The sequence below is a fragment of the Lactuca serriola genome, chromosome 3 (genome assembly GCF_051521515.1).
Source record: "Lactuca serriola cultivar US96UC23 chromosome 3, Lser_US96UC23_V15, whole genome shotgun sequence".
NCBI lineage: Eukaryota > Viridiplantae > Streptophyta > Magnoliopsida > Asterales > Asteraceae > Lactuca > Lactuca serriola.
The window spans coordinates 100,125,906-100,270,084 of NC_136410.1; the positions used below are offsets into that span (position 1 = coordinate 100,125,906).

At 36.7% G+C, this 144,179-nt stretch overlaps 4 protein-coding genes and 1 long non-coding RNA gene across 8 annotated transcripts in view; 2 read left to right on the forward strand and 3 right to left on the reverse strand.

Annotated features, from left to right (window-relative positions):
• Window positions 1-648, forward strand: part of LOC145092951 (uncharacterized) — a 1,428-nt gene extending 780 nt beyond the window's left edge. The window contains exons 3-4 of one of the 2 annotated variants that reach the window (XR_013702693.1): window positions 44-124; window positions 263-648. This is a non-coding gene — a long non-coding RNA (uncharacterized LOC145092951). The remainder of the gene's footprint in view (window positions 1-43; window positions 125-262) is intronic. The other variant, XR_013702692.1, reaches the window with a different exon arrangement.
• APS2 (ADP-glucose pyrophosphorylase small subunit 2) overlaps window positions 1-2,497 on the reverse strand; it is a 3,020-nt gene extending 523 nt beyond the window's left edge. Inside the window, exons 1-8 of the mRNA XM_079030958.1 lie at window positions 2,249-2,497; window positions 1,440-1,733; window positions 1,064-1,348; window positions 824-979; window positions 617-720; window positions 407-518; window positions 219-317; window positions 3-131 (exon numbers count right to left, since the gene is read on the reverse strand). Coding sequence (XP_078887084.1) covers window positions 3-131; window positions 219-317; window positions 407-518; window positions 617-720; window positions 824-979; window positions 1,064-1,348; window positions 1,440-1,733; window positions 2,249-2,392 — 1,323 coding nt within the window. The 5' untranslated portion in view covers window positions 2,393-2,497. The remainder of the gene's footprint in view (window positions 1-2; window positions 132-218; window positions 318-406; window positions 519-616; window positions 721-823; window positions 980-1,063; window positions 1,349-1,439; window positions 1,734-2,248) is intronic.
• A 41,733-nt stretch (window positions 2,498-44,230) lies between these two features.
• On the forward strand, window positions 44,231-47,476 carry LOC145092952 (butanoate--CoA ligase AAE1-like). Its single transcript, XM_079030959.1, has 2 exons — window positions 44,231-44,684; window positions 45,880-47,476. Exons 1-2 carry the CDS (start codon window positions 44,310-44,312, stop codon window positions 47,305-47,307), a joined length of 1,803 nt encoding a protein of 600 aa, XP_078887085.1. The 5' UTR covers window positions 44,231-44,309; the 3' UTR covers window positions 47,308-47,476.
• Window positions 47,477-48,751: 1,275 nt separating this feature from the next.
• On the reverse strand, window positions 48,752-55,065 carry LOC145092953 (protein DETOXIFICATION 45, chloroplastic-like). 3 transcript variants are annotated; one of them, XM_079030960.1, is made up of 15 exons: window positions 54,919-55,065; window positions 54,396-54,727; window positions 54,141-54,268; window positions 53,252-53,395; window positions 53,053-53,177; window positions 52,835-52,970; window positions 52,431-52,527; window positions 52,240-52,340; window positions 51,399-51,562; window positions 51,242-51,313; window positions 51,025-51,141; window positions 50,728-50,823; window positions 50,530-50,651; window positions 50,251-50,305; window positions 48,752-49,111 (listed from the first exon to the last, which is right to left on the reverse strand). In XM_079030960.1, exons 2-15 carry the CDS (start codon window positions 54,671-54,673, stop codon window positions 49,088-49,090), a joined length of 1,659 nt encoding a protein of 552 aa, XP_078887086.1. In that variant the 5' UTR covers window positions 54,674-54,727; window positions 54,919-55,065; the 3' UTR covers window positions 48,752-49,087. The 3 variants fall into 3 exon arrangements, with proteins under 3 accessions (XP_078887086.1, XP_078887087.1, XP_078887088.1); XM_079030961.1 differs by having other exon boundaries at window positions 54,838-55,029; XM_079030962.1 differs by lacking the exon at window positions 54,919-55,065 and adding an exon at window positions 54,794-54,890.
• A 23,164-nt stretch (window positions 55,066-78,229) lies between these two features.
• LOC145092955 (butanoate--CoA ligase AAE1-like) lies at window positions 78,230-98,990 on the reverse strand. The gene is made up of 2 exons (XM_079030963.1): window positions 98,737-98,990; window positions 78,230-79,772 (listed from the first exon to the last, which is right to left on the reverse strand). Exons 1-2 carry the CDS (start codon window positions 98,980-98,982, stop codon window positions 78,330-78,332), a joined length of 1,689 nt encoding a protein of 562 aa, XP_078887089.1. The 5' UTR covers window positions 98,983-98,990; the 3' UTR covers window positions 78,230-78,329.
• Between the last annotated feature and the right edge of the window lie 45,189 nt (window positions 98,991-144,179).

Here is a 144,179-nt window from a genome sequence, read left to right on the forward strand (position 1 = left end):
ACCTTAACGTTTTTCCCAATCTTTGCGTTCTTATCTATTATAGCTCTCTTTATGAAAGATCCTTCCCCAACACCAATTGGAATACTCGCATGCTTTCCATCTCCTCCACCATTTCTCTGTTCAGGTATGCTCTGTTCACATCAGAAAGAAAAAACTAATCGATAACATAAAATGTTATTTAATTGATAAAAGAAACTCAATCATATGTTCATAATTACCTGATAGATATCAGATCCCATGATTACTGAATCTTCTATTACAGCTCCATCTCCAACTCTTGTTCTTGGACCAATCACTGTATTTCTGATGCTGCATCTCTACTTTTTTAAAGACAAATCGCATAAATAATAAGAAAATTTGTACACACACACAAAAACACACACAAAATTGGGTGAAAGTTTCATACATTGAGAATGCAACCATCGCCAATGACACTATCTGTAATGGCAGCATTGGTTACTAGAGATGGAGGCAGATGACGTGGCAGAGTGTACACTGGAAAATCTCTATCATAGAAGCTGCTACCAACATGTGAATTATGTAATTAGTTTTTGTTTTTTTTTTTTTGTACATTTTTTTTTCGTATTTCAGAGGTATGTTACTATATACTACGCACTTATATTTCATGTTTTTTTTCTTTGTGCTTTCCATATTCGCTTCATAATATGCTTCAATGCTTCTCATGTCTTCCCAATATCCATCAAATCGATAAGCATGAACCTATCAATACATTAATGATTAACGATTGAACTTTCTAATTTTAATTTGTTTGAAATTTGAAATTTCAAAAAAAAAAAAAAAAAAAAAAAAAAAAAAAACTAACCTTCAACCCTAAGGATATTGCACCTGGTATTACTTCGTTCTTTAAATTATTTGCTTTAGGGAAAGATTCTTTCAAGAGCTTTATCATAACATTTCTGTTCATGACATAAATCCCCATACCCGAAAACATTTCAACATTAAAATTTGATCCATAAACCTGAAAAAAAAAAAAATTTTAAAAAAATCTTTCAAGACTCATCATGTAATATGAACAAACAATATGCAAATTATATTACTTAACTGGTAATGGCGTAAACAATTCTTGTTCCTCAGTGAACCCAATAACTCGATTATTATTATTATTATTGTTACTATTAACATCAATTTTAAAACTTCCAAAACCCGTGTTCTCTACTTTCATGTTATCCAAAACTGCAACTGTTATATCGGCTTTATTGTTTCGATGTTCTTCTAGAAGCTTCTGATAATCCATTTTGTAAAGATGATGACCTGGCAAGACCAAAAATTCCAGCGCCGGATGTTTTTCTAATACCCATAAACATCTTCTCATAGCATCTGCAGTTCCCTAAATAAAATAATCCCAAATCGCTAAAATTGTAAAGAAAAAAAAGTGATGAAATAATTTTAGTGGATAAAAATTGATTAAAGGAGAAAACCTGAAACCAGCCATTATCTTCGGGACTTTGATAAGCTGCAATAACTTCAAGAAATTCTTGATTTGCTAATAATCCACCAGAATAAGCTCTCAAAAGATGCGAATTTAAAGAAGTGGAATTAAACTGAGTGAGTGCGTATATCTTTGTGATATTACTATTGATGCAATTGCTTATAACTGCATCGATAAGTCTATAACTTCCTGCAATTGGAATTGCACCTTCTGATCTTCTTTTGGTCAACGGATATAATCTTGACTGTTGTGATGCTTCCCCAAACACCACCGCTGCGACACTCTGAAATATTCACCATTTTATTTTATTTTTTAACAAAATCGAGGGTTTTTCCAAGTTAATCATTTTAATGTGATATTTGTTATAATGGATTTGGTTAGTTTTGACGTGTTATATAAGATCAAAATGGTTGATTTGTAAAAATGTAATGTGTGACAAATTATTGGAAAAGCCATTATATTTAAGATAGTTTTATAATTTAACCATTGATACATTATTTTTCCAATTAAACCATAGAAGTTTCGGATGGCGTGATATTTGTGTAATAGGTTTGATCCGTAATTTTCCAAATTAACCATTTTATGAGGTCAAAAACTCAAAATGAATGATTTGGAGAAATGTATGGAACTTTAATAGTTTGATTGGAAAAAATATATATAAGCTAAAATGGTTAACTTTTATTGTTTGGTTGGAAAAAAAATTAAAATGTAAGTGGTTAAACTGTAACATTGCCCAAAAAAAAGTATTTTTTTTTTTAATTTACCCTAGGAAAAACAATAAATATAAGAGAAAATTACCTGTGAAATTGCTGGAAAAAATGGCGAAAACTGGCAATCTTGTCTCTGAGAATTTGTTATGAAGAATCTTGAAGGTAGCTTCAATGGTGGCTTTTCATGGTTGTTATGGAGTTTCAATAAGCTCTGGAAAGTGGGGAGTGACATTAGGATGACAGAAGAAGAAAAAATTGAGAGATGATTTGTTAATTTTATTAATGTATTTAATTTGAATTTGAATTTATAGTCAAAATTTTTGGATCTGAGAGTTTTTTTAAGACTTCTAAAAAGCAAAGATTTAGGTTTCTTGTTGTTGGTGGATGTTTTTAGACAGAGGATACTTGATATAATTAACCAAGTATGGTATAATTCCTTTTTGAGGTTTCTCTGCTTTCCCCCCTGACCCCATCAAGAATGTACGATTGTAGACTCAAAATAGATAAACAAAAAAAAGAAAAAGTACTAATGTATAAATGAAATGTTGTCTTTAGATAAAATATTTTAATGTTTGATTAGTTGAGCCAAATTCAAACAAAATGTTATGTATTTAACTTGTATTCATCAAAGAATTGAAAAGAGTAAAAAAAATGTAGTTGAAAGAGAAACAAATCAATAATGAGTTGCTTAAAGCTTACAAAAGAATTTTTTACTAATAAATAAGTAGAATAACCCTTTCTAGTTTCTATAATAATTTTGTACTTATATTGAATATGTAAATTATTTATATATTCATGAAAGTTATATGTAAAAACGTAAATAGCACAATTTCTTGACCCATTTTAGAATGGATCATTAATACCACTTACCACATTAAAAGTATTTAAAACCAGATGAATGACTCTATGTTTTGTAGGAAATGGTTATGTAGTTAAAATATTAAAATGTTAGACAAATACATTTGTTTATATAGATAGCTATGTCATTGTCAATAACCAATGAATCAATAATTATTATATTATACTTTATAAAATAAGGAAAATTGTAAAAAAAAAAAAATTTCTTACATATTGCCTCATAATCAATTTAGTCATTATATATATATATATATATATATATATATATATATATATATATATATATATATATATATATATATATATATATATTAATTAAATCCCCAAAACCAATAATCTTATTCAATTTAACCATTTTATCCGGTCAACAAGTCATCCAACTTTAAGAAATTACACTTTTGGCCAAGATTTCAGTTTTCATTTTTACAAATTTGGTCGGAAATTAAAATTTTTGGCCTAGATTTTAAAATTTATTACAAATTTGGTCTAAAATTTACCTTTTGGCCTACATTTCAGAATTTTGTTATGAATGCATCCTAACTTTAGTTTTTTTACAACTTTTTTTCTCAAAAAAAATATATGTTTTTTCTTTAAAAAAATCAAATTTATACTAAAAAACATATTTTTACATAAAAAATCTTATTTTTTCTATATAAAAACTTTTTAAGAACTCTTTCGTATACGAAATACCTATTTATAAAATAAGTATTTATTAAGTACATAAATATATAGAAAAAAAATTGTAAAAAAATACATATACAAACATATATTTTATAAAAAAAAATCTACACAAACACCTATATTTTATTATAAATACATTTGTATACAAACACATATTTATAAAAATATATATACAAGCATCTATTTCATAGTAAACATCTGTGTGTATACATACACACATATACACTAGCCTTTTACTTGCGTCAAGCGATGGATGCGAATAATTTATTTCGGTATTATTTCTATTCGGTAACATTAATTATTGGGCACCCAACTTTGGTACGAAAGTAATGAAAAGGTATTCCCCTAACAGTGAAATCTAATTTGCTTTAGAAGATGGTAACTTATAATTTGGAAATTAACCCATTTTGATAGATTATTTTAGGTTTAAAACAAAAATATAACATTATATGAGTTGAAAAAAAAGTTGTATGATAATAAATTTTGTTTTTAATTTTGAAAACGCACATATTTTTACCTGTGATCAAAATTACTTTTGAATATTGAATATGAGTTATTATTTTATGGTATTAATTTTTATATAACTATTATTTAGAGTATACATTTAAAATGATAATTTAACTGTCAATAATTAACTTCTCAAATGTTGATTTTTATCAAAAACATGTTTGTATATATTTTGTTTATAAAAACATGTTTGTATACATTTTTTTTATAAAAACGTGTTTGAATATATTTTTATAAAATACGTGCTTGTATACATTTTATATATAAACGTGTTTGAATACAAATACGTTTATTATAAAATAGGTGTTTATAATATATATATATATATATATATATATATATATATATATATATATATATATATATATATATGTTTTTACAAAAGAAATGTATACAAACACTTATTAGGGTGCATATAAATATGTTTTTACAAAATGTTATTATAATTAAATAGATGATTGTATACATTTTTTTTTGCAAAATACGTGTTTGTATATATATATATATATATATATATATATATATATATATATATATATATATAAAAATAGATTTGTATATATTTATATACTTAATAAATACATATTTCTATAAATAGGTTTTTCATATACAATAAAGTTTTATAAAAAAAAATTATATAGAAAATATAAGATTTTTTATTTGAATATATATATATATATATATATATATATATATATATATATATATATATATATATATATATTGTATAATTTTGATTTTATAAAGAAAAAACATATTTGAAATTTATTTGTGAAAAAATGTGGTAAAAAAAATTGAAGTTAGGATGAGTTCATAATAAAATTTTGAAACCTAGACCAAAATGGTAAATTTTTTACCAATTTTGTAGTAAAATTTAAAATCTATGCAAAAAGTGTAAGTTTTTTTAGACCAAATATGTAATAAGAATTGAAATCTGCGCCAAAAGTATAATTTTTGAAAGTTGGATGACATGTTGACTAGGTAAATGGGTTAAATTGAATACGATTACCGATATTTAGGACTTAATTAATCTAAAAAATATATAAGGACTAAATCGATTATAAATTTAATACATTGCAACATTTTGAATAAGATAAGTCTATTAAAATTATATTATCTCAATAATAAATATAATTAATATTTTTATTTAATGTTATTTTAAAGGATATCCACATCAATTACCATTTGGAATTTTGAAATATGTGGAAATAAGGATGTTATATAGTTTGGAACGGGCCTGAAATGAATCGAAATCAAAAGAACCGAAAATCGAATTTCAACAATAATAGGAACCAAAAACCGGACAAGTTATATCAATACGAGACCGATTCCAAATCGGGTAGTAATCGAGAATGACCGAAAAACATGCACAATTTGCTCTAAAATCAAAAGGTTAATTAAAAAAAGCGGTTTGTTTTGGTAAAAAAATGTCTTATGGTTTGTTTTGGTAAAAAATGTCTTATGGGATGTTTGGTACTATTCCTAAACCAAGACAAACAGTTATATATGAAACATTAGACTTGTAAGTTGTAAAGTTAGGAAACTTAGTATGTATATTTTCTTTGAAGAATATTAGTTATAATCAATGTTGTAAAACCCGCCGAGTTGGCCGATTACTCTTTTGAGTACTCGCTACTCGGCCCATTACCGAGACGAGTTATAGAATCCTGAGTACTCCCTGATTAGCCTCTATTGAACTGGATAGTGTTGTAAAATGCGGTCAACTCGGTGATTAATATGTATAATATACTTAATAATTTATTATTTAACACACGCATGTGATTATTATTACATATATATCTTAAATTTTCAGTAATTATTCACGAAGTGAGACCATTATGTGTTTTTTAGCTTTTGTGTATTCACATGTATCTAATTTTGTTATATATTTCAATCAACTTACGATTTTGACATATATAATTTTCCTAAAAATATTTCTACATTAATTACCGAATCTGAGTACTCCCGAGCACGCCTGGGTACTTGTTACTCGGTAGTCGGCCGAACAGGTACCGAATAACGAGTTCTACAACCTTGGTTATAATAGTGTTGTTAAATTTAAAGATAATAAGACAGCTTTACATAAGGCCCTAAACGAACCGAACGAACACGAACATGACTTGTTTATGTTCGTTCGTTTAAGTTAGTCGAACAAATAAACGAACACGAACGGATAAACGAACGAGTTTTCTTTGTCATGTTCGTTCGTTTAACAATTTACATCGTTCATGTCCGTTCGTTTATGTCCGTGAACAAGTTAAACGAACATAAACGAACGAAGGTAAAAAAAAATATAATTGAACATATATGAACATAAATGAACATATAATATAGTAATGTAATCAAACATGATTAAGCATATATGAACATAAAATGAACTTACATGAACGAACATAAACGAACGTTCACGAACATAATTGAATGAACGGGACCATTATTCATGTCCGTTCATTTAACTAAATGAATGAGGATTTATGTTCGTGTTCGTTCATTCATTAAATAAATGAACATGAATGAATTTCCCGCCGAACGGTTCATGAACAGTTCGCTGAACGTTCAGTTCGTTTACAGCCCTAACTTTACATTATAAATACCAAGTTTTATTGCAACACCTTTCACTTTAAAATATTAAATAAAATAAAATAAAATAAAATAAGAGCTAACAAAAACTTCAAGATACGATCATAGAAGGAAAAGAATGATCTCGTGTGCGTGTGTGTTTGATTAATCAGAAAAAGGGGAAATTAGACTTTTCAATTGCAGATTTCAGTTCTTATAGAACCGATAAAGCCCTAATTTTATTGGACCGAACTAATTTGGTTGGATCGGATTGAAATACCCGATAAACTAATAAGCACAATATAAAAACCGGGATCCGAACCGTATAGCTAGTTCGGACCTAATCCGGTTTTGGTTCAGGTGTGATTCTAGGTTCGGTTCGATTCGTTTATTCGGTCCAAATCCACATCCCTATATGGAAATAACCCAACTTTTTTAGTTTATCAAAATGACTATCATGTTCGAGGGAGAATTTCGGATTGTCTTATGACACAATAAATTTATTTTTTCTAACAAAAAATATATTTCAAAGTCAAATTTCATATTCCAAATTTCATATATATATATATATATATATATATATATATATATATATATATATATATATATATATATATATATATAACGGCGACGATAAATAGTTGTTTTGACGAATAGTTGTCATAGGGAGAAAATTTCATTAATTTATTATTAGTTATTATGTAATAAAAAATTTTCATTTTTAAATAAAAAAATTTATTTTTAAACTTTATATTTATATTGTTGTTATACATTTGATGTAATTAAATAATATCGATGTCCAATTTAAAAAATATAATCAAATTTATATACATTAATTTAATATTTTAAAATTGTTAATTTGTTCCAAATTAAATTTCCTAATAGCCTTCTTTAATTCAAGTCGTCAAATTTTTGGTAAGTATTAATGATTTATTTATATATAATTGATTTGTACAAAAGTTTTATATCTTATAACTCTTAAAATTCAAAATATGACTAATATGCTTTATACTATAGTATAATATATATATATATATATATATATATATATATATATATATATATATATATATATGTAACAGCCCGAAATCCAGGTATTCTTCTTTTGGCCTTGCATCTTAGTTAAGTTTTGTGAATTAGGGTTTTCATGGTAAGCGAGTACGCTGGGCGTATAAGGTGTACGCTGCGCGTACTCGCGCGCCTCATTTTGGACGCGTTTTCCCTCAGGTACGTGGGGCGTACCCGAGGTTACGCCCAGCGTAATGTATTCAGACCCAAACCCTAAATTCCTTTGATGGGGCTATATAAGGAACATGTGGCTGGTCTTTTCAGCCACCATCCCTTAGAGTGAAACCCTAAAAAGAGTGTACCCTCGTTCCTAGGCCATTGTGTGTGTATTCTAAGCTTGGTGGTGCCATTTCAAGGTTGCATAGAAGAAGAAGAGCTTTTTGGAGAGGCTAGAAGTGGTGCTCAAGTGTAGATCTGAACCTTGCAAGGGCTAAAGCTTCATTTCCAGGTATAAAGTTCGGATCTTGTCACTTGGTTCATGTTGTATGCTTAAAAGGTCATTTTCTAGGGTTTAAGTCCCAAAGGTGGAGACTTTTGTGCAAATGGCCTCCATAAGCTTAGATACTTCATATTTCTGATCTATTGGAGTTGTAGACTCATAAAAATGGCATCTTGGACGTGGGGATTTCACCATGCATGAGATCTAGGTCCTTGAGTTTGAATAAAAGGTTGTATTGTGATGTTGGAGCCTTTACAGTCGTGCCAAGGCTTAAAGGTCTCGACTTTATGGGTTAATACACATTAGAAGAGTCGGATCTAGAAGTGGAAGTAATGGCTTAACCGATTAAGACCAGAAATGGAGAGTGGCTGATTCTGGGGGTTACGCTGGGCGTAACTCCCAGTACGCGCAGCGTACTGGGTGGAGACCCCGATCAGGGAGGGGTTGGCGATGTACGCCCCGCGTACATCTAGAGTACGCCCCGCGTACTCTCAGGGTTTGACTTTGGTTGACTTTTAGGGTTTTAGTCAACTTGAGGACTTTAGGTCAAGGAAGGGTAAAATGGTCTTTTACCCTCTGAGGAATGATGATAAGGAGTAAAGTTCTAAGTGGTGGAAGTCCTTGTGTAATATATGATATTTTTTATGTTTAGGCGAGGTTGAGCCGTCGTTCGAGGTCGGTGTTAGCAAGGACTCGAGATCTTAGACTTTCCACGAAGTGAGTCTTCTCACTATACTACACCCGAAAGGGTTTGACTGTGTGACCGGAAGGTCGGATTTGGTATGAGATATATGTGTGATAAGTTAATCGTTATATGTGCCATGTATGATATGCTTGATATGGTCCGGAAGGCATTATGTATGGGCCGGAAGGCGAATATGTTATTGGCCGGAAGGCATTGTAATGTGGACCGTAAGGTTGGCGTGGGTAGGACCGGAAGGTTTACCCAGTCGGGACGGAAGTCCCCTGAGACACAGGGACCGGAAGGTCAGGGCCTGGAAAGGTGTATGTGTGTAGGTTGTATTTTGGGGAACTCACTAGGCATTTATGCTTACAGTTGTTGTGTTACGTGTTTCAGGTACCAGCGAGGACCGTGGGAAGGCGCCGGCGTGATCTGTACACACTGATAGGGGATTTATGATCTTGAGATTTGTATGACTTGTTTTATGACATGATACAATGGATTTTTATGCTTTATCTTGGATGTAAATAAAATTTTTAGAAATTAAAAATTTGTCTTAAAATTTACGTTGTTACAATATATATATATATATATATATATATATATATATATATATATATATATATATATAATATCAAAAATCACAACCAATTTTAAATTTTTAGAAAAAAAACAACATTTCAATCCATAATATTTACAAAACAATTGTTTCAAAAGTGTTTTCCAATAATCAGAGTGTCCCAAAAATCCAGATAACATAAGACCGAAGGACGTGCACGATCACGCTTTCGCCTTAACACGGTCCTCAGATGTACCTGAAACAAAACTAGAACTGAGTCAATGCTTACTGAGTTCCCCCAAAGTACCACGACATAACATGTTATAAATTCGGGGTAATAAAAGGTTTTGAAATTCGGAGAATCGTGTGTTCACTTTCAGATTAAAGTATTTGGGTGGTACTCCCTACCTTTAATCGGATAAGACTAAGAAGAGTTTTCAAGAATAGAGAATATGAAGTTATGATTTACGTGATTATAGTTGCACCAAGAAAATAATGACCAAAATGCTTAAATGCTTCCTTTGTCTGAAAACTGTCAAAGCGGTTTTCTCTGTCCAAAACTACTAAAACTACCAAACAAAAGTTTATAACAGTCATAAACTGTCACTTAAACCAGATTATTAATATGGCTTAAAATGAAGTAAAAAACCAGGTTTATTTACAAGAATTCAGATTTCTAATGCATTTTTATATATAGCAACATAACTCATAGCCCAGCCATCGGCTCTACCCCTTGGACCCCGCCAGGGGCTGCCGTCCCTTAGCCCCGCTCCCAGGGGCGCTACCCCCGGACCCCCATTTGTTTAGGGGCTTCTCCCCTAAATGACAGTTTACTTCAAATCTTGAATGAACTTAAACAAGTGTGAACTCCGCATCTTCCTTACTTGTTTAATATTCATCAAGATTGATTTTGGTCAACAAGTCAATCCATTACACTTAAATACACATTGATGATACAAAATCACCAACAAATTAAGTATAATCTTGATTAACTTAAAACAAAACATAACAACAACAAACTAATGCATAAATGAAATGTCATGACGATTGAATTTCACATTAGTATATCATTCATTCCAAATATTCAAATATCAGGCTGTCACTAAGGATTGAACCATTTCTATTCATAGTGAATACATGAAGATAATACACACAATAGTTTATATTCTCATAAGTTCTAACTTGACACTGTATTTTACTATCGTGTGTCCCATCCTTCAATACGCATATCAAAGCCAAGTCCTAACTTCTGGAATCAACTAAACTTCATGCTTATATAGGTAGTCCTTTTATTCTTGCACCTGCAAATGCAATTTTTCAAAAGAACTATTAAGAATATAAATTCAACCTCTTTAACTTGCAGTATTGAACACATACCTTAGGATGATGATAATAATGTGTTCCAATCTTCAAATATCAAGCTTTCCACATGGAATTTCACATCTAATATTACATTAGATGTTAATTGGGTATCTCATTATAAAGATTTTAAGTGGACTTTAAACCCATACCTACAGCCTCCTTGTGCACAAGATCTCTTGGTAACCCTTTTGTTAGATGATCGGCTAAATTTAACTGAGTTCTTACAAACTCCACAGATATCACACTAGTCATGATGAGCTCACGAATCATGCTATGCCTAACACCTAAATGTCTAGACTTTCTAGTGTACACTTAACTATAAGCCTTAGCCAAGGTTTCAACACTATCACATTTGATAGAAATGGTAGATATCAGTTTGGTCCATAATTTAATTTCATAAATCAAATTCCTTAGCCACTCAGCTTCTTTACCAGCAGCAGACAATGCAACAAACTCAGACTCCATGGTTGAGTTAGTAATACAAGTATGTTTCGTAGATGCCCAAGAAATAGCACCTCTTCCAAGAAAAAACACCCAACCACTTGTATAGGAGTGATCCTCTAAATTTTTAATCCAGCTGGCATCTGAATAACCTTCCAAAAATGAAGGATATCCACTATAAGTTAAACCATAATGCATGGTCCCTTTTAAATACTTGAATGCTCTACTCATAGCTTGCCAATGATGTGAACTAGGATTACTAGTATATCTACTAAGCCTTCCCACAACATATGTTATATCAGGCCTAGTACTAATCATGACATACATTAGACAACCAATAGTCCTTGAGTATTCAAGTTGAGATATTGGAGATCCTTTATTAGGTAGAAGCTTAAGACTAGGATCTTTAGGAGTGCTAATAGGAGAACAATTCTCAAAGTTAAACTTTTTCAATATATTCTCAATGTAATGAGATTGAGAAATTGAAATCCCATTGTTTCCTTTTCTAATTCTTATAGTAGGAATTACCTCAGCCTCCCCCATGTATTTCATGTCAAAACTAGATGATAATTTTTTTTTGTTTTATCAACTTCACCTTGATCAATACCAAAAATTAACATATCATCAACATATACACAAATTATAACTCCTTTACCAGAAGAATCAAATTTGTTATATACACATTTGTTAGCTTGGTTTAATGCAAAACCATTAGACAATATCACATCATCAAACATTTGATGCCATTGTTTTGGTGCTTGTTTCAAACCATATAATGATTTCTTCAACTTACACACCTTATGTTCATTACCAGGCATCACAAACCCTTCATGTTGTTTCATGTAAATTTCCTCAGCAAAGTCACCATTCAAGAATGTAGTTTTCACATCCATTTGGTGAATCACAAGATTATGTATAGCTGCAAGAGCTAACAATAATCTAATAGTGGAAATTCTAGCAACATGAGCATAAGTATCAAAGAAGCCAATGCCTTCTTTTTTCCTAAAGCCTTGGATAACCAATATGGCTTTATACTTATCAATTGTGCCATCCACCTTCATTTTACTTTTGAGGATCCACTTACTTCCCAATGCCTTGTAAGTAAGAGGTAAATCTGACAATACCCAAGTATTGTTATGCGTGATAGAGTCAATTTCATCCTGAATTGCTACTTTACAGAAATAAACATCCCTAGAGGCTAGAGCTTCACTAAAAGTCTTTGGATCCTCCTTAATATTAAAAAAATATTGATGTTGACATATAGTCTCATTCCTTGTTCCTTCTACTAGATAAAGTTGAAAATCAGATCCAAAAGACTTAGCTTTTCTAACTCTTGTGATTTTCCTAGGTTCAAGTGTAGAACTTGCACAACTAGAAACATCTTCAGGTTGATTTTGTTGGATAAGGTGTCTAAGTCCATAACTATATTTAATATGTACTTGACCCAGTTTGGCATGGTCCATTTGGGTTGCATGGCATCTCAACAATTGAATAGACTAAATGAGACAAAGGACACTTACGATTTGTTAATATATTATAAGTTCTAATATATTAATATGAAATCATATTATTTAATTAGTATTGATCAAGACTTAATTTGGAATTAATTTTGTGATAAAAAAGAGACTAATTAAATATATGGGGATTGATTTGTAAATCATTCATTCTTGTATAGTGGCTTATGGTTCATGATTCACTAGATTGGGCTGAGACCCAATAGGTGCTCCATGGAGGTTATAACCCATGGATCATGGGGAAAATGAAAATCCATGCACATTAGGGTTTACATGGTGTAACCCTACATGTGGCATACTATATAAAGAACCACATATGGAGTAAAGTCAGCCACTAAGACTAAGAAGGTGAGGGCTAACTGATTTTGTGATAAAAGTGTTCTTCTCTCAAGTTATTCCAAGAGTTGTGGTGTTGTGTGAAACATTTGAGGCATCACATTTGGGGTGCTAGGCTCACAAGGTCCTAAGGGATCCAAGATACAAAAAAATTATGTCATTCTACTAGGTTTTATATTACAAGTACCTCATGCTATGCTAGTTAAGATGAGAACCTTGAAAAATTCTTATTTGCATGTATTTTAGAGAAAGCATAGATCCAAGGTTTCTAGGGTTGCATGTACACCATAGGAGTGTTAGAATGCTCAAAACCCATTAGATTTGTACTCTTGCTAGAAGATTGATGAATCGTGTCCCTTGGTCTAAATATATATGTAAATCTTTCTTCATCAAAGATAGCATATCTTGACTCTATCACAGTGTTTACAAACACAGAGTCATTAGATTCTAAAACATAGAATCTATATGCTTTGGAATGCTCAGCATATCTAATAAAGATACAATCTACATTCTCTCAGCCAATATTTTGTTGGATTAGGTGTCTAAGCCCATAACTATAATTGGTATGTACTTGAATTGATAGCAGCACAGTCCTTTTGGGTTGCCCTCAAACCTAGCAACCAGACAAGGAAATTATGAAAGGAGAGATATTAATTTATTAATAGATTAATAAATTAATATAAATGAATTTATTAATATGTTAAAAGATTAATATATTAATAAGAAATCATTTTGTTTAATTAATTGTTAGCCAGAAATTAATTAGAATTAATTTTGGGGTTAAAAGAATTAATTATAGAGTGCAGGGACTAGTTTGCAATTATCTAATAGTTAAGTGGAAGGCTCTAGAACCCCCTTGGATACGGGTGGACGAAATCTTTAGGGGAAACCCTAATAATTTCGTCCATAGGGGCTTGGAGAAGGCCCTTAGGTTTGCTTAGGCCCTAAGCAAAGGATAACTAGGGTTTCCCCTAAACCCTAGATCCCTCAGCTATATAAGGAGCCTCCTGGTTCATGTTTTGGTCACTCTTTCTTTTGAAGAAACCCTAAGGGCCGAAATTTTGCATACTCCCTCTCCCCTCTCTCCTCTACTTTCCTTCTTGCTAGTTTGGGTGTGATTCCATTAGAGGCATTACACTTATGGTGCTAAGCTTCCAAGAAGATCAAGATCAAGATCAAGGGAATTATCAATTGTTTACTATAACAATTAAAAGGTATGTAATTACTAAACCCTAGGTTGTAAATTTCGATTATAGCCTCTCTCCTCTAGGGTTCTTGTTATGCAATTCAAAGTTGTATGTTCAATAGATAAAACATAGATCCAAAGTAGGTTGCATGTGAACTTAGGAATTGTTTTTCTAGTTTATTTGTTTTACCTAAAACCCATCAGTGGTATCAGAGCCATTGTTTGTTTTAAATTGAATTGTTATAATTGTTGAATTGCAAATTAGGGTTTATAGCTATTAAACCCTAAAGGCCATTTTTTCGATTTTTAGGGTTGTGGATCAAAGGGTTTTTGAAAACCCTAGCCTCCAAAGAACCCTAATCGAAATTAGGGTTAGGGTTTTGAAAACCCTAGCCTCCTCCCTTGAAAATTTGGAAATATGCTATAAATATTAGGGTTTCTTTGTTTTGGATAATAGTTGCCTTATTGGATAATTGAGAAAAATAAGGAAATTATCCTATCCCCATATTTTCGAAATCTAGAAGGGATATGGATTAGGATTAAATTAATTGTTTAATTTAATTAGATAATCCTTACAAGATTTAATAAATTAATTAAAAGTTAATTAATAGATAAATATTAAATCTAATTAATTGGTTTATTTAAATTTAAAATTTAATAGTTTAAATTTCAAAAAAATTTATATAAACCCTTGAAGTTTTAAAATGTTTTTAAAACACACCTTATATATATATTATAATTAAAAGTTAAATATTATATATGTATAAGAATATGGTCAGTCAAATCGCTAGTATGCCTCATTCACAAAGCTAGTCTATAAGGGGGGTATAAGGAAACTGCCTATAAAATGGTAGTTGAATGGGTGTCCACTCTCACCCACCGCTTCCTTGATTAGTGGAGGGTCGTTAGCAAAACGGATTTGATAGGACAACTACTTCCCATTGAAAGTATAATGATATTAAAGAAAGTACTAGAACACTATTTTTCAAAATCCCAACTCTAGTTACTTTAGGAAAAATGTGAAAAGTATGCTAATCCATGAAATTGCACATTATGCTTTATTGGTCGTTAGTGGAGCGTGTGTCGTTAACCGGCACATTAAAAGGCACTAATAAAAGAGTAGTAATGGGTATCTTATAATTATCATTTTGATGGAGCGTGTGTGGTTTACCGGCACATCAATAGTTAATGATAAAGACAATAAAGCTACCAAGCACATTTGCATGGTTATTCACATCTAGTTTGTGATCCTCGGTATCCCAGTCACAAATAGTAGAGCATAATCCGAGATTAAAACATGCCATTAAATAGTTTTAATGTATCTCAAAAGAATTAGGAATTTCACTTCGTTTATTTTGTCTAATGGTGGAATTGGTGAATCATCATTCACCTACCTTTATGAGATTTGAACTTGGATCTCGGCATCCCATTTCTAAGTTGTAAATCGTCATAGTTGGGTCCTAACCTTGATATGATATCTTTGGGTTATTATATTGAGGTGTCTTGGAATCTAACTAAAACTATCTTTCTTTTCAGATGTCTACTCCTGGAAACACTTCTGCTTCATCATCCTCCAGCCACAACTTCTCTCTACTAAACATCTGCTCCAAAGTCGTTATAGATGGCTCCAACTATAACGATTGGATGCGTAACATCAAGATGGTGCTTAGATTCGAGGACAAAGAGTATGTTCTTGAAAAGGAGCTCAAAGAACTTGATGAGTCAAAAGCCACTCCCGAAGAGTATGCTGCCTACAAGAAACACTATGATGATGATACCAAAGTGGCATGCATCATGGTTGCAACCATGTCCCCAGAATTGCAGAGGTACTATAAGGACTACTGGCCTTTTGAGATGAACAAGGACCTTATGGAAAAGTACCATAAGCGAGCTCGTCAAGAAAAGTTTGAGGTAGTCAAGTCACTCATGGCCTGCAAGATGAAAGAGGGGGAATCGGTTGTATGTCATGTGCAAAGAATGCAACGCTACATAGAGCGTTTGGTCAAGCTCAACATTCACTTCGATGAGGAATTGGCCATTGACATGGTCTTGAACTCGTTGCCTGATTGTTATGGTCAGTTTATCTTAACTTACCATTTGAACAACACTGAGCAGACTTTGGCCCAATTGCACAACTTGTTGCAAACAGCTGAGGCAGGGATGAAGGGTAAAAGTATACCCTCCACACCTGCAAGTGCCCCTGTCTTGGCCATTGGACAGGGAAAGGGGAAGAAGAGGAAAGGTCCTCCCAAGCAAAACTGAAAGAGCAAGGCTCAAGCTGTGTCATCTAGTAATGGCCCGAAGGCTAAGCCCAATGGTTCCACTCCCCATGTTTCTGATCCAAAAGAGGCCATTTGCTTTTACTGCAATCGGGCATTGGAAGATATCTTGCTCACAATATCTGCAAGATATCAAGGATGGCAAAGTGAAGCCATCCTCGGCAGGTATTTACACTATTTCTGCTAATAAATCATTATCTTCTCGTTCATGGGTCCTTGATACAGGATGTGGATTTCATATCTGTTCTGATTTGCAGGGGCTAAGGGAAAGTGAGGAGATAGAGCATGGGAGAATAAAAATGATCATGGGGAACAGAAAGTCTTCACCAGTTACCAAGATCGGAGTTTATCAACTTTTGCTCAGTAATGATGTTATATTAGATTTAATAAATTGTTGTTATTCGTCTGAGATGACGAGAAACATTATTTCATTTCATGCATTGTTCAGACAAGGTTTTAAATATTCTTTTAATGATTTGAATGGTTCAATTTCTGTTTATAAGAATGGTGTTTTTGTGTTTGAAGCTTTACCTTGTGATGGTGTGTATGAAACAGTGACTTGTGTTGATAGCTTAGGAAATAGTGTACTTAATATTGACTTGTCTAATAGTGTAGACAAGGCATGCTTGTGGCATTGTCGTCTTGGACACATTAACAAGAAACGCATAGCCCAACTCCAAAAGGATGGAGTGTTGGAATCATTTGACCTAAAATCAGATGATATGTGTGAATCTTGTCTTTTGGGAAAGATGAAAAAATCACCATTCACAGGGTCTTGTGAAAGAGGTGAAGGTCTGTTGGATCTCATACACACAGATGTGTGTGGGCCCTTCAGATCAACCACAAGGGATGCTAATCGATTCTATGTGACTTTCACTGACGATTATAGCAGATATGGTTACATCTACTTGATCAAACATAAGTCAGAAACCTTTCAAAAGTTCAAAGAGTTTAAGCATGAAGTCGAAAATCAATTGGGCAGAAAGATCAAGATACTTAGATCCAATAGAGGCGGGGAGTATCTTAGTACCGAGTTCAACGACTATCTGAGAGAATGTGAAATAGTCTCACAATTGACTCCTCCTAGGACACCACAGTTAAATGGTGTAGCTGAGAGGCATAATCGAACCTTGTTAGACATGGTTCGTTCTATGATGAGTCGTGCCTCGCTTCCAATTCACTTATGGGGGTATGCCTTAGAGACAGCCGCCCACATCCTCAATCTTGTCCCTACAAAGAAGGTTGCCAAAACACCTCACGAAATGTGGAGAGGGAAAGTTCCCTCGTTAGCACATATTAAAGTCTGGGGTTGTGAAGCTTTCGTAAGACGAGAGACTCACGACAAGCTAGCAGCTAGAAGTGAGAAATGTGTTTTCATTGGTTACCCAAAGCAGTCTTTTAGATATTTGTTCTACAGACCTAGTGAAAACGTGGTGTTTGTAGCTCGAAGAGGAGTCTTTCTGGAAAGAGAGCTCATATTCAAAGAGGACAGTGGGAGTACCATTGACCTTGAAGAGATTCAAGAGTCAACCAATGAAGGAACCTTATATGACACTAGCACTCAACCAGAGGAAACAGTTCATGTTGAACCGGTTGATAAATCATTACCTCTTCGAAGATCCACTAGGGTGAGTGTGCCACCTGAGTTGTATGGTTTTCATATTACTTCAGATGGTGACACATTCATAAGTGATAGAACACTGGTAAACTTAGATGAACCAGTCACTTATAAGGAAGCAATGGCAGGCCCAGAGGCTTCCAAGTGGAAAGAGGCAATGGACAGCGAGATTAAGTCCATGTATGACAACCAAGTTTGGAATTTGGTTGATAGTGCACCAGGTCGGAAGACAGTTGGGTGCAAATGGATCTTCAAGAAGAAGACAGACATGGATGGGAATGTGCATACGTTCAAGGCTCGACTGGTTGCAAAAGGGTTTCACTCAAACCCCAGGGGTTGACTATGATGAGACTTTTTCGCCGGTGGCTAAGATTAAATATATTAGGATATTGCTCGCCATAGCTGCCTTTCATGACTATGAAATCTGGCAGATGAATGTCAAGACTGCCTTCCTTAACGGGAAGTTGGTTGAGGATGTTTACATGAGTCAGCCAGAGGGTTTTGTTGATGCAAAGTTTCCCAATAGAGTATGCAAGCTTGAGAAATCCATTTATGGATTGAAACAAGCATCTCGCAGCTGGAATCTTTGCTTCCATGAGAAAGTCAAAGAGTTTGGTTTCTCTAGAAGTGAAGATGAGTTTTGTGTGTATATCAAGGCTAGTGGGAGTATAGTAACTTTTCTGGTGTTATATGTCGATGACATATTACTCATTGGCAACGACGTTCCAACCTTGAATGAAGTTAAGTTTTGGCTTGGAAAGTGTTTTGCCATGAAAGACCTAGGAGAAGCCGCCTATATTCTTGGGATTAGAATATTGAGAGATAGAAAGAAGAGACTAATTGGACTTAGTCAGAGCACATACTTGGATAAGGTACTAAAGAGGTTTAGTATGGAAAATTCCAAGAAGGGAGAGCTACCTATCCAAAGCAATACCAAATTGAGTAAGACTCAATGCCCGAGTACAGATGAGGAAATAGATGACATGAGTCGTGTACCTTATGCTTCCGCTGTCGGATCGATCATGTACGCTATGACATGTACTCGCCCTGATGTGGCATTTGCTTTGAGCATGGTCAGTCGCTATCAGGGAAACCCAGGTAGAGCTCATTGGATAGCCGTGAAGAATATACTTAAGTATTTGCGAAGAACGAAGGACTGGGTCCTTGTACTTGGTGGCAATGATACTTTGAGAGTAGATGGTTACAGTGATGCCAGCTTTCAGACGGATAGAGATAACTTCCGTTCTCAGTCAGGCTGGGTATTCTTATTAAATGGAGGAGCAGTTACTTGGAAGAGTTCCAAGCAAGATACGGTGGCTGATTCTACTTGTGAATCAGAGTACATAGCAGCAAGTGAAGCATCGAAAGAAGCAGCTTGGTTGAGGAACTTCATCGGGAATCTCGGAGTTGTTCCAACCATCCAGGAGCCTATGGACCTGTTCTGCGATAATAAAGGAGCGGTTGCCTTGACAAAGGAACCGAGAGATCATGGTAAAACCAGACGTATCGACAGAAAGTACCATTTCATCAGACATAGAGTAGAAGAATGCCATCTTATAGTGAAGAGGGTGTCATCTGAAGATAACCCAGCAGATCCCCTCACAAAGGGTCTGAGTAGGGCTAAGCATATTCAGCATGCTCGGAGCATAGGACTGAAAGATGATATTAGTTTTAGTAGTTAGATTAGTTTTCTGAAACTTGTAACAAAGTAAATGTAATTGAATTTTGGTGATTAAATAATAAAGTATTATTTATAAGTTTGGGTTCTACCTTTTGTCAATTGTTTATTATTGTGTTTCATTTTTTCATGTTTTACCTCCCGAATAATAAGATTATTCAAACTCCACAGTCGCTCGTACTTTTCGAAGTAAGTAGTGAATCAAGACTGTCATGAACTGGATTGTAGATTGTCTAAGGATAGACATGGCAATGTATTTGCTGCAACGTTCATGAGTACTCAGAAATTGAGATTTGAGTATTGGATAAACCCTCGCTCAGAGTATTACTTCATGGAATTCATCACGAGTAATGTTGAGACGATAATATCTTATAATCTTGAAACAGAAGATATATGATTTGTGATTTGCAAGTCGGCTATGCATTGGTGATACGAAAACGCGTCAGTAACTTGGTGTTATAAAACATATTATCATGTATGGTTTGATGAGTAAAAGATACAAGCATATGAGTCAATGTTTATTCGTTCCTTTTGCCCTAACGGGAAAAGCGATATCTGTGGGCCCCTCGATGATTTGGTGTTGACTTGTGTGTTGGGCCCAGCCAGGACTAAATTGATGTGTTCAATTAGAATTCCTACATCATCACAAATCAGGAATCGGGAAACATAGATTCTGGACAAAGAGGTTGATTGCATTCCATGTCTTTTGTCTAGGGATATCTAGCAGAACGAAGGATTATATGATCACTTATCTTAGGACACGTAACTGACTGGGTCAGAGTTCGGCAGCAGCTTTTTGGAAGCTACAATTTGCTGGTCAAATTTAGAAGGCATACTAGCAATTATAGTTACAGACTTATCCAAGTGGGAGACTGTTGGATTAGGTGTCTAAGCCCATAACTATAATTGGTATGTACTTGAATTGATAGCAGCACAGTCCTTTTGGGTTGCCCTCAAACCTAGCAACCAGACAAGGAAATTATGAAAGGAGAGATATTAATTTATTAATAGATTAATAAATTAATATTAATGAATTTATTAATATGTTAAAATATTAATATATTAATAAGAAATCATTTTGTTTAATTAATTGTTAGCCAGAAATTAATTAGAATTAATTTTGGGGTTAAAAGAATTAATTATAGAGTGCAGGGACTAGTTTGCAATTATCTAATAGTTGAGTGGAAGGCTCTAGAACCCCCTTGGATAAGGGTGGACGAAATCTTTATGGGAAACCCTAATAATTTCGTCCATAGGGGCTTGGATAAGGCCCTTAGGTTTGCTTAGGCCCTAAGCAAAGGATAACTAGGGTTTCCCCTAAACCCTAGATCCCTCAGCTATATAAGGAGCCTCCTGGTTCATGTTTTGGTCACTCTTTCTTTTGAAGAAACCCTAAGGGCCGAAATTTTGCATACTCCCTCTCCCCTCTCTCCTCTACTTTCCTTCTTGCTAGTTTGGGTGTGATTCCATTAGAGGCATTACACTTGTGGTGCTAAGCTTCCAAGAAGATCAAGATCAAGATCAAGGGAATTATCAATTGTTTACTATAACAATTGAAAGGTATGTAATTACTAAACCCTAGGTTGTAAATTTCGATTATAGCCTCTCTCCTCTAGGGTTCTTGTTATGCAATTCAAAGTTGTATGTTCAATAGATAAAACATAGATCCAAAGTAGGTTGCATGTGAACTTAGGAATTGTTTTTCTAGTTTATTTGTTTTACCTAAAACCCATCATATTTTCCTTTTGGGTTTAGTGAGCCTTACAACTGCTCTACAGCCCTAAACTTTGAGATAACTCAAATGTGGTACCTTTTTACACCAAAGTTAATAAGGAGTATTCTTACTCCTTTTATTTGGATTTTTTTTCAAGATGTAACATGAAATTAACATTGCCTCACCCCAAAACCCTTCACTTAATATCGAATAGGACAACATGGAATTGACCATTTCTTTCAAAGTCCTATTCTTCCTTTCAGCTACACCATTTTGTTATTTTGCCTTTAGGATTGTTATCAAGTTCTTGAGTCCTTAAAGACTCTTCAATCTGTAAATGGCTTCCAATTTTATTCAAATTGAATTTTTTTTTTTAATGTTCAGATTGTGTTTAAAATCCTTCCAGAAAGGGGGCAGTTTGTCGATGACCACAGCCACATAAATGGCTTCATCCATTTTCAGATTTGTGTTGAGTAAACTGTCCCAAATACCTTAACATTTCATGGAATGCTTCCATAGCAGACCTGGAGTCAACCATCTTATAACCCATAAAGTTACTGACAAGAAACTTCTTGCTAGAAACATCTTCAGCCATGTACTTAGACTCAAGAGAATCCCACCGTTCTTTTGCAGATTCAAAATTTTGGTAGATATCAAACAGAGAGTTAGACATACTATTGAGAATATGACCATGAAATATGTAATCATCACTTTTCCACTTTGATCTCCTTCTTGTTGCCTCCAAAGGTTCATCTTCAACAGATTCTGGTAAGACTGGCATGGGTGTACTCAGAACATACACCACTTTTAGAGTGGTGAGGAGAAACTTCATCTTCTTCTGTTATCTATGAAAGTCTTTACCTTCAAACTTTTTCAGTTTCTCAAACTTACTTGTCATTTCCTTCACAAAATCGCCACTTACCATGTCCACATAAATACTTTAATCTTTGTTAGAAATTCGGGGTAATAAAAGGCTTGGAAATTCAGAGAATCGTCTGCTCACTTTCAAATTAAAGTATTTGGGTGGTACTTCTAACCTATATCGGATAAGACTCGAAAAAGTTTTCAAGAATAGAGAATATGAAGTTATGATTTTCGTGATTATAGTTGTATCAAGAAAATTATGACCAAAATGCTTAAATACTTCCTTTGTCTGAAAAGTGTCAAAGCAGTTTTCTTTGTCCAAAAACTACTCAAACTGTCAAAAAACAGTTTATAACAGTCGTAAAATGTCACCAAACCCGAATTATTTATAAGGGTCAAAATGAAGTAAAAAAATCGGGTTCATTTACAAGAATTCAAATTTCTAATGCATTTTTTTATATAACAACATGACTCATACCCTAGCCAGGGGCTCTACCCTTTGGACCCCGCACCCAGGGGCGCTGCCCTGGACCCCTATTCGTTTAGGGGTTTCGCCCTTAAATGACAGTCTACTTTGAATCTTGAATGAACTTAAACAAGTGTGCACTCCGCACCTTCCTTACATGTTTAATATTCATCAAGATTAATTGTGGTCAACAAGTCAATCCATTACACTTAAATACACATTGATGATACAAAATCACAAACATTTTGGGCCTTTGACCATTAGGTGTTGGGCTTTCTAGGTTGGGCCGAATGGGAAGGGAAAAATGACCTTTTTGCCCCTAATTAGGATAATGGAATTATTGGACCATTTATTATGGGATAAAACCCAGATTATTGATTAGGGTTATTTTTGAAATATAATTTGGATGACGAGTCATATTAGAAGTAGCTCGAGTGTGTGTCTTGGTTATCTTCTTTTGGAGGTGATTTTTCCTCGATATATCTTTGGGTCGAAGACACCAATGACAACCCAATACCTTGTTATGTAGAATGCTAATTTTCTATGTGATACTTGCATGATAGACCAGGGTCTTCCCATTGGACACCGCCAGGGGCTGCCACCCCTTGGAACCTGCTCCCAGGGGCGCTGCCCCCGGACCCCCGTTCGTTTAGGGGAACTACGCACCTTCCTTACAGGAATGCCAAGAGGTTGCTCCACCAAGGTCTTTTTCCACTTCAAGGAGGCAAAAAAACCACCAAAGAATGTTTCAAGGATCACAAAATGGCTAAGGGCTTCAAGTGGGTCGAGATTAGGGTTTCTAGGAGTCAAGAGAGTAAGGGAGGCTAAGGATGGGCAACCCTAGCCCTCTCATTCCATTAAATACCTAAAATATTAGGGTTTTAGTCATCAGATTGTTCTCATGCCGTGAGCATTCAAAGTCTCCTGTTGTGAGGCTTAAAAACACGGGTCAACTAGTCAATGGTTACTCACGACGTGACTACCATATCTCATGTCGTGACCCTTATCTAAAATCCATAATTCAATAAATATGTACCTCCAAGACCTGGGTGTTACAATTCTCCCCCGCTTGAACTAGACTTCGTCCTAGAAGTTTGTTGTTGTGAACTGTTGGATTATGTGTCTAAGCCCATAACTATAATTGGTATATACTTAAATTGATAGTAGCACAGTCCTTTTGGGTTGCCCTTAAAACTAGCAACTAGACAAGATGATTTTGGAGAAAGAGGTTGATTTATTATTTGATTAATAAATTGAAATAAATAATTTTTTAGTATATTATGAGAATAAAAGATTAATTAGAAATAGTATTATTTAATTAATATTTAATCATAAATTAATTGGAATTAATTTTGGGATTAAAGGAATGAATTAAAAGTGTAGGGACTAAAATGCAATTGTTAAATAGTTGAGCATGAGGCAATCTAGAACCCTCCATTAATATTGGACATTTTCTTCATGCCTAAGGGGTTCTAGAATAATCCCTAGTGGATAAACAGAAAGTGGATAATTACCCGGTTCAAGATAATCTTGGATTAGGGCTTATTTAGGGTTTCCTGACTGCAATATATATATATATATATATATATATATATATATATATATATATATATATATATATATATATATATATATGTATATATATATATATATATATATATATATATATATATATATATATATATATATATATAGCCTCAACCCTAGAATTTTCAGACACTTGCTTCTTGAAAGACCTAGCCGAATTTTCTATCCTCTCTCCTCCTTCTCAATCATCTTCCTTTGCTAGTTTTGGGTGTGAACCACTAGAGGTGTGGCATTTGTGATGCTTGCTCTCAAGGCGTCAACAACACAAGGATTTTTCATTATTATTACTAAATAGCAATCAAGGTATGATTCTTCTAACCCTATTTCTATTTTTTCAAAAATATGTTAGTGTTCTAGGGTTTCTATTTTGTTGTTCAAGTTGTATGTTCAATTAGAGAAAACATAGATCAATTATTAATACTCGGGAAATGGGTTCTAAACTGATGGGTTTTGAGCATTCTAAGACTTCCTAAGTGTACATGCAACCCTAATAACCTTGGATCTATGTTTGTCTGATTATCATGCAAAGTTGATTTCCAAGGTTATGATCCTATCTAGCATACATGGGGAACAATTTTAACTTGAATAAAAGATATAACTACATACCTTGTTGTTGTTTTTGATCCTTGAAACCTTGTGAGCCTAGCACCCCAAGTGTGATGCCTCAAATGCTTCACACAACACCAAATGCTATGGAGTAAACTTGGAGAGAAAGTATAACACTTTAAAAATTGGCTCTAGCCCTCAAGTATGCATACATGGCCGATTTTGGGAGAAACATGAGCTTTATATAGTGTTGACACATCTAGGGTTACACCATGTAAACCCTAATGTGTCATGACTCTTCATTTCCATGACCCATGGGTTTGTAACTCCCGTGGAGCCTCCATGTTGCATCCAATGGGTTTAACCCAACTTGATTATCCATGGAGCCTTTTAGCCCACTATACAAGATATGGATGATTTATATAATCAACCCAAATGTTTAATTAGTTATCTTAATTAATTCTAAATTAATTCATGATCAAACTAATTAAATAATATTATTAATATATTAGAACTTATAATATATTAATAACCACAAGTGTTATTTCTCTCATTTAGTATATCCAATTGCATGGTGCCATGCAACCCAAATGGACCATGCCGGGTCGGGTCAAGTATTTACTAGAAATAGTTATGGACTTAGACACCTTATCCAACAGTCTCCCACTTGGATAAGTCTAATAACTATCACTGCAATACTTCAGGAACCGATCAGCAATCGTAGCTCTTTTCAAGGTTTCTCGGAACTGAGAAAATGATGGTACGCCATTTTAGATAAGGGATCATATAATCCTCTGTTCTAGATATCAACCGTACAAATACATGGAACATGGTCTTACTTATTGTCCAACATTTTGTTTCCCGATTTCCGATTTGTTTGACAAAGAACTTAATTGAACACATCAACTTAGTTCTGACCGGGCCCGGTACATAGGTCAAAACAAAATCATCGAGGGGACCAGATATCAGCTTCTAATCCAAGAAGGAACAGATAAACTTCGACTCATATGCTTGTTCTACTACTTGTTAAATTACACACAAACGCACGTTTTATAACATCGAGTTACCAATGCGGTTTCGCACGATCAATGCATAACTAACTCATAGTTAACAAGTCATATCTCTAGGTTTGAAGACTTATATGATATTACCGTCTCGCAATCACTTGAGATAAATTCCATGAAGTGATACCAGCGAGCGTGGGTTGAATCCAATACTCAGAACTTATGAGCACTCATGAGTGTTGAGGCCATGTCCAACATCTTAGACCTCTACAACCAAATCATGACAGTATTACTTCATATCTACATCCAACATATGACTGACTGTGGATAATTTGAATAATATGTAAAACAACATAAATATTCTGGAAGTCAAAACATGCAAAAGAAATAATAGTAAACGATTGACAAGGTATAGCAACACTTTACTCATAAATAAACACACCTTTTATTCATCATCAAATGTCAATTATAATTTACAAATTTCAAAATTATCTAACTACTAAGATTAATATCATCCTTCATCCCTATGCTCTTAGCATGCTGGAGATGCTTAACCCTACCCAGTCCCTTTGTGAAGGGATCTGCCGGGTTCTCATCTGTTGATACCCTCTTTGCCACGAGGAGTCCTTCTTCTATACGATGTCTGATGAAATGATATTTTCTGTCAATGTGTTTGGATCTCCCATGATCCCTTGGTTCCTTTGCTAAGGCAACTGCACTTTCACTATCATAGAAAATCTCTATGGGCTTCGATATAGCAGGTACAACTCCATGGTCTCCAATGAAGTTCTTTAGCCACATAGCCTCTTTTGCCGCCTCGCTTGCCGCTATATACTCTGATTCGCAAGTTGAATCAGCCACTGTCTCCTGCTTGGAACTTTTCCAAGAGATTGCTCCTCCGATTAAGGTAAAGACCCAGCCCGACTGAGAGCGGAAATTATCCATATCAGTCTGGAAGCTAGCATCACTATACCCTACAACTCTCAATTCATCACTCCCACAAAGGGTAAGGACCCAGTCCTTAGTCCTCCGCAGGTACTTGAGAATGTTCTTTACCGCTGTCCAGTGAGCCTTACCAGGATTCCCCTGATACCTGCTAACCATGCTTAAAGCAAATGCTACATCAGGACGAGTACAGGTCATAGCATACATGATCGAGCCTACTGCCGAAGCATAAGGTACCTGACTCATTTCTGCTATCTCATCCTCAGTACTCAGGCTCTGAGTCTTACTCAGTCTAGTGTTACTCTGGATGGGTAACTCTCCTTTCTTGGAATCTTGCATGCTGAATCTCTTCAGCACCTTATCCAAGTATGTACTCTGACTAAGTCCAATTAGTCTTTTACTCCGGTCTCTCAAGATCCTTATTCCTAGAATATAGGCAGCTTCTCCTAGGTCCTTCATAGCGAAACACTTCCCAAGCCAGGACTTAACTTCCTGCAGAGTTGGGATGTCATTTCCTATGAGTAGTATGTCATCCACATACAACACCAAAAAGCTAACTATACTCCCACTAGCCTTGACATATACACAAGATTCATCTTCACTCCTAGAAAAGCCAAACTCTTTGACCTTCTTATCAAAGCAAAGATTCCATCTGCGAGGTGCTTGCTTTAATCCATAGATGGATTTCTCAAGCTTACACACTCTATTAGGGTACTCTGTGCTGACAAAACCCTCTGGCTGATTCATGTAAACATCCTCAGCCAACTTTCCATTAAGGAAAGCGGTTTTGACATCCATTTGCCATATTTCATAGTCATGAAATGAAGCTATGGCTAACAATACCCTAATAGACTTAATCTTGGCTACTGGTGAAAAGGTCTCATCATAATCAACTCCTGGAGTTTGAGAAAAGCGTGCCTTATAAGTGTGTACATTACCATCCATGTCGGTCTTCTTCTTGAAGATCCATTTGCACCCAACTGTCTTACGACCTGACACATTGTCAACCAAGTCCAGACCTGATTGTCATACATGGATTGTATCTCGCTATCCATTGCCTCTTTCCATTTAGCAAACTCGGGGCCTGCCATGGTTTCCGCATAGCTGTTAGCTTCATCCAGATTTACCAGTGTCCCATCACTGATAAGTGTCTCACCTTCCGCAGTAATATGGAAACCATAGTAATGCTCAGGTTCATTCCTAACCCTTGTGGAACGCCTCAGAGGTACAATTGGAGGTATAATAGGATCAACAGGAGGTTCCTCCTCAAGTTGACTGCTAGGGTTTGAGGTTCCTTCACCACTTGACTCTTGAAGTTCTTCAAGGTCAGTTAGCCTCCAACTGTCTCCTTTGCTTATGAACTCTCTCTCTCGAAAGACAGCCCTCCTTGCTACAAAGACCACATTCTCACTAGGTCTGTAGAAGAGGTAACCAAAGGATTTTTGTGGGTAGCCGATGAAAATACACCTCTCACTTCGAGGTTCGAGCTTTTCATGAGTCTCGCGTCTCACGAAAGCCTCGCAACCCCAAACCTTGATGTGGGCTAGACTAGGAGCTTTTCCAGTCCACATCTCGTGAGGTGTTTTGGCAACCTTCTTTGTAGGGACCAGATTAAGGATATGGGTGGTAGTCTCTAAGGCATACCCCCAAAATGAGATTGGTAGCGTAGTTCGACTCATCATGGAACGAACCATGTCCAACAAGGTTCGATTACGCCTCTCAGCTACACCATTCAACTGTGGTGTCCTGGGAGGTGTCGATTGTGAGACAATCCCACATTCCCTTAGATAGTCGAGGAACTCAGTACTAAGATACTCACCACCACGATCGGATCGAAGCATCTTAATGTTCCTGCCCAATTGATTCTTGACTTCCTGTTTAAACTCTTTAAACCTTTCAAAAGTCTCTGACTTATGCTTGATTAAGTAGACATATCCATATCTACTATAATCATCTGTAAAAGTTACATAATAACGATTAGCGTCCCTTGTGGCATGTTTTAATGGTCCACACACATCCGTGTGTACAAGATCCAACAAACCTTCAGCCCTCTCACAAGAACCTGTGAAGGGCGACTTTGTCATTTTTCCAAGTAAGCATGATTCGCAACTATCATCTGACTTTAGGTCAAATGACTCCAAGACTCCATCCTTTTGTAGTTGTCCTATACGTTTCTTACTTATATGTCCAAGACGACAATGCCATAATGATGCTTTATCCAAGTTATTATCATTACTAAAATCAATACACAACACATTATTTCCTAAATGATCTACAACAGACACAGCTTCATACACACCATCACAAGGTAATGCTTTAAAATAAAACACATAATTAAATAAAGCATTTATTCCACCAATTTGATTATCAAAGGAAAAGGTAAAACCTTGTTTATACAAAGCATGAAAGGAAATAACATTTCTTGCCATTTCTGGCGAATAACAACATTTATTCAAATCTAAAGTAAATCCACTACTAAGAAACAAAGTATAAACTCCAATCTTGGTGACAGGTGAAACTTTCCTATTCCCCATGATCAAGTTTATCTTACCATGATCCACATTCTCACTTCTTCTTAGTCCCTGCAATTCAGAACAAATATGAATACCGCAACCAGTATCAAGGACCCAAGAGTTAGAATAAAGTAAATTATTAGATGAGATAGTGTAAATACCTGCATGGTTGGGTTTAACTTTCCCATCCTTCAAATCTTGCTGGTACGTTGGACAGTTACGCTTCCAGTGCGCCTTTTCGTGGCAATAGAAGCATTCAGCCTCTTTGGGATCAGAAGAAGGTGTAACGGAACCTTTCTTGGTTCCGCTAGAAGAAGAGCCATCAAGGTTCTTACCCTTGGTACCCTTCGAGGGGTTCTTTCTCTTCTTCCCTCTACCTTTCCCGATTGCCAGGACAGGTGCTGAGTTTGGAGTAGAAGTAGGAGTGGTCACAACTGACTTACCTTTAAGACCTAATTATGCGGTCTTTAGGAGTCCCTGAAGTTTACTAAGTGTAACTTCCTCCTTATTCATGTGGTATGTCATGCGGAATTGATCATAACATGAAGGTAAGGAGTGCAAAATAATATCTATTGCTAACTCCTCAGGGAAGTTCACATTCAACTTCATCAATCGATCCACATACCTTTGCATTTTCTGCATGTGGCTTGTGATGGGTTCACCATCTTTCATTCGGGTTGTGATCATAGAGGAGATGATTTCATATCGCTCTTGACGAGCACTCTGATGGTAGCGGTCCATCAAATCCTGGTGCATCTCAAAAGGATAGTAGTCCTCATAGGACTTTTGGAGCTCGGCTGTAATGGTGGCCATCATGATGCATGCCAGTTTGGTAGCATCTCTTTCATGAACCTCATATTCGGCAAGCTCCTCAGGAGTAGCAGTTGGCTCAGGCACCTTGAGCTCCTTTTCAAGAACATATTCCTTGTTCTCGTAACGAGTGACCATCCTGATGTTTCTGATCCAGTCAGTAAAGTTGGATCCATCAAAGATGACTCTCCCACAAAGGTTCATGAGAGAGAAGGAGCCAGTAGGGTTTGAGCCAGGAGTAGCATTGTTGGAAGACATCTGAAAGGAAGAAAGTAAGTTTAGTTTAGATATAGGGATAGTCCTTAATAAAACACCCAAATGTAATATTAAGGCTAGGATCCAATCACAATACATTATAACCTAGAAGAGGGATGTCGTAATCCAAGTTATAACATATTTGAAAGGTAGGTGAATGATGATTCACCAATTTCCACCATGAAAACGAAACATAAATTATTAGGTTTTATTTGGCTTTTAGAAATTCCTAGATTCTTTGAGATTCATTGAACTTTTCAATGGCATGTTTCAATCTCGAGTGTGCCCTTCATGTTTTGTGACTGGGATACCGAGGATCACAAAACAAGGTGTGAAGTAACCATGCAAATTACTTGGTACCCTTAATGTTTTTCACTTAATCGTAGTGCCGATAAACCACACACGCTCCTTCCGACCTCATGAAAAAACCTTAAGTCACCCTTTGCCTTCCTTGTTAAGTCCAAGTTAGTGTGCCGATAAACCACACACGCTCCACCGACGACGTAAACAAGGTGCAAAGTGTAATTTCATGGATTAGCACCTTATTCACATTTTTCCTAAAGTAACTAAGATTGGGAATTTATAAAATATTTAGTTACTTTATAATAATCATTATACTTTTAATGAGAATTTTTTAAGTCATTGTCCTACCCGTTCGGCTAACGACCCTCCACCAGTCAAGCAAGCGGTGGGTGAGAGTGGACACCCATTAAGTTGCCATTTTATAGGCAACAACCTTATACCCACCTTATAGAGTGGCTTCGTGAATGAGGTGTACTAGCGGTAAGACGACTTTGATCTTATACATACATATATATATATATATATATATATATATATATATATATATATATATATATTATTAACTTATAATATTATAAGTATAAGGGTTGAATTTTAACTTTTAAAATTCTAAGGGTTTGAACTAAAGTTTTCAAGACTTTACTTGTTCCAAAACTTGAGGACAAGTTTTGTAAACTTTCAAAACTTTTCATTTATTGTAACTTATGAGTTAATAGAGTATTAAAAATGAAGACTCTTCATTTTTATAACTCTTGTGTTATTTTAATGGGTTTTAACAAAGTGACTTTTGGTTTTCCATAACTTGAGGACAAGTTATGGACTCCATTAAAACACATAATGATCATGAATTAATCTACCACATAGGTTACAAACAATTCCTATGATCATCTAAACATCATAAGAACAAGAACATGAATATGAACACTTTCATGAATCAAAAAAAAAATTACACTTAAAAACTTGGAATTTTTGATAATTGTCATTGTAAATGGATTAGCATAAACATTACACCATCTAAAAAATGTTTACAAGAACCAAAACAATTTAGGGTAATGTTTTTAGTCCATTTCCAGCAACTAAAATCGAAATTCTGAAATCTGCAGCTTCTACTCGTCGAGTGCAAGAACAAACTCGACGAGTAGCTTGCATTTGGTCATGGACTCGTCGAGTCCCCCCATGGACTCGGCGAGTTCATATGAGCAGAAAACAGAAAAAAACGATTTTTTTCAACAGTTTGCACAAATAATCAACAAACAAGCCTAGGATCTGATACCACTGATGGGTTTTGAGCATTCTAAGACTTCCTAAGTGTACATGCAACCCTAATAACCTTGGATCTATGTTTGTCTAATTATCATGCAAAGTTGATTTCCAAGGTTATGATCCTATCTAGCATACATGGGGAACAATTTTAACTTGAATAAAAGATAGAACTACATACCTTGTTGTTGTTTTTGATCCTTGAAACCTTGTGAGCCTAGCACCCCAAGTGTGGTGCCTCAAATGCTTCACACAACACCAAATGCTATGGAGTAAACTTGGAGAGAAAGTATAACACTCTAAAAATCGGCTCTAGCCCTCAAGTATGCATACATGGCCGATTTTGGGAGAAACATGAGCTTTATATAGTGTTGACACATCTAGGGTTACACCATGTAAACCCTAATGTGTCATGACTCTTCATTTCCATGACCCATGGGTTTGTAACTCCCATGGAGCCTCCATGGAGCATCCAATGGGTTTAACTCAACTTGATTATCCATGGAGCCTCTTAGCCCACTATACAAGATAAGGATGATTTATATAATCAACCCAAATGTTTAATTAGTTATCTTAATTAATTCTAAATTAATTCATGATCAAACTAATTAAATAATATTATTAATATATTAGAACTTATAATATATTAATAACCACAAGTGTTATTTCTCTCATTTAGTCTATCCAATTGCATGGTGCCATGCAACCCAAATGGACCATGCCGGGTCGGGTCAAGTATTTACCAGAAATAGTTATGGACTTGGACACCTTATCCAACATAAACATGCAAAAGTGAAAACACAGTAACAAATTAACAAAAATTGCAACAACCCTAACCCAGCAGCACCAAGAAAAGAAAAGAAAACCTCAAATTAAGGAAGGGACTCGTCGAGTAGATGGAGTGACTCGACGAGTAGGAGAGCGGATAGTGTCGCGAGTTAAGTGACCTACTCGACGAGTCAGAGGACTGACTCGGATAGTTGGTCAGGTTTTGGGAAAACCCTAAATGCGGGCCTTGTACCCTATTTAAGAAACATTATAGCCTCTCTTCAGCCTCCATGATACTCCCTCAAGTCCAGAACGAAACCCTAGTGCCTTCCATGTGCTGTAAACCATTTTTGAGGGTTCTTAAGTGTTTTTGAAGCTTTGAAGAAGAAGAAGGAGTTGGAGGATTCAAGGAGGTGTTGTAGATCCAGAAATCTCATCTCATCCTCATCATTTTTTGCTCGGGGAGCTGGAGGAGCAGCAGTTTGGGAGTTGTCAAATAGCAGCCAGAGGGTTATCAGCAGAGTTCGGCCCGAGGGGGACAAGGTCCAACTTGCCTCCTGTCTTCTGAAGGACAGAGCACTAGATTGGTGGGAGGAGGTTGGACATGCCATTGATGATGATGTCGCGTTGGACACAATGGAGTGATTTTCCGGCCAGGTTTGGAGCTGAGTTTGCACCAATTATTGAGGTGCAGCAGTTGGCATGGGAGTTACAGGATCTTAAGCAAACGACTGAGACTGTGGAAGAGATCACCGCCAAGTTCAGAGAGATGGCTCTTCTTGTTCCATAGTATGTCGCGGATGAGGAGATGAAGAAGGCCCGATATCATGAGATGCTGAGGAGCGACATCAGGCAGTTTGTGAGCAGGTCCAGCTGCAAGACGCTGGAGGATAATATTGCTCGTGCTAGAGAGAGGGAGATTGATTTAGAGACAGAAAGGAAGAGAAAGCCAGATGAGATTTAGACAGCTACAGGTTCGGTAAAAAGTCCCAAGGGGCCAGATGCGAGATCGAGAGATTTTTAAGGCCGCAGTCGTTATGGCAAGTGTGGCAGGACGCACGAGGGAGCATGTAGGAATGGTAGTGGTGGTGATTCTGGTTGCTTCAAGTACGGCCAGACTGGTCATTTTAGCAGGGATTGTACTGCTACTACCACCCTGGGATCAGACTTGATATGCTTTCATTGCAGTCAGTCGGGCCATAGGAAGGCCCAGTGTCCGAGTTTGCTTTCAGTAGGACCGGTGATAGCACCTTCCCCTGCGACTTTGAGGATTACCGATGGCCATCAGGGTTGAGCATAGGTGCCTACGGCAAGGATCGGGGCCTTTTAGTTAGCTACAGTGGAGCCACGAGCAGCATCGGATGTAGTAGGTGTATATCTTTTACTTTCTTGTCAAATTGGACTCATGATTTTATTGTTATGGTACTGCATTGATGTTTGTAAGTATATTTTGGAGTATTATATTGCTTTCCTATGAATGAGTTATATGCCATCTGCATGCCATGGATGATAGAGTAGCAATCCGCAGATGTTTCCCTTTAGGGCAGGTTCTCAGGATGCAGTCGCTGTAGCAGCCTAGCAGGTGTAGTTGGGACTTGGAAGGTGCTCTGTTAGTTGGCAAGATTGGTTCGGAATTGGTAAACAGTTAGACGGAGTGACAGTAGAAGTAAGCGTGGTTGACAGCAGATCGACACTTCAGATGATAGGGAAGATTGGGAATCTGTTTCAGATAGAGAGCGGTAAGGGATTAGTCTGATCAAAGTGGGGGAGAACCCTCCGAGTATTCAGAGACAGCAGAATGCTAAACTCGGAAAAGTTAGTGATCTTCGAGAAGGGGAGAAAATCGGGCCAAGGGGCTGCGTGAATAGAGAAGTGCAGGAGTTGGGGGTTTGAGAAACTTCCCCAACATTGTGTTCATGTAATTATGATTAGTAGACGATTGGTTTTGGAGAACCAAGCTGGAGATTTTCTTGGCAGAATGTGAGTATAACTAGGATGTAAGACTACGGGATAGTTGTAGCATTCATCAGTAAAAAGAGGCAGTGTGGGAAGTGTGGTGAGACCGCAAGATGACAGTTTCAGTCGTTAGTTGACGAATGGTTTGGGAAACCATGTTGAAGGATTGATAGCAGGACTCGAGTGAGTTAATATGCAGAGTGTATGAACGACCAGCATGGGATGCTTTTGGATTAGTAGTCAGTAGTAGAGACAGTATGGAGAGTGTGATAGAACTGCGGGAGAACCACAGTATCACAGTAGAGGCCAGATAGGAGTGTGGGCGAGGGCCCGTATCTCCTAAGGTAGAGGAGTGTGGGCGAGGGCCCATATCTCCTAGTTAGCAAGGTAAGGGTCAGGAAAGAATAGTTTGTTGAGATGTAGTATGGAGTTGGTCTGCATAGCCCTAGGGAGGTAAGACCTAGGGAGAGGCCGCTCCAGGTTACAGATAGGTGAGACCCGTGGGCGAGGCCCATATGTTAGTAGCAGTAAAGGTGAGACCAGGGAGCAGGGTTGCTAAATAGTATGGTTTTGGGTGAGACCCGTGGGTGAGGCCCGCATGATTATAGTAGTACAGGTGGGACCTGCTAGAGACCTTGGAGTTAAGATAGAGGATAGAGGATCCCAGGACTCGTAGAGCCATAGTGGCAGGGTAGATAGAGCAGTTTGGATAACCGAAGTTTCCTTATGAGGTCGCTGGGAGCGACTGAGCGATTGGGTTAGGGTTCAATAACCGGTAAGATTCCGGTAACCCAGTGGAGGGTAGATTAGTTGGGACCAGGGTGGTCTCGATTCATCCGGAAGGCGGATAAGAGTCAGCAGAAACTTCATTTAGAAGTAAATAATGATAAGAGAAGTTCAAAATGGTGTAGCTAGTTGGTTGAGAAGTGTTGCGCCTCTCACGACAGGGTTGAATAATCTTAGTGGGAAGGGTTTGACCCTGGTGCGCAGCTCTCGTATGAGTCTAACCATTGCAGGGATGAACCTTTTACTCGAAGGATCATCTGATCTATTCGTTGGGATAGGATGTCAGCACCAGGACAGAGCAAGAAGAAGCATTCAGTAGTAGTCAGTGAAGTAACCAGCACTGGAGGTGACTGGAAATGTAGTTACAACAAAGATATGAGCTTCACAGAGTTAGAGAAGGTAGTTGTTTAAGGGAAGTTGACTTATGAAGGCCAGCCGACGTGCAAGGAAGAAGGGGTAAACCCCTAGGATGTTCAGCATAGGTACTCGGGGAGTACCGAAAGGAAGGTCGGTTGGATAAGAGTCACGTTCCAGGATGATTGGAGATTAGAGTGCTCGCGAGGTATTATCGGCAATAATTAGTTATGACAGGATGAAAGGGCAGAGGGCCGATGGAAGCGATTCTGCGAGAATCGGACCCAGTAAGAAACGTATCCACATAATAGGGACGTGGTAAGTAGATTGCAGGATAGCTGGCAGTAGCAGAATTTATGGACGAAGTCTTGAATAAGTGGGGGAGAATTGTAACACCCCTAACCCAGTAGCACCAAGAAAGGAAAAGAAAACCTCAAATTAAGGAAGGGACTCGTCGAGTAGATGAAGTGACTTGACGAGTAGGAGTGCGGATAGTGTCGCAAGTTAAGTGACTTACTCGACGACTCAGAGGATTGACTCGACGAGTTGGTCAGGTTTTAGGAAAACCCTAAATGCGAGCCTTGTACCCTATTTAAGGAACATTATAGCCTCTCTTCAGCCTCCATGATGCTCCCTCAAGTCCAGAACGAAACCCTAGTGCCTTCCATGTGTTGTAAACCATTTTTGAGGGTTCTTAAGTGTTTTTGAAGCTTTGAAGAAAAAGAAGGAGTTGGAGGATTCAAGGAGGTGTTGTAGATCCAGAAATCTCATCCCATTCTCATCATTTTCTACTCGGGGAGCTGGAGGAGCAGCAGTTCGGGAGTTGTCGGATAGCAGCCAGAGGGTTATCAACAGAGTTCAGCAGTGCAGGTGAGTTTTCGTTCGTGTGGATGATTCTACGACCATAATGTCGGCCCATGTAGTTATGAGTAGGAAGACTCGGGGGTTAGCCCTAGGCACAACATGTTAGAATAGTATTCAGGACCAAGGTCCAATGATAGCGGGTGGGTGCCCAAGGAATGGTTTATATGATAGTTTATACTTGTTATCTGTATCATACATGTATGTGCCTGGTAGGGAGGTGAGTGTAGGCGAGGTCCCGTATCTCACCAATAGTAGAGTATGGATGGTGTTCCACATCTCAGTAGCAGCAGATCAGGGGTGAGGCCCAAGTTAGGAAAGGAGTGAGTGTGGGTTGGGCCCGTATCTCACTATCAGAAGGAGTGTGGACGGGGTTCCATGACTCATCAGTAGCAGGACAAGGGCGAGGCCCAAGATAGGCAAGGCCTTAGAACAGGATTCGGTAGGATATTTTTAGTTTATGTGTTGTGGTATGTTTATGTGTTAGTATATGTTAGCGGATGGGGCCCAGAGACAGGCGGGGCCTAAGAGAAACATATATGTACACCGAACGGGGCTCGAAGCCAGGTGGGGCCTGGCTTCGAGCTACTGAGATGTCCCTATCAATCTGGAAAGTGGCATCTATATAACCTGTAACTCTCAACTCATCTTTACCCTCATATACCAAGAACATATCCTTTATTCTTCTTAGGTATTTTAAAATGTTCTTTACTGTTGTCCAGTGACTGTCACCCGGGTTGTCCTAAAAAGGACTCACCATGCTCAGAGAAAATGAGATGTCAGGTCAAGTACATGTCATGGTATACATGACCGATCCTATAGCAGAAGCATATGGGACTCGACTCATTCTTTTTGTTCATCACTAGAACTAGGACATTGAGTCTTACTTAATTTTGTGCCATGTTGCATAGGTAGAAAACCTTTCTTGGAGTCTTGCATCTTGAACCTCTTCAAGATCTTATCCAAGTATGTACTATGGCTAAGTCTTATTAGACGTTTCAATCTATCTCTATAGATCCTTACACCAAGTATGTACGCAACCTCTCCTAGATCCTTCATAACAAAACAATTCCCAAGCTACGTCTTAACACCTTGCAATGTCGGGATATTGTTTCCTATAAGGAGTATGTCATCCACATACAATAATAGGAAGACTAAATTACTCCCACTAGCTTTGATATATACGCAAGACTCACCTTCACTTCTTGAAAATCCAAACTCTTTGACCTTTTCGTGAAAGAAAAGGTTCCAACTGAGAGACACTTGTTTTAGTCCATATATGGACCTTTCAAGCTTACACACTCTATTTGGACATTTTGGATCTATGAAACCCTCAGATTGTGCCATATACACTTCCTCCTTGAGTTTTCTGATAAGGAAAGAGGTTTTCACATCAATTTGTCATACTTCATATTCATGGTAAGCTGCTATGGCAAGTAATATCCTAATAGACTTGATCTTGGCTACTGGTGAAAAAGTTTCCTCATAATCAATCCCTTGAGTTTGAGTATAACCCTTTGCAACCAACCTAGCCTTGAATGTGTGCATATTCCCATCCATGTTGGTCTTCTTCTTGAGGATCCATTTACAACCAACAGTTTTAATTTCAAGTGTAGGATCAACCAAATTCCACACTTGGTTGTCACACATGGACTGAATCTCTCTCTCTCTCTCTCTCTATATATATATATATATATATATATATATATATATATATATATCCATGCTTTCCTTCCACTTGGCAGCCTCAGGGCATGCCATCACTTCCTTATAGTTGGATGGATCATCCATATCAACCATTGTACGATCACTATTCAACACGTCTCCTTATTTGCTCACATGGAAACCATAGAACTCAGGAGTAAGACGAACTCTATTAGATTTGATAAGGGGGGTGGAGATATGCCCAACATGTGGCTCTCCCTCAGGTTAAGGTTCCTCAATGGGTTGAGGTTCTTCAATAGGTTGTTGCACCTCAGTTCGAGCGCTAGTGTCTACTAAAGGCTCTTCTTCACTTGACTCTTGAAGCTCTTCAAGGTCAATATGTCTCCCACTGTCCTCTTTGGAAATGAGATCCCTCTCGAGGAAGAATTCCCTTCGAGCAACAAACACTTTGTTCTAAGAAGGCTTGTAGAACAAGTATCCAAAAGACTTTTGTGGATAACCAATGAAGTAACACTTCTATGATCTGGGTTCGAGCTTATCATTCACCTCACGATGAACAAAAGCTTTACAACCCTAAACTTTCAAATGTGCTAGAGAAGAAGGTGTCCCACTCCACATTTCAGAGGGTGTTTTAGCAACCTTCTTAGTAGGTACGAGGTTTAGGATGTGGGCACATGCCTCCAAGGCATGCCCCCAAAATGATATCGGAAATGTAGCTCAACTAATCATTGATCGAACCATGTCTAACAACATTCGATTTCTTCTTTCAGCCACACCATTCAACTGTGGTGTTCTGGGAGGAGACAATTGCGAAACTATTCCATAATTTTTAAGATGGTCGTAGAATTCAAGACTTAAATATACTCCACCCCTATCAGATCGGAGCATCTTGTTAATTACAATGATGCAATACAACAATTAATAAAACATGAGAGATTAATATTCAAATTTATAAATCTATATTATAAATAATATTAAATATTTAAATTAACTATTAAATAATAAATAAATATTCAAATTTAAATAAACACATTTAAATAATATTTATCAATTTTCCAAATTTAAAACATTTTAAATTCACAAATAGTTAATGACCTTGGACACACTTCCAATAGTTGCAATTGAGTAATTTCAAGTTATTGGGTTGTTTGCTGGAAGCTATGGGTTTCCGAGTGGTCTCTCAAGTTTTCTTTATAAGTTGCCTTGTTTTTGAAGTGGTTAAAGGGAGTTTGTGGAATATGTTGACGTTGTTCCTGTTCCACTATAATGGTTATTTAAGTGATACTCGTGTTGGGAGTCACCTTTGTTTTCAAGTGGAGGGTCATCAACAATGAATAGTTAGAGGTTCTATTTTCTAGTGGTATCAGCAAAACAATTCAGTGTCGGAAGGGTTCTGTATGGTTTGGGTTGCGAAGTGAAGTCATATTGACTGTGTTCTGGGAAACTTTTCCCTGCTTGGGAATCAGAAAAGGTGTTGGATTTTTGGATTTCAGGCAGAGTTGTGATGGTTATTCTTCATTGGTTAAATTTAGTGGGTCAATGATTCATTACCCAGAGTTACTTGCAGCAACGAACTTCAAGGATGAAGTATGAGTCAAGTAGGGGATAATTGTAACACTCAGATTCTTGGAGGTATTTAATTTTAATGTATTTTGGATTTTGGGAATGACAACGTCGTGGTGAATTCATTCCCCGATGTGGTGATACTGGAAGTTTCGCAAATCATTTAATGACCCCCACCATGTGGCATCTATTAGCCACGACGTGAAAACCCTCTATCGTGAAAACCCTAACCCTAACCTACCTTGAAACCTAACCCTAACCTACCTTGAAGCTTTTGAGCTTATTTTCAAGCCTTTTTGGTGATATTGAAGGAAGTAAAAGAAGATTGAGTACAAGAAGCAAGCAAACAACATTCTCCAATCTCTGGAATCATTTTGCTAGATCATTTATAAGGATCTTTAATCTAGATCTTCATCTTTTTCTCTATGGATCTAGAGTTATCTTGCATGATTGAACTCTTTGATGGATTTTGAGTGAAAAAAAGTGATAAAGTTTGCAACTTTATGACTCTTAAGAGTTTCAAGGACACGATACTTTGTAGATATGAGAAATGATTGTGGTTTGGGGATCCTTGCATGAGTGTAGGTCCCCTTTATACTTTTTTGACTTAGATTTGATGGAGGACATGCATGGGCAACACATGTACATAAAGTTTACATTTAGGGATCAATAAGACCCCTTTATGCTCTCAGGAAAGTTTGGGCAAAAGGAAATATAGATTAAGGACCTTGAAAAGAATTCTACCTTCAGAGATTCTCACATGACGTGACAGTAGGGTGCCATAATGTGGCAATGGGGTTTTCTACGACTGTTTTGAGACCGTCTCTGCCATGACGTTGTGGTTTGGGGGCCACAACATTGTTATGTATTTTGGTATGAATATGGATTTATACAAGATCAGGTTTTAATCGGGTTAAACCCATCAGCCACGACGTGGCCGAAGGTTGGCCACGACGTGGAGGTTGACTGAGATTGACTTTAACTTTGACTTTTTGTTATTTGGGATATTTTGAATAATAGATTGAGGCTTGGTCCCTGGGTGTTCTACAGGTGACATGTAGAGGCGTTAGATGGAGCAGTATTCAGTTCAACTATCTTCCTAACATTGAGGTGAGTTTTCCTCACTATACTAGTGGGTCGAAGGCACAAACGTTGGCCCACTAGATCCTGGTATATTAGGATTGATGTTATGTTGGTTATATGTTAGATTGATAGATCTATATGATTACCTATGTTCAATAAGTATGTGTTAGACTGGTAAATTTGTAAGATTACATGTACTTGTTGGTTATTGATTGCTATTATATATTTTGACATGTTATCGTTGGTTGGGTTGAGGCAGTCCTTCTTTGTGTTAAAGGAAAAGATATCCGGGGCGGTCCAGATAGACTAAAGGCCCAATAGGCGGACTAGTCAGGCCGAAGGCACGAAGAGCAGTCTAGATAGGCTGTAGGACCTATGAGGAGGTCCAAACAGGCTGAAAACTCATATATACATGATGTTATTTATGTGGTTGTATGTGGTACTTTTGGGGAAACTTGCTAAGCTTTGGCTTACAATTTGATTGTTATGGTTTCAGGTACTTCAGAGGACAGGGGCAAGGCAAAGGCTTGATCGTGCATATCCTTTGGATTTTATGAGGTTTAATATTGGGATACTCTAATTTATGATTTGAAATTTTAGTAACCATGTTTTGTAAACAATTATGGCTTTTGATGTGGTTTTGAAATTGAAAATTTTTAACTTGATTTTTGGGATGTTACATAAATTCTAGTAAAAATCGGTGTTGTAACACCCGGATCATGGATGTAATTAATTTCTTTAATTTTAGCTTTAGAAGAAGGTCACGACGTGAGACATGGTGGGCACGTTGTGAGTGACCATTGACTAGTTGACCTGTGTTTTTGAGTCTCATGACATGAGACTTTGAATGCTCACGATATGAGAACGACCTGATGACCAAAACCCTAATATTTCGGGTATTTAATGGAATGAGAGGGATAGGGTTGCCCATCCATAGCCTCCTTTACTCTTTTGCCTCCTAAAAACCTAAATCTTGACCTGCTTGAGGTCCTTAGCCATTTTTGATGACTTTGAAGCACTTATTTGGTGGTCTTTGGCTCATCGAAGTGGAAGAAGACTTTTGTGGAGCATTCTCTTGGCAAACCAGCTTCTACGTCACCTTCTTGCAGAGTTTTTGGACCATTGTAAGTTATAAAGCTCTGGCCTTTTTACCTCTTACATGTTAGATCTAGATTTTAAGGTCCTTTTTGCATAGTTATGTGGGATTACATGCATGGAATCCATAAAGTTGGCAACTTTATGGATCAATGAGACATCTTTTGTATTATAATTTTTGGATATGAGTTGTGGAGTAGTTTTAGACTCCAAGCATGAGTCTTGATCTCATTGTCCCTCTTTTGGCCTACTGAGTGTTTGAGTCATGCATTGGATATGCATGACTAAAAAGCTATGATTTTTATCATCCTTTGGGTGAGGGAAGACCCTTTGGAAATGCCAAGTAGTGGCTGAAAGGAATAAGAGCTTAATGCTCAAGGTTGGCCAAGGTAGTGCTCACGGTGTGATGAATGAGTTTGTCACGTCATAAGAATGCATGCCTTGCCGACTGCATTTTCTGGATTAGGTCACAACGTGACTAGGAGTGACCATGACGTGACCATGACTAGAATCGAGAGTGGGCGATTTGATGGGCTGAGTTGACCCGTTAAGTTGGGACCGGGTAAGTTTAATAGTCACGACGTGACCATGATCTGGTCACGGCGTGAGGGTCGGCTGTTGGAGCTTGGACCATTGGCTTTGGGCCTTAGCTAGATTTTAGGCCTTGTATCTGTTGGGTCATAGTTGGACCTTAGGTTTATGGGTTTGGTCATTATTGGGCCTTGGACCACTATATGTTGGGCTAAGCTAGTTGGGCATAATAAGGGAAAAGTAGCATAGTCTTTTACCCTAAAGGCTGAAGGTGTTGGGTTGGGGACCTCGATTATGAATTTTGACATAATTATTAATTAGGGTATTGTTTGATTGTTTAGCGTGGAGATTTTCTGGATCAGCAGTCCGGGCATTTATCTAATTTTCAATAGTTTGAGGTGAGTCTCCTCACACTGTGCTTGGCGGGTTGAAGGCACCAATTCCGACCCATGATTTATTATGTTTAGAATGATTGTTGTCTATGTGTCTCTTGCATCTGTAGTATGAGATATGTATACCGGGCGGGGTCCGATGCCAGACAAGGCCTAATGGGTGTATTGTATGATATTTATCTTAGTGATTTGTATATGTGTTTATGTGTCTGTATGAATGTCGAGTGAGGCCCGAAGCTAGGCGGGACCTAATGAATGTGATGGGAAATGCCCATATCATGTTCAAACATATCTTTTCTGAGCGGGGCCTAATGGTTGTTGGGGTCAAATATAAAATTATTATATATTTGATATGTATGGTATGAGGTATTTCGGAGAACTTGCTAAAGTTAGAATAAATATCTAATAAAGAAATACTATAATGGCCAATGGTAATAATATTTTATTATCAAACAAATATCTTATACTTTTATCTAATTGATTATTATAAAAATATTATTATTTCACGTTTATACATACATGTAATAACTCTTTTTTCTAAAAAAAATTATATTTTAAAAGCTTGACATCGTAAAACTAAATAACTAAACGATGCAAAAGTGTTTGGTTTCAATCTTCATTTACAAATGCAAAATAAAATTACTTGTATATACATTGTGTAGATATAAACACATTATGTATTAATATTAATATTAAGTTAAAACAAAACTAATAACAAATAAATAACAGTATAGAAATTAAGTAAATAAGTAATTAAATAAAACTAATAATTAATAATAATATAGATATTAATTAAATAATTAATAAAGAAAAACTTATATTAGGTTTGATTGACTAGTTCGGAAACCATGTAATCAAAACCTCGGTTTTTTTAACACCACCCAAAAAGAAAATGTAAAAAATGGTATAATTCATTAAAAAAAATCAAGATTGAATGTGTCAACTACATGAGTACCCCCGGGTTGTCCAACTTATCCATCTATAATAACAAGAGTACAAATTCATTCTCCTCATCGTGATTTGACCCCCAAACCTCGTTCCTGAAAGTCCCCACAATCACCATGTACAAAATCCTAAATAAGTCAAAGCCATGGCTCCTCCGTCGTCCAACTCCGGCGACATCAATCCAATTTCAAACAAATCCTACTCATCTTCATCGTCACCGGTCTCGTCAATACTCCCAATTGTCTCAGTTGTCTGAACCCACCGATGATTTGCAGCAGGAATCATGGAGATCGTTTGAAGGACTGGTCCGGTGCTCGGCAAACTATGTTCCACTTACACCAATTAGCTTCTTGGAGAGATCGGCGGATGTTTACAGAGACCGGACCTCTGTGATTTATGGATCTCTGAGGTATACATGGGAAGAAACACACAGAAGGTGTGTGAAGCTCGCATCTGCTCTAACTCAGTTGGGGATTTCTCGTGGTGACGTTGTAAGTTTTTCACCGGAATCCATTTGCATATTTTTGATTCTCAATCTAAACAAAATGAACTAAATGATTTTTTTTTTTTTGATAAATGAAGTTATCGGTTAAAATGAATCTAATTAGCATCTAATAATGATCATTAAAAAGACATTTATTAAGAGCTAGATTTATAGAATAATCCAGATGAATCAATTTAGCATCTAATAACGATTAAAATGAATCTAACAAGAGTTAGATTTTAAGAATTATCCAAAATTCACATTGAAAAGGCATTTTAAGTCGTCGAAATGCCGAATCGTTGAAAGTAGGTATTTGATCATTTTCTCGTTAATGAAATGTATTTCTAATAATCTTGCATCTCCTAGTTTTTTTTATTAATTATTTGTTATTATTATCGTCATAATAATAATTTTCAGTTTATTGTGATTAGTAATAGTATTTAGTGCTTATGATATCACTTTGTGATTTATTATTATTATTATTATTATTATTATTATTATCCAACCAATAAACTAAAACTACGATTAAGTTGCTTTAGTTTATATTTTAGGATAAAATTTATAAATGGGAAATAAAATCAATATGTTGTAATACAGACACAATCCATTTTTCTAATTAAAAAGTTACTTTTATACACCAAATTTTATCTTCTAAAATATACAACATTAGAGATTCTATTTATGTATGATTTTAATATATACCACGTTTTTCTATATCGTTGGACTTTTCTTAGTTTACATGATATTTTCTTCTTTTTTCATATTATTATATAGCCGATAAATATAAAAATCAATAAAACAACAGTGGTCATAATTTCATAAATACAAAACAAATGCCGTTTCGATCCAAAATAAAATATTCACGGAATACCAATACAGTTTCAACCAAAAGTCATTATTATATTAATTAAAAATAACAATATATTATATAATAAGTTTTTTTTTTTGAAGAAAAATCTGAGTTATGAAAAATTATTTTCTTGCTCGATTTAAAAGTTAACAATAAACGTAATAACATGAGAACGATAACATTTTTCGTGATGCTCAATAAAATATGCAATTATTTTAGAAACGATTCAATATCATATTTACAAATAAAATTAATTAAAAAATAAAATAAAAGGTATAATCTACAATTTGATATAACTAAACCGGGTTCGATGAAAATTTAATATTACTTTATTATATTATCGCCACCACAGGTATCGACGTTAGCACCAAATGTTCCGGCGATGCAAGAACTCCATTTCGCTGTTCCGATGGCCGGAGCAATCCTCTGCACTCTCAACACCCGCCACGATTCCACCATGCTCGCAACTCTTCTCACCCACTCCGAGACCAAAATCCTCGTTGTAGATCATCAACTACTCAACATTGCTTTGCCTGCGATCAATCTTCTCAAAAACCCACCTCTCCTTGTTATCATCTCCGACGACCACCTGCCGCCGCCGTCTGACCTAACCACCACCGCTTACGAATACGAAAGCCTAGTAGAGGGTGGAGTTACCGGATTCTCTGTAGTCCGACCAACAGACGAATGGGATCCAATCAGTGTAAATTACACTTCAGGAACGACGTCCAGACCTAAAGGGGTGGTTTATCACCACCGTGGTGCGTATCTCAACTCAATCGCCACCGTGTTCATGCACGGAATGGGAGCAATGCCGACCTACCTTTGGTCTGTACCTATGTTTCATTGCAACGGATGGTGCCTCGCCTGGGGGCTGGCGGCCGTCGGCGGAACCAACATATGCCTCCGGCGGTGTGACCCTAAAGACATATTCGACAACATTGATCTCCACAAGGTAACACATATGGGAGGAGCTCCGACGGTTCTGAACATGATAATCAACTGTCCTGAAGCTGACCGGAAACCTCTCCCACACAAGGTCGATATTATGACCGGCGGTGCACCGCCGCCTCCGCTAATCCTCTCAAAAATGGAGGAGTTAGGGTTTCGTGTTTCTCATTTGTATGGTTTAACGGAGACATTCGGTCCGGGGACGTCGTGTTCATGGAAGCCGGAATGGGATTTATTGCCGGTGGAAGAACGGCTTAAGCTGAAAACACGACAAGGAGTGAGGCATCTAGGGTTGGAGGGAGTAGACGTGAAAGATCCGGTGACTATGGAAAGCGTAAAATCTGATGGGAAATCGATGGGGGAGATTATGTTTCAGGGGAATACAATAATGAGCGGATACTTGAAGGACAAGAAAGCAACGGAAGAGGCGTTTTCCGGCGGGTGGTTCCGGAGTGGTGATTTGGCTGTTAAACATCCAGACGGGTATATTGAAGTTAAGGATCGGTCGAAGGATATTATCATATCGGGAGGAGAAAACATAAGCACGGTGGAGGTTGAAACCGTGATTTACAGTCACCCGGCGGTGCTGGAGGTGGCGGTGGTGGCACGACCGGACGATCACTGGGGGCAAACGCCGTGTGCGTTTGTGAAATTGAAGGACGGGTTTAATGTCGCCGGAGAGGATATAATTAAGTATTGTCGTGATCGGATGCCGCGTTATATGGCGCCGAAAACCGTCATTTTTGAAGAGTTGCCGAGAACGTCGACCGGAAAAGTGCAGAAGTTTTTGCTCAAGGAAAAAGCAAAAGCTCTTGGAAGTATTTCTTGAGATGCACAAAGTACAACCCTGTGAAGCTGTTGTGTGTTGTCAGATGTACACGTGTTTTGTAAATGAATGGGTAATTGATTAAAAGGAGGTGAGAGTTTATTTAAAAGGAAAATTAAATATGTAATTTTAAATATTGAAATATTAAAATTAAAATGGTTTTGTTTTGTCATTTAAATTTAAACAAATAATTTAGATAAATAAGTTAGGATAGTAATAAGGTTTTAGTTTAAGAAATTTAAAATTTAAAGGAAAATTTATTAATAAAATTGATATGTATTTATTATCATATTTAAACTATATGAAATTTAATAAAATGGAAAACAAAAACCATAAAATGACATGTGGAATAAAACTAGTTTAAAATAGACACAAAATGAATAAAAGTATGATATATGATAAAACAGATATTTATTTATTAAAATAGATTTGATAAAATAAAAAAACAACAATGTTTTCAACAATTCACAAGAAAAATATTGCATTTCTATATAAATATTTTCAAGTCTAGTCCCAAAATATTTTCTTTTATAATTTTGGCCTTCATTTAGATTTATTTGAGATTTTTGTAATGTTTCTACTCTATATCCCAAATAAATTAGAATAATTTAAAAAAACAAAAAAGTAAACTATACCTAAAGATCATAAATAATTATTTTACTTGGAACGTTGACAAAAAATTTACTAGAATTTTAAAAAGGATCTAAAATTATATTCATATTTTCAGTTTGTTATCATTCAGTTATGCAGGTTTTCTTTTGCCTATCCATAGATTCCATAGCTTTTACCAATTTATATAAGGGAAAACTTTATAAAAACCCAATATATTTTTATCAAGGTCTTAAAAAACAATTATATATATATATATATATATATATATATATATATATATATATATATATATATATATTAAAACTCTTATATTTTTTAAAATGTATCATTTAAGGCATCGAGTTTGATAAATCCTAGATAGCCAAAAATATTAAGTAATCGATTTTCAACGTTTTGATTGTTACAATTCATTAGATTAAAAAATTTCAAAATATTATGAGGGTTTAAATGCACTAAAAAAATAACATGATGATTTTTTTAATTATTTCATGAAAACAAATGGTTTTTTCTGAGATCGGAAAACCTTAAATAAAAATTTCAAAAAATATAAGGGTTTTGGTGCATTAAAAAATAATTTAGTGGTTTTTTATATAACAAAACAAATCTATTACCAGCTTATTTTGGTAACAAATGAACAATAACTATATAAATTGGCATCTTATCAATATATTTTTGTTACACAAATAAATCCTTAATGTTATTTATGTCCCAATAAGCCTTGAATAAAAGTAGACTTTTTTAGCTATGCATAAACAAAATAAAATTATAAAAAACAAAACCTTCAAATAACATTGCAAATAATGGTCAAATAATAATTGTTTGACTGATTCAAAAATAAAAACAAAATGTCAATTGTGGTCCATAATACTATAGCAATCTTTTGGTAAATTGTAATAGTTTAATAAACTATTTATTCAAATTACAACCCTTTTGATATATAAAACTCCAAAATAATATCATAGTCAAATTTCTAGAAACAATCAAGCTGTACATAGCGACAAAACATCATGGCCTTTATAGCAGGCCACCCACTTGAGCAGAAACAAAATAAGCCTTCCAGATGGCCATTTTTATGTCTTAACCCATTCAGAACTTTTAGCACAAATGTTGTTAAGACCAAATCTTAATGTGAAATTAATTGGCAAGTTTTGTAGATGGAGCCATGTCTTCATTAGGTTTGTTGTGGAACAGCAATCTACAAAAAAATAAATAAATAAATAAACGAAGAACAAAGATGGTGTAAATATATTTTAATATAGGAAACTATATATAAATGTTTGTTTCTACCAAATATGCTCCCAAATAGTCAACTTTCCTATTGTGGAGCTTTTTCAAGAACAAAGTTTTTTTTTTTTTTTTTTTTTGAAATATGCGTTTACAAGTTCAAATTTGAAGCTTTTTTGATTCACGTTTTACGTGTCATTTATTCAGTCTGATTTGTTAGTTAAATAGATAAACTAGAATAATAAATTAAAATACAAATTATAAATTTAAAGAAACAAAAAAACAATTTATGTAAATATAAATATAAATTCAACAAGCAACGTTTGTTTTTTTTATTGAACTTAATGTGAAACAGATATTAAAAAATTATAAACTTCCTAAAAAGAAAATATAAGCCGTATTTTTTTATTCTATATTAATGTAAATCCTTCATGATAAATGAAAATAGTTTTGCCACTTGTCATCTTCTAGTATTAAAATAGTTAAACTTAAATAAAACTTCAAAGTATATTCATTTTAAGAAAATAACAAATTTTCACAATAATTCTAAATAATATAGAATTATTAATATCTGTTGTTATTGTTATATTTCTATAGTTAATACTAGGTATAAAACCCGTATATTAAACCGGTTGATTAAAAAAAATAAAAGATATAAATATAAATAATAAGTATTTTTTAAAATAAAATTTTGAAATAAGAAATGAACAAAATATACTAATTGCAATTTATTATAATATTTATTACATTTGATACTTTACATATATAATTATAAAATTATGTGACTTTTTAATTTTAAAATTTGAAAAAAAAAACCATAAACTGACAAGTGGATATTATTTATTTAAAAAATATCACAAAATGACAAGTGTCAAAACTCATTAGAGATTGACATGTGACAAAATTATCTTCATTTATTATATATATATATATATATATATATATATATATATATATATATATATATATATATATATATAGTTATTTTAATTTCTTGAGTTAGTGCTGATGTGGCATAAAAATAAGTACGAAAAAATTAAAATAAAATTTAGAAATATTAAAAATTTGTAATTACTATAATATATGTAATCATGTGTCTAATCAACTAACCTCGGTTGCAGGGATCGCCTGCAAGAACCACCATGGACCATTTTTATCTGCTAACCTGCAAAAACAATAACGTAAATCTCTCATTGGTTTCTCGAATAAAACTAAATGGTCTTTTGCTCAATGATATTTTTTGTGAATTCAATCAATTTATTGTATTGGTTTATTGATTTATTAAAAAAGAAAGTTGTGTCATGTCATGTCATGTATGTGGGATTGAAAATTTAAAATTCAAAATTCAAAATTGAAAGAACACAATAAGCATATTATCCGGCTTATTACCTTATATACCCTGCAACCGCACGCATTCCCATGAACAATGTCAAGCCAGCCCAAACTCCCGCAAGACCAAAAACCGAAGGTGCATAGAGTAGAAACACGGATGACATTGCTCCCACCAACATCTAAGCAAAAGGGTAAATTGGTCATTTACTCACATTTAGACAGTAAAGAAAAAGAAAAAGGGTCCTTGGTCTTTACCATGGAGCATGCTGCATACGAGAAATCTGAAACTCCGTAATGAAGACCATCATAGATATAAGCAAGAGCAGTGATGGGTTGACTCGCACTCACAAACTATAAAAAACAAAAAATGAAATGTAAAGTCATTGATTATGATTAGACATTAATAGTACATTAAGCCTGCAATTTTTGTTTCATTGACATCAGTCTCAGTCTCAGTGTCAGTCTCCATACAATGCATAACACAGTACAACCTGTTCTGTTCTGTCCTGTTGAATCCTGTTGAAACGAGGCGTAAAAGGTATGAGTACTTACCAGTACACCGGATCTAACAATGGATAGAACTTCTGCATCATTGGTGAACAATTTGGCTAAAGTACCAAAAGACAAACCCAATATTATGGCTAAACTAACTCCAGTTATTAATCCAGTCTGCAATAGAAAAAAAAAAAAAAAAAAAAAAAAGCAAAACATTTCAAAAATCAATGAAAAAACTCCATGTTGTTTGTTATTAAGAGTGAAAAAATTGAACCTTTAGAGCATAAAATGTTATCTCTTTAACTCTGCTGTAGTTTCGTTTTGAGAAAGAAGTTGCAATCAAAGCCTGAAAAAATTACATATATATTGTCACACCCGTGAATATTACATATTTCTACATGAATATTACATATAATTAATTAATTAATTACCTGACCAGCTGAAGCTTGGGCATCTGCAAGGAGAGATGAAGATAACCATACTTGTAAGCATATTTGATGAGCAGCCATGGCAATTGGCCCTTGCCTTGCAGCCATTGATGTACTCAAAGTCACTGTAGCAACAGCAGCTAGAGTTCTCCCAAGCAAAAAACCACCTGAATATATATAAAACCTAAATGGTCAGAATTAGACAAGCTTTCTAGGAATATTTTTTATGATTGAGGATAAAAAGGGCATCCACATCTTTTGCATATACGAGAGATTGAAAGAAAGTCCACGTCCCACCTTTTTAGGTGGGACAAAAAGGTGCAACTTTTGTCCTATTGACATTTGACATCGGTCACTAGGACAAAGATCTACAACTTTTGTCGCATCGACAAAAGTTGTAGATCCTGTCCCACCTTTTTGTGTGGGACAAAAAAGTGCAACTTTTGTCCTATTGACATCGGTTACTAGGACAAATATCTGCAACTTTTGTCGATTGCAGATCATGTCCCACCTTTTTGTGTGGGACAAAAAAGTGCAAGTTTTGTCCTATTGACATCGGTGACCAGGACAAAGATCTACAACTTTTGTCACATCGACAAAAGTTGCAGATCCTGTCCTACTTTTTTATGTGGGACAAAATAATTGCAACGTTTGTCATTTTGACATCCTGTCTCACATTTTTGGGTGAGACAAAAAGTTGCAATTTATCCTACTGGATGGGACAAAATCGTAACTCGTGTCCTATTATCATGAGTCTCAATCCAATAAATGTCAAACTCACTATAAATTGTTTTGTTGTGTGTAACAAATGGGGCATAGGATTTTCAATGGATGAAAAACGTACCGGATTTCAGATAACCTTCGAAATGTAAATCCTCCATTTTGGGTAGTTTCAACACCGTTTTCTTATTAAGGTACCATATCATTGCAATGGTCACAATATATCTATATAAATAAAGTAAACATTAAAAAAAAAAAAAAAAAAAGAGTAAAATAAATTTATGTCAAAAGTGATTTGGCCATAGAAGCACGTACTGTGAAGTGATGGTGGAAATCGCAGCACCAGTGACACCCAACCCAAAAACATACATGAGAATGGGAAAGAAGAATACAGCAGCTAAATTTCCTATTCCTGCACATTTTTTGTATATGCATGAGTAAATACTAAATAGTTGTCTCTTTTTGACTTAATGGACTTAATGGGTTAATCCAGTAATTGGGTAGATTTTTCAAAGTACAAAATAAAGTTTTAAACCGTTATATTTCTTGCATTTAAGATTTAACCCTTTACCTTTTTCCTTCCATTTCCTCAAATTTGTTGTAATTATCACAAATACATTTAAACTATTGGCATTGTAAGTCTTTTTTGCCAGGTGTCTTATTTCAAAATCACTTTTGAATAAAACTTTATTCACATAACAACTTAAACAAATCTTTACCTAGACAAAATACAGGAGTTTTTGTGTCCTTAAATCCACGAAAGACGCCTTGAATAGCAAGTGAAAGAACAACAGCAGGAGCACCAAGTGCTCTAAGCTTTAGAAACCGTTGTGCAGGAATACGCATAGGTGAAGCCTAGTTAACCAATCAATATATCAAAGGGTTATTTACGTAAATTCACAATAAACTTTGTAATAACTAATAAGTATCAACTTACAGATGATATGCCCATCAAATTGAGAAAAGTTCCAGCTCCAAAGTACAATGCTGCAGCCTCAATTATACCGATTCCAACAGATAAAACTAATGCGGTAGATACCGAGGGTAATTGTCGTCTTTTTTCTGTTTAAATGGTTACAATTTAATCTTTTTTTTTCTTTTTATGATAAGATTGGTATGTTTTTAAAAGGGTATACCTGAATCTGATTCACTTTGTGAATACTTAGCTATGTCTTCAGCCACAAATGAAGTTGCAACACTAAGTAGGGGAATGTTGAACACCTTTGATACAATATTGAAAATTGATATGGAAACACCAGCTGATGCCAATTCCAAAGCACCTTAAAGTGGAATTGGGTATAGAATTTAGAATCTATTAAGTAAAATATCAAATGAGTAACAAAAGTGGAAAGTTTATGAAGGAGATATTAGGATGTATGATCTAAATACTTGTAAATTATCTATGGTTGTCATTTACTTAATCCAGTAAGTTATATATGGGTGTTTCTTTTTTACTTAATTTAGAAAGAACATGAGAGAGAGAGAAGGGCCAATTTGGCATTTCCCATGTATACTTTCAAATGCTTTGAAAGATTTACAAACCAAACAAGATTTTACAAAAAATGGATTTCAGTTTCACTCCAATCCTACAATCCAAATGCCGCCTAAATCTATCCCCCTTAAGTCCCTAATCTTTTTATATTTTACAAATTTACCCTCAATTAGGGGACATTTGGTTCACAAAAATGTTTATGAAAGGAACCAAAGATATCAATGAAATTGGAATATGAAGGACTTGTAATTTGTCAAGGTTTGTTTGGCAGAAATGGAATAATAAAAACTGAATAATTTTAAAATTTTCACTCATAATCAAACTTTTTATATTTATTTATTCCAATTTATATATCACGAGGGTTTTTTGGTCTTTTAATGAAAAAGGTTGGAAGTATCATCTAAATACTCATAAATTAGCTAAATAGCTAACATAGTAAACCAGTTCTATAATCATCATTCAAACAAACCCAAAAAATAAAATCAACCCCATAAATTCTTAATAATTATGTAACAAAAAAAATAAAAAATTACCTAATCTACCAATATAAGCTGTCTCCATAAGTTGTGCCAAAGGTTCGACAGCTTGCCCTGCAATAGCAGGCAATGCAAGCAATACAAGCTCTGTTTGCACACTTGGAGGCGAAGTCCCCACCGATTCACTAATCAACAAAAAAAATTGTAAAGCGAAAACAAAAATCAAGATTACACATTTCGAATCACTTATATATAACTTCAAAATAACTCAATAAGCAACTAAAGAGATGATCGGTGATTCAAGAATCTTACATTGGTTCATCGATTGACCCATTTACGAGCCTCTCTCGAGTTTCGTCTAATCTTTCGTCCAAATTAGAAGCATTATGATCGTAATCTAAAGCTTCTCGATCACTAATCAACCCACAATTCCTAATTACATTGTCGAATCTTAATCTCCTACTCTTAATCCCAGTTCGAATTACACCAAGGTTTTGTATTTGTAACTGGGTATCGAAATGCCTCCTGATTGCTCTTTTTTCGCTTATCACACCAGCTATTCCACAGCTCAATGCACCAGCAACCGCCATTTTTGCCCTAACTTTGAGCTTTCGAGGCTAAAATAAGACTACTCAATTCAATATCTGCAAAAGAAGTAGCAGAATGAGGTCATTACTTCATAACACAAAAGCTGGAAATAAAACCCTTACAGAATCTTTATTTTTCATTCATGAATCATTCAGTGCAGCAGTACCTTTTCAACTTTTCGTGGTTGAAGATTTTGAAAAGACATAAAAGATTAGAAATTTATGATATTTAATGCAAGAAAGATTACCTGGGGTTGTTGAATGCGAAGGTATATGAATGATTTTGTGTGGGAATTTGGTGTGCGAAATGGGTAGTTGGGAGATTGAGAAGAGAGTAGCAGACATGAAATCCGAGAATCAAACAAAATTGGGGTGGGGTCTACAATGTAAAATTAATCGAATTTAATTTAGAACCATGTATACAAGAAATTTTATAAGCGTATTTAACTATTAAATATTGGTCACCACGTGATGATATATTGGTATGTAAATATTTTATATTATAGCCGACTAGTGACACGGATCTTGGGTGTTTGTTTCACTTTTGAGTTTTTAAAACTAAAATTCACACTTTTGATGTTATGAAAAGAAAGATTTCAAAGTGTTAGTTTTGGTTTTCTTTTGTATTTATACCGTTTTGGTGCAACTAGGTCAAACTAGGTCAAATTATGTATTTTATAAGGTTGAATTTGGTGCATAATGTATTAAAAAAAGTTGAATAATAGTTAACTAACTTAAAATATCATTTTATATCAACATTTTAAAACGTAGAAGTGTAAAAATAATTAGCTATTTTTTGTAACAATTGCAAATCTTTTAAGTTTATGTTTAACGTTTTAGTTGAAAAACTATATTTTCGCTTAGGATGTATTATCAATAAGTTATTTCAAGTATTTATCAAAAGCTATTTTATAAGTTATTTTTATGGTTTTACAAACCAAAACAAAGGCATAAATGAAAATACGGATATTTTTTATAAAATCAAAAACTTTTTTATTTTGACACTTTCTCTCTTTGCTCCCAAGGGTGAGCTACATATGCAATTTTCATTTTTTTTTAAGTTGCTAGGTTAATAATTGGGACTTATTGTGTTAAAAGTCTTAAGGATCAAATATACGTTAAGATTATTTTAAGATACTTAGGTTGTGTTTGGCGCGCCACAGCTAGCTGATAAGCTAGTTTATTTTTCGAACTTTTTTATGTTGTCGTGTTTGGTAAGCCAAAAAGTGGCTTATAAGCTAGCTTTTTGAAAAGCTACTTGAACTAGCTTTTTAGGAGTTTTTCAAAATTTTTTCAAATACACCCATTAATTAATTATAGAAACACATACTCTTAAATGTCATTTTATTTATTTTTATATATTTCAGCTAGTTTTACCAAACCTTATTTTTTATCAGTTAGTTTTTCAGCTATCAGCTAGCTTTTTATTTAACAGATAGCTTTTCAACTATCAGCTAGTTTTTCAGTTAGTACGCCAAACATAGCCTTAGGAGTGGTTATTGTTATCGTGTAGGTTGATGTGTTGTCAAGATTTTATCAAATGCTTAATTTGTCTAAGATAAGTTTCATATATATTATGAAAACTAAGATGCAAGTTAAGATATGTTTTTACTTTTTAGTGACACTTATAAATCTAATTCATATATATGTGTTTAGCTTGTTTATATCTTGTGGTAGTATTGTATATTTTTCTATGACATATTTAAAATTTGAAAGCCTTACGAAAATATATCTTACGTTTTTTTTTGGAACATCATATATCTTACGATCGTTTTTGAACATAGAATAGAACTTACATGTGGGACAGTGTAAAATGTTTTATTGGTAACAATTGTTGAAAACATAGCCAATTTTTAAATCATGTGCTAGTTGGAAATTTATTCAGAGATAAATGAAGACGTTTATAGAGTAGTTATGTCAAGTATTCATAGACACAGTAGAATTAATATGTGTGATGAGTCAATATGGATATATATTACATGAAAATGGAATATAGTTTCCAATAAAGACAGGTTGTTATTATTGAATGACGTGTGGAAAGTGTTTTACATGTTTATATATCTATAAGCATGAAAATTGGCATCAATAGTTTTTATTGTTTATGACGAGTGTTGATAGTTAAACGATAAAGTTGCTACGTATTCATGCATAACACGTATATCATGTAAAGAATAATTAAATTGAAAGTAAAAAAAGGAGATTACTAATAATCACAAAATAAATACAGAAATTGTTTGACCAATGGAGCAAGCTAGTACAAACTACAAAGTATAGGGTATCTTAAGGTTTGGTGGGTCACTTGATCTACCCATTTTTTTTCTCTATATAACAAGGTATGTACAATTAAAATCGGTGACCTATCTTAATTAATTTGAATGAACTACCCTATCTTAGTATTTTAGAAAATAAGAGAGATGATGCTACGTTATAGTCAAGATTGTCGACACCCCTGATTTTGGATTTTTTTTGTGATTATATGAAAGTTTTTATATGGACGCCTATAAAAAGCAATAAGGACACCCGTTGTGAACCAAAAAAAGAAACCGATAATGTTAATCTTTCAAAATTAACAAAATTTCTATATGGCTACCCACATTTTAGGAGGATACAGTCATACAAATAATGTTAATCTTTCAAAATTACAAAATTTAAAATAAAATAAGTTCACACAAAGGGAAGAATAAAAGGAGATTGAAAAATGAAAAAACCCCAAAAACAAAATTTACAAAAAAATTTAGGTCATCGGAAGATGTTCGCCGTCCTCAACATCTGTCTGTCGGTGCTAAGTTTTGTCGCCGGTAGCATCACTTAGGTCGGCCAATCTTCGCTTATTTCCATCGATTATTTGTTGTCTCTTAGTTGCTTTAACGGTTCTGTCCGCCTTCACCCACCTCCGTCGATTCATTGTGAATTAATGTCGGCCGGAGATCAATCGGACGCTTACTTCTCCACTTTGTCCGATGGCTAGCCTCATTTATCTTCATGTATCAGGTTTCACTTTTTTACTTTGTCATCTAGAAGTAATTTATATATAAAGATATCCAAATAAGTATAAAGCAACACGTCAATGTCTAGTAGCCTAGTCTAGAAAATATAAAGTATAATAGATGTACTAAGCACCGGTTTGAATATAACTAGACTAGAAGGTAATTTATCTTTTGAGTATAATGTAATCGATTTTACTCATTTTAGTTGGAGGTTCTTTTTTTTTTTTTCAATCTTTCCAACATTTTTTTAATGATTGGTAATTTTTTTAGGTTATAATTATATACCATATACAAACTTTGATCAAAGATTTTAGAATAGTCCTAATAATTTATTTGTTTATTAATTACTAAATCTTCATTCGTTTATTGTTTTTATGATGTTTATTTTTTATTTCTCATGTTAAAGTTAATAATTTAATATTACATTTGTCTTATATAGTATTTTTGATTCCAAACGCATAACTTTTTGACTAGTTTATTTTTATATCTAATTCAAGTCGGTTCACTTGTGAGTTTAAATCTTATATTCACCGCTGCAAAAAATTATATGTATAAATCTGGTTTTTATAGTCCATACTTTATATTTTAATAGTCCAATCCAATAGTGAACCATGTGGTTTTACGTTCTAGACTCGCCACGGCTACAAAGTACAAACCAAGCAATGAGTTTATATGTACAATCCACAACTATGGACTGAACTAGAGGTGGGAAAAAACTGGTTCATGAACCGAAATCAGAGAAGCGATCCGTTTCAAAAACCGGTTTAGACGAAACGGGTTTGAGATATAGCCATTGGAACCGGGTTCTATGTCCCGGATTGTAAAACCAATTTTTCATAAAACAATTATAGTTGTTTTTTTGTGTTATAGGAAGGGAAAATGACTCTTGAGGGTAATTAACTTTTGCGTTTGTACTCATTTGGTCCATTTTCTATTTTTTGTATTCAATATACCATCGAACTTGGTGTTGGTGTTTACCATAGCCCTTTTGACCGGCTTTTGACCTGTGATAGCCGGTCAAAGGGTTATGGTGAACACAAACAACAAGTTCGAAGGTATATTGAGTACAAAAAAAAAGGAAAGGGACCAAATAAGAACAAACACAACAGTTGGTTACCCTCCTGATTCATTTTCCCTTTACTCATTTACAACAAATCCCACGTCATCTCCTACTGATATTAATGACTTTATGAGATTCATTCTTGTTTCTCTTCAAAACATAACCTACAAAAGGACATTATTCATACATGTACAACTTTGTAATGCACTTGAATATTTATTAAGGGAATCTTGACTAACCAGGCGCATTTCATGACTACATTTACATTTGCAATCAAATGATTTATCGTATCATGGATTTTAGACAAGTCTACAAACGAGTGGAATCACAAGTGCTGTGATTTTTGAGTTTACTTAGCTTTAAGATCGAACTCATGGGATAAGATACAACATTAATATGTACAATATCATGCTGCTTTTGTAGACACATCACCATAATATTGTACATATTGATGTTGCATCTTATCCCATGAGTTTGATCTTAAAGCTAAGTAAACTCAAAAATCATAGCACTTGTGATTCCATTCGTTTATAGACTTGTCTAGAATCCATGATACGACAAATCATTTGATTGGAAATGCAAATATAGTCATGAAATGCGCCTGTTTAGTCAAGATTCCCCTAATAAATATTCAAGTGCATTATAAAGTTGTACATATATGAATAATGTCCTTTCGTAGGTTATGTTTTGAAGAGAAGCAAGAATGAGTCTCATAAAGTCATTAATATCAGTAGGAGATGATGTGGGATTTGTTGTAAATGAGTAAAGGGAAAATGAATCAGGAGCATAACCAACTGTTGCGTTTGTTCTCATTTGGTCCCTTTCCTTTTTTTTGTACTCAATATACCATCGAACTTGTTGTTTGTGTTCACCATAACCCTTTGACCGGCTATCACAGGTCAAAAGCCGGTCAAAAAGGGCTATGGTAAACACCAACAACAAGTTCGATGGTATATTGAATACAAAAAAAAGGGACCAAATGAGTATAAATGCAAAAATTAATTACCCTCAAGAGTCATTTTCCCTTATAGGAACGGTAATACTCATTCTTTTGGCCTATTCCTCACCCGTTTTTTTTTTGGCCAATTACTCCAAAAATAAGCCCCCTGTATTCACTTTTGTATTTTGATTTATTGGGCCAAATTCTAAGACAAAAGTCTCATTTGATTTCTCATTGGTAAAGCTCAAACACACATACAAAATAAATAATAATAATAATAATAATAATAATAATAATAATAATAATAATGTAATGTCCCAAAAATTCAGGGTAAAATTTTCATTTTTAAAACAATAAGTCATACATAATAAGTTGTTCCAAAACTAATCACATGATTACATTATGAAAACATCAACGTAAAAATCATAAGTAGCCAATATGGAAACTCTGGGGGATGCGGTGCAGCCACGCCAGATTCTTTTCTTTAGAACCGGAAGTTTATCACTTAGATCTTCGTAAAAACCATGACAAAAGTATGTTTTGTCTTATATATTATATGTAAACTTGTAGATCTGAGATTATACACCCTAAATAGCAAAAACAAGTATTGTGTTTAAACATCTATAACCTAAACTCAAAAATCAGCTTTTAACAGAAACGTTATGGTCTAATTTCGGACTATTTTGACCATCTTGATGGTAATATTTTTCAAAACTGTTTTACATGCAAAAATTTCAGGTTTATACCTTTAACATGACTACTCGCACGTATCGATACAATTTTTGACGATTTTTACAAAACTGTCTATCATTTCCGGAATAATTTCGGACTAGTCTGTGAAAATGAACATTTTCATACTGGTTTGAGGCCATTAAAAATTATAATAAAAATTATGAATAAAGTAGACTCATTTTCCAAACTCTCAGAGTTTACGGATCCGAATTTTGACTTACGATGATTTTTCTATAATTTTTCTAAAAACAGGGACAGAAATGTCAAAAATAAGAAATTGTTTTTATCATGCTAAGAGTTCTTATACATGTGTTAGATGCAAGTTTGTATAACTTATATATGCTTTTAAAACATCTAGACATGTTAGCTTATATATATATATATATATATATATATATATATATATATATATATATATATATTCTTTCCTTTATTGGGCCTGAAAAATTAATATACATGTTTAGTGGGCCTTAATGTTCTTTTACATGTTTAGTGGGCCTTAGTGTCATTTTGCATGTTTAGTGGGCCTTAGTGTCCTTTTACATGTTTAGCGAACCTTAGTTGTCCTTTTACATGTATATTGGGCCTGGGATATACATTCATATTCCTTTTGAGCCTGGAAATAATATACATGTTTAGTGGGCCTTAGTTGTCCACTTACATGTTTATTGAGCCTGGAATATACCTTATATGTTTTTCTATCTTTTTCGTGTAAATTTTATTAAGGATCTAGTGAGACGTGTCGGTTGACACCTATTGAGTGTACGATCATAGCCTGTAGTTATAACCAGAGTCTCCTTGAGGAGAGTGGGAGTTTGTGTATAGATCTATACGGGGGTGACACCCCACACCTGAGCTGTTCGCTACAGTTAGATTAGGCTAGTCTAGGGTAACAAAAACCTTACCTTATTCCGTCGGCGTTCGAAAAATGCCATGACAGGCGAAATTGTCATTATCTAGTATGGTTATAATGGCTCACTTAGAGGAATTAATGTTATAAAATTTACGGTAAACCCTTCTCTTTTCTTTTTGGATAAAACGGTAACCTATATGCGCTGGTACTCAACCTCAGGGGTTGAGATTCCAGCATTATCTTACGCAGACAACATCGGGTTGTCTGGGATCATTCTCCTTCTGTTTTCGCAAACATTAACATACATGCTTTAATATAAGATCAGACACAAATATTTCAAACCATTTCTTTTTAGAAAATATCGGATTTTCTGAGAATATTCGCTTCACTTTTACAAGCAAAAGATAACCTGAATAGGCATGCAAATATTCACAGTTTTAGAACGAGACTTACAAATTATTTTTATAGAAATATCGAATTTCTGAAAGCACCATGAGAACTACTCTAAACAAGTACAAAACCATTTTTATACAAAAATGCTTATGAACTCACCAACTTTTTAGTTGATGCTTTTCCAAAACGACTTGTATTCTTAGGGATCCAGTAGCAGGTAATAAACTCGACTAGGAGATCAAGTGGCGCGACTTCAAGAAATTTTACTTTTCTTACTTTTGTGTAACTGATGAACAAATTCAATATGTAAACTATGTAAGTGTGTATTTCCATTGTATAATGTTTGGTTGCTATGTTACATTCATACTCAATTGTTCTAATATTGTACATGAAGTCATCCGCCCCCGGACGTTTCCATCGTCCTGGTTAGTTGGGAGAAGATTAATAATATGGGCGACAGTCTCTAAGGCATAACCCCATAATAAAATTGGAAGAGAAGATTGACTCATCATGGAACGAACCATGTCTAACAAGGTTCGATTGCACCTCTCAGCCACACCATTAAGTTGTGGTGTCCTAGGAGGTGTCAATTGTGGAACTATTCCACATTCCTTGAGGTAGTCGTGGAAGTCGATACTAAGATACTCTCCGCATCTATCATACATAAATATCTTACTTCCTGCCCAATTGATTATCGACTTCTTGCTTAAACTCTTTGAACTTTTCAAAGGTTTCTGACTTGTGCTTGATTAAGTAGACATAACCATATCTGCTATAATCATTAGTAAAAGTCACATATAACCGATTAGCATCCCTTGTGGATGATCGGAAGGGCCCACACACATCTGTTTGTATGAGATCTAACAAATCTTCACCTCTTTCATAAGATCCAGTGAAAGATGATTTTGTCATCTTACCCAAAAGACAAGATTCACATGAGTAATCTGACCTTAGGTCAAATGATTCCAATACTCCATCGTTTTGGAGTTGGTGATGCGTTTCCTGTTAATGTGTCCAAGACGACAATCCTACAAGCATGCTTTGTCTATGATACCATTAGATGAATCAATTTGAAATACACTATTGCCTAAATTGTCTACACACATCACAATTTCATACACACCATCACAAGTTAAAGCTTCAAAATAAAAAACACCATTTTTATAAGCAGAAATAGAACCATTCTCATCTTTAAAAGAATATCTAAAACCTTGTATGAACAATGCATGAAAGGAAATAATATTGCGTGTCTTTTCTGACGAGTGACAACAATTTAATAAGTCTAAACTAACACCATCATTAAGCACTAGACTTTAAACTCCAATCTTGGTAACAGGTGAAAACGCCTATTCCCCATGATTAAGTTTATTCTACCATGCTCTACGTCCTCACTTCTTCTTAGCCCCTACAAATCAGATCAAATGTGAAATCCACATCCTGTATAAAGGACCTAAGAATGAGAAAATGATGAGTTATTAGATGAGATAGTGTATATACCTGCAGAAGTCGACCTCACCTTGCCATCTTTAATGTCTTGTAGATACTTTAGGCAACTTCGTTTCCAATGCCCTTTGTCGTTACAGTAAAAGCAAGTGGCATCTTTAGGATCAGAGAAAGAAGGAGTATCAGAACTGGATTTACATTTGGGTTCATTGCTTGACGACCCAACTGTTGGATTAGTGTCTAAGCCCGTAACTATATTTGGTAAGTACTTGACCCGGTTGTACATGGTCCTTTTGGGTTGCCTTCACCATAGCAACTTGATAGGGTTAACTGAAAGAGAGAGAGAGAGAGAGAGAGAGAGAGAGAGAGAGAGAGATAAGATATTATGGTTTATTAATATATTATAAGAATAATATATTAAAGGAAAAATCATATTATTTGATTAATATTAGTCATAGATTAATTAGGAATTAATTTGGTGACTAAAAGAGATTAATTGAATAAAGGGGACTTAAACTGTCAAATGTGTGATAGTTGTATTTTGGACTGGGAAACCTAATGGATAAAGGGATGAACGAAATTATGATGGGAGCCCATCATATTTTCGTCCATGGCCTTATTCCAAAAGGTTCCATGGGTTGCTTAATGTTTAAGCTATCCATTAGGGTTTTGACTGAAACCCTAGCTGCTCACAGTATAAATAGAACCCTTAGGTTATAGAGATCGGACACTTGCTTTCCTAGAACCCTAGAGCCGATTTTGTATGCCTCCTCCCTCTCTCGTATACTATCCTCTTGCTAGTTGGTGTTTGTAAGCCATTAAAGGAGTTACACTTGTGACTCTAAGCATCAAAGACAAGAAGATACAAGCAAGCAACAAGAGGTAATCTTCTAGATTTGATTTGGTCATTATAATTTCGAATTATTATCATTAGATCTAGGGTTAGAAAGTCTTGGATGAATGCATGTATAATTAGAGAAACCTAGATTTATGCATTAGGGTTTGCATGAGCACATAGGATGTTCTTGTGTATCAAACCCATCACCAGCTCGATACTTTCCCTTCCGTTTTTGCTTTGGAGGACCTTTCCTCTTTTTCCCTTTCCCTTGACCAATGGCCAGAACGAGAGAACTAGCAGGAGTGGAGGCAATACTTTTTCCTTTCATCCCTGCTTCAAAATCACAGGAGGTTGTGCAATTGAGCCAAGGTGGTCTCATTGTTGTTTAGATGATATGTCAAGATGAACTGATCATAAAACTTGGTAAGGAGTTCAAGACTAATAGCCAACTCCTCATCAAAATGTACATTAAGCCTAACAAGGCGATCCATGTATCGTTGCATCCGTTACATGGGGCTGCTAACAGACTCTCCCTCTTTCATTTTTCTTTCTATGAGGGACTTCATCACTTCTTACTTTTCTTGACGAGCTCGCTTATAGTATTTTTCCATAAGGTCCTTGTTCATCTCGTATGGCCAGTAATCCTCATAGAATCATTACAACTTTGGTGTCATGGTGGCTACCATGATGCAAGCAATTTTCGTCGCATCGTTGTAGTGCTTCTTATAGGCGGCCAATTCTTCAGGAGTGACCTTTTCTCCGTAAATCTCAATAAATTATTTCTTAAGGACATCCTTGTCCACGAAACGAAGGGCCATATTAATGTTGTGCATCCAATCGTTGTAGTTGGTGCCATCTAATGTCACATTCGAGCATATGTTCAACAACAAAAAGTTATGGGAGGAGGAGGAGGAACCAGAAGCATCATTTAAAGTAGACATCTGTAAAAGAAGGTAGTTTTAGTGAGATAAGAATAATCCTTACTATAACAACCAAAAAATGAAATATTAAGGCTAGGATCCAACTATATAATTCACAACTTAGAAAAGGGATGTCGTAATATAGTTGTAAATTTTATAAAGGTATGTAAATGAAGATTTTCCAATTCCACCAATAGAAACGAAATTTGAAAGAAATTAAGTTAAGTGAAATTCCTATATCTTTTGAGATTCATTGAAACAATTCAATGGCATTTTAATCTTAGATTATGCTCTTCCATTTGTGACTAGGATACCGAAGATCATAAACAAGATGCGAATAAACATGCAAATTAGCTTGACACTCTCGATGTCATTTATCATCTCATTTTGATGTGCCGCTTAGCCACACGCACTCCATTAATAAATGATCATTTTCAATAAGTCCATTTATTATTACTCTGTATAGTCACTATTAGTGTGCCATTTAACCACACATGCTCTACTAACTAATATACAGTATAATGTGCAATTTCATGGGTTAGCATACAAATTCATATTTTTTCTAAAGTAACTAAGACTATGATTTTTCAAAAAAAAAGTTCAGTTACTTTTAATAGCATTATACTTTTAATGAGAATTAATTTGTCCTATCAAATCCGTTTGGCTAACGACCATCCACTAATCAAGGAAGCGATAGGTGAGAGAGGACACCTATTCAACTACCATTTTACAGACAGTTTCCTTATACCCCCCCCCCCCTTATAGACTAGATTTGTGAATGAGGCGTACTAGCGGTTCGAGTGACTTAGTCTTATACATATAGTAATTAAATAATTAATTTAAATTAAAAAAACAAATGATTTAATTTATCTATTTATTAACATTTAATTAATTATATTAAGTCAAATAAGGATTAACTAATTAAATTAATCAAATAATTTAATCCTAATCCTTACCCCTGAATTTTCGAAAAAATGGGTATAGGATTTATCCAATTTCATAATTATCATTTTTAATCAGATAAACTAACAATTATAAAAAAAATTAGGAAACCCTAATCATATTAGCAATTTTCGAAAATAGCTTGGAGAGGAAGGTAAGGATTTCAAATCCTTACCTAAATATCGAATTTCTTGGGGAGGAGGGTTAAGGTTTCAAAACCTTAACCCTAATTTCGAAATTAGGAGGAAAGAAACCCTAATCCAATTTCAAAATTTGTGGCCTTATAGGGTTCAATTGTCATAAAACCAAATTTGATAAAATTCAACAAGTATACCAAATTCAATTAAAAACAAACCTAATGCTTTGATACCACTGATGGGTTTTAGGCATAACAAAAACAAAGTTAAAACTTTTAAGTGCGCATGCAACCTACAAAAAGATCTATGTTTTCACTATTGAACCTATAACTATGAATATAAAAAATAATAACACTAGGAACCTTAGGTAATTTTTGAAAATCACATAAAAGGGTTTAAGGTTACATACCTTATTGTTATTATAGCAAATAATGATGATCCTTGTTTTGTTGAAGCTTTGGAAGCAGGCACCACAAGCGTCGTGCCTCTAATGGTTCACACCCAACACAAACCAGAAGGAGATTATGAAGAGATGATGGAGGAGGGTAAAATTTTGGCCTAGTTCTCTAAGAGTGTTAGTGCCAAAATTTATAGGGTTAGGGTCCCTTATATAGTAGTACAAGGAAGCACTAGATAACCCTAATCTGAATATAATAATAATATTTTAAATTGGTAATTATCCAGCTCCTCATTTATCTACATGGGAAATCTAAAAACCCTAGATTATCCTCTAGAAGCTGTCCAACCTCTTGGTGGAAGGTTATGGGGCCTTTTTCTCAACTATTGAATAATTTCACTCTAGACCCTGTACTTTTAATTAATTCCATTAATCAAGAAATTAATTCCAATTAAATTTTGATTAATTATTACTCAAATATTACTATTTCTAATTAATATATTATTCTCATAATATATTAATAAATTATTGATTAATCAAATAATAAATCAACCTCTCTCTCCAAAAAATCAACCTGTCCAATTGCTAGGTTTGAGGGTAACCCAATGGACTATATATGCTACTATTAATTCAAGTTTATACCAATTATAGTTATGAGCTTAGACACCTAATCTAACAATCTCATACCCAGTTCCTCATGGAACCTCTTCCAAAATTGAGAATGGAGTCGAACATCTCAATCAGATACAATGGAAACTGGAATACCATGTCGAGCAATGATCTCATGTACATACACATCGGTCAATTCTCGGTCGAGGAACTCTCCCGAATCGCCAAGAAGTGGGCACTCTTGGTCTCGGTCGAGGAACTCTCCTCCCTTATCTGAGCCTCAATTTCAATCTCTCGCCTCCACACGACATCCTTAAGCTTGGAGAGGCTAGTATATCGTTGGGTAGACATAAACTGTTGAATCTTAGTCTTGAGCATGCTCAAGTACCGTGCGATCTGGGCCTTATCTGAGGCATAATACTCGGGACAGAAAAGAGCCCTCTCGGTAAGCATCTTGGTGATCTCCATTACCGACTTTGTCATCAGCTTCAATGACAGATACTGTAACACCCAAGATTTTGAAAGCCAAGAAAGTAAAGGAAACCCTAAATTTAGGAGGGACTCGGCGAGTCCAAGGAAGGACTCGGCGAGTCGGAGCGGGATCCGGGTCGAGGAGTAAGTGACCAACTCGGCGAGTCGGCCAAGTGGACTCGGCGAGTCTGGTCTGTGCGAGGAAAACCCTAAATCCGGGGCTTGGAGCCTATTTAAACGTCTCAATCTTCTTCCTAGGGCTCCTTTACAGCCTCTCACACCCAGAACGCCGCACCTTATGCCCCCATTGTGTTCATTCAAGCTTTTAGCCATTTTTGAGTGGTTTTAAGGAAGAAGAAGGAGTGGGAATCTTTGAAGCATCAAGGAGCGGCTTTGGATCTGAAGTTTGGGGAGCATTTCAGAGCATTGGAAGGTATCAATTCGTTTCCCTCCTTTAGATCTTCTTTGGTTATGAGTTTTGGGGATTTTAAGCCATGCCTAAGATCAACTTCAAGCTTGAGGTCCAGATCTGAGGTTGCTACCTCAGATCCATGCTTGTGTTGGTTTAGAATCCCGTAAAGTATCAGCCATTGGGTGGATTTTGGAGCCTCTTGGTCTTAAACCCTAGTTATTAGTGCATCTTGCCTAGATCTCCCTCTCTACACGTAAAGTTTGCAACTTTATGTGGGGAATAGGCTTGGGAAGGGTAGATCTACAGTTTGGAGTTCATGCATGACTCGGAAGTCCTCTGCATGTAAGTGGATCTTATTGGACTCGGCAAGTCCTTCGAGTGGACTCGGCGAGTAGCTTGAAGATGAGGAGGAACTCGACGAGTGGGATGAACAGCTCGTCGAGTCGGATGAAGATAGGCATGAACTCGGCGAGTTGGATGAAGATTGTCGTGTGCTCGGCGAGTCTGTTCTTAGACTCGGTGAGTCAGGTCGCGTGGTCCCAAACCCTTCGAGTTAAGTCTCGAGTCAGCGAGTCGAGCCAGGACTCAGTGAGTTGGACAGGACAGGAATCGGGAATCAGTAGACTCGGCGAGTCAGGGGCTGACTCGGCGAGTAGAGTCGCGAGTGGAAGGACTCTGGACTTATGAACTCGGCGAGTCAGTAGGGTGACTCGACGAGTAGGGTTGACCTGGAAGGTTGACTTTGACCAGGACGTTGACTTTGACCAGAGTTGACTTGGTTGACCTTTGAAGGTCAGTTAGACTAAGTGTTATGTTGATATTGGTAGCTCGGGGAGCTAGCGGAGCAGCAGTTCGGAGTCAGTGGTCAGGTAGCGGTCAAAGGGGTTAGCAGCAGCAGTTCAGCAGTATCAGGTGAGTTTCCCTTTGTATGAATGGGTCTACGGCCACAATGCCGACCCATGTAGTTATGAGTAGAAGACCCGTGGGTTAGCCCTAGGCACAATATGCTAGTATGATATTCGGACGAGGTCCAATGATAGAGGGCGGGTGCCCAAGGAGCGGTTTATGTGATAGATTATACTTGTTGTCTGTGTGATACTTGTATGTGCCTGGTAGGGAGGTGAGTGTGGGCGAGGACCCGTATCTCACCAATAGCAGAGTGTGGATGGTGTTCCACATCTCAGTAGCAGCAGAGTAGGGGTGAGGCCCAAGTCAGGAAAGGAGTGAGGGTGGGCTGGGCCCGTATCTCACTATCAGTAGGAGTATGGACGAGGTTCCATGACTCATCAGTAGCAGGACACGGGCGGGGCCCAGGGATAGGCGAGGCCTTAGAGCAATAGTTGTTAGTATATGTTTAGTTATGTAATGTTATGTGATATGTTTACGTGCTATTAAATGTTAGTGGGCGAGGCCCTGTGACAGGCGAGGCCTAAGTGAAACAGATCTGTATCCGAGCGGGGCTCAAAGCCAGGCGGGGCCTGGAGCGGCTGGGCCGTTGTATCGGGCGAGGCCCGGGGTAGGGGCGATGCCCAGGATAGCGGGCGTGGCCCAGTATGTGAAGTATATGGTTTTGCATGGTATGTGGTAAGGTGGGGAACTCACTAAGCTTCGTGCTTACGGTTTTCAGTTTTGTTTTCAGGTACTTCCGGTAGCGGAGGGAGGAGCTCGGGGTGATCGCATGGCACACACCACAGATTAGTCAGCCTGGGAATGTTTACTCTGATAATAAACATGTGTTTTGAAAACTTATACTCAGATTATGTTTTGGAATGAAGCTTTTGTTTAAAGTAATGATTATTTTAAAAGAAATTTTTGGCCTTGAATTTTGGGATGTTACAGATACTCATGGTCTCTCTCTCTCTCTCTCTCTCTCTCTCTCTCCACTAAGGGAACATACATAGTGCAGAACACCTCTGAGAATTGCCCCTAAGAAACATCAATCCTTTGCTCAGAATTGTAAGAACCAGTCACCAGGTTCTACCAGTCCTTTGCGCCCAATTGAAGAAGGTTTAGGGCGCACATGACCTTCCAGTCCTTTAGACAGGAACAAGTGAAGAAACAAACCTCATATCTGATAACCACCTCTTAGCAATGATCGGATCCTTGACCCCATCCAGGGCCGATCCAAACATATTTTGGGCCCGGTGCAAGAATAAAAATGGAGCCCTTCGAAAAACAAATTGCTCCTATCGCAACCGTATCAAATATTTTATTTTATTTTTTTTAGATTGATGGTATAGGTCTTGTTTGAAACATAGATAAAACTAAGAAATAGTTTATGAATGAATCATATTTTTTGGTTAAAAGAAATAACAATTAATAAAGATGGAATAAATTTAAAATATTTTAATAAACTATTGTCAAGTTCGAAGATTGGGCTTCTTGATTAAAACTCGATTTATGAATTCTTCGTGAGTAGGATTCTTATTAAAAATATATAAATAACTAACTTATGTTTCATAAAAAATAGATTTGTTAATTTATAATTAGATTTTTGTGTAATATTAAAAAACAATTTGAATATTTTAAGTGTGTAAACCATCATTTGAGCCGACACCTATTTAAGGTTTAAAATAACTTTATATATATATATATATATATATATATATATATATATATATATATATATATATATATATATATATATATATAGGAATGAGTTCTATGGAAAACAAATAACTAGGCAACATCTACCGGAACCAATAATCAAATGACATGTGTCCATTTCTTTCTTCACAAGTAATGTATTGTGGAAGTTATTGTGAAAGTGATGTGTTGTTATGTTTTGATTGGTTCAAATATGTGTTGCTCTAATCATTCATTTTCCATATATATATATATATATATATATATATATATATATATATATATATATATATTAATAAGCATTTACAAATTTTACTGAATTTTAAAAGATACAACCCTTAAAACAACATTTACAACAATTTTATGCATTCTAAGAAAAAAATCAGATCTTATCACGTCTAACATATATGAAAAAGTCAAATGCATAGTTAAAATCGGAAGACTCATTCTAATTGATTGCCAGATGTTGAACGAGTATTCCTGATGCCAACAGAATCAGTCAACACCTGTTACAATTTACTCCCTCCGTCCCATAATAATTGTCTACTTTTAACTTTTGAAGTCTTTATTCATCAACTTTGACCTTAAATATTGTTATTTGTGTTATGTATTACTCGTTGAAACTTATAGCAATAAAAAAACATTTAAAATACAACCCATTCATAAATTTTGCATTAAGTTTTATATATTAAGGACAAAAATATTTAAGGTTAAAGTTTAAGAATAAAGACTTCAAAAATCAAAAATTTACAATATGGGACGGACATATTATATAGCAACTTTACCTAATTCTTAGTTACCACCTCCACCAAATTCTAGCACCATGACCACCACCATCCTCTGCCCTCCTCCACATTAGCCTCCATCATCCAATCCCCACAACAAGGCTAAGCACATCATGCTCTTATTTGATAAAGATGGACACAGATCGGTCTAAAACCCTAGCACCCACTTCAAAAGCTAAAAACTTCATTCTCTTATTCTAAGGGGGTGTTTGGATAGGAAAAAAAGAGGTGCTTATTGCTTATTCCCACAATAAGCTAATTTGAGTGTTTTGATAAAATCCAGCTTATTAGGCTAAATAAGCTAATTTTAATAAGCATCTCTCCTCATGCTTATTGCTTATTGTTTATTCTCACCACTAATAAGCTATAAGCAATAAACTAAAAATCTAATCCAAACACTAAGTCAATTGAATCGGTCAAGAGGAGGGAATACACGTTATATAGAATTATCGCGGTCCGATATTCATTTTCGTATTAATGGAGATAATTGATATATATGCAGGAAACATACGCCGGCCACCGTTTCCCTTGGTCTGCCTTCGCCACCGGTAAATCTTGATACATCGCACCACCATCTTATTCTATGTCACTCATTTAGGACTCCGGCAAAGTCCGCACCACCCTCTGTTCCGGTCACGGCTCTCCAAGTATGATTTCACATAAGATTTTGATCAGCTTCTTTCTCTTCTCTTCATCTGCTTCAGTTACCATCGCACAACACCTTGTTCGCTCTTTAAAACCCTACACACCACATTCACTAGATTTACGAACACACAAATACGACCAAGATGTATGATTTTAAACCCTTAAAATTGTTTATATTCCTCTTATTTTTTTCTATGTGCATAATATTTTTGAATTGGGTATTTGACTTGGAATCCTCACAATTTAGAAGTTGAGGTATTGGGTGATTTGAAACCTCTCGAAGGAGGTTCAAGAGAAAAAAAATGGTGTTGCATAGTCATCCCTTTATCTCTCTCTACAAAAGAAACCTTATCCCTTTCTCTAATTGTGTTTGAATATAGGTCCTGAAAGCAAAAACCTTTGTACTGAAAGCAAAAACGGTTGTACTGTTCAGTACCTTAGATCACTGAGTTTTATTCATTTCAGGGGTAGATTTGGTATCTTTTTTTTGTTTATATATATATATATATATATATATATATATATATATATATATATATATATATATATATATATATATATATATATATAGTGGTAAAAGGTAGGTGTGTTTTGTAAATTTTTACAAATTAGTTTATGGATATGCATGTTTGTTTTTATAAAACGGGACATAAATTCAATTTTTTTTTTGACAAGATTGTGATTGTATTGTTATCATTTTTCTTCATTTCTGATCTTAGTATAAAATGTTTTCAAATGGTTTTTTGAGTGGATTATGAAATACATTATAAAACAAAGGTTGTGAAATGCTTTATATATTGAATTTATATGATGTTTATGCATGTAAAGGGTATTACGGTCAATTGACCCATCTTACAAAAATACATACGTCTACTTGGAGTTTCAATCAGTGTCTTTAAAACTAAGAAAACCAAGGAATGTGAATTATATATACCAAATTAAAAAATTGATACATATTCATTACTTTAAATTACATTTGAATATCAAATGCACATCCAAAACTATAAAATTAGAATATGCAAACATGGTATTTGTATATCAAATGTATCAAAACTATAAAATTTGAATGAGCAAACATGGCATGCGCCGGCTTAATATTCACTCTTTTTAGTAAAATTTTGAAAAAAAATGTTCAAGTAACTATTAACTTATGGGTTTGTAGAATAATTTTGGAAAGTTCAAAATGTAAATGAAGTTGAAATATATTAGAATCATAATCTTTCTCATGTTTGTTGACTAAAAATTTAATTGATTTGACTAATAAACAAAAAATAGATAACTCCAAATTTTTATTTACATGTAAAATTATTGTTGATTGTATTGATATATAATTATCAAATTCCATACTAAATTACCAAAATAAAGTTAATATACTGTCACAAATAATAATCTTGCAAAAACTAAAAAAATTAAAATTTGAAAAGAAGAGAACAAACGGTGGAAATAAAGAGAAATGACAATTTAGTCGTTTTAAAAGATAATCAATAATAACTAACTATAATCGAAAGGTTTTACGTTAAAAAAACATGAAACGATTAACGTTTACAAGTAAAGAGTTTGATATTATCATTTATTGGCAACTAAAAAGAAACATGATAACTTTTATGTCATATAAACGACAACCGACTTCTAATTTGGATTTCACATAAAATAATATTAGTTAATATACTATTTTTTTTAATTAAAAATGTCTTTTGTTAATTAAAAATGATTATTTTTTTAAATTATAATATATTATTATATCTAAAACCAGAAATATTATCTTTAAAAATAATAGGATTTTTTTTCGCCTTTTGGTTAACCCCTTGGCAAAAAATATGATTTGTAAACTGTAACCAAACCGACAATATAATATTTTATTATTTAGGTTAATTAAAATGCCTTTAAAGGGCCGAGGGCTTTTTCTATCGGGCAATATGTACTTGCTAAAGGGGAACGATACTAACTTTACATACTTACAATATCAACAACGTAAAACATCTAAACACTCAAGTACTTATACAAAAAGAAATAATTGCATCTAAAAACTAATTTTTGCAAAACTATTTGTACCCGTCGCTTAGCGCCGATAAACGGTTAATATATATATATATATATATATATATATATATATATATATATATATATATATATATATATATGGCCATTTAATATAAATTTAAAAAATCATAGCCATATTAATATAAACATAAAAAATCACGTGCAATGACAGAATTGAACTGGAGACATGAAGCAAAGGCAAAAGGTGCGGCTTTCCCAGTTGGTCTACAATTATAATTATTTAAAAAAATAACACTACTTATATATAACTAGATACGAAACTTCATTTTGGGGCCCCATTCCAACAATGGGCCCTGGGCCGTTGCCCAGGTTGCCCACCCTCATGGGCTGACCCTAATCCCATCAAACTCCAAGGTCTTCGTGTTGTTGAAGTCTCGCCACTGAAACGATCATCCTCCTCGGATACCCACAACAACAACGGTTGTGGTGGCTACAATAGTAACAGTCTCAGTGAGGGCGACATAAATCTCATCAAACATCTCAATCATCACGATCTTGATAGACGCAGGAAATTCCACGATCGCCTCCCGAACAACCATGGTCACCTGAGTGACGATCATCTCGTGAATGTCATCATCCGTCAAACCTGGACTCTCCGGGTCGCCAGCTCCTGATCCAAAACCTCTCATGTACACCATACTGAAAATGATCCAAAATATATATCAGAAGTGCCATAATTCATACTATTAAAATCATCACATAAAGACTAACCCTTGGGGTTTGTGACTTCCAGGCTACACGTATGAGTCTTGTGCTTCCGATAGTACGAGCCTATACTACCTTCCACACCTACTTGTATTTGTCTCAAGGAACGTCATAGACAACCCGAATACGAAACCCAATGACTAGGATACTCATACATCCTATACTCACTCTCTCAAGAGTGACTGATGATCCTTCAAGCTGGCCTAATACATCCACACTCACTCATGAAACTTCCACCAACCCTGCAGACGCTCGTGCATGCTAATCATGTATAACATTAGATTCTATAGACAGTCAAATACTTGATTCTACCTAATCCCAAAACTAGACAAAGAACATGAAATAAGGCTATATCAAACATTCACAAGCTTTAAAATCTTAGTTATGTACAACTAAGTTGCACACACTAAGCAACTACAGTATGATGTCAATTCCATCTAACATACAAGAAATCCTCCTAGGCTATCAGACATCATACATCAGGTAATTAAATCATGCAATTTTGGAAGATCCCTAGCCTACTACTAGCATGTAGTTCTATCATAACCATCACAAACAATTAACTGTGTGGGTATCTTGGGGTTTACTTTCTTGCTCCAGCTGATCATATACATCTCATCCTTCCTTGGTTACTTTCGAAAACAATTTTTAAAACAAGTATAGATCCTTATTTTGAGTCTTGATTCACACGGATGCTCATCCAATTTTCTCAAACTAGGACTCTAATACCAACTTGTAATATCCCACTAATCACGATAAAATTTTTCATTTTCCAATTAAAGTAAAATCATTGTTCAATCAAATTCCAAGTCATAAAAACTAAGTATCAGATACAGTTATTCCAAAATTAGAGTATCATAAAATCACCAAAACAAATCACTGAAGGATGTGTATGATCACGTCATCGCCTTGTCACGATCATCTGAAGTACCTGAAACATAACACTTAAACTGTGAGTCAAAGCTCAATGAGTTCTCCCAAAATACCACACATAAAACATAAATAAACATGTACACTGGGCCCATAGTATAAGTCTGGATTGCCCCCGGGCCCACAACATGAGTCTGGAAGGCCCTTCCCGACCCTCAGCCCATGTCTGGAATGCGCTCGAGCCCTTAGCATGGATCTGGTATACCCCTACAGGGTCCTCAACCCATGTCTAGAATGCTCTCGGTTTCCTGGCCTTCAACACAAAGCAGAACCGCCTCAACCTAAACTGTTTCAATATGTCGACGTATACACATAAAGAAATATCCAACAAATAATAGATAATCATGCAGATATAATAGATCACTACAACATAGCAACATCCTAACCATGATACATAATATAGTGGGCTGACATTAGGGCCTACGACCCACGAGTATAGTGACGAAAACTCACCTCACAATCTGAAATATAGCTGAACAGATCACCGCTCCAAATGCTGTCTCTACCGGTCACCTATACCATACATAGTGACCCAGTCTCAAACCACTATTCAAATTATCTAAAATACCCCTAAGTCAAACTTGGTTAAAATCCTGGTCAATGTCAAAGTCAAAAAGTCAAAGGGGGTCAACACAAACTGAGTATGCCCTACATACTCAGTCACTATGTTGGGCGTAGTAGATCCTTGGCCAGATTATGAGGCCTCTGCCCAGTACATGCTGCATACCATTGTGTACGCCCGACGTACACGACCTGATTCCACTTTTCTTCTTTGAGTGCTTATTCCTTTAAGACATTACTTCCGGAGTTTAGATCTAGTCCCAAATATCATTCTATATCATAAACTTTCCAACTTTATGACTTTCCATGGCTAGAAGGAGTCCAAAAAACCAAAACCTTAACTTAATACACAAACCCAAGCATCATAACACTTTCATGGAGGGAAGAAAGGAACAAAGATCACATTTTTATGGTTCCTAGCACTCAAAAACGTTTGAAAGGATATCTCTTATGGTTTAGAGTAATCCATACTCATGAATACCAAGATTATGGGACCAAAATGCATAAAAGCTTAAGAACTAGCAAGATCTAAGGAAACATTCATCAAGTTCATAACTTTATACCTTCTGGAGGTTGCTTGCAGGGTGAAAAACTCATATCTACAAAGCTTGAAGCTTTCCAAAAGCACTCCAAATATCTTATTCCTTCAAGGATGGACACAAAGCACACAAATGGCTCAAAAACTCACAATAAACACTTGGGTTTGCAAGGGGTCATTTTGGGAGGATGAAGGCAGGTCATTTTGGGAGGATGAAGGCTGGAAGTGGAAAGGATGTTGAGGGTTAAGGTTGGTTAAATAGTGCTCAAGCCTTAAAGAATTAGGGTTTGCATACCTGCTGAGTACGTCCTGCGTACTTCATGAGTACGCCCGACATACTCACATGCACCCGCGATCCATTTAATGAACTACGTCATGTGTACGCCCCAAGTACGCTTAGCGTAAGGACCATATTTGCAGAGGGATAAGTTTGTTAAGAATATGGGTTTTGCTCAATCCTAAAGTTAGGATTGACTAAATGTGTAAATACACCAAACTATGTTGTGTTACAGTGTCAAAAACCTCATATGGGTTTTGCTCAAAATTCTCAGCTACATCATCATGTTACCCGTAAAGAGGATACAATTTCCCTCAAACCCTTAATTAGCCGGTATTTCCTAATGTTATGGACCAAATAAGCACAAAAAATACTTGAGTGATTAAATGTATAAATTCGCCAAATTTTATTGTGCTATAGTGCATAAATCCCTTAAATTTATATATAAAACATCATTTTGGGTATTTCGATTCGATTCGGGTTTTTTCTTTTTTGAGTTTTATATATAAAGAAATCAAACTGAAAAGGAAAACAAAAGAACTGTCTTTCTAAAACATAAAACCAAATAATTGGTTTTTCAAAATTGTTTGCTTTTGTACAACTCTAATTGTATTAACGAAAATTTTGTTTATCCTGATTTTCCAACAATTCTTTCTCATTTATATCAAGCTTTTTGGAATTGAGCTCGAACATGATGTTGTTTTCTAGTACAATGCAAAAATAAATAAATAAATAAATTGGACTATTAATTAAAGAATCCAAAGGGTTTCTAACTCAACGGTATTCGGTGTTGTCCTTCCTCTTTGAGGTTGAAGGTTCAAGTCACGTTGTGGACATATGTGGATTTAAGGTGTAGTTTAGGAGTAGATTTGACGTTTCAAAAAATAAATAAAATAAATAAAATAAAAAATAAGTAAAATAGTTGAATAAAGTGGAATCTCATTCTCAATTAATTAAACTCAATCATAATAAATTTTTATATTAACATTTAATAATATAAAAATTTAGTGGCCGGTGAACTATTCAATTAATTAATAAACTTTGAAAATATATAATGATTAACAAATAATCTTTTTAAGTATATTCTATTGGTCTTTTGTATAGTCGAATGAATTTAAAAGAAAAAATTAAAATCTATGAAAATTAAAATATAGTTGAACGGACTTTAAAGAAAAAATTAAAATATATGAAAATTAAAATAATATTGTGTAAATTCATTAAACTATATAAAATTTAATCCATCATGGATGCGTCATTGGAATGAGAAAATTAAAGCACCTTGTTGCAACGTTCCATTATTTTGACAAGTATAAAACTTTGAATCATGCTATCTAGAATGAAAACAATAAAAATTGAAGTTTTATACTATAACATGTATATATAGAATATCTTATTTGAGATAGATACCAAACAAGTGGGAATTAAAATCATAAACACTCAATGTCCATTCATCAAGGTGATAGCCTCAATGGCCTTGGCTTTTTCCCTAAGAACATATTTTAGAATTTTGCCCGTGGAATTTTTGGGCAAAATCCCAAATACAACGTCTATAGGGATCATATTCCGAGGCAACAATTCTTCCTCACAAAACTTGATGATATCGTTGCTACTTAAAGAACAGCCATCTTTCAGTGTCACAAATGCCGAAGGACTTTGACCAACAATATGGTTTGGCTTCCCAACAACTGCAACTTCTTTTATGAAGGGATGATTCTTTATAACTTGTTCAATCTCTAGTGTGCTCACAATGTCCCCTTCAGAAACAATGCTATCCAAAACTCGATCCTTCATTACTATATCACCATTAGGGTTTCTAACACCAAGGTCCCCAGTTCTATACCACCCGCCCTTAAACGCCTTTTGTGTCCCTTCCATGTTCTTAAGGTACCCGGACATCATAACATTACCTCTAAACACAACTTCACCGATCGTCTTCCCGTCAAATGGTACACTGATCATTGTTTCTGGGTCTTTCACATCGACATTTTCCATTAAAATGTTGTGAGTTCCTTCGCGACATGTTATGTTCTCATTATCCTTTTCGTTTCTTGTTCTCAACGATGTATGAGTCATGGGTCCGAGAGCTTCTGTCATTCCATACCCATGGTGAATGTTGAATCCGAGGCTCTCAATTTTCAGAATGGTATCTGAAGGTGGCAAAGGTCCGGCCACAATCAGATCAACCGGTGATGGAATAGGTTGCTGTTCCTTGGTTATGGAGCTTGCGATCTTGTCTAAAATGGTAGGCGAACCACACAAGTGTGTTACCTTATGGATCACAATGGAATCAAAGATAATCTCCGCTGTGACTTCTTTGATGCAAATATTAGTGCCACCCAATGCCGCGACCACCCATGGAAAGCACCACCCGTTGCAGCGAAACATATCCACCGTCCATAAGAAAACTGGCCTTTTTCTCATATCGTATCTGAAGATAACTGCCAAAGAGTTTAAGTACGCCGCTCTATGGCTATATATAGCCCCCTTGGGCTTCCCGGTTGAGCCTGAAGTGAAATTTATGGAAATTGGATCACATTCATCATTTGGATTTATGATCTTGAAATCGGGTTTTCCTAAAGAAAGAAGATCGTTGTAACAGAGAGTGTTTGATGGGACAGTGGCAGAGTGTTTTCCGTTTATGAGAACTAGGCGTGGTGGTGGTGTTGCTGGTTTTTCCGGCGATAGTACCCGGAATGCTTCAAGAACAGTTTGAATGTGTTGGTGATGAACAAATATGATTTTGGGTTGCAATTGTTGGAGTGTGATTGCTAATGTGAGTGGATCGAGACCTGTGTTGAGTGCAGAAAGGATCGCACCCACAATTGGAACACCAAAATGCAGCTCATAGAGGGCAGGTACATTTGGAGCCAAAGCGGCTACCTATAATGACATTATGTTATGGTTAGGAGCATTAAAACATTAGGATATATTGTTAAAGACTTAAGGGGTCATTTTTAAATTCATAATAAAAGTATTTAATTTAAAATATAGTTTTTTCCATCGTGAGCTTAGTTAGTATAACTGTATAATTAAAAGTTTAGCTAAGAAAACGGTCTGGTAATTGAAATTCACCTAATATACTAACATATTTGTCAAATACTTTTACTCACAAAAAGTTAAATTGTTATTTTAAGATATTGTACAAATTAAACATGATGTATTTGGTCTACATAAAATTCAAAAGAATCTGGAAACAAGCATTGACTTGTAAAATCGTTCTCACTTGTTTTGCTACATCCAAAACGATTCATTGAGAGTTGATTCCTACACTTAAGAAATTGCTCCATACAAGATAACATATTGTAGTTATCCTATAATTAAGTCACTAAAACATATATTTTATGGGTATTGTATTTCCATTTAGGCCCTGTTTGGTAGCCTCTTAATTGAGAAATTAAGAGGTAATGTCTTAATCTTTAAGATTTAGACTGTTTGTTTGGATATGAATTTATGCCTCTTAACTTATTAAATGTCTCTTAATTTTTCAAATGTGGAGGCGTATCTGAACTTAAAAAAGAGACGCATATTCCTCTTTTGCCCTAATATATGACTTTTTTCCCTCTTCTCTTTCTTTCATAGACGTAGGCGCTCCTTCCCCCTTGCATCTCCGATTCTGCCATCCTTTCCACCACTAGTTGGCCACCTTCTCCCCCGGTACTGCCATCTCCACTGGTAACGAACTCCCCAGTCCATATATGTATCCCAGTAAAAAAAGGAACTGAACACCTCTTTTTGTTCCTTCTCAAAACTCGATTATCACACGATTGCAGCCTTCCTCCTCTGCATCTCCCTTGTTTCTTAGTTGTAGGTTTGAAAATGGTGGCATCGTGAAGTGGAAAGGATGACGAACAGGGGAATTGCATGTGAGGGAGTAAGTTAATGGTCAGTTTTTGTTTTTGTGTGTTTTTTTTCTTGGGTGATTTGGTTTTATCGGTGTAGGTTGTGGTGATGGTGGTAAAATGTAGGAATGGTGTTTGTGTGGGTGGTGTTCGGTGGTTCAGGAAAAAGTGAAGGAGGGTAATGTTGGATTTGGGTTAATGGCTATAGTGATTGTGTTGGTTATGGTGGTTGGATAGTGGTTGATGGTGGGTTGTATCCTATTTGATTCAAGTCAAAATTGTTACTTTTTTGTATTGAAACAAGCACAAGATGAAGCTCGAAAAAGCTGTGCATTCTAGCACCACCTATTGTCAACCAGAATCATCCATTAAAGACATCATTCATTGATTGGGATTGGTGGGAGGAGGTTGGCTATACTCTAGGGGGGCCAACTATTGAAACCATGTCATGGTCAGATTTTGCGACCCGGTTTCGAGCTGAGTTTGTACCAGCTGTTGAGGTGCAATAATTAGCGAGGGAGTTTCTGGATATGCGACAGAAGACTAAGACCATGGAGGATATCACCGCCAAGTTCAGAGAGAGAGACCTACTGATACCTCAGTATGCTGCAAACGAGGCGATGAGAAAGACTCGATATCATGACATGTTGAGACCAAATATTCAGGAGTTTATTAGTTTTTCTAACTGCTCAAAACTGGATAACATGATATCTAGAGCTCAGGAACAAGAGATTGATTTAGAGCACATAGGTAAGAGGAAGGCGGAGCATGGGCAGACGACTAGGATTTTAGCGAAGAAACCCAATGGTTTCGATTCTAGATCGAGGGGCTAGTAGGGTCCGGGGTGGCTATGGAAAGTGCGGCAAGACACATGATGAAGTCTGTAGGTAGGGTGGTTTGGGATACTATAAATGTGGCAAGATAGGACACTTCATCAGGGATTGTACCACCACCATTACCACCCAGAGATCTGATCTGATCTGCTTCAATTGTCATCAAATGGGCCATATGAAGGCCAAATGCCTGAGTTTAGCAGAAGTGGGACCAGTAGAAGCACCTGCTCTGGTGACTTTGAGGATCATTGATGGCCACCAGGGCAAGGCGGAGGTGCCAGTTATTCGGAACAGGTCATTTCGTCTGACAGTCGAGGAGGCTCGTGCAACACCAGATGTGGTGACGAGTATGTATCTTCTCTTTATCTCTTTATTTATGTTAATTTTCCTTCTTATATTTTGTGTTTGCTTTTAGGCCGTTCCATGTAATGGTATCTCTGCTCTAGTTGTTTGATTCGGGGGCTACCCGATCCTTTGCATCTCTCGCGCTCAGCAAGAGATTTGTCGATGCTCCGGGGGAGCTAGATTATCCATTAGAGGTTGAAATTGCTGATGATTGTCATGTGCGAGTATCGAAGGTTCATCGGGATCGTGTTTTGGATTTCTTCAATGACCGATACTCGATCGATTTAGTTCCTATTCCCTATATGAGAACAAGGTTTATATGAGGATGAATTGGCTGAGCCCCAATGGGGCAGTGATTGATTACGAGTAGCAGTTGGTGCATATTCGGATCCCGTGTAGGGGAGAGTTGGAGGTTCAGGGAAAGGGTGTTCAGCGTGGGCCGGTTCTATGTTCAACAACTAGGGCCAGACATTATCTGTAGGAAGGTTGTTTCGAATTTGTTGCCTGTGTTATGGATACCTTGGAGAAGGGTAAAGCGACTATGGATGATGTTCCGATTTTTCGGCGTACTTAGATGTATTTCTGGAGGATTTGCTTGGAGTGCCTCCAGAGAGGAAGGTGGAGTTTCGGATTAACTTGGTTCCTGGTTCGGCTCCAATAGCCAAAGCACCTTATCGATTAGCACCTCCAGAGATTCATGAGTTGTCTACACAGCTGCAGAAGCTGTTAGACAAGGGATTTATTCGTCTGAGTAGTTCGCCATGGGGAACGCCGATCTTGTTTGTGAAGAAGAAGGATGGGTCGAATCGGATTTGTATCGATTACCGGTAGTTGAATAAACTAACAATGAAGAACCGTTACCCACTCCCGAGGATTGATGATTTATTTGACCAACTTCGGGATGCATCTTGGTTTTTCATGATTGATCTGTGTTCGTGTTATCAAGGCGGTGATGAGGTAGGAGGTTCCGAGGTCTCCATATGAGATTCAGAGTGTCCTTGGATTGGCAGGTTACTATCGAAGATTTATTTAGAATTTCTCCAAGATAGCGGTTCCTTTGACTCGATTAACGAAGAAGACTGTCACGTTTCATTGGGGGAATGAGCAGTAGGCAGCTTTTGAGACCTTGAGATAGAGATTGTGTGAGGCGCCGATTCTAACCTTATCGGAGGGTGAGGATTTTTTGGTTTATTGTGATGCGTCGATAATGGGTTTGGGTGCAGTATTGATGCAACGGGATCATGTGATCGCTTACTCTTCAAGGCAGCTAAAGGCTCATGAGGCGGATTACCCTACACACGATTTGGAGTTAGGGGTGGTGGTGTTTGCCCTCAAGATTAGGCGACATTAACTCTGTGTGGTCTACTGTACTATATACACGGATCACAAGAGCCTGAGGTATGTGATGGATCAGCCGAATCTAAACATGAGGCAGTGTAGATGGTTGAATGTGGTAACGAATTATGATTGTGAGATCCTTTATCACCCGAGGAAGGCTAACGTAGTGGCCGATGCTCTCATCTGTAAGGTGTCCGCAGCTCCGGTCAGGGATATGTGTTTGAGGATGACAATGATTACCCCACTTTTAAAGCAGATCCAAGAGGCTCAGGTTGGGACTATGAACAAAGAGCACCAGAAGAGTGAGCGCATAGTAGGTCAGGTGGCTTCCTTCGATTATGATAGTCGGGGGTTATTGACTCTTTATCGGAGGGTGTGGTTCCGTATTTGGGTGGTGCACACTAGTTTTTGATGGAAGAGGCGTACAAGTCGAGGTTTTCTATTCATCCCGTAGCAACAAAGATATATAAAGATATCCGACTCAACTATTGGTGGCAATGCATGAAGCGAGATGTGGCCTGGTATGTGGATATGTGCTTGACTTGCAGGAAATTCAAGGTTGAGCATCAGCGACCTCATGTCAAGTTGCAGTTGTTAGACATTCATGTTTGGAAATGGGAAGAGATTATTATGGATTTCATCACGAAGTTGTCGTGGACAGTGCGCGGAGTGGATTCCATATGGGTCATCGTGGATGGATTGACTAAGAGCTTGCATTGCATTTCGATTTAGGAGAGTATCGCTACGGAGATGTTGGCTGACATCTACATCAAGGAGGTTGTGGCACGGCATGGGGTGCCGGTGTTAGTGATTTCATACATGGATGTTCGGTTTACTTCCAGGCTCTAGAAGAGGATTCACGAGGAGTTGGGTACTCGTCTACATTTCATCACGACTTTCCACTCGCAGACTAAGGGACAGAGTGAGTGGACTATCCATACCTTGGAGGATATGCTTCGGGCATGTGTATGGGATTTCGGTGGGAGTTAGGATATGTGTCTCCCTTTGGCAGAGTTTTCGTATAACAATAGTTATCACGCCATCTTTAATCGACCTCCTTTTGAGATGCTCTATGGGAGGAAGTGAAGGACCCCCGATATGTTAGGGGGAGGTCGGTTAGCGGGTCATGAGGAGTACTGAGGTAGTACTCAAGACTATTGAGTTGATCCAACAGGTTCGGGGTAAACTTTAGACAACACAGATTCAACAGAGGAGTTATGCCGACAAGTATCGATCAGATTTAGATTTCAGAGTTGAGGACATGGTACTCCTTAAGGTGTCATCTTGAAAAGGTGTCATCCGATTTTGGAAGAGGGCCAAGTTGGGCATCAGGCATATCGGTCCTTTCAGGGTTTTGGCATGGGTGGGCAGGGTTGTTTATCTCTAGGATTTGCCCAAGGAGCTCAGTCAGATCCATAGCACGTTTCAGGTCTCTCAGATGTGGAAAATATTTGGTTGATGATTTTGCGGTGGTTCCTTTGGAGGATATTCACCTAAATTATATTGAGACCGATTGTCGTCCTTAATAGGAAGGTGAAGGCTCTGCAGAACAAGATGATGGTTCAGGTAAAGGTGTAATGGTAGCACTGCAAGGGTTCAGAATATATGTGGGAGCCTGAGGTCGAGATGAGGAAGCATTATCCGGAGTTGTTTACAGCAATGGATGTCAAAGGCAAAGCCTGATTCAAGTAGGGAGAATTGGAACATTCAAATTTCATGTACTTCTATTTTTCCATCAAACTTAAAATTTATTACATTTGGGTCCCTGGCCAGTAGGTTGGGCGTATTGGGTAGAAAGGTTGGTCATGGAGGCATCCACATACACTAGGCGTACGTGGAGTACGCGGGGCTTACGGTCACCTCGGAGAAACCCTAGTTTTTAAGATTTGAGCCATATTTAAACACCGTAAGTTACTCTTGGACCTTCTTATGACCAGCCTCATCTTCTCCAAACCCTAAGAACAAAACCCTAATTGCCATTTGAGTGTTTTGAGCTTCGAAGTGACCTTTGAGGGTGTTTTTGGTGATCTTGGAGGAAGAAGAGTTCTTGGAAGTAGCATTGGTGCAGTTGAAGCTTCTGGATCCAGAACCATCACTAATTTGGAAAGCTTTTGGAGGTATAAAGCTCTAAACTTGATGGTTCTTTATGATAGATCTAGTTTAGGGCTTGATTTTGTGCATTTTAAGGTCCCTTAAGTCATGATTGGGGGTATGAGCTACTCTAGCAGCTAGGAATGCTACATCTTAGCTTCTCTCATGTTCGTTGTACATAAAAATGCTATCTTGATATGCTATATTGGACCATGCATGAGTTAGGGCTCTTAAAATGGGTCTTTATGGTAAAAAACGAGTATTGGTCCCATTAAGTCTTGCAAAACTATAAAGTTTCCAACTTTACGTGTTAAGACCTTAAAATAATGTACATCTGAAGTTTGGATGTTAAGAACTTAAGTGGTTAAGTCAAAAGTAGAGGATTTGCCATCTGGCTAGTAGGCTGGGCGTGCTAGGTCAAGCACCTGCTTTTCGAGTCAACGCTTGTACACTACATGTACGAGGTGTACGTAGGGCGTACACTGTGAAGTGGGATTCCATTATTTTGGGCATTATTTTTGGTCTTGGACTCCTTTTGGGCTTTGGGCCTTAGCTAGATTTTGGTCTTTGTATCCGTTGGGCCATAGTTAGACGTTAGGTTTATGGGTTGGTCAATTTTTGGGCCTTGGGCCACTATAGAGTTATCTGGCCAAGCTAGTTGAGCCAAGTAGGGGACAAAGGTAAAATAGTCTTTTATCCTAGAGGTTGAGGATGATGAGTTGGGACTCTGGTTATAGTTTATGACCTAATATCTAATTAGGATTTTTATTATTTGTGATTTAGTGAGAGAATTTCAGATTCAACAGCTCGAGTGTGATTTGATATCTTCTATCTGAGGTGAGTTTCCTTCACTATACACGTGGGTCAAAGGCACCAACGACGGACCACTGGATTATGTTAATAGGATGATAGTTGTCTTCGTGAGAATTCCATGTATTATTCTATATGTTTGTTGTCTCTATGACTTTTACTGTTATTATTATACGCTAGCTGTGGTGGATGAAATAGACCCCATATTGGTTGAAAGATACAGAAGGGGTTGAAATATACCCCGTACCGATTGAAAGAGACTGAAGAGGTTGAATTATACCCGGTACCGGTTGAAAGAGACCAAAGGGGTTGAAATATACTCGATCGGTTGAAATAGACCGAAAGGGGATAAAATAGACCCATATATGTTTTGACTGTATGTATGTATGGTATGAGGTATTTTGGGGGGGTTCACTAAGCTTTGTGTCTACGGTTTTTAGTTTACGTTTCAGGTACTTCCAACTCGAAAGGGAAGGGTATGGCTTGATCGCACCACATCCGCCCATGTTTTTCGCATTATGTGGTTTTAGGGTTTTGTACTCTGATGATATTTCACCATGATACAATTTCGGTTGTTTTGACATGATTTTTAGATGTGTTGAAATGAATTTAAAATGAAAATTTTGTCTGAAAATTTTGGGATGTTGCATTGAAAAGGAGACCACCCCAGCTTACCTTAGCTACATCCTTTCTCTTATTTGTTATCTTCTATAATTCCATCTTTCACCATCCAGCCTATTATTGTTACTGAAGACTACACCCATCATCTGTTTCCTTCTCCTTTACACATGCATATTTATAAGATATACATGTAGCTTGAGATTGTCTTCCCAAAAGAACCTTTGTGGAGCGATGAGATACGCTAACATACATAGAGACATAAGAGAGTGTGTCACACCAATGTGAGATACACTAACAATATTGTCCAGACCTAACCTTCGACACACCTAATCAAGGAAGCATGTTGCATATCCAATCACACAAAACTGCTATCTGAAGACCACACTACCATATGCTTTTTTCATTGAAGAATTGCAAGACAGAGAGATTCAGTGTTCTAAAACGCAGCTCATGGTGCGCGCCAAGGCGTGCCATGGCGTGATGTGTGACTTCGTCGTTAAGAAAAGTCTCATAACGTTGCTGTTAGGCGGGACGCATGACAAGACGTGATATTGCGTGTCATGGCACGTTATCACGTGTTATGACGTGTGTTTTTTCGTTTGAGACATGTTTTTTTCCTCATTTTTATGCATTTTCTAATCGGACATACACAAGTATTGTGCTTTTGTTAACTTTTTGTTATTAGTTGTTGATATAACATTTCTAAAAACTAGTTATATTTAATATAAATATATATATTTATATGATAATATAATTATATATTAATACAAAATCGCCGCCTTACATCACGCCTTGAAAAACTTTATGTTTCGCCATAGCTCGTTAAGCTTGAAGTTTGGTGTGCCGCCGCGTCACGCCTTCTAAAACATTGGAGAGATTAATGAAGCAAATCCATCTTCACCACTCATAGCTACCCGTAAACCCTTTTCTTTTTCTTAAAAGATTTTTTTTAATGATATGTAATACTAATATTAAATGACTTAATAAAAAACATAAGTGCTCACCAATATGTACCAAGGCATCACACTAGCTATCTGCACTCAATCTAGAAATCTTAATGTCATACTGTGACAGGGTTTTGGTTATTTGAAAGAATAACCCGACCTGATTTTTGTTTTTTACCTGCTTTAGCATATTATTTTACAATTTTACATTTCTTGTCCAGCTTTTAAACTTTGTTATGAATTTGGTTTAAACTTTCCTTTTTTTTCTTTTTATTATTAATTCACATTAAAATTGGTTTTACTTTACAAATTAACGTATTTTAAAAGCTTTTACAACTTTTTTTTTTGAACTTTATATGAAAAGTATTTTACTAATTTTTTCAACTTTTGTACAACGTTTTAAAACTTTTTTGAAACTTTTTTCTAACACTTTTTACACATTTTTTCGCAACATTATAATATTTTCACAACTTTTTTTTCTTACAAAAGGTTTTTATAACATCTTTTTGGAACCCTTTAAAACCTTTTTAGATGTTTTTATAATTGTTTTACAATCAAAAGAAAAAATAGATCAAAATCCTTAGAGCCAATTAATATAGAATAATAAATCCAAACTCATAGAACCAAAAAAAAAAAAAAAAAAATCAAAACTTGTAAACAATAGATTGATCTATTTTTTATGTTGGTTGTAAAAAAGTCATAAAAAAAAAAACAAATTTTAGAAAGAATTTGTAGATTTTCATTTGAGAAATTTTGACCAAAATTGAAATATAATTCAAAACTTAAGCAAAAATTAAAAAATGTAAAAGAAGTCCTTAATTATAAATATATATACAAATTGTAACTTTTTATTTGTAAGTAATGTTACTATATAACTAAAGTACATATTGTCATGAACAGTGCACAAATGTACTATTAATATTATTGTAGTTAAACATCAACATTGTTATGTACAAATGTGCAAGTATGCCGTTTAATTTTAATCTCTCCTTTATATAATTTATCATTTGTTTTTTATTTTATAAAATTATATTCTTTTATTTATTACTTTTTAAAATATCATTTTCATCTTTTCAACTTTAACTTTGTAAAATACCATTTTCATTTTTTTTACTTTTTAGTCTCTCTCTCTCTCTCTCTCTCTCTCTCTATATATATATATATATATATATATATATATATATATATATATATATATATATATATATATATATATATATATATTATGATTTTCCCTCTACCTTTTTATGCATTTTCCATTCTTCTATTTTTTTAAATGTTATTTTGACCCCACAATTCTGAATTTTATAAAATGTTGTTCTTATCACTTTCATTTTCTAAATTTTCGTGTTTATCCATCATATTACATTTAATTTGATTTTCTTTAATAATTTTTGTTCTTTAACTTAAAAAAATTATATTATATATATGACAATGCAAGAAGTTGTGATATACTATATTGGTTTAATTAATTATCATTCTTAATACGAAAAAAAAACATGTAAAACTCACAACAAAGCACAGACTCAATTACTAGTGTGACATAGTAGGTAAAAATCAAAAAGCAAAATATTGTTTCCATTTTATACAATAAAATCAGTATGTTGGCTATGTCAAGATATTTGTTTTCCAAAAAATTTGTAACCCACAAAAAAAATGGTCTTATTTACCCAAACACCCAACATTTGTAACCAAGCCATATTGAACCTAGTTGTGATCAACAAACCGGACTCCAAAAGAAATTAAAGATAATTGCAATTATATGACTAAGCTATAAAGATATTACAAATATAATTAACCTTGCATTTGTGTATTGTATTTATGGAGTATTTAACAAATTAGTTTCGCATGAAATTTTGTACGTAAAGAAAACAGGCTTAACATACAAACACATTATTGACCGTTTACTTCTTCGATGTCACTATGTCAACATTCTTTGGTTAATGGTTGTCAATAGTCAATAAAGTAAAGTACATGCTGCCGTTATCGTTGATAATGACTACTAGCAATTCCTTAATTTAATTTAAAGAATATCCAATAGGGATGACATGACATATATAAGATATGAGTGATTTTCTGTATCCACATCAACATCCACCACCCCACGCCACGTTATGTTCATCTTTTTTTATCCAATTTACCATTGTGTTCATACCTCGTTTTCAAATATTGGTTTTTCTTTTTAGTCTCATATTTGATGAGGATTTGATTTGACTTTATCATTTTTTTTTGTTTTTTTACCATCGGGAAATCTTTGTTGTTTTTATTGCTTGGATTCACCGAGATTTATAACACACTTTCAGATTGAAATATTTCAATGATACAATCAAAAATTCAATCGTACGGTCGGTACTGAGGAATAAAAATTCTTCAAAAGCTTAGGACGAGATAGGAAAAAAGGTCCCTACTATTATTATAAGTTTTTATTTTTAAATAAAAAATATATAATATATGATAAGAATTTTTGGGTTCTGTGCAGCTGCCCCCTCCCCCTCCCCCCTCTCTCTATGCCCTCGTGTTTAATGGGATAAAACTAAATGTTCTTTAACAGAGAATGTGAAATGCTATGATCTGTGCAACAAAAACGAATGACCAAAAACTAGGAATAACCAAGTTTGAAACCGACGAAAACTGTCATATGACATTTACAAAACCAACATTTAATTGCCAGCCACCATCGCTATCGGATCATCATCGTCGTCGGTTAACTACTGTTCGCTAGAACCCTTGCATTATCTGACAATGACATCGTCGGAAAATTAAAAAAAGAGAACAAAACATTCGACGACGCCAGACTACGCAAACTAACCCCAACGATGTAGATTTGAACTGCCTTTGTCGTCGTCATCTAGTTAGATCTATTATGTCGTCAAATATGAAAACCCTTCAACGTAAGAAACCACTGAAGCAATCCTTCTTCTACTGCTCAATCAGTTGAAGGAGCCAACTTGTAGAGTTTTTCCGCCACTGCCTCAATCTCGCATTTACCAGTTTAGGGTTTGTGGTGACGGTGGATTCGAGTTTTCAAGAACTTTAGCGGTGTTGTAAGTAAATTAGGGTTTCTTTAGGTTGTAAGTTGATGACAAAAGAGGGGTGATGTTGCAACCTACATCATATTTAAGAGGAGGGGACATGGTAAATCGATCCTCTGACCGCTACTATCAATGTCGGCCTTAGGGTTTTCATGATCTCTGACCGAATGATGCATTTATTGTAGTAGAAGAAAAAGAAAGAAATAGGTGGCCATCATAGCAATAGAAAGAAAGAAAAAAAATGGTGGTATCGATGGTGGTCTGATGAATAAGTCTCCAACGGTGTCGGCAGCTGGTGGTGGTGTTGGTGTTCATATCTCCAGCCGGTGGTGTTGGTATTTTTATGTGTTAAAACTAGATAGAAGATAGGTAATGTAGAGAGAGAGAGAGAGAGAGAGAGAGATACCCACATGTTAATAATTAAATAAAATATTGCAATATAGTCTTTTCATATTATATTAAATAGAAAAGTAAGGATGTTAATCATAAGGACTGATAGTGTGCAATGTTTGCTCTAAAGAGACCATTAGCGCAAAAATACAAGTTATATAAGATCTATTTTAGGAAAAAAAATGAAAACCATAAAGACTATTTTTGAAAATTTGTCTTAATATTTTTATTATTTAAATAATAAATAGTAATTGAGCTCGCACTTTGCAGCGATGTTTGTAAGATTTTTTTGTTGCGTATTAGAAAAGTAAATGATGAAAATCATGTTATATATATATATATATATATATATATATATATATATATATATATATATATATATATATATATATATATATATAATACGATGACGTGGGGATACACACGAAAGCTTAGAAAATAAAAGGTGAAAATGATATAAATGATATTTTAAAAAAGTAAAAATATTGAAAATATCAGTTAACTAATAGAGAGATTGCAGGTGAAAGATCATACAAATTTAAAAGATTAAAATTAAACTTCAGGCATTAAGATCTTTGTACATTGTACATAAAATATTATACTATTAGCTACACTAACTTATACTCACAAAGTCAAAATTACATTTTATATATATATATATATATATATATATATATATATATATATATATATATATATATATATATATATATATATATATATATAATAAAAAATCTTCCAATTAGTAAAAGTCATTATTTGAATACAAACACAAAAAAATGCTTAATATATAATTGGGTTTTAACTTGCAAGTCTTTAAGAAATCATGTTTTATTAGTCTTTCATGTTTGTTAGTCAAAGTGTATCCATCAAGAAGTTGGTAACACACTCACATTACATATGCCACGTATGGGACGAGGCCAAAAACAATGTCCCCACACAAATAATAATAACTAGAAACTTTCTCGGCGTGTGTTATAACAGTGCAAATCCGTTATATAAATTAAATTTTGATGATTGTATTAAAAAAATTAAATATTGTTTTATTTATTAGTAGATAAATATATAAAATGGATCTCACTAGCTAACCAGCTTATATTATCGTATGAAAACGTATCATATTGAGCCAAAGTCATATATAGGAAAAGTATAGATTAATAATCAGGAACAAGTATAAAAAATTTATATCGAAATGTAAAGAACTCGAATTTATATCGAAACATATATAAAAATAAGTAATTAGGATTTTTTTTATATTTAACGAATGAAAATTCAAATAATAATAAAGATATTATATGTGAACTAATACGTAGAAAGAAAACTTAATACGAGAATGTAAAAATAATTTTTATTTATTTATTTTTTTAAAATTGGATGTCAGATCAGCTTGACCTTGGTAAGATAGGGGTTGAATCCTATCGTGGGTCCGAAAATGTAACAAGGTGGGTGGTTTTACATTTTAAAATTTGCGTAACTTGATGACTACTGCACAAGAGGTCTCAGACACGTTTCATTTTCATTTGGAGGGTTGGGCTCCTCTAAAAATGAATTGTTTTGTTTGACATTTATGTTTAAAGAATATCTCAGTTGCCGAAAACCTTGTTGTTAGAGGAGTGATTTGGTCATCATCTCTTTGCCAGTTTTGTGGTATTGAACAAGAAGATGTCGATCTGTTTTTTAAGTGTAGTTTTGCTAAAAAAGGTTAGACTTGGTTCTGTAAATGGTTGATGTTATTGAAATCTATTCTTGTTGATGTTTCTGACATATTGGGGCTGGTAAAGACCATGGTGTTGACTAAGAAAATGAAGAGATTGCTATGGGCCCTCATATATTCGGTTTATGGAGTATATAGAAGACTAGAAATGCTTTAGTTTTCAAAAGTTTCAGGAGCAACCCAATGGAGACAGCCACTGATATTTAGTTAATCTCTTTGATATGGTTGAAATATAGAGAGAGATTCAGTTCTTTAAATTAGTTTGATCGGTGTAATTCTCCTATTTCCTTTGTTTGTATGTTGTAACTTTTCTAGTGTCTCGCTAGTTTCGTTTTAATGTGATTTCGTTGTTCAGAAAAAAAAAATCTAAATCCATTTGGACACTTCCACTTTTCTATCTTTTAGATGTATTAATTAAAATAACAGTAATAATTTAATTTTTTTTAAAGTTTTAGCCTAAAGTCTTGTATTGATAAATTTGGTTTATCATTATATATATATATATATATATATATATATATATATATATATATATATATATATATATATATATATAATAGATGTGAGACTCATGTATTATATGAGTTCATTTAAAAAAATATGAAATTTTAACATTTGAAAAGTTTGAATTTATAAGAGAAATAAGAAAAATTTTGAATTATTAAAATTAATGAGACTTTAATACATTATATATATAAACTCTTTCTAATAAATACTTTACATATATATTACCTTACATATTAAATGTGGAATTTTAATTTAATAAAATGAAAAATACAATAAAATAACAAGTGGAAAATAAAAAATTTTAAAATTCTAAAAAATTTCATGTGGCCAAATTAAAGAGAAGAAGTCATGTGGGAAAAAGATTTTGATTTATTTAGTAGGATATATATATATATATATATATATATATATATATATATATATATATATATATATGTTCAGGTTCATTTGAGACCATTCTAATTTTGTGAGACCGTGAGACCAAATCTAAAAATAATTTTAAAATGCGAAATAAATTGAAAAATCCAAAAATTCTTTTTTTAAATATTATTTTCGGAACTTGAATTAACTAAAAAAATAAAAAAATAAAAAAAATAAAAAAAAATCCTGTTTTTTTTGAAAAATATGTGAAATATTCTACAAGAATATTATACTGACATATTTTAAAAAATAATTTTAAAATGCAAAATAAATGGAAAAATCTAAAAATTCTTTTTTTAAATATTATTTTCGGAACTTGAATTAACTAAAAAAAATAAAAAAATAAAAAAAATTCTATTTTTATTGAAAAATACGTGAAATATTCTAATATAATATTACACTGTATAAATTCTAAAAAATAAATTTAAAATGCAAAATAAATGGAAAAATCCAAAAATTCTTTTTTTAAATATTATTTTAGGAACTTCAATTAACTAAATAAAATAAAAAAAAATAAAAAAATACGTCTCACCGTCTCACAAAATTAGACCGTCTCACATGAATCTAACCCTATGTGTGTGTGTATATATATATATATATATATATATATATATATATATATATATATATATATATATATATATAGGGTTAGGTTATTTTGTTTTCACTATCTATCGTGTGCATCTATGACTCTGGACCAATCATTTTAGTTATTTTAAGAAAGTAATTAATGCATATTACATGTTGAAGATATAATGAATATTAATTACATCTTCAGCATTTAATATGCATTAATTACTTTATTAAAATAACTAAAATGATTGGTCCAAAGTCAGTCATACATGCACACAATAGATAGTGAAAACATTTGAATCTAACTCTCTCTTTCTCTCTCTCTCTCTCTATATATATATATATATATATATATATATATATATATATATATATATATATATATTAAAGCGCATTGCATGTAACAAAGGAAACTTTAGGACTTTAGGTTTTTGCCACCATTCTATGAGGGTTTCATATTTTTGGTCCCTTCAACTTTTATTCATGCAATCTCCACCCATAAGTATATCCAATTGTGCAATCTCCACCCAGAAGTATATCCAGTTGTCAATTAGGTCCCTGCCTTTTCAAACATTGTTCTATTTCAATATTTTTTTTCGTGTTATTACAAATTTGGTCCTTCCTTGGCCAATGAGTAGTGAACCATACTGTACACTTTTAGAGTTTGTCATCGCTCTTACATGTTTTTGTAAATTGTCGATTTTTGGCCAATTTTTTTTTTTTCAGAAAACACTAAATTATTTCTAACCCATGCGACGCATGGACTCTTTCCTAGTATACATTAATGCGCATGGGAAGATGAACAGAAAAGTTTTTGCATTCATAGTTTGGTCACAAAATTGTATTGTTTCTATAATTTTAAATTATTTTTACACACTTTGCTCCACACCAAATTTTTTTTTTATTTATTTTTTAAAATTTTTGTACAATATCTGTATATTTTGCACAACTTTTTTAACCAAATCTTCCAAACGTTTCTTACAAAAAGAATTTGAATATGTTTTTACATATTTGTTTTTAAACTTAATATTTTTCATAAATATTTTTTATAGAACTTTTACAACTTTTTTTTTTCAATTCTTTTTGCTAATACATTTTTAGAAAAGGAGTTATTTTCTATATAATTAATTATGTAAAACCTTTGTATACCTTTATTATCCATAGACTCTAAATATTTTATTGTTCTTATAAATTTTGGTGTAAATTCTGTTATAATAAATTTTGTACACACATAATTTTTTTATCATCGGATTTCTCGAATGCCCTTTCCTTTCTGTCAAACCAAAGAGTTAGTTACATATATATAGAGGAGGGGTCAATTAATAACAAAAGGTTAAGAACGAGGGAATGAATCTGGACCACTCATTTCGAATCTGTCGCTTAAATGATCTAACACACCGGGGGGACGGAACAAATTTTATTAATATATGAATACGTCTTCATATATATATATATATATATATATATATATATATATATATATATATATATATGCTTATTCGTATATGAATATATATGAATAAGTATGTGTCTATTCATAAGTGATATTCATATATGAATATGTCGGTTGTTGGCAGTAGAAGTGGCAGGAGTAGTAGTGGTAGTGACAATGGATGGTAGTGGTTATGGTAGTTGTGGTGGCAACGGTGACATACATGGTAGTGGAGGTGGTAGTAGCTGTGACGAAGTTGGTGGCAGGGGGACAATAGCAGTGACAGTGGTTGTAGTGGTGGTGGTAGCAGCGGTGTCGTAGGTGATGACAATTGTTGATGGTGGTAGTGGCGGAGATAATGGTGGTGGTGGAGGCGATGGAAGTGGCAGTATGTAGGGGTGTGTGTGTGTGGGGGGGGGGGGGGAGGAGGGGGAGGAAGAGGGGAGGTGTTGGAATAATATAGATCAGTATAGGATAAAAATGTATCAATTATAATAAACATATAGGTGATATTATTATGTATTATCAAGAATTATAAATGATTAAAGAATAAGTTGTAATTAAGATTTGACACTAAATGACTTTGGGCGCGTTTGATACAGAGCATTTGAGAGTTTCTAACTTCTTGCTTCTAGTTTTTTTACAAAATGATATTATTTAAACAAACAGCTTCGTTTGGCAGTACGAGCGTTTATCGTTTAGTTTAAACAAAATGCTTCAAATCTAAAAAGCTACTTGATGTAACATTTAACAAAACGCTACTGAATTTTTTAAATCAATTTCCAGAATTGCCTTTAAAAATATATTTATATATTTGTCTTTTTAAAAAACAATTGTCATTTTATGTAACTTTACGTATTTCAAAAGCTTCTAACTACTTTTATCAAACACTCATATAATAAATAAAAACCACAACTTTCAGTTGCCTGCTACCCAGTACCAACTATTCGTTATTCGCTACCAACTACCAGCTATTCCCTACCAACTACCAGATAACAACTAAGTGTCATTTAAGCCTACGGAAGTTGAATTAGACATTGATTTTCAAGATGTGTATTGATTCCTACAACTCTACATAAACACAGAGGGAGACATTAAACGATATGTAGTTAGTCCCAAACTTTGTTACTTTGGCGCCGGAAGATGAGAAATCATATGATTATTCAAGATAACGAGTAGAATTGTCGTCGGATTTGATTGATCAAACCCCCACCAAATTGTTCATATCGTTGAGCTTGAAGAAAAAGAATCCTTATCAACAATGTTTTTGTCAAGAGAATCTAATGACTATTGATTGGCATGAAACCAGCTTGAGCTTGGGCATGAAGAGGAAGTGATAGAGGGTTGGACAATTGTTCCATAAACAAATCCGATCTTGTTCTTAGGAAATAAAGCAATAGTCGTGGACCTCATCTAAGAAGAAAAACCTATTCCATTAAAGACATTGGAATTGAGTATGGAACTGGATTATCAGAATATCCAAGAAAAAAAAAGGACTTGAAGCATTAATGACATGAGAATTATTAATTTCATCAGATTGCCATATAGTAAAAGGGAGAAAGAAAGAATGAAGAAGATTGATGAAAAGATGAAAAGGGATCAAGGTGAATTTGATCCATGTCATAAATCAAGGTTAAGAGAGAATGAAGATAGTTTTTCATTGACTGAAATGTGTTAAAACACCGAAATGATTACCAAACATCAACTAACTTAACTAACTGAACAAACTTTCTAACAACTTAATACACACGTGATAAATACAAAACTAACATAATCTATCTCAAATGGATGGCCTCCTTTGTCCAGTCTTAACACCAATCGATTAAATAACACATTGGATAATTTCATATATGATCTTCTTAAAAATCAAAATATCATATTTACCCAATTTAATTTCTGTATATCATATTTACCCTTCATAAAATTTCTAAATATGATATTCATCCTTCATAAAATTTCAAAATATCATATATATCTTTTTTAAACATTAAAATATCATATATGTCATTTTTAAATATTAAAATATGGTATATGTATTTTTTAAACATCAAAATAACAATGGTAATATCTAAAATATCCTCCATCTACAACATGATAATAATCAACAACAACAAAAACTAAACAATCAAAATATACATTCCATAGAGAGGGTTGGAGATGGATTTTTTTGTTTGTTAAAAGGACGACATTCCAACAATTTAGCAGTTCACATTTCATTATCATAGATGTAAGGATAATATGGTCAAAAATTTTAATTATTATAATAATTTTAAGGTATAAAAAATGATTAAAAAGTATTAAAAACATTATAAAAATGATTTGAGCAAATATGATATTTTGAAGGTTTATGAAGAGTAAATATAATATTGATAAATTAAACTGAGCAAATATAATATTTTGAAGTTTAAAAGAAACATATATAAAATTCTCCCAAAGCTAAAAGATATCAATAACAAAGAAAGATCAAGTCCGAAATTGATGAGGATGGGTGCTGCTGATTAGATCAGAATTTAAGAATGTGAAATGCATTAATAGGAGCACGACAAATGAGACATATTAGGTAAGTGGAATCAAATTACGTCCAAGAACTAATCTTTTTACGCGTCATCTTGTAAACATTTATTATGCATGCCATATAAATAATGTGCTTCTAGAAAGGAGTTGACATTCTAAGATAAATAATTTTTCTTATTTCTTAATTGGGAGTTGATTTTCTCATAATCTCGATGACTTTGGATATGAGGTACAAGAACAAAATACGAAAAACATACTTTGTATGTTATAATTAGTTAACTCTTGTTCTTGTATTTCTCTCTTTTACTAAAATAAAAAAGGTTTTACAAATTTGGCCTTGCACAAAACCTCCAGATATGTAAACTGAATCAATCATATATATAATAACATCGAAACCATAACAAAACAAAAAGGTTATGATATAAAGGTTAGGAAACTTACAACTTGTCCATGGTTAACTCCCAAAATCGAGAGAGCAGAAGCCAGCTTTATGCATCGGTTGTATGTTTCTTTCCATGTATATGTCACATCACCATAAATAACAGATGATGCTTTTTCGTAAACGAATGCGGCTCTTTCTAAGAAACTAACTGGTGATAAAGGCACATAGTTAGCTTCACATTTCTGAAAACCCTCCAACTCCATTGGAAGTAGAACTGTAGAAGATATAGATATGTTTTTGGTCATATGATCAATCAATAGGTTGCATAATTATATAGGCATATAAATCGTAATGATCGAGCAATGAGGTCATGTGAGCTGCGTTATGGCATGACGTATATCGTAGTAGAAAATTGTGAAATAAACAAGTGGAGATAAGATATATAGAATCATCCGCTTGATTGAGTGCAATTGCTTTTCTTTTTTACTTAATTTGATGCGAGTTAGTTTGATCGAATTTTGATACACACGCTAATATCTAGTAATATATTAATTAATTAAGATGATATATTCGAATGGAAATCAAATCGATCATCCACCTGAACTTTTTAGAAGCAACTAGAGATAAAAAGAAGAAACATATTGTGTAATTATATTAAATTTATATTTAGTAATTAATTTTGAATGTTCGATTACATGTATAATAACATAAGATTCTTTGATAATGGCTTTTCTTTTATTTTCTTATTGATATTGAAAGTCTCTTACTTCTTTTTTGGGTCACACGGTTTCTAATTAAAAAAAAAAAGATTAAGTGGAAACTTGTTATGGAAATTTCTTGGCAAATGAAATATTTGTTTATATATTAAATAATAATTTAATTATATAACTTTTAGGGTGCTCGACGGTTTATAGGGAAGTCAATCAATGGATAGAAACTGAAAATACAATACACACGCACATCGACGTATGTAGAGGTGCAAAGATGGAGAATCCAGTCTAATGTGGTTTGGCTAAAGACACCAATTAGATGATCTGTCTCATAACCGATCCGATTTTGAAAGAATTACAACGGGTTTTCTTTAAACAGATTTGAACCGGTTCGATTTGATCCAGATCCAATCTGTGATCCAAAATATGATCCATGTCGGTGAGATTTTATTTTTTTTTTTTTTGTTTTTTGTTTTTAAACTTATAAACAATCAAATATAACATAAAATCCAACATAGTTTGTTAGAAAATTTAAAACATACAACAAACATTAGATGTACAATTTTTTGGATGCTAACACATTGATGATTAATGTTATCAACATGTTTTAGCGTAATTGTTATTAATATTGAGATAGGTTGAGTTCTATTTTACTCATCGAGATTGAAGGTGTTGGTTGCATACTTGGAGTGATAAATATGACATTGGGATACGAGAGTCTGAGGACAGTGCCCTTGGGTATAGGTTCCAAGGGACAACACCCTGGTAGGCTCCAAGGAGCAAAGCATGACGATGTAGGACTCTAACCATGTATTTCCCACCATAACCCACTTATGACATCATCATGATGTAAGGGTCGGTTATGTCTAATAACCACCATATTTTTGCACCAATTTTGGTTTAACCATTTTTAACCACTTTTCCTTCATGTATAAATAAGATGTGAATGTTTAAGGGTTGATGTAACATCCCGATGTCAATGTAATTTCAATTTCAACCCTATGTTTGAATAATATTGCATTTTTGACCCTTGAGTTGGGAAAGGTTGCTAGTTTAACCAATAGTGGCAATATGGTAATTCTGCCCAAGTGTTGTACGCTGAGCGTACGTCATGTACGCTAAGCGTACTAGGGCGCGCCCTAGTACATTGGGCATACACCTCGTATGTGGGGGCGTATGTGAAGAAAGGGCAAGCCCTAATTTTTAGGGGTTGGTCCATATTTAAACCTCGTTATAGCCTCACATCCCATTCTTATTCAACCTTCCTCTATGAGAATCAACCCCAAGAAAATCCTAAGTGAAATAGAGCATTTTGGAGCCCTTTGGAGTGTTTAGAAGTGTTCTTGAAGAAGAAGAAGAGAATGGTGAGAAGAGCTTGGAGTCTTGAAAGCACCTTGGATCTGAGATTTCCTTCTTGATTTCAAGCTCCAGAAGGTAAAAAGTTTGCATCTTGATCACTCTACCTAGTAGATCTAGGCATTTGTTCATTTAAAACACTTTTTGTCCCGAAAATGGTGATTCTTGAGCATGACATGTTCTTGACCCAATAAGTCGTCCTTTTAGACCTTATGAGGGGTCTCGAGTCATAAAAATGTAGTTTTGAGAGCTAGTTTCACTCCATGCATGCTATAGAGGGTCTTAATGCATTAAGATGTTGATGGTTTGTGTTTTAAGCACTTAATGGACATACAAAGTCATAAAGTTGGAAACTTTATGACTCAAAAGGGTATTTTAGCCTTATATATGACTTTGGATGTGAAGATGTAGAGTATTAAGCATTTAATGGAAAAAGGGTGGAATAGGGCACGCACGCTAGGCATACCAGGTGGTATGATGTGCATACGCAGTCAACGCCCCGTAAGTTAGTTAAGCACTGAGTACACCTCACGTACAGAAGAGTACGCCCAACATATTTGGTTGAGTTGACTTAGTCAGGTTGGATCGTCTGCGTTGACTTGGCAGGGTGTTGACTTCGACTTTGACTTTGACCAAGGTTGACTAAGTTTGACTTAAGGGTATTTTTGGGTATTTTGGATTGTGTTTGAGAATCGGTCATTTGGTTGGAAAGGTGACGGTTAGAGGTGAGATTTGGAGTCGGGACCTCATAAACTATTTTTAAGATTGAGATGTGAGTTTTCCTCACTATACTTGCGGGCATGGTTGTTAAAATCGCGATCCTGATCGTAGGATCGTACGATCCTAGGTATGAAAAACGGTCTAGATCGTATCGTATATAGAATAGGATCGCAGGTAGGATCGAGATCCGATCCGATCCGATCCTACCTTCCCTTTATTTATTTTGCAAATGAATTGTTTTTTACTATAACATCCATTAAAATTCATGCAAAATTTAAACTTTTAAAAACATTTCAAATACTAAAAGTTATTACAAAAAGGTTTCCAAAATAGTTTATATCAGAGTGTCCCATAAATCCAAATCAAAATATGAGGAAGTGTACGATCACACCTTCGCCTTCCCGCGATCATCAGAAGTACCTGAAACAAAATCAACAACTGTAAGCCCGAAGCTTAGTGAGTTTCCCCCAAAATACCAACGCCAGACAATCATAATCATATCACATAAACAAACAGAACAACCATGCATCTCGAGTCTTGTAACACCGTGAAAATTTACAACCAATCTAAACTCTTCAAAAACAACCCATATTCATTAAGTTATTACAAAAATGTTTTCAGTTCATATATTATCAGAGTATCCTAGAAACATCAACATAAAACTGATGAGAGGTATGATCACGCCTTCGCCTTGCCACGGTCTCCTGAAGTACCTGAAACAATACACTGAAACTGTAAGCCCGAAAGCTTAGTGAGTTACCCCCAAAATACAAACCACAAAACCACGCACATATCATATCATATCATAAACAGAACAGCCATGCATTTCGAGTCTACAGTGTGACTGGTCCGCCTGCACCAGGCCTTCAGTCCACCCGGTTCACTCTCTCTCGGAGTCTACAATATGACTGGTCCGCCTGCACCGGGCCTTCAGTCCACCTGGTCCACTCTCTGAGTCTACAGTATGACTGGTCCGCCCACACCGAGCCTTCAGTCTGTCTGGTCCACTCTCCGAGCCTTGGCACATCTGGTCCGCCCTCTTGGGGCCTTTAGCCTATCCGGACCGCTCACCGGGCCTTCGGTCTAACCGGTCCACCCTGGGTATATTGGCCTACACAACAAAGCAGGACCCGCCTCAACCCAACCCCAGTCCAACAAACATGTGCACATAAACATATAATCATATAACATCTCACAACTAATCAAACCGATCCAGCATAACAGATAACATAGCAACATCCTAACCAGGATACTGACCTAACCGGTCACTAGCATAGCATCATCCTATATATCAGGATACCGACCTCAACCAGGTCTCTAACATATACCATCCTAACTACCAGGATGCAGACATAGCACAACAATAACATAACAACAACTACCCGGATTTCCATCCGATAAAGGGACGGCCTTGGTGCCTTAGACCCTGTTGATATAGTGAGGATAACTCACCTGCAACTTCCGACTTGAAGAAATAAGATCACGCTGCTCCGACCACCAGCACGAACTCCACCAGTGAACATTACCAATTAACCAAATGCAATAAACACCAATAATTACCAAAATACCCTTGGAAGTCAAATTGGTCATCCCTTGGTCCTTGTTAAAGTCCTCAGTCAAAATCAACCTTCCTGATTGACCCTACTCGCCTGTAACAGCCCGGATTCCCATGTATCTTTTATGCTTATGTTTTTGGTGTTTTGTGAGGGGACTCGGCGAGTTGGAGCTCAAACTCGCCGAGTAGGATCGCGGTTCTGGACGCGGGTTCGCGCCTGGACTCGGCGAGTCCGCGCTGTTTAATGAAACCCTAATTTCTCGGGTTTGGGACCTATTTAAAGGGCCTTAAGGCCGTCATTTGTGCTCACCAGTCCCCTAAGTGAAACCCTAGTGAGTTGAGCGTTTGGAGCAAAGCAAGAAGCCATTATTGACCTTGGAGGTGTCATCTTGCAAGGGAAAGGAAGAAATAGCTAAGGGAAATCAAGAGGAGCCACTTCCTGAAGGTTTGAGGTTCAGAACATCACATTTTAGGTACTACCTTCGAGCTATTCTCTGTTATGTTGATGTTTATATTGATTTAGGGCTTATTGAGCCCTTTTGTGGCTAGATCTAGTGCTTCCTTGGTCCCTTAAGCGAGTTAGATTCTAGATCTGGACCCTTGGAGGTCCAGAGTGTCCCTTTGCCCAAGCTTTTTATGAATCCATGGGGGGTTTTAGATTGGGATCCTTGTGCCTAAGGTCAAAACACTATTTATGAGTCATGGGGTGTATTATGAGCACCAAGATATGGACTTTACGTGATGAATAAGCTTAGGAAGGCCAGATCTATGAATTGTTGGAGCGGATCTGACCTCAGAAGCAAGTTTGAGTTGATGCATGGCATGGAGTCGCCGAGTCTGACGAACAGACTCGGCGAGTAGCATGAAGATTGTCCTTAACCACTCAGTGAGTGGTCCTGCCGAGTTATGGGTTGACTCAGTGAGTCAGGGCGAGTTAAAGAGGGTTGACAGGTGGACTGAGTCGAACTGGAACTCGCTGAGTTGTTCTTGAGACTCGGCGAGTTGAGTCGGGGTGGCCCCGCGATTCTTACCAGGTGGAACTCGTCGAGTTAGGGGAATACTCGATGTGTCAAAAAGGGAATCCTAGAGAGTTGGTGAAAACGTCTAGACTCGTCGAGTCGCCCTTGTGCACTCGCCGAGTCCGGTCAAAGTTGACCACTGACCGTTGACCGTTGACCAGAGTTGACTAGTGTTGACTTGATAGAGGTAGTCAACCTTAGTGGTAAAAGTGTTAATTAGAGGCATATGATGTTATAGGGGGATTGTAGCTCGGAGGATCGAGCACGAGTGATTTCCAGGATTTGCGAGCTATCGAGATACACGAGGTGAGTCTTCTCACTATACTATACCCGGAAGGGTTTGACTGTGTGACCGGAAGGTCGGATATGGTATGAGACATATGTGTTATGTGTGATAAGTTAATCGTTATATGTGCCATGTATGATATGCTTGATATGCGCCGGAAGGCATTATGTTATGGGCCGGAAGGCAAATATGTTATGGGCCGGAAGGCGTTGTAATGTAGACCGTAAGGTTGGCGTGGGTAGGACCGGAAGGTTTACCCAGTCGGGAAGGAAGTCCCCTAAGACACATGGACCGGAAGGTCAGGGCTTGGAAAGGCGTATGTGCGTAGGTTGTATTTTGGGGAAACTCACTAAGCATTTATGCTTACAGTTGTTGTGTATGTGTTTCAGGTACTAGCGAGGACCGTGGGAAGGTGCCGGCGTGATCTGTACACACTGATGGAGGATTTATGATCTTGGGATTTATATGATTTGTATTATGTCATGATACATGGGATCTTTATGCCTTATTTTGGATGGAAATACATTTTTAAGAAATGAAAAATTTGTTTTAAAATTTCCGTTGTTACATCGCCGAGTCAATTCGTTGACTCGTCGAGTTCCTATGCTCAAAAACTCCCATGCCACGATTCAACTCGCCGAGTCGCCCCAAGACTCGTCGAGTCCAACAAGCTCTGAGTCCCTTCCTGCTCAACTCACCGAGTCATCCCTCGACTCACCGATTCACAGCTCAACCAGAAAAGGTTAGGATTCCATGACCAGACTCGCCGAGTCCAAGGCAATCTTCAACAGACTCGCCGAGTTGTTCTTCCAACTCGCCGAGTCCATGCACATATTCATACAACTCGTCGAGCACACCCATGTGACTCGCCGAGTCTCTTCAGTTCTCATTCCATACAAAGGCTTTTCAAGCCATGCATGGACTCCAATCCATAGATCCACTCTTCTACAGCCTAACCCTCACATAAATTTGCAAACTTTACATGAAAGCAAGGAGATATAAGCCCAAAACACTCCTAGGGCTAGGGTTAAAGACAAAGGGCTTCACCAATAACTCTTAGACATGAACTTTATGACCTTTTGGGCCATCACAAGTCTAGATCTGAAGTAGCAACTTCAGATCTAAGCTTCAAACTCGAGATAGCTCCCAAACAAGCTAATGAATCCCAAATCAACCACCATTCAAGAATCAATAATGAAATAGCTTAAGGAGGAGGTTCCTTACCCCTGAAATGTGCCCAAACAGAAGTAGATTCCAGACCTACCCTAGCCCTTGATGATGGCCTCCAAATCCCCAAGCTTCTTACACCAAATTTCTCTTCCAAGCTCTAATTCTTCATCAATGGAGTCACACACATGAGATGAGGGTTTCTGGATCTCAAATAGGTAGCAAAGAGGCTAATGGTGGGTTATAATGTGCTTTATATAGGGCACAATCCCCAGATTAGGGTTTTCTCCCTTCAGCACCAACTCGCAGAGTCCAGCTGCCGACTCGCCGAGTTGGTCACTTAACACGTGACCAGAACCGCGACTCGACTCGCCGAGTCTATCCATCGACTCGCCGATTCGACCTTCCTTAATTACACTAAGAACCCTGAACTTGCACTTCTGAACTCGGGGTGTTACAAGTCTACAGTGTGACTGGTGCGCCCGCACCGGGCCTTCAGTCCACTTGGTCCACTCTCTGAGTCTACAGTGTGACTGGACCGCCCGCACTAGGCCTTTAGTCTATTTGGCTCACTCTCCGAGCCTCGACACGTCTGGACCGCCCTTTCGGGGCCTTTAGCATATCCGGACTGCTTGCCGGGCCTTCGGCCTGACTATGTGCCCTCCTGCGCCTGCAGTCTATCCTGTACGCCCTGTGTATGTTGGCCTACAGCACAAAGCAGGACCCTTCTCAACTCAACCCCCATTCCAGTCAAACAATCATGTGCACATAAATATCATACTCTAACGTGTATACAATAGATAATCATACCGATCTAACAGATCACTAACATAGGCAACCATCCCATAACCAGGATACCAACCTAACCGATCACTAACATAACATCATCCTATATATCAGGACACCGACCTAAACCAACTCACTAACATAATACCATCCTAACTACCAGGATGCAGATCTAGCAGATCAATAAAACATATCAAGCAAATACCCGTATACGAATCCGATAAAGGGCCTGCTTGGTGCCTTAGACCCTGGATCGCCCGCATTGGGCCTTTAGTCTATCTGGCCCACTCTCTGAGCCTTGACATGTTTGGACCGCTCTCTCGGGGCCTTTATCCTATTCAGACCGCTCGTCGGGCCTTTGGCCTGACTATAAGCCCTCCTGGGCCTGCAGTCTATCTTCTTCGCCCCGATTATGTTGGCCTACAGCACGAAGCAGGTCCCGCCTCACCCCAACCCCCATTCCAATCAAACAATCATGTGCACATAAATATCACACTCTAGCATGTATACAACAGATAATTATACCGATCTAACAGATCACTAGCACAGGCAACCATCCCATAACTAGGATACTGACCTAACTGGTCACTAACATAACATCATCCTATATATCAGGACACCGACCTAAACCAGGTCACTAACATAATACCATCCTAACTACCAGGATGTAGATCTAACAGATCAATAAAACATATCAACCAAATACCCGGATACGAATCCGATAAAGGCCCGACCTTGGTGCCTTAGACCCTGTTGATGTAGTGAGGATAACTCACCTCGCAATGCCGGTCTGAACTGAAGTGTCGACTCCTGAAGTGCTGTCTCACCGAAAATCCTGAACTATCCAAAATAACGAATGGTGAGTCAACATATAGTCCATTCTGTCTTTTCTCTAATTTGGGCCAAGGCCCAATACCAAAACAAACCCAACACTAGGTAGTCTTTCCAAGCCTACTAGTGGCCCAATTTGCTAAATTGGGCCCAATCCCTCTAATGGGCCTTAACCTAAGTCCAAACATCATCTTGGTCCACATTATCTGACTTCTGATGGCCCACCAAGGCCCAAAAAACCAAAATCCTCTACATGGCCCAAACTGAGGCCCAAAACTTCCAAGGCCCATATCTGATGAGTATGCTAGGCGTAATCCAATGTACGCTGGGCGTGATCTATGAGCTCCAACTTCCAAAGTTCTTCCTTGCCAATTTCTTCTTTCCTCTTCCAAGCTTAAAAATTACCAAGATGGCCTTCTCAAGCTTAAAATCACACAAGAATGAAGGGATGAGACGTTCTAAGGGTTTTCTGAGGTTGGGAAGGCTGATAAGGAGCTAGGGTTCAAGTCCTCATATTCTTTATATAGTGTTTGACCCTAAAATTAGGGTTTAGTGTCACTGAGTGTACGCTAGGCGTACATCTCGTATACTGGGCGTACATTCTCCAACCCCCGCGACTATTTAACCTTCTACGTTGGGCATACCCCAGCTTACACTGGGCGTACACACCCAGTTGCCACCTTCGCATGCATGGTCCTTTCTTGCCACTTCCTTCCAACCAAAGGCCAAAAATGACGTAATTAAAAATCCAAGTGATAAATTTGAAGCTACTTGAAAACTGGGATGTTACATTTACTACTTTATGTCTTTTACTGCTAATTATTTTGTGTTGTGGTTTATGACTAATATTTTGAAGTTTTTATAAATTTTGAATAAAAAATTGAATGTTTGAAATATTTTTTCATGAATAAAAATAAAAAATTAAAATTATATTTTATTTTGTGGGATCTTAGGATCCCAATGTAACATCCCAAAGTCAGAATCAAGAGTTCAGGGGGTAAAAGTGTAAGTTTGGAAGAGAGGAACTCGGCGAGTGGAAGCTGCAACTCGTCGAGTCTAAGCGTGTGCCGGGCACATGTTAAGTGACCGGACTCACCGAGTTGGAGGCTTGACTCGACGAGTCCATGTTAGAATGAGAAACCCTAATTCCTAAGGTTTGCACCATATATAAGGAACCTTAAGCCCTACCCCAGCCTCTTTAGCACCCCCTTTGATGTCCAGAAGCTTTCTGCATCGTTTTTAAACCCTAATTTGAGAGTGAGAGGGATTTAAGTGTGTTGTGGAGCTTGGAGAAGAAGGATACTTGAAGCAAGAGTTGGTGGGATCATAGAGGAGTGAAGTGGACTCAAAACTTGTTGGACTCAACGAGTCTTGGGGAGACTCGGCGAGTCGAGTCGTGGCATGGGAGTTTCTGAGCATAGGAACTCGACGAGTCAACGGGTTGACTCGGCGAGTAAGGTCAACCAGGAAGGTTGACTTTGACTGAGGACTTTGAGTTGGACCTAGGGTTGACCAGTTTGACTTCCAAGGGTATTTTGGTGATTAGTGGTGTTTATTGGATTTGGTTATTTGACAACGATCAGTGATGGAGTTCGTGCTGGTGCTCAGAGCAGCGTGGTGTTATTTCTTTAAGTCGGCAGTTGCAGGTGAGTTATTGTCACTATATCAACAGGGTCTAAGGCACCAAGGCCGGCCCTTTATCGGATGGGAATCCGGGTAGTTGTTTGTTATATTATTTATTTGCTATGTCTGCATCCTGGTGGTTAGGATGATATATGTTAGAGACCTGGTTAAGGTCGGTATCCTGGTATATAGGATGATGCTATGTTAGTGACTGGTTAGGTTGGTATCCTGGTTAGGATGTTGCTATGTTATGTGATCTACTAGATCGGTTGATTAGTCGTGAATTGCTATATGATTATATGTTTATGTACACATGGTAGTTAGACTGGGGTTGGGTTGAGGCGGGTCCTGCTTTGTGCTATAGGCCAACATACCCAGGGCGGACCGGTTAGACCGAAGGCCCGGCGAGCGGTCCGGATAGGCTGAAGACCTCAAGAGGGCGGACCAGACGTGCCGAGGCTCGGAGAGTGGACCAGACAGACTGAAGGCCCGGTGCGGGCGGACCAGTCATACTGTAGACTCAGAGAGTGGACCAGGTTGACTGAAGGCCCAGTGCGAGCAGACCAGTCATACTATAGACTCGAAGAGAGAGTGGACCGGGTGGACTGAAGGCCTGGTGCAGGCGGACCAGTGACACTGTAGACTCGATATGCGTGGCTGTTCTGTTTATGATATGATATGATATTTGTATGATATTGTGGTTGGTATTTTGGGGGTAACTCACTAAGCTTTCGGGCTTACAGTTCCAGTGTATTGTTTCAGATACTTCGGGAGACCGTGGCAAGGCGAAGGCGTGATCGTACCACTCCTCAGGTTTATGATTTTATGATATAGTTCTGGGAGATACTCTGATGTTTAAACTATTTTGAAAACAAGTGGATGAACTTAATGGTTTTTAAATGTATTAAAATGTTTTAATTTGGCTCGAATTTTATGGGTGTTACAAGTTGGTATCAGAGCCTTGGTTTGAGTGAATTGGAGGAACATTCGTGTGAATCCAGTCTCAAATCAAGGAGATTTTTCAAAGTAAAATTAAAATGGTTTTCAAAAAATGAGTATAGGAGGATGCGGAGGTACGATCAGCCAGAGCCAGTAAGTAGACCCCAAAATACCATACACGTTATTTGATTATGAGATATGTTAGAACAGCATGCTAGTACTAGGCTAGGGATCTTCAGGAATTTTCATTATAGAATTGCCTGATTATATGATGTATGCTAGCCTAGGGTTTCCTTGTATGAAATTGACATCATTAGTGTAGTTATTTAGTGTATGCATCATGACCTTATATAATTAAGATTTTATAGCCTAAGAATGTTTGATTTGGCCTTATGTTCTGTTCTTGTTTGATTGGGAGCTTTGGGTAGGATTGGATATTCGAAAGTCTATTGGGTCCAGCGTTATGTATGGCTAGCATACACTAGTGCTGCAGGGTTGGTGGAAGTTTCATGGATGGGTGGGTTGCGTTAGACCGGTAGGTCGGTTATGGGATAGTGGTGCTCCTCTAGGAGTGGGAATTTAGTGTTCGTTATGTATATGTTATTGTTAGGGTGTTGTGGTGATACTTGATACAAATATGGGTAGGTGTGGAAGGTAGTATGGGCCCGTACTACTGAAAGCACAGGACCCATACGCGTGTCAAGGAAGTCACAACCCCTAGGGTTTTGTTGGGAGCTAGTTCTTGAGATTATTGCGAGGAATGCCTAATATTCTTGAGACGTATTTTCAGTATGGTGATTACGAGACGTGTCGGGGCAGGATCCGGTTCGGGATCGGGATCAGGTGAGGGTGATCAGGGTGGATCGGTACCACCTGAGGTCATTGGTCAGATGAGTACGGACGAGCTGGATGCCAGGATTCGCGAGATCCTCCATGATGAGGTTGCTGCTATGTTTTGGGCTGAGTTGCCGAATATGTTTGGGTCGATCAAGACCGCCATGGTTAAGTACTTTGATGAGCGCTACGCAGCTCTCACAGAGGCGGCTGCCGCGGCAGCTACATCGGCTGTATCAACGGCAAGGGGAGGAGCCGATCGAGGTTTTCAGTATCGGGACTTCGATAATACGAATCCCCCTACTTTCGATGGAGTTCAGGATCCGATCGTTGCTATGAGGTGGTTGTCAGACATGGAGGGTTGTTTCTTCATGTGTTAATGCCCTGCGGATCAGCATGTGAGGTGTGCTCTGAACCTTTTGAGGCTCGGAGCAAAGGATTAGTGGAGGTTGACTATGGGATCTTATTCGGATGCGCAACGAGATGCTGTTACTTGGGACCAGTTCCGGGAGATGTTCAGTACCCGTTATGTTACACGGGTTGAGAGGGAGAGATTGGCTCAGGAGTTCTTGGAACTGAAGTAGGATTCGGAGTCGGTGACGGAGATCACCAGGATGTTCATTGAGAGGGCGATGTTTTGCACTGATTTTGCTTCGGAGCAGGCTCAGATGTCTCGATATCTAAGTATGCTCAAGACGGATATCAGACAGTTTGTGTCCACGCAGAGGTGCGAGACCTTACTGGAGTTGCAGGAGGCCGCTCGGTCGCGTGAGTTGGAGATTGGGTTGCAGTTGAGAGAGCAGAGGCAGGCCCAGGTACAGTCGCAGCCGGCGCCGAAATGGTCCAAGACCGTTGATTCCAGGTTGGGAAGTCAGAGCAACCGCACTTGCGAGAAGTGCGGGAAGGGTCATATCGGAGTGTGTAGGTCTGGTGGTGTGTGCGCAAGTGCGGGAGAGAGGGGCATTATGCGAGGGATTGTTGGCAGTTCACCCCGGTTTAGGATATGAGGATTTGTTATCATTGCCACCAGGTTGGTCACGTGATGGCCAACTGTCCATAGCTTGTTGCCAGACCTGTCCAGGCTCTAGCACTGGCCACTTTGAGGATTACTGGCGGGGGTCAGGGTGGAGCGGAGCCTCCGAGGGCTCAGGTTCACGCTTTTTAGCTCACAGCAGAGGAAGTCAGGGCAGAGCCAGACACAGTTGGGAGTATGTTTTCGTTTCATTATTGTCTGGTTATTTGGTTATTTATGTAGTATTGTATTTTATTCGCCGTTTTGCGTGTTTCATGGTTTGGTTGGGAGTGTTAGTAACTAGGAGTTGTAGGTGGTTAGCATCCGAGGGATTGATGGTCAGAATTTGGTTATATGGTCTTGTTGTCGGGTATAGCAATTGTGATTTGAGAAATGTTCAGCGGAGAGTCGAACTCCCTTAGGGTTCGTGATGTGCAATGCCGGGAAGTGATTTTGTGGAGGTTGCTCGTTTAAGAGGAAATCAGTTCATGGATAAAAGGAGTATGTTGAGTAGGGATGATTGATTTATGCCGGTTGAGTCACCGGTGGTTGGTAGTCAGTGCTCTAAGTGGGGAGAATTGGAAAATTCTCAGGAGGATCGACAAGCATTAGAGGTTGATTAGCTGTTTGGGATTCAGCAGTGCTTCAGTTAGCCAAGAGTGTGGACTGGTATGAGTAAGTGACAGGCAAATGGGGCGGGGTACAAACCAAGGTTTTTGAAAGAGGTGATTAGTTGTTGTGAGGCCTTGGATTAGACCGGGATCTGAGTAGATGGAATAGAGTTAGAGTTCGGAACCCCTTGAGGGCTAGAACAGTGTGCACGGGAAAGATTCCCATGAAGGATAGTTCGGGACGATGTATGATAGTCTGAGTGGTCCGGGGAGACTGAAGGCCAATGGGCGTACCAGTCAGGCCGAAGGCTCGGAGAACTGTCCAGACATGCTGAATGCTCTGGAGGGCGGTCCAGACATGCTGAAGGTTCTAAGAGTGGTCCAGATTGGCTGAAGGCATGGTAAGGCGGTCCAGTCATGCTGAAGACTCTGTATGTGTTGATAGATCTATATGAGGAGATGGATTGAGTATGTTGTGATGCATTAGCAAACAGTAGGTCTGGCCCCAGGTATTGATCCTGTTAGTGGAAGGCAGTGCATGGGCCCGAGAGTCCTTGCGAGCAGATTCAGAGTGTGTGTGATGCATGGAATAACGGTTACTCTACAAGGGATAGTGTAGAGTGGGGTATGAGCACCGTGGTACTTGTCTGAAGTGGCAAGGTTGACAAGTAGATTTCCTTGGATAAGGAAAGGGAAAGGTATGTAACTTCGGGAGGGAGTATTGGTTCACAGAAGTGAAAGCAGTAGTGAGAATGGATGATTGAGAGTATTTCAATTATGGTTGTTGAGCACTGTGATTGTGCCAGTGGTATGGAAGCACATCCGGATTGGGTGTCTGTTGAGATTGTGGAAGAATTTCCGGTAGTATAGTACCAGAGTAGTTCGGAAGGGATGCAAGGATGGAGCCTTGGGTTTCCAGTATGGTTGTGATCAGGAGGTTATGTATGTAGCGGTAATTCATCCTGGGGATGTTTGGAGGTATCGTCAGTATGTCGGGTTTTTCCAGCCCGAGGATGTTAGAGCAGGTTCAACATGTGTATGTGAGTGCAGAGGAGAGCTCATGGGAGTTGCTCAGGAGCTGAAGGAGGTGTCATCTTGTCAGCAAGGAAAGAAAAGAGTTGGATTCGGAATGGAAGTTGGATGAGTCCCAACAGTGAAATTCGATGAAAGTTATGCCAAGGGAGGTAAGGGATAGCAGCTGGTACCAAGTCAGGACCCGGTGGTTCATGATGATATCTAGTTTGTAAGAGACAAGTGTTTATGTGATTTAGAACGATGAAAGTATCATCGGGTGATCATTGGTTAATCAGGGTTGTTATCAGAGAAAGAAGCCGGTGGTGGTTTGAATCAGTTGTCATAACTCTGCGAGGGAAGAGTTGGACTTTATAGAGGTCTGATAGCAGTGTTTGGAGGAACCTGGGTCGTTTGATGCCAGGAGGTGCATTGTGAGAGTATTATCTGGAAATGTGTCACTGCAGGCTTCGACGACAAAGCCTAATTTCAGTGGGGGAGAATCGTAACATCCCAAAGTCAGAATCAAGAGTTCAGGGGGTAAAAGTGTAAGTTTGGAAGAGAGGGACTCGGCGAGTGGGAGCTGGAACTCGTCAAGTCTAAGCGTGTGTCGGGCACATGTTAAGTGACCGGATTCGCCGAGTCGGCGGCTGGACTCGACGAGTCCGTGTTGGAATGAGAAACCCTAATTCCTGGGGTTTGCACCCTATATAAGGAACCTTAAGCCCCACCCCAACCTCTTTAGCACCCCCTTTGATGTCCAGAAGCTTTCCCCATCGTTTCCAAACCCTAATTTGAGAGTGAGAGGGATTTAGGTGTGTTGTGGAGCTTGGAGAAGAAGGATACTTGAAGCAAGAGTTGGTGGGATCATAAAGGAGCGAAGTGGATCTGATTTCCTTGCTTGTTGGCATCAGATTAAAGGTAAAAGGTTGTTGCCTTGACTAGGGATGTCAACGGGGGCAAATGGAGCGGGGAGTGCATCTCCCGCCCCGCCCCCGAAATTTTCCTGTTCCCCCGCCCCTGGAATGTTCAGCCTTCCTACCCCCACCCCCGCCCCCGAATCCCCTTTATTACCCCCGCCCCGCCCCCGTTCCCCCGCCCCCGATTGATTTTCGACTACTTTTTTTTGGCTTAAAGAAGTTGTTATTTAGGCTAAAAGAAGCTATTTTTTAGATAACAAATAATTATTTATAGCAGAATTTTATATGTTAAAAATAAAAAAGTTATGGAATTTTAAAAAAATATGCTAACAACTTAAAAAGATGTTTTTTGATGAATTTTGGAAGCTCAAAATCATGTTATTGTTTATTATATTTATATAATTAATATATGTAAATATATGTGTAATTTATTAACGGGGTCCCCATGGGGATTTCGGCACGGGATTGCCTACCCCTGCCCCGCCCACGAAATTAAAACGGGGGTTAACCTTGCCCCCGCCCCCGTCCCCGCCCCCGATTTTTTTAAAAAAACCCCCCTAAACGGGACGGGACCCCCACGGGAACGGGGTCCCACGAGACTTTTTGACATCCCTAGCCTTGATCGTGTTGTGCTTAGATTGTTCATGAATGATGTTTTAGGGCCAAATCGTCATATATGAGTCTCTTTTGGAGAATTGGGCTCAGATCTGTGGTTGCCACTACAGATCTAGACTGGTCTTGACTCATGAATCTGGAAAGTGATAGCTTTGGGGCTTGATTGAGAGTGTCCTTGCATTAAACCTTCATTTTAGCTTGATTAGAGCTTGTTAAGCCTTGCATGCACGTAAAGTTGGAAGCAATGGAATGGCCCGTGATCGTCTGAATGAAGATATTACGTATGGACTCGGCGAGTCTGGGAGATGACTTGGCGAGTTGGGCTAGATATCAGACTTGAGTCGCATAGTAACTCGGCGAGTCACACGGGTTGACTCGGTGAGCTATATGATGATGGGCAGGAATTCAAGGAGTTGGAAGAACAACTCGGCGAGTGTGTTGAAGATTGCCTTGGACTCGGCGAGTCTGGTCATAGAACCCTAACCTTTTCTGGTTGAGCTGTGAATCGGTGAGTCGAAGGATAACTCGGGGAGTTGAGCAGGAAGGGACTCAAAACTTGTTGGACTCGACGAGTCTTGGGGCGACTTGGCGAGTTGAGTCGTGGCATGGGAATTTCTGAGCATAGGAACTCGACGAGTCAATGGGTTGACTCGGCGAGTAGGGTCAACCAGGAAGGTTGACTTTGACTGAGGACTTTGACTTGGACCAAAGGTCGACCTGTTTGACTTCTAAGGGTATTTTGGTAATTACGGGTGTTTATTGGTTTTGGTTATTTGACAATGATCAGTGGTGGAGTTCGTGCTGGTGGTCGGAGCAGCGTGGTCTTATTTCTTCAAGTCGACAGTTGCAGGTGAGTTATCCTCACTATATCAACAGGGTCTAAGGCACCGAGGCCGACCCTTTATTGGAATGGGAATTCGGGTAGTTATTTGTTATGTTATTGCTTTGCTATGTCTGCATCCTGGTAGTTAGGATGGTATATGTTAGAGACCTGGTTAAGGTCGGTATCTTGGTATATAGGATGATGCTATGTTATGTGATCTACTAGATCGGTTGATTAGTCGTGAATTGCTATATGATTATATGTTTATGTGCACATGGTTGTTGGACTGGGGTTGGGTTGAGGTGGGTCCTGCTTTTTGCTGTAGGCCAACATACCCAGGGCGGACCGGTTAGACCGAAGGCCCGACGAGCAGTCCGGATAGGCTGAAGGCCCCAAGAGGGCGGACCAGACGTGCCGAGGCTCGGAGTGTGGACCAGACAAACTGAAGGCCCCATGCGGGCGGACCATTCATACTGTAGACTCAGAGAGTGGACCAGGTGGACTGAAGGCCCGGTGCGGGCGGACCAATCATACTGTAGACTCAAAGAGAGAGTGGACCGGGTGGACTGAAGGCCTGGTGCAGGCGGACCAGTCACATTGTAGACTCAATATGCGTGGCTGTTCTATTTATGATATGATATGATATGTGTAAGATATTGTGCTTGGTATTTTGGGGGTAACTCACTAAGCTTTCGGGCTTACAGTTTCAGTGTATTGTTTCAGGTACTTCGGGAGACCGTGGAAAGGCAAAGGCGTGATCGTACCGCTCCTCAGTTTTGTGTTGATGTTCTGGGATACTCTGATAATAAAAGAATTGAAAATCTTTATGTAATAACTTAATGAATATGGGTTGTTTTGAAAAGTTCAAATTGGTTGTAAATTTTTATGGTGTTACACCCAATCCCGATTTTACGATCCCGATCTTGTGAACCTTAACACAATCCTACGTAGGATCCCGATATTGACAACCTTGCTTGCGGGTCGAAGGCACCAATGCTGATCCATAGGATTGATATCCTAGTTTACCGTATGTTGCTATGTTGTAGTAATCTGTTAGATCTGTATCCTGGTAACCACCCACTAGGTGTGTAGCACGAACTTAAGCAATTTCACAATTTAGCATACAATCATGGATATATAACACATAGCAGATTACAACATCACAGTGGAACACATAAAACCTTTCATTAATATTATCCACATTTTTTGATACATGAAAATTTTGCTCGAAAGAGCAATATATAAGTGGTGCAAATTCGGCAGCATAACGGCTCTATGAGTAGTGTAATCACTTAAACATAGAGTCGGGATACATAGCATAGATCCTAGTGACATAGTACTAAAGACGGGTATGACTAGTCCTAGTCATGGTGGGATGCACCAGGGAGAGGTGCTGAGGAAGTGGATGCTCCCTAAAGGCGAGCCACCTGTCGTTCCGCATCTCGAAGTCGAGCATCCCACCTCGCGTGTCTCATGTGGAACTCTCGGATAACCTCTCGCATTTCCTGCTTCGCACGCTCGACCCTAGTCCACATCTGATCGGCGGTGCTCTGGGCTAAGTGGCCAATGTTCCGCAATCGTCTCACCATGACCGGAAGAGCACGATCGGCCGGTCCTCCATCCCTCAGGTCATAGAACTTGCATGACATGCCGAACGGGGGTCTCTGTCCCTGCTGCCTGCTCCACCTCTAAAGGTCGATACCCCAGGGGGGTGTAGGACCAGTGGGGCCTACCCGATAAGCGGGCACCCTAACCGGATAAGGGGGGTTAATGACTTCGGACTTTGCGTCCGAGTCAGCATCTTCGTCTTCACTGGGTTCCTCCTCGAGAGCTCCTTCGGCTTCCTCCTCCTCCTGGTCCACCACTGGCTCGGCATGTCCGCCTTCGGCTTCCGCCTTAGGTTCCCCTTCGGATTCCTCCTCTGGGTCTTCCTCGGGTTCCTCTTCAGACTCCTCCTCGGGGTCCTCTTCAGGTTCCTCCTCAGATTCTTCCAGCCAGTGTTCTAAAAGGCGTGCCATGGTGCACGCCAAGGCACGCCATGGCGTGAGGCGTGGCTCCGCCGTTACGAAAAGCCCCATAACATTGGTGTTAGGCGTGGCACGTGCCAAGGCGTGATATGGCGCGCCATGGCGCGTTATGGCGTGTTATGGCGCGTGTTTTTTCGTTTGAGACACGGTTTTTTGCTCTTTGTTATGTCTTTTCTAATCGGAGATACATGTATTGTGGTTTTCATTAAATTTTTGTTACTAGCTATTGATCCAACACTTCTAAAAAGTGATTATATTTAATATAAATTTATATTTATGTGGTAATATAATTTTAAATTAATACAAAATCGCCGCCTTACATCACGCTTTGAAACACACCATGGATCGCCATAGCTCGTTAAGCTTGAGGCTTGACCTTGCCGCCACGCCACACCTCATGCCATTTAGAACCTTGCTTCCAGCCATCCGTTATTCCCCTGATTAGGGAAATAAGGATCTCAGGGTGATGGAAACCAGCCATGCTGTCTGCGAGGGTGTATAAATGTGCTAATATCATTCTTAAGACGTATAGTTTGAGTTGTTGTTCTCTTCTTGGTGATAAAGGGGTATGCTTTTAGGTTTTCCTACCATCGCGGTTTCCTCGGGACACGTGATAGTTGTACCTTGGAGGAAATGTAGTTGATCAGGCTACATCCTCTCCTTGATACAACCATGTATAGTCCCGGCTCACCCGAGATGATAACATTATCTTGTTTGGTTTGGTATTATATTATGTTTCCTAATTAACACAGGCAAAGATGTTTTATACTTGTGTTTTTATTTTTTTTGTTTTGTTTAGATTTGGGTTAGTCCCTTTTTGGATTATAGTTGCATATCAATGTGTGGTTAGATATGCTAGTTCACTATAAAGATTGCTCTGATACCAACCTGTCACACCCCCGAACCAGACGGCGGAAACGTCCGAGGGATCGCGTGACTTAAATTGAATATCATCACAATGAATATACATGAATCATAACATAAACGTCACCATCCATCAATATATTACAACTGGAATTGTTCACATCAAGTACATTGTTTGAACATTACACATTCATAACATAAATAGTTTGAGTGTTTTTAACAACATAACATCTAACATTACTTCATAATACTCTTCCGCTTACCTGTTATATGAGAATACAAGTTATTTTGGAAAAACGTCAACATATGAAATGTTGGTGAGTTCATAAGCAATGTTGTGATAAAATGATTTGTGTAGTTTTGAAAAAACCCAGAAAATCCGATATTAAAGACTTTTGTTTATCAAAGTGTGAGATCCATAAGTTGATGCATGAATGGTTTCAAATATATATATATATATATATATATATATATATATATATATATATATATATATATATATATATATATGAAGGGTATTTTGTATTATAGTTATAAGATTTCGAGCGAGTAGTATTGAATTCCCCGAAAAACCTGATGTTTTCCGATATTGAAATGTATTCGTGGTTACTGATTTTTGTATAGTCTTATCGAATGAATATTAATTAATCCACATTATATATCGTCCTAATTTTGTCTACTTTGATTTCTTGTAAGCCTTAGCGAACGAAGAGAAGGGGGCATTATGTCCCACTACTATCGTAAGTACCTTAGGCTGTTGCGGATGCGAAAGACACAATGGTCCAACTCGCATTTGATTACTGTGATCTTAATAGCTTTTCTAACAGGACACTTTGTCCCACTAGCACATAAAAGCTATTGAAAGTCCTTTTATAAAATATTGGGTCATTGAAGGCCCAATAACATATAAGCGTTATTCCTTTGGGCCCAAAGATCATGTTGACGGGCTTTCAAGGCCCAACAAGCATGATATGAAACTCATAAGCCGAAAGTTTGTAGGTTTATTACTTTTAATCATCACATATCTATTGGAGAGTTTTGATTTAGCGATTGTTGTTTTGTATTGATTCGAGACTGAATCAATTCGTTTATAACGATATTTGGTATTGAAGGTGTATTCGTTTTCCGTTTTGTCGCTAGTCGGGTATCTTGTATTTTGTCTTAATGAATTAATTTGTTTAAAAGTATGATTTTGACCTTTCCACTACTTTTCGTTTATAAAAATAACACTTTTAGTCCTTTATATAAAAGAATTTCATTTTTAGTCCTTAAAACATTTTTTTGACACTTTTGTATCATAAACTTGTTGAAAAGACATTTTTAACCCAAAATTTATTTTGTAACAGCTTTAGCCCTTCCAGAATGGAGTTTCTCGGTTAGGACCCCAAATTTCGCAACTTTTACAGTTTTGGCCCAAAATATAAAAAGTTTACATTTTTGATCCTTTTTGGAATTGAAAAGCATTTTTGACCTTTGAAATAGTTTTATTTCACTTCTTATCACCTGTTTTGCAGAATGTTACAATTCAGCACCTTAAAACTTCAAATTTCGCAATTATGGGCTTATTGGGCCGAAAAGCCCAAATTTAGCCCATTAAGCTAAATTTTTGCATTTCAAGTCCTTTGAAAATTCCAATATTTAGAAAAATGATTATAGAAACTGTTTTGACTCCTTTGACCCTCAAGAAACCATGACTTGACAGTTTTTACCCAAGTTTTGTAATTTTTGACAATTTAAGCCCTAAAATGGGTTTTATGTTAGATTATGTTCCTCATAACCTTATAAGCTATTTTTCTTGACTTGTTTAGTGTAAAATAACTTAGATTATGTTTGTTTCCTTTCTCATGTCATAGATCTCGAGTTAACACCCCTTTTTGTTACCTATTTATCACAAAAACACATAAAATCACACACATACATGCATAAAATCACACATAGCATACACATACACATAGATCTACACATTTTCTTGTATTATCCCCCATAAAACATATGAAAAACTAAATAAAGAGGGGTATGAAGCTCACCTTGAGTTGTAGTTTTGGTTTTGAAGAAGAATAGAAGAAGTTTGATGTTATTTCTCGGCTTTAGCAACCTTCCTTGGAAGATCTCGAACTTAGATGATTTCAATGAGGGTGATCATGATTTTGTATGGATTAGAAAGAGGTTTTTGATAAAACAAAATATCTAGGTCATAGATCCAAGTATGAACTTACCTTAGATGATGAGTTTTGTGAAATAATCTCTTTGAAAGCTTCCTAGATCTCAAAAATTTGGAGAGGAATGGAGAGAGTTTCTTTGAGAGAGTTTGAGTGAAGTGTGTGTGTGTGTGTGTGTGTGTTTGGGAGACTCTTGGCTAAAAAGAAGAAATAGAGAAGAAGAGAGATGAGTGAAAGGATGGTTGCATGGAAATATAAGAGTGTGCATGGAAGACCATTAAATAAAAATGAGTTGGCACACACAAGGTCAACTCTTCCTTTTTTATGGGCTTGGGCTGAGAATGGAGAGGGAAAAGAGAAAGAATTGGGTCTTGAGTGCTTAGCCCATATTATGACTTACTTTAGATGATGTTTGGGCCAAAATAAATCAAAGTGTAATTTTTATGACCTAATAGGGCTAAATTAATTTGGTTGTGACCCATTAAGGCCCAAAATATTATGTTTCATGTATATGGGTCCATTTAGGGCCCATTAAAGAGTTCTAGATTCAAGATGGATAATTTGGAAGTTTATTAGTCCATTAGGCCCAATAAGGAAATCCTAGTCCAAAGTGAACTCAAATTGGGATTTCAAAGGTTTCCAATTCTTTGTTGACCATTTGTAGGGCTAGAGTGAAGTATTTGATGAAGTTTTGTTGTTATAGAATAAGCATCAAGCATGGTTTCATGTTATTGATTCATAGTTGTTATAAGTGTTGTAGTTACAAGGCACCAAAATTTCTAGTTGTGACACTCGTCTTGGGGAGCTATGGTCCTTTCTGTTAAGAAGAAAGACAAAATCCTTTAGGATGATTATTGACTACAGGGAGGTAAACAAACTCACTGTCAAGAATCGTTACCCTCTTCCACGAATCGATGATCTATTTGACCAGCTTTAAGGAGCTAGTTATTTTTAGAAAATAGATATGAGATCCGGTTGTCATCAACTCAAGGAACGAGAGGAGGACATCGCAAGGACTGCTTTCCGAACCTGCTATGGATGTTATAAATTCGTCATAATTCCCTTCAGTCTAACGAATGCCCCTGCATCATTTATGGACCTCACGAACCGAACCTGTCGACCATTCCTTGACCAATTCAAAATTGTCTTCATTGATGATATACTAGTGTACTCCCGAAGTGAAAAAGAACATAGTAAGCACCTTCGACAAAATTTGGAAACCCTGCAAGCTGAGAAGTGTACGCAAAACTCTCTAAATGCGAGTTTTGGCTCCGAAATGTAAACGTTTTGGGTCACATTGTCAGTAAAGAAGGGATCCATGTAGATCCATCCAAGGTTAAAACCATTGAAGGATGGGTAACCCCAACGACACTGACAACGATTTGTCAGTACTTAGGTCTGGCAGGTTGTTACTGAAGGTTCATTTAGAACTTTTCAAGGATAGCCAAACCCCTCACCACGTTGACTCAAAAAGTTGTATCTTTCAGCTGGACGGAAAAGCAAGAGGTTGCTTTCCAAACCCTGAAACGAGCTCCCTGTAGTGCACCAGTACTATCATTACCAGATGGGACTGAGTATTTCATAGTTTACTACGATGCTTCGAATCAGGGTTTAGGTTGTGTACTCATGCAGCATGGGAAGGTGATAGCATATGTATCCCGGCAACTAAAGACACATGAGGTGAATTATACCACCCATGATCTCGAATTGGGAGCTGTGGTCTTTGCTTTGAAGATTTGGAGGCACTACCTTTATGGTACAAAGTGCACCATTTTCACCGACCACAAGAGACTCCAACACATTTTAAATCAAAAAGAGTTAAACATGAGGCAGCGAAGATGGGTTGAGCTACTAAACGATTTTGAGTGCAAAATGAAGTACCACCCAGGAAAGGCTAACATGGTAGCTGATGCCTTGAGTCGGAAAGAATACTCAAATCGTCGTGTGAAAACTCTTTCAAGAACCATTCAATCCCATCTGTCCTCGCAAATCAAAGTAGCCCAGGTTGACGCCATGAAGACAAAAAAACAGAATAAGAAAAGCGTTATGGGGAATGGAAAAGAACTTCGAGGTCAAGGAGTATGGAACATATTATCTCATGAACCAAATTTGGGTCGCTAAACTTGGGGGATTCAGAGAGGTAGTAATGAATGAGGCCCATAAGACACGATACTCCATCCATCTGGGATCAAATAAATTGTACCTAGATATCAAACAACACTATTGGTGGCCAAACATGAAGGCAGAAATCGCCACATACGTGGAAAAGTGTCTCACTAGCGCCAAAGTGAAAGTGGAAATGGGAACAGATTACTGTGGACTTCGTGACTAAATTACCGAAGACAACTTACGAGTTGGATGCTATATGGGTAATCGTTGATAGGTTAACCAAATCCGCTTAATTCCTGCCAATAAAAGAGTCCTATAAGATGGAAGGATTAAACCGGATATACATTAAGGAGGAAGTGAGACTCCATGGAGTGCCAATATCTATCATCTCAGATCGAGATAGTAGACTCATGTCACGCTTTTGGCAATCACTTTAGAAAGCTATGGGAACACTACTCCACATGAGCACCACTTACCACCCACAAACGGATGGTCAAAGTGGGGGAACCATACAAACACTTGAAGATATGCTCCGAGCATGTGTGATAGAATTTGGAAGGTTGTGGGATATCCACTTGCCTTTAATTGAGTTTTCATACAACAACAGTTATCACACAAGCATTAAAGTTGCTCCTTTTGAAGCATTATATGGGCGTAAATATAGATCACCGTTGTGTTGGGCTGAGGTAGGGGACACTCAGCTAGCAAGAGGACATACACCAAATAATGAATTAACAGGGCTAGAAATCATACGTGAAACGATAGAGAAGACAATTCAAATCAGAGCTCGACTTCAAGCATCGCGAGACCGACAGAAGAGCTACGCTGATAAACGGAAAAAGCCCTTGGAATTTCAAGTCAGGGATCGAGTTTTTTTGAAGGTCTCTCCCTGGAAAGGGGTGATTCGTTTTGGGAAAAAGGGAAAACTAAACCCACGATACATTAGGCCATTCAAGATTCTTGCCCGAATCGGTCTAGTGGCCTATAGGCTACAACTACCTGTTGAGCTCAGCAGTGTTCACCCCGTGCTCCATATTTCCAATTTGAAGAAGTGCTTATCCGATGAAACTCTTGTCATCCCACTGGAGGAAATCGAAATCACCAAGAATCTCCTATTCATCGAGGAACCAGTTGAAATCATGGACAGGGAAGTGAAGCGTACTAAGCAAAGTCGCCTTCCAATTGTGAAAGTTCGGTGGAACGCAAAACGTTGAATGGAATTCACATAGGAATGCAAAGACCATATGAAGCAAAAGTACCCTCACCTATTCTCGTAATCTCAAATCTAGCTTCAAAAAGAATTGCGGGACAAAATTCCCTCTAACGGGGGGATGATGTCACAACTATGAATTCTAATGCTTTTGTTAACATTAATAATGATAACATTTGTGACAAAAACTTGAAAGTATGCATGATGTTTATTCAATAACACCAAAGTTCCATGAAACACCCTACGCAAACACTTCAAATAGTCAACAAAAGATTGGAAACCCTAAAAATCCCGGTTTAAGTCCATTATGGACTTGGATTTTCTTATTGGGCCTAATTGACCAATAAGCCTCCAATTTGACTATTTTGGGCTTAGGACCCTTAAATGGGCCCTAATTAGACCCACTTGCATGAAACTTAACATTTTGGATATAATGGGCCTAAAATGAATTAGTTTTCCTTTAGTGGGCCTTGTTGGGCCGTAACAAATCTAATAAGCCCTAATGGGCCACAAACCTAATCTTTTATGCTAATTGTGCCGTGAACCACCTTAAGGGCCTAATGGGCCGAAAACTTCTTTATGGACCTCATGATTTCAAGTAAGGATCAAGAATTGGGCCAAAAATGAATCCTTTTCCCTTCTTAATGCAGTTCTAGTCCCATTTAAAAAGAAAGAAAAGATTAGAAGAAAAATTAAAATAAAATGGATTAAGCAGGAAAATTGTGAGCATGCCACCTCCTTCTTGCATGGTGGACATCCATGCAATATCACCTCACTCTCTATCCCCTCTTCTTTTTCCTCTACTCTTGGCCGAGAGCATCAACACACACATACACACAGACTTAATTAACTTCCAAATACTTCCAAATCCTCTCAAGAACACCTTCATTCTTCTATCAAAATTTCGAGATTAGAAAAAATTCCAAGAAGGTTCTTCACTCATATCATAAATCCTTGGTAAGTTTTTACTTAGATCCATGAATTAACTTCTATATCTTATAAAAATCTTCTCTTAATTAATTTAAATTCATGATCAAGCTTCTTAGAACCCATCTAAGCCCAAAGATTCCTCAAGGAGCTCACTAGGGCCGAGAACTACCTCATCGTCTTCCATTTCTTCTTCAAAACCATGAACAACAAGCAAAGGTGAGTTCATACCCCCTTGTTTTCGTTTTTTACTTATTTTTAGGGGAGAATACAAGTACTATGTGTTGATCTATGTGTGTATGCTTGTTATATGTGATTTCTTTGGTTTATGTTGGGAAAATATGATGTTATTTTCTAAATCTTGAAATCTATGGCTAAAGTGTGAAGAATACATAAAAAATGTACATATGAAACAACTTACTTCAAAGATCTAAGGATCTTTAGGCTTATGAAGTGAAAACAAAATCAAAATCCTTATAAGTGTCATTTTTGCCAAAATAGTCAATGTTTGGGGTAAAAAATGGTATTTTCAGTTTTATAAGGACCAAACAATATTATTTACATAGAAACCTAACTTATATGAAAATAACACTTGTCTAGCGGTCAAAACATAAATTTTAGCTTAATGGGCTTTAAATTTGGGCCTCACGAGTTTTGGGCCCAAAGTTGCGAAAAATGAAGTATTTGAAGGGCTGAAATGGAAAACTTAACAAACTATGAGACTAAAATGTAAATAAACTATTTTAGGGGCTGAAAATGACTTTGATGCAAAAATTAGACTAAAAATGCAAAGTTTTTGATTTTGGGGTCAATATTGTAAAACTTACTGAATTTGAGCCAAAAATGTAAAATTTTTACAAATAAAGGCTGGAAATGACAAATATAATAGTTTTGGACTGGAATTATTATTTAAATAAAGTTTGGGTAAAAAATGTCAAGAAAAATGGTTTAAGGACCAAAAATATCAATTTTCATAAAAAGGGACTAAAAGTGCCAATTTTATAGATAAAGGGGCTGCAATGGTCAAACTAAATGCTTTTGGGCCAAATACACAAATATAAATTTTTGGGTTAAAAATATCAAGTTTATAACGCAAGGTTATATATATATATATATATATATATATATATATATATATATATATATATATATATATATATATATATATATATATATAACACCAAAGCTTCATTATAAATCAAATATTTTTTTTACATTGCGAATAAACATTTAGCTTACAACAAATACATACACTACGAACTTAAACTCGATAAACCATAAATGATTCAATGATTGGGCCCAAAAATCTTTTGTTTGTGCTATTGGGTCTTTGTGGCCCAATATCATGATTATTCGGCCCAATATATTCAAACATGTTTTTTGGGTCTTGGTGATCCATTTGCATGCCCAATGGGCGTTTATCAACTTTAACATGCTATTGGGCCTTAGTGGACCATTTGCATTGCTAATAAGAACTAAACATTCATAATATGCTTAATGGGATATAATGTGTCCGTAACATACTCGACAATCTATAATAACATACATAATTAGTGGACCACCATTGTCCTCTTTGATGTCTGTTTGGCTTACTTCATTTTCACGTAATCATCATTCCGGTTCTAAAACAAGGTTATTCAATTTCATGGGATTTCGTGAGAAATAACGGGTGTCACCAATAAGTGTCGGTCGTAGTCTGTAGTTATAACCAGAGTATCCTGGAGGGAGAGCGAGAGTTTGTGTATAGATCTATACGGGGGTGACTCACCCACACCTAAGCTGTTTACTACAGTTAGACTCGGCCAGTCTAGGGTGACAAAATCTTGATCAAAACCGGCGTTTGAAAAAATGCCACGACAGGCAAATTAGTCATTATTATGCATGGTTATAACCACTCACATAGAGATCCATTACCAACTAAGTAATCATGGGAAATCTTATTCATTCGTTGAGATGATACAATAATACAAAACTATCATATTATTTATATCGGAAAACATCGGGTTTTCTGGGGGAACAACATTATTCACTCCTACATACAGTAACTATAATACAAAAATAAAATTTTGAACAACAATCACTTTTACATGTCTCGCAATCGCATACATATGCACTTATGGGATCATCCATCTTTTTTGTATAGAGATTTTGTATAGAAATTATATCGGATTTTCTGGGTGATACAAATAATACAAAACAATTATTGTCAAACATGCTTATGAACTCACCAACATTATATATGTTGACTGTTTTCAAAATAACTTGTATTATCAGGTAACAGATAAGCTGAAGAAAATTAGCAAGTGTGTTAGGATGTTATGTTTTGTGACTCTAAAACAATTTATGCTATGGATATGTAATATTTATACAATGTACTTGATGTGAACAATGACAGTTGTACTATGTAATGTTGGTGATGTATGTGTTTGTTCATATATATTCATTGTAATGGTATTTTATTGATAGTCACACGAGCCCTCAGATGTTTCCGCCGTCTGGTTCGGGGGTGTGACAACTCCAGACTTCTATAACTAGCATGCAAGCACCAAATGAGTCAAGGTAGCATTTTTACGACTTAATGCACCTCAAATCTTTTGAAAGGACAACTCCTTTGGTCTTAGAGTAGCTCATACTCATTATGTCCAAGAAAAGGGTCTAAAAACTCATAAAACTTCTCATGGCAAGGTCATAAAGAAATACAAGTCTGGATCAAAGCTTTATACCTTCTGGAGCTTCCCAAGGTTAACAGACCAAGAACAGACACTTAAGCTCAAAACACACAATCTAAGGATTAGGGTTTTTAAAAACGTCTCAAGGGGAGTGGAGAATAAAGAGGTGAGGGAAAATGAGGTTGTCGAGTATGCCCCGCATATGCTAATGTACGACCAACATACTAGGGCACACCCTAGTACACTAAGCGTACGCACATATGCATGGCGTACTCCCATTCTTTTTAATTTACAATTTTGCCACTAGGGCTTCCAATGGATACATTCTTCTACTTAGGGACTAGAATGCAATGTAACTTAATTATAAGGTTGAAATTAGGAGTACCTCGCCATCAGGATGCTACAATTCTCCCTCACTTGATCTATACTTTGTTCTCGAAGTCTGTTTCGGCGAATAACTCTGGATAATGCTCCCGTATCTCGGCCTTCGGCTCCAAGATCCACTCGGAGCCTCTCTGATGTTGCCACCACACCTTTACCAAATGTATCTCTTTGTTGCGCAAGACCTTCATCTTTCTTTCAAAAATAACGGTCTCTCAACATAGTTTAGGCACACATCGACCTGAATATCGTCCAAGGAAATCACTGCATCCTCATCCAATACGCACTTTCATAGCTGCGAAAACATGGAAAAGTGTTGTGTATTTGACTGAGCTCCTCTGGTAGATCCAACCTGTAAGCAACCTTGCTCACTCTGACAATCACTCGAAAAGGCCCAATATACCGAGGACCCAACTTCCCTCTCTTCCTGAAGCATATCACACCTTTCCAAGGCAAGACCTTTGATAATACCATATCGCCGACCCAAAATTCCAAATTGGTTCGACGCCGGTAGGCATAGCTCTTCTGCCGACTCTAAGCGGTATGCAGTCTCTGCCTGATCTGCTGAATAAGCTCTATGGTTTGAGGACTACTTCGGTCCTTCCTATAACCCGATGACCAACATCGCCTCAACCAATCGGGGTACGACATCCCCGCCTATACAAGAGCTCAAAAGGCGGAGCGCAAATGACGGAGTGGTAACTGTTGTAATAGGAGAACTCCACAAGACGTAGTTAGGAATCCGAACTCCCATAACAATCAATAACACAGGCCCACAACATCTCCTAAATGGTCTGTATCGTCCGCTCACTCTGGCCGTCGGTCTGCGGATGATATGCAATGCTGAAATGTAGCCTCGTGGAACATTTGCCAAAATCAAGAGCTGAACCGAACATCACAGTCTGTGAAAATAGAGAATGAAACCCCATGACGAGCAACAATCTCATGAACATACACATCGGCCAAATTTTCGGCCGAAAATCTCTCTCGGATCGCCAGAAAGTGGGTGCTCTTGGTCAATCGATTCACAATGACCCATATAACATCAAAACCCTTTACCGTCTTCGACAACTTGGTGATAAAATCCATAGCAATCTACCCCCATTTCCACATGGGAACCTCCAGAGGCTACAACTTTCCATGCAGCCTCTGATGCTTAACCTTGACCATCCTGCATGTTAAGCATCTCTCCACATACCTAATGGGTTTGAGCATTATAACACTTCCTAAGTGTACATGCAACCCTAATAACCTTGGATCTATGTTTGTCAAATTATCATACAAAGTTGAATTCCAAGGTTATATTCCTATCTAGCATACATAGGGAACATTTTTAACTTGAATGAAAGACAGAATAACTTACCTTGTTGTTGATTATGATCCTTGAAACCTTGTGAACCTAGCACCCCAAGTGTGATGCCTCAAATGCTTCACACAACACCAAATGCAAAGGAGTAAACTTTGAGAGAATCTTACACTTGCAAAATCGACTCTAGCCCTCTTGTTTCTTAGTGTTGTAACCGAATTTGGTGGAGGAGATGGTCTTTATATACTATGACACGTCTAGGGTTACACCATGTAAACCCTAATGTGTCATGGCTCTTCGTTTCCATGACCCATGGGTTTGTAACTCCCATGGAGCATCCTATGGGTTTAACCCAACTTGATAATCCGTGGAGCCTCTTAGCCCACTATGCAAGTTTTGGATGATTTACATAATCAACCCATATATTTAATTAGTTATTTTTTGATCACTTAATTAATTATAAATTAATTCTTGATCAAACTAATTAAATAATACTATTAATATATTAGAACTTATAATATACTAATAAACCACAAGTGTTATTTCTCTTATTTAGTCTATCCAATTGCATGGTGCCATGCAACCCAAATGGACCATGCCGGGTCAGGTCAAGTACATACCAGAATAGTTATGGACTTAGACACCTTATCCAACAGTCTCCTACTTGGATAAGTCTAATAACTATAACTGCAAGTATGACTTCAGGAACCGATCGGCAATCGTAGCTCTTTCAAGGTCTCTCGGAAATGAGAAGATGATGATACGCCATTTAAGATAAGTGATCATATAATCATTTGTTCTAGATATCAGTTAGACAAATACATGGAACAATGTCTTACTTATTGTCCAGCAGTTTGTTTCCCGATTTTCGATTTGTTTGACAAAGAACTTAATTGAACACATCAACTTAGTTCTGACCGGGCCCGGTACATAGGTCAAAACAAAATCATCGAGGGGCCTAGATATCAGCTTCTAATCCAAGAAGGAACAGATAAACTTCGACTCATATGTTTGTTCTACCACTCATTGAATTATACACAAGAGCACGTTTTATAACATCGAGTTACCAATGCGTTTTCGTACAATCAATGCATAACAAACTCATAAGTAACAAATCATATCTCTAGGTTTGAAGACTTATATGATATTACCGTCTCACGATCACTCGAGATAAATTCCATGAAGTGATTCCAGTGAGCGTGGGTTGAGTCCAATGCTCAGAATTTATGAGCACTCATGATTGTTGTAGCCATGTCCAACACCTTAGACCTCTGCAACCAATCATGTCAGTCTTGATTCATACCTACTTCCGACATATGACCAACTGTGGAGGTTCGAATAATATGATATACCAAACATAATTATTTTGGAAGTCAAAACATGCAAAAGAAATATAGTAAATGATCAACAAGAGATAGCAACACTTTACTCATAAATAAAACACCTTTTATTCATCATCTAATGTCAATTACACTTTACAAATTTCGAGGTTATCTAACTACTAAATCTAATATCATCCTTCAGCCCTATGCTCCGAGCATGTTGGAGATGCTTAACCTGAGTCATTCCCTTCGTGAGGGGATCTGTTGGATTCTCATCTGATGATACCCTCTTTGCCACGAGGAGTCCTTTTTTTATTCGATGTCTGATGAAATGGTATTTTCTGTCGATGTGTCTGGATCTCCCGTGATCCCTTGGTTCCTTGGCTAAGGCAACAACACTTTTACTATCATAGAAAATTTCCATTGGCTCTTTAATAGATGGTACAACTCCAAGGTCTCCAATGAAGTTCTTCAGCCATATCGCCTCCTTTGCTGCCTCACTAGCTGCAATATAGTCTGATTCGCAAGTTGAATCAACCACTGTCTCTTGGTTGGAACTCTTCCAAGAAATTCCTCCTCTGTTTAGGGTAATGACCCAGTCTGACTGAGAGCGGAAATTATCCATATCTGTCTGAAAGCTAGCATCACTATACCCTACAATTCTCAAGTCATCACTCCCACCGAGGGTAAGGACCCAATCCTTAGTCCTCCGTAGGTACTTCAGGATATTCTTTAGCACAGTCCAGTGTGCCTTGCCAGGGTTCCCCTGATACCTGCTAACCATGCTCAAGGCAAAGGCTACATCAGGTCGAGTACATGTCATAGCATAAATGATTGATCCTACAGCCGAAGCATAAGGTATTCGACTCATTTCTGCTATCTCAGCCTCAGTACTAGGGCTTTGTGTCTTACTCAATCTGGCATTACTCTGGATGGGTAACTCTCCTTTCTTGGAGTCTTGCATGCTGAATCTCTTCAGCACCTTATCCAATTAGGTACTCTGACTAAGTCCAATTAGTCTTTTACAACGGTCTCTCAAGATCCTTATCCCTAGAATATAGGCAGCTTCTCATAGGTCATTCATAGAGAAACATTTCCTAAGCCAGGACTTAACTTCCTGCAGAGTTGGGATGTCATTTCCTATGAGTAGTATGTCATCCACATACAATACCAAAAAGCTAACTATACTCCCACTAGCCTTGACATATACACAATATTCATCTTCACTCCAAGAAAAGCCAAATTCCTTGACTTTCTCATCGAAGCAAAGATTCCATCTGCGAGGTGCTTGCTTTAACCCATAATTTCTCTTTATTAATTTACAAATAAGTACAAATTGACCTACACTATTACATAGGTTTGAAAAAACGGTTTGTTACAATATAAGTCATAATAATAGCTCAAATATTTATTATAAATTTATAATAACAATACTAATTTTAAATATAAACTATATTTAAAATAGGGTAAACATAACTTACTTACAAGAGGATTTTAGGTAGGAGTCGGGCTCTGCAAGGGCAGAACTTCGTCGCTGAATCTTTCTAAGAAAGATTCGTGCAGTGCTTCAGCGCTCACCTTACTATACTAAAACTATAGAAAGAGAAGTCGAATCACAAGGGACCGAAATGCTCGGGGGATAAGAAGAGAAAGACTCTTGAATCAAGAGAATGGTGCAAGAAATATGAGAGCCCAAACCTCTTATTTATAGTAATTGAATTTACAAAAACTACCCTCCATAATTACTTAATGACCTTATAGTTATATAAATGACTAAACACCCATTCATAGTACTATTTTAAATAGATTTAACGATTTTTGTACTAAACTAATATTGAAAATACTCAACCATAGTCTTATAATGACCGCATCGTCGATACCTTTCTAATGATATATAAATTTGTATATATATATATATATATATATATATATATATATATATGTATACGTATATATGATTTATACTTTATTTTAATACGTAAATATGCTATAATATTTTATAACTTGTTCATACGAACTCCGTTTTTGACGTTATTTATATCCACGCGTAGGCGGGAACGTACCCTACAACTTTCGTTTAGACTCCGTCGGCTAATTTTGACTTTATTTTTAAAGTTATATTTTTAACAGGTCGGGACAGGATTGGTCCGTTAAAATCTCATAAGTTCTTCATCCGATGCCCATATTGTCTGTATTTTTATCGGTACTAATAACGAGATCTTCGATTCTCGTTTAGGTTGTGCCGGCTAAAAACCGCTCGATCTAATACTCGAACTTCGGGCTGTACACCGCTAAGCCGAAACTTCGAAAAATCATAACTTCCTCATACGAAGTCAGATTTGGGCGTTCTTTTTTATGGACGTTATCAAGTTAGCATATTATACGACTTTCATTTAGATTACTAAGGCTAAAATTCGCTCTATCATAAATTCACTATTTACGTCTTCATGGTGCCGTGTCGGTTCCGTCGCTAAACTTCGACGGTTCATAACTTCTTCGTTATAACTTGGATTTCGGCGCTCTTTATATGTACGGAACCCTTGAGACATATTCTACAACTTGGTTAAGATTATTTATTCTAAATAATCTTTTGTAAAAAAGTCGTTTTCGACCCCTATTATCTCTAAATTTACTTGCCCGGATCTACGGGCGTTATAATTGAGGTTGTAATGAAGTGGGAACAACCGAAAAGTCCCATGGAGATCCGAAGCTTTTTAGGATTAGCCAGATATTACCGGAGGTTTATCCAAGGCTTTTCTTCGATCGCTAGCCCATTAACAGCTTTGACCCACAAAGGAGCTACTTATGCTTGGAGTGATAAGCATAAAAAAGCATTCGAGAAGCTAAAGAAGAAGCTATGCGAGGCACCGATTTTATCTCTACCCGATGGAGTTGAAGACTTCACTGTCTATAGCGATGCATTTGGTGTTGGATTGGGTTGTGTCTTGACCCAAAGAGAAAAGGTGATCGCATATGCGTCTCGACAGTTGAAGGAGCATGAAAAGAACTACCCTACTCATGATTTGGAGTTGGCAGCCGTAGTTTTCGTTCTGAAAATATGGAGGCATTACCTCTATGGCACGAAGTGTAAACTTTTCACTGATCATAAGAGTCTCCAATATCTCTTTAATCAGAAAGTGTTAAATATGAGGTAACGACGCTGGCTAGAGTTACTTAAGGACTACAACTGTGAGATACTTTACCATTCCGATAAAGCTAATGTTGTTGCTGATGCTCTTAGTCGGAAAGTCAATGTTGAGAGAAAAAGGCCAAGAGCGTTGAGAATAGAAGTTGTCTCGACAATTGTGGAGAGTATACAGAAAGCTCAAGAGGAAGCTTCTGAGAAGAATGACCGAAAGGAAGAACGTTTGGGCAAAACGTTGGTGTTCGGTATAAACAGTCACGGACTGAAGGTATTACAAGATCGGATTTGGGTACCTAAGTATGGAGGAATAAGAGATCTTCTGATGGAAGAAGCTCACAAGACCATGTACTCGATTCATCCTGGCAGTACTAAAATGTATAGGGACATGAAACCCTACTACTGGTGGCCAACGATGAAGCTTGATGTTGAAAAGTATGTGGCCGAGTGTGTGACTTGTGCAAGAGTCAAGACACAACATCAGAAACCATATGGGAGCTTAGAGCCTTTACCCGTGCCTATGGGTAAATGGGAAGACATTGCTATGGATTTTGTCACTAAACTACCCCGAACAAAGAATGGTGACAACATGATTTGGGTGGTCGTTGATCGATTCACTAAGAGTGCGCATTTCATAGCAGCCAAGGAGAAATGGTCTATGGATAAGCTTACAAATTCTTATGTGAAGGAAATTGTGAGGCTTCACGGTGTCCCGTTAACGATCGTGTCAGATCGTGACAGCCGTTTCACCTCAAGGTTTTGGAAAACTCTACAAGAGGAAATGGGTACCAAGTTATGTTTAAATACAGCTTACCATCCACAGACTGATGGTCAAAGTGAAAGACTGATCCAAACACTTGAAGATATGTTGAGAGCATGTACCCTATAATTCCTAGGTAATTGGGATGAACATTTACCTTTGGTAGAATTTTCCTACAATACTAGTTTCCAGTCGAGCATAAAGATGGCACCTTATCAAGCTTTGTACGGACAGAAGTGTCGTACGCCGTCTTGTTGGCCTGAGGCTGGGGAAAAGTATTTTATGGGTCCCGAGATGGTCCATCAGACTGCTGAGAAGTTGAAAGTGATCAGGGAAAGAATGTTAGCAGCTCAAGATCGTCAAAATAGCTATGCTGACAAGAAGCGAAAGCCGATGACTTTTGAAGTTGGAGATTCGGTTTTGCTTAAAGTCTCGCCGTGGAAGGGACTTATAAGATTTGGTAAAAGGAGAAAGTTGAGTCCGAGGTTTATTGGACCATTTAAAGTTCTTCAGAGAATTGGGAACCAAGCTTACAAGCTCGAATTACCCGAAGAACTGAATGGAATTCACAACACTTTTCATGTGTGTTATTTGAGGAAGTTCACGGGAGGAATTTCCGATATAATTCCAATTTTTGAATTGAGAATTGATTAAAACAAGAGGTTAATTGAATAACCAGAGGCAATTGTTGACCGAAAGACTAAGAAACTTCGACGCAAGATGGTCGAATTAGTGCTTGTCCGTTGGAAACATTCGAATGGGCCAAATTTCACTTGGGAAATGGAGAGTGACATGTTGAGTCGCTATCCGCATTTGTTTGTTGATGTGTGATTCCGGGAACGCAATCATCCTAAGGGGGAGAGAATTGTAACGCCCGCGTTTCCAGGCTAGGCATTTTCGTGGATGTAATAGTCTAGGTTAATCCTTGTAACTCTTTTGAAGTATTAATGATGAAATATTTGAGTATTATGTGAATGATGTGAATTATGTGTCTATTTACTTAATTATTATAATTTAATGAATTAAGAATAAAAATAAGCGTCAAAATTAAAGTATGAGATAAGCCCGATATCTTTGCATAAAGATGTAGTGGTCGAAACGACGTTTCCGAATATATATAGAACGCCCAAATCTGACTTCGTATGAGGAAGTTATGAATTTCTGAAGTTTCGACTTAGCGGTATGCAGCCATAAATACTCGATTTGAGATCGAGCGGTTTATAGCTGAAACAATCTAAACGAGAATCGAAGAACTCGTTGTTAGTCTCAAAACGATGAAAAGTTAGGCGAGAACGGACATCGGACGAAGAAGTTATAAATTTATAACGAAGTTTTCCTGTCCGGGCCTACTAAAAATAAATAATAAAAATAAATTCAAAATTAGCTGACGGAGTCTAAACAGAAGTTGTAGAGCGTAGTCTCACCTACACATGGATATAAAGAACGTCGAAAATGGAGTTCGTATGACGAAGATATGAATTTTCAAAGTTTATTAAATAATTAATATTTAAATTTATTTATTATGTCCGATATTATCCGAAGAGGAGTCACCGGACTTATCTGAAGTACGCCTAGCGTACTGGCGTACGCCCAGCGTATAGCGAAGCATGACACGCCTCACACTCGAGTTCTTCGGATGGCGCATGCAGTGACGATTTCGGAGGCGTACACCCCGCGTAAGGCTGTACGCCCAGCGTACTGTGAGGCCTCAACCTCCTATAAATAGGATGCGAGGGTTCCGGGCATTCTTGCTGATTTCTTCTCTTTTTCGTGCCAAAGCTCTGCATGTAAACCCCCGAAGCCATCCCGACACCCTGGATCTCATATCCAAGTTAAGAAGTAAGTTTTACGCTCTCGAGATCCCGAGAAGTGCGATTCCCGAGCCGAAGCTCTGCACGCGAAGAGTTCGATTTTTGTGGAGATCTTCCAGATCTATCGAAGAATACTACTTCTACAAGCCGTAGTGCTGTCTGATCATCTTCTGATCAAGTGAGTGTGTGGTTACTTTCTTCTAATGCATAATTATGAAGTATTTTATATAAAATACGTGTTATGTGTATATTTTGTTGTTATATGTGTGAATGTATATTCACTTTCTTCTATCTCATGGATCTGATTTATTCTCTTTGAAATACATGTTATGTGTATGTGTCTCATCTGTTATGTGGAATATGTATTGAATGAGAATGCTATATAGGTTTTAAACTATGTATAAAAATATATATTTTATCTACTAATATGTCAGGTAGAACATGGGTAGATAGATGTGTGATAAACAGATGAGAGGCCTCGATGTTGTTTTGATTTAGTCATCTAGCAGAGTTTAGATGACGACCACAAACTTTTCTTGACAGTTATGTGGAACGCTAGCAGGTTCCCCACCTGTAGGTGTTAATCAACTTGGGTGTTCATTCGTTGTACTCCATCCCCCTCATGGTTGCCTTATTTGACTTATATTGCTGAGGAACCCCCGAAGCATGTGTTGTCGCCCCGATGAAATATTCTTAGACTAGGTCCCTTGTGTTAGTTGTTTTAGGGACATAAAGTGAGAATAACGGGAATGGGTAATTGGGTTATTGTTGGTTAATGAAAATAAAGTTAATTACTTATTGTGGGTTGAAAAGCCTATATGCTCACCAGGCTCCCAAGCATGACCCACTCAGTTTTTATTTGTATTACAGGAAGTGGCGCAAGGGCATAAGATGGATGAATCTTCAAGTTGTTTTGTTTACAAGTCTGTATATGTATATATTTGTTGAATGACTTGTAATGTTATCGTTTACGCTTTATGGTCTGTATCGGAACATGACATCCCGAGTTTTGATTATATAATGAAAATAAATTTCTTTATGAAATGCTTTGGTAAATATTATTTTATCATGTTTTGTTTTTGGGAACAAATTCCGCAATTCTTTCAAATCAAAAGGATTAACTCTGAAATTATTTTAAAAGCATAAATGAAAATCGGTCTTTTCTGGCCGAGATTTTGGGGATGTCACAGTTGATGGGCATGTTCGCGAGATCATTGCTCTCCGTGGGGTTCCGGTCTCTATTGTTTCAGACCGTGATGTTTAGTTCACTTTTCGTTCCTGGCATAAGTTCCACAAGTAACTAGGCACAAAGATGCATTTCAGCACTGCTTATTATCCGAAGACCGACAACCAGAGTGATTGAATGATACAGACCCTTGAGGATATGTTGCGGGCCCGTGTCATTGATTTTGGTGGAGTTAAGATTCCTACCTACCTCTTTCGGAGTTCTCCTACAACAACAAATATCACTCCACCATTCATGCTTCACCTTTTAAACTCTTGTATGGTTGGAGATGTGGTACCCCATTTTGTTTGGGGATGGTTGGTCACAGGGTTAGGGGAAGAACCAAAGTAGTCCTTCAGACAATAGAGCTTATTCAGCAGATTAGGCAGAGGCTGCAGACCGCTCATATTCGGCAGAAGAGATTTGCTCACCAACGCCGATCCGAGTTGGAGTTTCAGGTTGGGATATGTTATTATGGAAGGTCTCATCTGGGAAATGTGTAATACTCTTCAGGAAGAGGGGGAAATTGGGTCCACTGTATATTGGGCCTTTTCGAGTGATTTCCAGGATTGGAAATGTTGCATAGAGGTTGGATCTACATGAGGAGCTTAGTCAGATTCACAACACTTTCCATGTTTCGCAGCTGTGAAAGTGCGTATTGGATGAGCATGCAGTGGTTTCCTTGGATGATAATCATGTCGATGAGTGCCTGAACTATGTTGAGAGGCCGGTGGCTATTTTTCAGAGGAAGATGAAGGTCTTGCACAACAAGGAGATACCTTTGGTAAAGGTACAATAGAAACATCGGAGAGGCTCTGAGTGGACCTAGTAGTTAGAGGCAGAGATGCGGGGGCATTATCCTAAGTTTTTTGCTGTGGCAGACTTCGAGGAAGAAGTCTAGATCAAGTGTGGGAGAATTGTAACAAGCCGATGTTAAGACACTTCAAATTTCACCCTTTAATTTATTTATATTGCAATTTATACCAAAGTTCAAGAATGTTATGAAAAAAGAGCCTTAATCGCATTTTGGTAAATTAAGACTTCGAAGTATGATGCATACGTGGTGTACGATGGGCGTACTTTCTAAATGGGTAAACCCTAATTTTTAGGGTTTGGCTGGTATTTATGCATCCTTATGGCCTCATTTACCTTCACCTTCTGAACCTCCACCCTTTCATTCGTGTTGTAACCATATAACCACCTTGTGAAGGTATTTCAAGCCTTAAAGTGTGTGTTTGTGTGCTTAGAAAAAGAAGGAAGGAAGCGAGGATCGTCTTTGGAGAGTGAAGCACTTTGGATCTGGGATTTACTCTTCATTTGCAACCCTTAAAAGGTATAAAGCTTGCATCTAGACAATTTAATCTTGTAGCACTTGAAATGGGTGTTTTAGTGATACTTTTTTGTCCCAAATGTCTTATCTTGAGTATGGAATGTTCTTGACGATTTCAGTTGTCCTTTCAGACCTTAGGATGGGTCCTCACTCATAAAAATGAAGTCCCAAATGGTTAGTTTTGCTCTATGCATCTTGTACAAGATCTTAATGGATTAAGACCTTGAGTTAAGGACTTAATAGGCATGAAATGTCATAACATTGGAAACTTTATGAATCTAGAGTGTATTTGAGCCTTGCATGTGAAATATGGACATAATTGCTTAAGCCATTGAGCACTTATTAAGTTTTGAAGGATGCGAGGGTACGCCCCGCATACGAGGTCAACCAACCGATGGTGGTCAACTGCGAGGGTTGGAGTACGCTTAGTGTACCTTCTGAGTACGCCCCACGTACTCGCCCTGGGTCAGCCCGGATGAGTTGGCTCAGTTGACTTAGTGGGTTTGACCAGTTCACTTTGACCAAGTTTGACTGTTAAGGGTATTTTGGGATTTTGATGGAATTGGTCTTTAATGGGATTAGGTACCAGTTAAAGAGATGAGATTCAGAATCAGGGACCTCATCAGCTTCTGTTAAAGTTTGTGAGATGAGTTTTTCTCACTGTACTTTTGGGTCGAAGGCACCAAGGCCGGTCCATTAGGTTGTTATCTTGGTTTATTGCATGTTGGTACACTGTAGCGACCTATTAGATATGTGTCTTGGTAGACAAGATGATGCTCTTCTTACTGATTTGTAAGATCTATCTGATTGTCTATTGGCTGATTATATGTGTGCTTATTTTTTATGTATATGCCGACATGGTTTATGTGTGGTTGGGTTGAGGCGTACCAGTGTAGACTGAAGTCCAAGAGACCCATGGCGTCCCGTATAGACGGTAGGCCCCAGAGTCGTACCTGTCGGGTGGAGGCTCAGAGAACCTTCCAGATAGGCTGAAGGCCCAATGAGGCGTCCATTCATCCTGAAGGTTCTATGAGCGTACCATATAGGTTGTAGGCCTGTGGGCTTTTCCAGTCGGACTGAAGACTCTGTATGCATGTTGTCTGTATTATTCTTATGCTATGTGTTGGTATTTTAGGGGAACTCACTAAGCGTTGGCTTACAGTTTTGGTTTATGTTTCAGATACTTCAGATGATCGTGGGAATGCGAAGGCGTAACCGTACACATCTTCATGTTTTGACCTATGATTTTGGAAGACTCTGATGTTGAACATGTTTTGAAAACAATGTTTGTAAAAGATTTGTGGAATTGGGTGGTTTTGAAAAGTTTAGATTTATCATGATTTTTATGAGTATTACAAGTTGGTATCAGAGCCTTGGTTTGACTGAATTGGAGGAACACTCATGGGTATCCAGTCTCAAACTAAGGAACACATTTTAAAAAATGATTTTCACATTGTTTTCAAATTAATCAAAGAGGAAGCGATGTGTATGATTAGTCGGAGCCAGTAAGTAGACCCAAAATTACCACATTGTTATTTGATTTTGTGATATGTTAGAACAACATGCTAGTGATAGGCTAGGGTTCTTCAAAAATTGCATGATAGAATTTCCTGATTATATGATACCTGATAGCCTAGGGTTCTTCATTATATGAAATTCACATCATTTATGTAGTTCTTAGTGTGTGCATCGTGATTATACATAACTAAGATTCTATAGCCCAGAAATGTTTGGTTTGTCCTTATTCCTTGTTCTTGTTTAATGAAGGGCTTAAGGTAGGATCAGATATTCGACTGCCTATATGGTCTAGTGTTATGTATGATTAGCATACACAAGTGTGCATGGTTGGTGGAAGTTTCAGGGATGAGTTGTGTGGGGTCAGCCGACTAGTTTCGTGACATTTAGCCTTCCTCTAGGGAGTGACGATAGACAGACGAACTGAGTGAGTGGACGATACAACCCCTTGGGGATATGTTGCAGGCCTGTGTCATTGATTTTGCTGGGAGTTGGGATTCCTACCTACATCTTACTATAACACCAGCAAAATAGGTTAGTAACAGTCAGATGTAATTATGCCAATCAAGTAATGTGATTTTGTTAATCTAGTAATATGATAAACTTAGTATGTAGTTCTTGATAAATTCTAATACAAGTATGAATTATCATACATATCTTATGATACCACTCAAAGTATACGTCCATACGGTTACAAAAATTTAGAGAACGTCTAAATTTGACTTTGGGTGAAGAAGTTATGATAAACTCCAACACTATAGATCTCTATAACAAGAGGAATTTGAAATAGACTTATAATTAGATATTGAAGTGTAAAAGAGAGTTGTAGTACTCGTAAATACCTACACGTGGATATAAAGAACGTCAAAAAACAGAGTTTCTATGCAAAAGTTATGACCTTCTGAAGATACAGCTGTCTGAGAGCATGACTCGTGTCGATAACCCTAATTTGACTGGACCCACGACATGAGTGTCTTTTCTCACGACGTGAGGATTCGAAAAGATACATTTCAAAGCTAGAAGCCGCATGGCAAGTCTACAAAGTGATAAGTCAAAAGCTCATGACGTGAACAAGTATTTCTCACGACGTGACGAGTCAAACGGACACTCATGAAGCCTAGAAAACATTAGGGAAGACTACGGGATGACTCTTGTCATGGTACACGACGTGAGCATTGATTCTCACAACATGAGAGGCCAAAAATTAGCCTATAAATAGCCATTTTGACTCTAACCTTCTTGACACCAAACTCTCTTATCTCTCTCTCTCTCTCTCTCTCTCTCTCTCTCTCTCGTTTGTTGAAGCCATTTCGCATCCTGAGCTTAACGATCATGAACCGCTTACCATTTTTAGTTAGATTCTATAAAATCACGCTAGTAGCGTGAGTTTCACGGCCCCATTTTAAACTTTTTATCATTTTTTCGGGGGAGGATACATGTTTGATATTATTTGTGCATATAAATCATAAATTGTTTATCTCACTTATATAATATAGTTACATAATTGTTACGACGATTTACCATTAAAATAGTCGTTTACATATATAAAATTTAGTAAACACTACCATTACTATGTCCACATAATATAAAATTATATTATGCATTGTCGTTACTCTGTCCATAAAATATCTTTAATTATTATACGATGTCGTTACTCTTTGTGTTTAAGAATGGATCATTTTTATACAATGTCGTTAAGCTACACATTTATTTTTTAAATGATAATTATACGCAATAATTATATATATATACATATATATATATATATATATATATATATATATATATATATAATTACACAATGAAACATTTGTCTAATCACTTAAAATCTTAAAGTTAAGACTACAACAATTAAGGCTACACAAGCAGTGGTTAAATGAGATATATTCATCATCTATGTTTAATACTTAACCAAGACCTTGCCCATAATCGTTAAATCTTAAGTGAGCGGGAAGTTATGTATAGATCTATACGGGCTGACACCCACACCTGCGGTTGCTACCAACAAACATCGACGGTCAAGTCACATGTGATAACTGTATAAACATTACGTCGTACGCTGAAACGTCGTGAGGGGAAACAACTCATTTGTAGCTCGATTATGGGAACTCATTGTAACCTTGATAGACTCGCCTTAATCAAACAATTACATAAGTTAAATTAATACTCATATATACTAAAACATACTTTCGGTCAAGAAAGTACACTTGTAACGAACATACTTTCGGTCAAGAAAGTACACATATAACAAACAGACTTTCGCTCAAGAAAGCACATATGCATCCAACATATTTTTGGTATAAAAGTACATATTTCGTAAACATACTTTTGTATAAAAGTACATTCTTTGTAAACATACTTTTGGTATAAAAGTACACTCTTTGTAAACATACTTTTGGTATAAAAGTACACTTTCCGTAAACGTATTTTGGTATAAAGGCACACTTTCCATAAACTTACTTTTAGTATAATATACTCGTTCAGTAAACATATGTTTATGTAGAAGTACATATTCAGTAAACATACTTTTGGTATAAAAGTACACATTTCGTAAACATACTTTTGTATAAAAGTACACTCTTTGTAAACATACTTTTGGTATAAAAGTACACTCTCTGTAAACATACTTTTGTATAAAAGTACACTCTTTGTAAACATAACTTTGGTATAAAAATACACTTTGTAAACTTACTTTTGGTATAAAAGTACACTTTTTCGTAAACATATTTTTGTATAAAGGCACACTTTCAATAAACTTACTTTTAGTATAAAAATACTCGTTCAGTAATCATATGTTTATATAAAAGTACATATTCACTAAACATACTTTTGGTATAAAAGTATTTTCGATACAAACACTACAAACCTATGGACTCTCCAACCTTATGTTGACGTAGTTTTAAAGCGCATGTGTTTGTAGGAACTTGATAAGCTAGAAAAATATAATTCGCTATTATTAATAAAGGTATGTAGTTTACAAAATTATTTTGTACTATTCAATATATGTTATATAAATGTGATACAAGGAATGACGTTACACTGTCCGGTGTTTCCGTCGCCGACCGGGGGTGTGACAGATTGGTATCAGAGCTGTTGACTATAGCGAACTAGTACTTTCTTAGGAAATGACGACTATAGTGTAGGGCTTACTCTATAGGTTTAGGAATATTCCTTAATCTACAATAAAACGTTTTATTAAATTATACTACTAAGGGACTACTTACGGGAATGGTGACATGATATACACATCACTTTGAGTTGCTATATTTCACAATAACTATATGCTAAAATGATGTTGTACACCGACTGTACTGACTGGCAGGTGCCTTATCAGCTTGACTTGAAGTAACAAACAATAATTAATAATACCCGTGAACACAACAAACACAAATATATAGAGTTATGTATGAACTCAGTCCCACAATGAGATCACGTGTATATATAACCTAAAAATATAGAAAACCTAAAACGTTGATAACAATACGACGCAATGTTTTAGGTCAAACTCCTTAGTCGAGTTTTATTGTACGTGGGCCGAACCAAAACTAAATATAGACTGATCACCTATGTATAATTATGGTCAGACTGATGCACAACTAAACTTTGATATGGTGATTGATAGACTAAAACAGTTGAAGATTGTAGAAGATTCAAGAAGATCGCAGGTCAAGACACAAAGGAAAAACACTTAGGAACTCGAAATCAAGCAACGTCTTATGTCTGAGAAAAATAAGTGTTGCAAATCCTCATAAACATCAATCATGACTGATGTTTATTAGATAACTATAATTAATCAGTTATGATACTCTACATATGTTCCTATTAGATATTTAAGGGCACCTTCGGAAACACACATAGTTGTAAATCATTACGTAGTACGATTACCGAGTACTATTATGTTACGAAATTCAATATCAACGATTGTAG

Excerpts from the sequence above, each read along its gene's own strand:
- LOC145092952 (XM_079030959.1), top strand. The coding sequence starts at position 44,310 with ATGTACAAAATCCTAAATAAGTCAAAGCCATGGCTCCTCCGTCGTCCA. Across the intron at positions 44,685-45,879 it reads GGATTTCTCGTGGTGACGTT|GTATCGACGTTAGCACCAAA; the intron begins GTAAGTTTTTCA and ends TCGCCACCACAG.
- LOC145092953 (XM_079030960.1), bottom strand. The coding sequence starts at position 54,673 with ATGGCGGTTGCTGGTGCATTGAGCTGTGGAATAGCTGGTGTGATAAGC. Across the intron at positions 52,528-52,834 it reads AACTCCTGTATTTTGTCTAG|GAATAGGAAATTTAGCTGCT; the intron begins GTAAAGATTTGT and ends AAAAATGTGCAG. Across the intron at positions 50,824-51,024 it reads TTGTTAGATCCGGTGTACTG|TTTGTGAGTGCGAGTCAACC; the intron begins GTAAGTACTCAT and ends TGTTTTTTATAG.
- LOC145092955 (XM_079030963.1), bottom strand. The coding sequence starts at position 98,982 with ATGACCAAAAACATATCTATATCTTCTACAGTTCTACTTCCAATGGAG. Across the intron at positions 79,773-98,736 it reads GAGTTAACCATGGACAAGTT|GTAGCCGCTTTGGCTCCAAA; the intron begins GTAAGTTTCCTA and ends ATGTCATTATAG.